At 40.8% G+C, this 144,179-nt stretch overlaps 3 protein-coding genes and 1 pseudogene across 5 annotated transcripts in view; 2 read left to right on the top strand and 2 right to left on the bottom strand.

The window, feature by feature from the left end:
• LOC126455651 (greglin-like) overlaps positions 1–989 on the top strand; it is an 18,292-nt gene extending 17,303 nt beyond the window's left edge. Inside the window, exon 3 of the mRNA XM_050091417.1 lies at positions 674–989. Within this exon, the coding sequence (XP_049947374.1) occupies positions 674–831 (158 nt within the window). The 3' untranslated portion in view covers positions 832–989. The remainder of the gene's footprint in view (positions 1–673) is intronic.
• A 23,100-nt stretch (positions 990–24,089) lies between these two features.
• Positions 24,090–53,425, top strand: LOC126455653 (uncharacterized). The gene is made up of 3 exons (XM_050091420.1): positions 24,090–24,140; positions 38,049–38,231; positions 53,097–53,425. Exons 1-3 carry the CDS (start codon positions 24,113–24,115, stop codon positions 53,216–53,218), a joined length of 333 nt encoding a protein of 110 aa, XP_049947377.1. The 5' UTR covers positions 24,090–24,112; the 3' UTR covers positions 53,219–53,425.
• A 5,836-nt stretch (positions 53,426–59,261) lies between these two features.
• Positions 59,262–89,523, bottom strand: LOC126455652 (uncharacterized). Of its 3 annotated transcripts, none has more exons than XM_050091418.1 (3): positions 89,427–89,523; positions 85,085–85,258; positions 59,262–59,500 (listed from the first exon to the last, which is right to left on the bottom strand). In XM_050091418.1, the coding sequence occupies exons 1-3, from the start codon at positions 89,452–89,454 to the stop codon at positions 59,367–59,369; spliced, it is 336 nt and encodes a 111-aa protein (XP_049947375.1). In that variant the 5' UTR covers positions 89,455–89,523; the 3' UTR covers positions 59,262–59,366. The 3 variants fall into 3 exon arrangements, 2 of the variants coding, with proteins under 2 accessions (XP_049947375.1, XP_049947376.1); XM_050091419.1 differs by lacking the exon at positions 59,262–59,500 and adding an exon at positions 78,821–79,306; XR_007585347.1 differs by lacking the exons at positions 85,085–85,258; positions 89,427–89,523 and adding an exon at positions 65,139–65,365.
• A 48,065-nt stretch (positions 89,524–137,588) lies between these two features.
• Positions 137,589–137,706, bottom strand: LOC126458678 (5S ribosomal RNA; annotated as a pseudogene).
• Positions 137,707–144,179: the final 6,473 nt, after the last annotated feature.

The following is a 144,179-nucleotide window of genomic DNA, read 5'->3' on the forward strand; positions in this document are numbered from 1 at the left end:
ATGAGCTGCCCTATTTTGCACCCTTTGGATGTTCCCCGTCAATCCCACCTGGTAAGGATCCCGCACCGCGCAGCAATATTCTAACAGAGGACGAAAGAATGTAGTGTAAGCTGTCTCTTTAGTGGAATTGTCGCATCTTCTAAGTGTCCTGCCAATGAAACGCAACCTTTGGCTCGCCTTCCCCACAATATTATCTATGTGGTCTTTCCAACTGAAGTTGTTCGTAATTTTAACACCCAGGTACTTAGTTGAATTGACAGCATTGAGAATTGTACTATTTATCGAGTAATAGAATTCCAACGGATTTCTTTTGGAACTCATGTGGATCAGCTCACACGTTTCATTATTTAGCGTCAACTGCCACCTGCCACAACATACAGCAATCTCTTGTAAATCTTTGTGGTCCTTAAGGGTATGATGCGAATTGTATGGAAAGAAGACGGAGAAGGGTGAGATGGATGGCGGGGAGTCCTCCTAATGATATCTAGCTTGTTGTTATAATTCTTTGATTTCGGTAACTTCGCTTCTTCTTGGTCTATATGTGGTATTAGAATCATCACATTTGTTATGACATTTTTTGTAATAATAATTTGTAGAGCTTCCGATTTTTTAAAAAAATTCTCGTCGTTTTGGGGGTGATTGCTGCCTGACATGTGGCCCGCTTTGGTTCCAGCGCTGACTGTACGGGAGAAGAGCGTGTGCCGCCAGCGGGACGCGCAGTGGGACCTGTGCCCCATGTACCCTCCAGTCATCCCGCCCCGCTCCCTCAGCTGGAAACATAAGTTGGTGGAGCGACAGGAAAGCAGCGACGAAGCTTACTCGTCAGAGTAGCGCAGCCGCTCCAACCGACTCATCCGTAACGAAGCAATGAGACTGATTTGTTCAACTCTCTACAGAAGAACTGAAGAACTCTTACTTCTGGAGTCCAGTAAATAGCAAATGTAAATGAACTAATCTTTGTTGCGTATTAAATTGCTTTAGAAACACCATGTTAGCTACATCTCTACTTCAACACAGCCGTGCAAGCTTTGAATACAATTCTCAGTAGTGTTTGTAGCTAGAAGTACAATATTATGGCATTCCTCGGATATATCAGATATTATTCTAACTGTAGAAATGTCAGCACTGACTGTACGTCAAGGTGGGCTGCTTGTTAACGACACTACAACCGTCCTCGAGCGTCAGTGGATCATATGTGTGAAACTACGTCGAAATCGGATGGCTGACCTGCTAAACCGCAATGTCTCAAACGCAGCATCAAGCATGTAACGGATAATTAATTGACTAAACTTTCCTGTTAAATTTGAAATTACATAAACTGCATGGGAGTGTACGCCGATACTCTAGTACCCGTAAACATCACGTACATTTTATATTCCATCACTCACGATTGAATCTAAGGGAAACGAGCAACGTCACGCTTCCATTCGAACAACGTTTCTCTCATCAGTATTTTCTTTACTTATCATACTTACAAACACAAAAGAACCTAATTAAATATTACCGAGCGATTTCGACAATTATAACCATGTAACAATCATCTGTGTAGGTCACTTAAACTTAGCAGTTTAACACTCAGACTCAACTTCTCTTCTGCTGATTTTTGCGCAGTTAATTGTGGTAACAATAAGCAATGTTTTTCTATGACCTACTAAATTTCTTTCCAGTTTCGGTATAACGTCAACAAAAGTTAATTCTCTGGAACAAGTGCTGGGTGCGTTGAGTGAATATCAGACAAAGTTCCATGTTTCGAACTGCAACTCTTTATTAAATCACTGCCTGCGAGATAACATTCTACATCCTTGAAATTTGATTATCGCTGGTGACTTGCTACGAAAATTTAAATATATGACAGTGAACTCCGTTTTCAATGCGCTGAAAAGGCGACAAACATTTTCACACTTTCTTCCGAAAGGTAGGCTGGATATTACAGTTCGAATATTTACGTAGAAGACTTCCGTATACGCATGCTTATGTACCAATATGGATGTGTGTATGGTTACATGTGCGTGAACGAGAGAGAGAGACAACGTTGTCAGTACGTCTGTGAGTGTCATCGAGTACGAAATTTTACTTAAAAACGATACTTTTCTTACAGACAGGATTATAATTATCTGCTATTAATGGATTGAGCTCAGTTCTTACTCTTTTTCAACTATATGTTTCCTTTAATATTAACAAACCCCTGTCCCTTATCGACTCTCATACAAGTATGACTACTTCAAATACCTTGTAACCTCCCAACAGATAAATTCGGTAACCTTGCAATAAAAATGTGACTCATATATAACCTTTCAATAATTAACTGACTGTGAATCTAAACTGGTAAATCTGCTCGTCAGTAGTGCTGCGTCATGGCCCTGAAAAGTCATTCTGAATAAAGTGTAAATTCTTACCTAAGTGAAGTTGCCGGATAACGTGTATATATCTGCTCCTATAAGAAATCATTCTGGCACAGCTCAGTGCAATGCTGGCCACTAGATTTCGTTATGTATGAAAAACATCTGATTTTATTTACAATAGTTGGGATGACCATGAATAGGAGAGTTTACTGAAATCTTTAAATTCAGATGAATGACTGTCAAAAGTTATCTTTATAAGAAAGATTATTATAAAAATATTTTTAAAATGTTTTACATTGGACTTGATATAACAATACTACAAAATCATTTCTTGCAAATTACACATGCGCGTGTCAATAAATAATAATTTTTGCTTTTACCTTATACTACATCGCTCAGGCACCGCCATCGTTCTGCACGACCCGCCATGGCACTTCCATACAGGACACAGGTGCTCTCTGTGAGCTATACAACTCGACCACTGATCTCTAAGAGCGACCTGACTCAACCGCGTGACTGCAAGCTACTATCCCTACTGCTGCCGACACTGCTCTCTGGACTGCAATTCTATTGTAGCATACATATCGCAGGCAGCGCGTGAGCAATCCATCGAAGTTACATCTACTCGACTGCGCTAGCAATAAATACCTTAGTCATGGACCTCTTACACAACCTTCCACATGGGGGTAAAAATTTGGCAGCGATCGTGAGTCAATTGGACTTGCCACGAGCAACACATTTTTCTATACTGTAACCTACTAACCTATTTAGTTTACTAAGTTTACATAAGTTTACAGTCACTGAATATATATATATATATATATATATATATATATATATATATATATACACACACAATAGTACAAAATCATTTCTTGCAAATTACACACACACACACACACACACACACATATATATATATATATATATATATATATATATATATATGTGTGTGTGTGTGTGTGTGTGTGTGTGTGTGTGTGTATATATGTATATAACACTATTCATAAATAATTTAAGTACAGAACATATTAAGAAATGAAATAAAGTAAATAAAGTGCACACACACTGTAAAAGTCATTAGCATGTTTAGGAGCACTGATCACATTAACAAATCAAACAAAGTTCACACTCACTGTATAAGTCTTTATCATTTTTATAAGAATTAAACATATTAATAAGTGAAATAAAGTGCAGACGCACTGTAGAACTCTTCAGAATCTTTACATGATCTGATCACATTAAGAGATGAAATAAAGTGCATACACACTGTATAAATCTTCAGCATGTTTAGGAAAACTGATCATATTATCAATTGAAATGAAGTGCACACACAGTGTATAAGTCTTTAGCATTTTTAGAAGAACTAAAAAAGGAATGGGAAGGATAGCATCATGGTTGTAGCACAGTGGGTTGCACATCGCTGCACTAAACGTCCATATCTTTCTACAGAAGCACAACACCAAGTGAGACAAGCTGAAGTTTGCTTCCTTGAAGTATTTATCGGTAAAGCCAAGACACTGAAATGATGTATTAATATTGTATGTTATCATTTTGGTCGTACATTAGGTACAACAAACAGTAGGTCGATAATAACATCTCTGTCGTTGAAGGTGGTGGACAGCTTGATGTCAACACCACATTCTTGTAGAATCCATACTCTTATATCTACGTATAATTACTGCAAAAACCAAATAGAGACCTCAATGAGCATGAGGATGGACAGGATAAAGGGACACCTCAGTAACTGGTGGTAATTGGGTCAGAAGGTGAAGTATACATTAAGTCTTATGCTAGTCATCACTCAGAACTACACTATTGAGTCATCAGATTTCCACAACTGGCCAGTTACAAAGCGTGTAGGTAGCATTACAAAACATTATTCGTAAGTCATCTCATTACAGTAATTATAGGCACTCGTTGGACAGTTACAAAGCATTTATTTGGTATTACAGAACATTATTCATAAGTCATCTCATTACAGTAATTATTGTCACTCGTTGGGCAGGTAACAAGTAGAGTATATGTGATCACATTAATGAATGATAGAGACAACTGGGTAAAAAAAATGCAAGTACTACAACAGTTTTATTAACTAAGTGCTTGTAACATATAACATAAGGACATATTTTAAAAATTTATTTAATGTCATGAAAAGCTTCTCCTGGAAAAGAAATACAAAGTGGATTATTGAGCTGAAAAAAATGGTTGGTTCCAATGGCTCTGAGCACTATGGGACTCAACTGCTGAGGTCATTAGTCCCCTAGAACTTAGAACTAGTTAAACCTAACTAACCTAAGGACATCACAAACATCCATGCCCGAAGCAGGATTCGAACCTGCGACCGTAGCGGTCTTGCGGTTCCAGACTGCAGCGCCTTTAACCGCACGGCCACTTCGGCCGGCTATTGAGCTGAAAGGAGAAATGTATATTATGCTGAAAAGTGGTAAACTTCTAACTATCAGATAATGAAACATCCGCTTAACAAGCATGTACTCTGACTGTCTCTTTCCAAACCATTCAGTCATTATACTTCGCAATTGACGACATACTGTCAAATAGAATTATAACAAATACTTAAATAACTACATAAATTTCATCATTATCCTCACCTGCAAAAAAGAAAAATAACTTAATTATTCACTACCATTTTCTTCATATAACTAGACCCCATTATTTATTATCCTCTGCAAAAATAGTTCATTATTCGTTATATTATTTATCCACATGATTCATCAGCGTTATCATTTCATATATTAATAAGTTTCTTACGTCTAGTATACTTCATCAGTAAAATAACATACATAGCTCTGGTCGACGGTCCGCCGCAATTGCTTCTGGAAGAAAATTAATTAGTCAAGGTTGCCATCATAGGTGCATATACTATATTTTGGTAATCTTTGTTACTTCTAATCCATTTACTCTTCATGAGAAGGTATTGCATTTTCTTTCGTTCATTCCGATTGTGAAATTCCCATTTAATAGTAAAACACTGTGGCTGTTTAAATTATTTCATTTATATGGCATTGCTTTCTGAAAATGATGAATACTTATGAACATCTTGCATTTGAATCATATACCCATTAAAGGAAAACTTGTTCCTAGTGATATAACTAAGCATACAGCATCTCATGACAGAAAACGTATTAGGTAAAAACCATAGACAACTTTCAACTGCAAAAAATGTACACATAATATCATAATATAGTAGCAAAAAAAATGTAGAATAGTCAAGATATTGAGATATCATATGGGAAAATATCAAAGTCAAATGGTTTTTGTTATATATTAAAGAATTCAAAGTGCATACAGAGAAAATTCTACTTTCGATAGGGAAACCATCATATATACATAAAAAAATGTAAAATGTGCACCGTCTGATATACAACGACAAGAAAAGCGACCTGCTAACCTTACCTTGCCGGGCACTTGCCAAGAAAAAATATGATCATCATCAGTAAGTAGTCACCAAGAAAAAACTGCATAAGTGGTCACATAATTGATACGTTAATCTGGAAAAAATATGCACGGTCTGAGGAATAACGACAAGAGAAGCGACCTGCTAACCTAACATTGTCGGAAACTTGCCAAGAAAAAATATAATCGTCATCAATAAGTAGTCACGTAGATATAAGTGCGTAAGTGGTCATATAAATGTCAGGAAATGGCATTACAATGTGATAAATCATAAAGTGTGTTTATTCAATAAAGAGTTTAATACTGGAAACATGGTGATTGCCCTTTGTTTTTCTGGTTCTCAAAGTTTCGACATGTACTACATTGGGGTGAGGAATGCTGCGAATTCAACATGGACCGGCGTATATAAGCTCAAATGGACTGCATCTACTCTAACCTCTATTGGATAAATAGCATTACAGTGTGATAAATCCTAAAGTCTGTTTATTCAATCAAGAGTTCAATACTGGAAACATGGTGATTGCCCTTGGTTTTTCTGGATGTCAAAGTTTCGACATGTACTATATTGGGGTGAGGAATGCTGCGAATTCTATATGGACCAGTGTATGTAAGCTCACATTTACTGCATCTACTCTTTCCTCTATTGGATAAATAGTGTGTGCGAACTAATATCTTCTGTGCTATGTGAAATTCACGGCATGTACAAAACTGTTTTTGCTATCTTCTGCGGCGCTCTGTGGCACGTTTGTTGTTGCTGAGTGCAATGTCAATTACTTCATGGTGGTGTAGTCCACGAGATGTAGGAAAAGATACTAATTCTTTATTTTGTTGGGTGGTTTAACATTTTTTTACATAACAGTCGGAGATAGCATCGTAGATTCATTTGGTATGGAGTTAATTACCTCCTGGAATGAGAGTATGTGTGTGTCCCAGTCAATATGTCTTTTATGGCAGTATATTCTACATTGTCATTAAACGCTTCAGCCACTTTCTCGTAGTATGAAGAAGAGTTCAGTAGCTGCTTTGTCACCTGCAGCTTTTGTGTCCATATTACCAGCTAGCGTTGTTGTCTTTCACACGATGTATTGAAGAATATTATCAGTTTCAAAAGACAAGCTGCAGTTAAAGTTCTCCTCCTGTAAGCAAGATTTCAATGAAAAGTCTTCAACTTTATCATCTTTACTGAAACACGCACGAAGTATGTGTGTAGAAAATTTGATGACTGTTATAAAAGCAAGAAACGTGTTGTATATGGTAAAGACCATTCATCGCAGTCCAAACAGTCTCCGTTTGGCAGATCCACTATTTCAAAAACTAGTTCCCTGTGGTGATAGTTAACAAAATAATGAATTACTGTCACTCGCGTCATTTACACGTCCTACAACTTCCATCCTTGCCGTCTGCTGTGGTATAAATGTGTAATATATTTTGTAAGCACACAAGTATTTTTCCTTATCCCGTTAACGCTGCCCTTGCTAATCCTGAAATCCTATTTCGCCAGCGTCAGATATAGTAGTCTCTTTGTGCTCCTTCTATTTCTTTTGGCGTCTCTCAGTCTAGACGGCACTTCATTATGGCACATCGTCAATACGTCATTCTCAGATCTGAAAGCATTTGACGCTCTCACAACCTCTTCCCGCCGGGTATCTACCACGTGCAGAAGTGACTACTGCCTCTTTCGGATTGTCTGTAGCTACACCCATTCTTCCAGTAGCTAGTGCATCTTTTCCTTCCAGTAGCCAGGTGATGCCTGTGGAACATGGATAGCGCCAATGTCGGTTGTACAAGGTTGGGTGAATGTCATCAAAAAGTGAACGAAACAGGAGTTAGAAAAAAAATATCTTCTAAGTAATCACCATTTATATATTGTCTATAATACCGTTGGAAACTATAAGCAAAAGCTTCTTGTGATATCTCGCAAAACCGTTGTCACATGCTACGTCTACAAAGCGTAAGCGTATTAGGGCTGAATTAAGACGGGGGTATAAAAATACGTCTGCTAATGCCTAAAGACGAGAATAAAGAATGTGTTGATGGAGATTCACCTAGCTGACCACGCAGACATTGTGAATATCGAACAATGCGAGACCACGGTGCTTCGAGCGACTGAACATGGAGGGTTCCGTGGAAGTTTCCGATAACTTTACAACATTTTTAATAAGAAGAGAGTGCATGTAGTAATTGGGGACACAAATCAGAGACGTTTTGCCGATCAGTGATGTCTTTAACGTTGGTACCGTTCAACCCTCCGCTGACACCTCACCATTTTGGGTACTGTAAGTGAGATAGGACTAACTAATATGGTCTCCACGACTAGCAACTCACTTTCACAACTAATGGTTATTTTTTATAACTTATTATTTCATATATTCAGGAAAATACAATGAAATAAATTTGATGTTTTCAGTTAGCACAGTCCCTGTCATTACTAAATGTATACCACAATCACGTTTCAAATATTCAGTGCTAGATGCTCAGATAGCAGGTGCACTACTACACTCAGCACCCCAATGTTTGGTACTAAGCTTCCTGGTGAGTATATTTCGAAATATGAGAACCAATGGAAACAATTATGGGGTATTACATGTTTTGAGGCATTGCCTAGCATTCATAAAGCGCTTTTTGGGAAGACAATAGCCAAAAGCAGTGGTTGTCTAGTCATTTGTGAATTCTGGTCCTCCAGAATGTCTGTGCAGTATATTACGTTGCCTCATCGGTTTCGGTGTAGCATGAAAGAATTCCGACAGAAGTAGAATTTTTTTTGCAGACATACGTATCCCGCTTGGAAGTCGTGTTGGTAATGGATTTTTTTCTACCGTGACAGGAAGAGTAATTAGAAAACCAGTGTATATTCGTGTCAGCTCCCATAGTTCATAAAGTGCGAATGTGTAAGGTTCATTTTATTTCCAACCACTGACAAGGAAACCTAAAAGTACTATACTGAAGCTGTCCTCATCGCATCATCACAGAAGACAAAATTGATTGTCGAAAGGCGAACACGAACTTTTCATGATGCCACACTTGACAACAGTAAGTAATAGACGGAAACCCAGGATATAAAATTTAATTATGAGTCAAATTTATTTACGTGACGACAGCTGTAACCGGAAATTTCTGTGAAAAGAAAGGCGAATGGAAACAGACTACTCCAGATGTCATTCTGAGGCTTCAGAAGAGTCTGGATGGTTGGTTTATTAGTTAGTTAGTCACATGCTTCGCGGGAGATTTGCACGATTTGCTCGAAATGATGCGGGGCGAGGTAATTCACGGGATACCAGTGCATATGGCTTGTTTCGAAGTAGGGCTTTATGTTAGCAATTTATTGTTTAGTAAACAGTAGATCGGGTAAAGTTTAATAAGAATGTGCATGTAAATGTTTCGTACTACTCATGTAGCAAGTACACACTTAAATTGAATTTGTTTACGTAATACTAACATATTTTCATTAAAAAACTGTATGTGTAATAGAAAGAATTAGCCAGAAGCCATTATTTCTGCTCGGCTTCAAATTTTGATTCTCTACTTGTTGGACAGCCTGTATCGTTGAGAACACGATGAAAATTTTTTTGATTCTATTCTGAACTCCTTTTCGGGGACACTGCCACCCTTATTAATCAGTTCCATAGGAAATCACAAAACAGGCACATAAGCACCCAATACCTCTAGGGGCGGGGGAAAGCCAGCTTCCTTAAGAAAGACAACCTCGACAGAGTATCAGCCATTTAGCGGTAGCTAGAGGTGGCAGCCCCATCACGTGACTTAACCTGCGCAGCGCTCGTAACGCAGTCAGGGGAATATAAAATTACTAGCAAACTCACAAACAGCCTCATATTATAATATAAATGAGTATGTACCATTTTAATTAGTCATCACACAGTGACAACAAGAGGGCAACTAGATTCATTTACAGTTCCCTGCCTCTCAGTCTTCACATTCTCCCCCCCCCCCTCCCATCCCTCCACCCACAGCCCCCCACCTATATACCAGCCCCTGCCACCTCTTTCGTCTCTGTGTTTATCATTCTTTACATAATGTCGTGTTCTGGAAGCTTAGATATTTAGAGTCTTAACATTAGAAGATACAAATATATGCCAGATTATCTCTGAATATCTATGAATAAACCCAATGAGTATTCTTAACTTTTCACATATAATTTTAGGATTAACCGGCAATGTTTGCTATTACTTGTCCTAATAAGACAAAGCCCGATACAAGTTGACTCCAAATGAAATAACCTGAATTGCAGGGTCCTGTTCGCCGTTTGTAGGATAAAATATGAACTTCATAAGTCCAGACACATCTAACGATGCAAGAACTAGCAAGAATACGTATGTCCTACTGCTGCTTGGCGTGTCGCAGTACACAGTTTCCTACATGACCACAGGAACCGAAGCCAGGAATCCCATCACGAAACATAGTTGGTAAACTTTCATCTTTCTCATAAACAACTGGCGTTCCTCGAAGTCAGTGTTAATCGTTTCTTCGTTCGAAGCCCCTTCCTGACAAAAAATTTGATGAATACAGAAAACTGAAGTAGTAAAGAGATACGACGCACGCCGCAGACGATATCGTGATACGAGAAAGGAAAACGGAAGATCGATGGTGTTGTAAAAATAAGCCTTATGATTTATGGAAATGTAGATAAATAAAAAAAAACTACTAAAATATAACGAAAATATCTATAAACTATCGGAAACATGTGTTTTGCTCCGATAAATAGGAGTCGGTAACTATAGGTAAACATTTAAGATATGCTGCATGCAGTCTGTTACATAAAATTAATTCAATTACAGACAGAAAAAAGACCAGACACAATGAGAAAAATTGGATTTGAGAAGTGTCTTGGTCAGGGGAAATTACATTGCACTTTACGTATGTTACAAAAGCTGTATCTGGAAGAGAAGTGAAGCTTCCGTGGAAACGTTTATTTAAACTGGTTTCCGTTTACATATACTGTGTTTCCAAAACTACTTCTTAATTGGATGCAGGCACGTGGTGTAATACGTAAATTATTGATACGTTCGTGACAACATGTAGCCAGATTTGGTAGTTTCCTTAGATTTTGAATAAAATTGTGTTTATTTTCCGCATCCATCAACACATTATTTGTTCCGTGATAATAATGTTCAAACTGTATCTAACAAACGCTGTACACTAGAAAGCTTTGAAGTAATTCCTACATCACACACACACACACACACACACACACACAACACATATCCACACACAAGAGGGTGCAAGCTCACGAATGTGCCCTAGAAGCACATGGTTCTATCATCAGTTATTGTAAGCTGTTACCAGGGCGAAGAGTCACTCGCTTACGGTCCTGTGGTCACCGATTTTGCCGCTGCTTAAGTCAACGGGGTTTCGGCGGGGAGGTCAGCTGACGCGACTCTTGTGAGAGGAGCAGTGACCGCACGACACGTGGCACGTTGACGCAATTGCTGACACGGCCTGACGGTCATACGGTTAGATATAATTTTCATTTCATTGGCTAATCGACATAAGTTTGCCTCTCTCAGCAAGCGTCCACAGCACTGTTTCAGTTATCGGACTTGGTGCTCTTTATGTGTCATGACATTCTGATAAGAATATCTAAGAGTAGGTTTTAACATGTAGACATTTTTCTTCGGTATAAACTATTTTCGTGATTTTCTGCGACTTTAGACTTTCCCGGTGAATGTCGATGATGAAGTCTTCGCGGCTTATCAGCCGAGTCAAGGGGCCGCTCTGCGGTAACGATTTAACAAGTTTCCTACTAGTCATCTTCAGGCGAAGTGTCGGGTTCGTGTCTTGTCCGGTTGTCTAAAGCCGCCTGCACCGCTGGTACCTCTGCCTCGTCAGTAGCAATGTGTGTCTCCGGAAGGGGTGTGATTTCCTATTAGTTTTGTGCTTTAAGGATGCATGATAAAAATATGTACCGCAATTAGAGAGGGTTTTACATTTTAAGTAAAGGACGTGAAATGCTTACCACAGTAGTCAAAAGGCGACTGATATCTTATTCAAATAAACAGTAGGTAGAAGAGCTAAATACTTTTAGATCTGAAAGGTGATCTCTTCGATCTTCAACAATTGTAGCGAACGTAAGACGAAAACATATTTACCCTCGACGAACTTTGTGTAATTATTTGAGAAAGGTTATAGGTGGGAAATGCGATAGAAGTTCAAAGAAAACGAGATTCAAAGCATTTAAAACATTCAGTAACTGGACTACGATTATTATCAAAATAAACTCTTTTCGTGTTAATGGGACCACTACTTATTTGTCCACCATTGATTCAATCTTACTTGAACTGTAAAAAGAGGAATAGGCTTGGGAGGTAACTATTTACTTTTATATGCAGACTATGAATCAAGTTAACAAGAAAGCAGAAACGATCCCATTGTTCTATCTTTGTAGTGTATAATATTTGTAGATCTATTTCAAGTGAAATTTCCATTGAGATCAAAACCTCTTCTTAGTGGCTTCCTTGAATAAGTATTTAAAAGTTGTTATTTATGGTGCTAAACATGATGTATTATGTAACTAACAGACATATATGGGACCTAAGAGACAACAACGAAGAAAAGAAAGTAAGAACAGAAAATATAAGCTCCACGAAACCAATGCCTTGCCGACAAGGATATCAGGAGTGGTACTGATTTGTAAGGGCGACAATAGTGTGAACTGTGTAAGTCTGCCCTTAATGCTCAGTACTACACTTAGTCTCGTTTAATCTTACAAGCGATAACTATACAATGCGTCATACCCACACTTCACCTTGTCGAGCTATACAGACTAGTTAAGCCGTGTTTATGTGTTAGTAGGGGTTGAATGCCACGTAGACTGTGTTGGCTTTAAAATTTAGAACATTCATTACCTCTCTTCCCGATTGCTTCAGTAAAACTTTTTTCAACTGTTGCATCACTACATTACTATTTTTAGTTTTCTTCACTTTCACAGCAGCTAACAGACGCCGTTTAGTATAAAGTCTTTCACTCTGTGAACTCTAACAAGTTACAAAATGAGTTTAGATTTCTTGAAGAGTTGGGGGATGTAATACGAATATCCACGTTGCGAATAATACCCTGCATCAGGAGAATATATGTAGACGTATTTAGAAGGAAGTTAAACCAATTAGAATGTCACAAATACTCACTTAATGCCTCGTTGTAGTTTTGGAAACAAGCTACGTCGTCGGCGTGGTCTTCAGTCCACATCCAGATACTCGTTTGATGAAACTCTTCATGCTACTCTATCCTGTGCGAGCTTCTTCATCTCCCAGTACCTACTGCAACCTACATCCTTCTGAATCTACTTAGTATATTCATCTCTTGGTCTCCTTCTACGATTTTTTCCCTCCACGCTACCCTCCAATACTAGATGGGTGATCCCTTGGTGACTCAGAACATGTCCTACCAACCGATCCCTTCTTCTAGTCAAGTTGTGCCACAAATTTCTCTTCTTCCCAATTCTATTCAGTACCTCCTCATTAGTTATGTGATCTTTCCATCTAATGTTAAACATTCTTCTGAGCACCACATTTCGAAAGCTTCTATTCTATTCTTGCCCTAACTATTTATCGTCCATGTTTCACTTCCATACACGGCTACACTCCATACAAATACTTTCAGAAACAACTTTCTTACGCTTATATCTATACTCGATGTTAACAAATTTCTCTTCTTCAGAAATGCTTTCCTTGTCATTGCCGGTCTACATTTTATATCCTCTCCACTTCGACCATCATCAGTTATTTTACTCCCCAAATAGAAAAACTCATTTACTACTTTAAGTTTCTCATTTCGTAATCTAATCTCCTCAGCATCACTCGGCTTAACTCGACTACATTCCATTATCTTCGTTTTGCTTTTGTTGATGTTCATCTTATATCCTCCTTTCAAGACACTGTCCATTCCGTTCAACTGCTCTTCCAAGTCCTTTGGTGTCTCTGACACAATTACAATGTCATCGGCGATCCTCAAAGTTTTTATTTCTTCTCCATGGATTTTAATACCTACTCCGAATCTTTCTTTTGTTGCCTTTACTGCTTGCTCAATATACAGATGAATAACATCGGGAATAGGCTACAACCCTGTCTCACTCCCTTCCCCACCACTGCTTCCATTTCATGCCCCTCGACCCTTATAACTGCCATCTGGTTTCTGTACAAATTGTAAATAGCCTTTACTCCCTGTATTTTATCCCTGCTACCTTCAGATTTTGATAGAGAGTATTCCTGTCAACATCGTCAAAAGCTTTCTTTAAGTCTACAAATGCTAGAAACGTAGGTTTGCCTTTCCTTAATCTATCTTCTAAGATACGTCATAGGGTCAGTATTGACTCACGTGTTCCAATATTTCTACGGAATTAAAACTGATCTTCCGCGGGGTCGGCTTTTTCCATTCGTCTGTAAAGAATTCGCGCTAGTATTTTGCAGCCGTGACTTATTAAACTGATAGTCCGGTAATTTTCACTTCTGTCAACACCTTCTTTCCTTGAGATTGGAATTATTATATTTTTCTTGAAGTCTGAGGGTATTTCGCCTGTTCGACCGTGCTGTCCCTTCTTTCTTTTAGTGATTTGCATACGTTCCTTTCTTCGTCGATTCTGCGGACAAACTTCTCATTTCTTACCATATCAGTCCACTTAATTATCAACATTCTTTCGTAGCATCACATCTCTAACGTCTCCGTTGTTTTCTTTCCCGGTATTACTGATTTACTACCACACAATGCTGTGCTCCAAACGTACCTTCTCAGAAATTTCTTCCTCAGGCTAAGAAACATATTTGATACCAGTTGTCTTCCCTTGACCAAGAACACCCTTTTTGTCTGCGCTAGTCTACTTTCTATGTTCTCTCCTTCCAATGTAGTAGAATTCCTTAACTTTGTCTGCTTCATGATCAACTGTAAAAATTTTTTTTCTTAGTTTCTTTCAAGCTACATCTCAATGCTTTGGTCTTGTTCCGGTTTACTCTCAATTATTTTTCTGTACTCAATAGACTGTTGTAATTCTTCTATACTTTTAGTAAGGATAGCAAAATATCAGTGAATGTTTTGACATCCTTGTACCCTGAATTCTAATGCCATCCTTGAATTGTTCTTTTGCTTTCCTCATTGCTTCTTCGACATATGGAGTGAAAGGCTTCATCCCTCTCTTAGAACCTTTATAATCCGAGCTATTCGTTCGCTCTTTATCATCGAACCCTATTTTCCTTCTTGGGTGTGAAAGGCTTCTCCCCCGTCTTACATCCACTATAATCCGAGCTCTTCGCTCTTAGTCATCCAACCTTATTTTCTTTCTTGGTGCCTACAAACTTCTTTTGTAATGTTGCAAATGCGTGGCGCCCTGCGACGTCATCCTCGTGGTTGGTGACGCTTAGGACAACAAGGTGTCGACATGTGCGAAAGAAAGATCGCAGCTCTGAAATTCATATGAGATGTAAGATATGCTAATGCTGTCACAATGGAACCGCATTTCACCAAAATTCTGCAGAACGTCATCCGGACGTGTCACATGATAGGAAGGTCATCACATTCCCTCTTATCCACTTTCATCCTTTTTTCCTGAGATGGAGATCCTAACCACGTTATCCAGATTTGGAATCACGCATTTTTATTACGGGTGACCTACAAACATTTGCGGAAGGCCAACATTCCATGTTACATTATGTATACGTTAAAGCGTACTGGGCCTTCAAAAACAATAAAATATGCAAGGAAAATTATGCAGAGATGTTCTCATGAAGGTTCTTTAAGGTTTTGTTTGGCAAGGTTTGCCATTAACGCTCCGAGTTAACGGTGCGGCACAGTTCGCATAATATACCACACTTCGCGGTGCGCAGGGAATATCCTCACAGCGCGGATACCTGTTGTTCAGGATTCCCCAGTATGACAGAGCAGCAATATGAGGAAAGTTTTTGAAACAGAACTAGAGCAGCTTGGAAGTTCATTAATCCGTCAATTTTAGTATTACGAATATAGTGTCTAATTTGACTGAAGAGTACCAGCATCGATGGTTATGATGCAGTGCTACGAGTAATTTAACTGTAGTCAAAATATCCACGGGTGTGCTGCCGGTCTACAGTGCCCAACGGACACAATACGCCGGGAGAAACTCAAGAATCACAATTTAACTGTATTCTGCCGTCCTCATGTAAGAACCCAAGTTGCTCACATCAGTAGCACACACAAAATCTCCCTGCTTTATGCTTCTAGAGCAAAGGTTGGAATACATTATAGCAGCAAGAATTCTCTCTCATTCCCTGTACTCTCTTCCCGAGTAAGCTTTTAAGAAACCACAGCACTTTCACACAACAGACAAAGAATATGCCTAAACACTGTGGCAACCTTACAGTGTTTTACGTAATATCAACAAAATGTTTTGTGGCTGAGTTCAGATTTTAGTATGTGAGTAGGGAAAATGAGTACGAAACCGCCGGCAGCTGTGCCTCAGCGGTTCTAGGCGCTTCAGTGTGGAACCGCGCGACCGCTACGGTTCCAGGCTCGAATCCTGCCTCGAGAATGGATGCGCGTGATATCCTTAGGTCAGTTAGGTTTAAGTTGTTCTACGTTCTAGGGGACTGATGACCTCAGAAGTTAAGTCCCATAGCGCTCAGAGCCGTTTGAACCATTTGAGTTCGAAACGAAACCTAAAATAGATACTCGTAGTAAGACTTTCTGAGTTGTAACATTACGTCAAATTCCTCTTTAAACTTCTAGAATGCTTGACATTTCGACCCCTCTGGCGAAATCTTCATCGACATTCGTCTGGCGCCTCCAGGTGGCGGAACACTGAAATGCCTATTCACAATTTTCTTTTTATACCATCCGAAGCATTTGAAGATTTAATCCCACCCGTTTTGGTGCGATCGGTCTACATGACGTCTTTGGCCTTTGCTTCCTATGTGGCTAATGCTGCAGTGAATAGATTGAAAAACTAGAAAATGTGTTGATTATGAAACGCCTTATATGTTAGCTGTAATTTCAGTTGCGGATGATTATGGATTTCAGTTTGTTTTGATATGCTATTTTAGACATTCTCCTTAATCTCAGAATGACTGCTTTCGAAAGTAAATTGTCATGTTTTGGCAGTTATTATCCATCTCACACACAATTTCATTACGCAGATTTATTGAAATTCAAATATAATTTTTTTTTCATTTCCTGTGGTTCATTTCCTATGGTCATGTTTGTGTATTTTTCTCTGTGTATGTTAGTTCCTTTAGGTTTAATTTTGTATGTCAATTGTCATTTTCCTTCCCGACAGATCAAACTACAACGCTCTCCGCCCATTCTCCATCCTAGCTACCCACACATGGATCCCTTGAGTAATGCACGATTGTATGTATGTCATTGTTACCATATGCTGCAATTACTGCCTTTCATTGATGACTTTTTACACTAATGACCAGTGTTGTTTGTGAACCGACGTTGTGAAAGTGTAAAAAATTATAAATGTATTTGCTGTGCCTGATGCTACGTGTAGGCGGTAAATGTATGTATATCTAACTTAATCTTTAGTGTTCTGTAGTAAAAAGCTTATTCATCGAAGCGATCCACATGTTGCTCCTCCCCTGACGATCTCCTATTGGCACCCCTCCCCTGCAACATGAGATTTCATCTTATGTTTGAGACAGTCGTTATTTCATCATTTTGACTTGATGTAGATTTGTTTTGTAACTGTACCTTAGACATTCTTCATTGGACTATAGTAATCATATTCAAGTCTTATGTACTGATGCTCACCAGTACTGCAACCTGAACGGTGCAACCAGCATAATGATTCAGTTTTGCACTGCCTTATGGATAACATATTTGATTCCATACCTATGTAAAACTTGTTCCCCTTAACCTTTGTATGTTTTCACATTGTACTTTGATTTATATCCTGTTTGTTCTTAGTGGTCATATAAGTACTATTATGTACTTCGTATTATTCGTAGCTTTTTACGCAATTTTGCAGATTAATCTGCTGATGTATAAATCGGAACACGGTACTAAAAAAAGTTGTCACCACACAACCAGTGACTTCCATGTATTTTTTACAGCGCCTGTCGTAGCAGTGATACAATTCACATTAGTGAACTGAGCACGTCGACAAATAAAAATAGGCGTTGTACTGAGCAAAGTGCTCTGCAAAGTAGATTATTTACAATACATGTAGATGTAACAGATTCTCAAGTTAATCAATTTCCTTCTCCTCCCTTTTTATCCAAAAATACACACAGACTTTCTGTTTTCTGATAATTGTTTCCTTCCCTATCTCTTTGTCTTCACCGTTTATCCGCCTTTTTCTCCCTGGTCACGATACACAGTTTTATGTTTTATATAATTTCACGTCAAGGTTCTCGCTTTCGTTTTCTTCACATTTCCACTATGCTGTCGGTCCATCAACTAAAAAATTTCACCATCGTAGTTTTGCAAACCATGAAAACCCTAGTTAAAATCTCAGACTCCAATCTACGTTGTCCATCCCTTCCACACACCTTCCACCTTCTTTCCTCGTTTACGCAATTAAATTACAATTACCTTTACTGTCGGTTCTTCATTTCAAATTAATGCGTCTTCCGCAATCATCAGCCTCAATGTTAAATATTTTTGAAACAAATTACGATAATCGAACTTCTTGGCAGATTAAATTTGTGTCTGACCGTGACTCGAACCTTCATTTCGCGGAAAAGTGCTGTACAGAGTAAACTGTCCAGTACGATATTTCACAGAAGTTCTTCTCCAAACGCCCGCATCTCGTGGTATTGCGGTAGCGTTCTCGCTTCCCACGCCCGGGTTCCCGGGTTCGATTCCCGGCGGGGTCAGGGATTTTCTCTGCCTCGTGATGGCTGGGTGTTGTGTGATGTCCTTAGGTTAGTTAGGTTTAAGTAGTTCTAAGTTCTAGGGGACTGATGACCAAGTAGTTCTAAGTTCTAGAGGACTGATGACCATAGATGTTAAGTCCCATAGTGCTCAGAGCAATTTCTTTTTCTTCTCCAAACCTTGCGAGACTAGTACCCCTTGGCCAAGCCATGTCATCATTAAATACTTTCTACAAGGAATGCTACTTCCGTGAAGTGTACAGAAGAAAGTACTGATGCAAGAAAAGCTGTGAGGCCCGCTCTTGAGTCGTGCTTGAATAGCTCAGTCGACAGTCGGTTCTGGAGTCGGATCAAGTCACCGTTTAAAATTTAGCAGGCATGATAGCTCACACTGTTCGGTCCGGGAACTAGGCTCTATCTGTAATAATACTGAGTGGCGTACTCATCGATAAAATGTGAAAGACGTCATGCGGGGTTGATGGTACCAACGTCATACGTCATCTGCAAGGAACCACTGGCAACGTACCGAGGGAGAAATAGACCGAAAGACAAAATAAATAAACAAAAAGGCCGTAGAGCGCTTACCTGTCAAAGGCAAATGTCTCGGACTGGCAGACAGTTTTCATCTGCCAGGAAGTTCCATATTAGCGCACATTCCGCTGCAGAATGAAAATTCTTTCTGGAAAGTAGGCCGCAGGCTTTGGCTGAGGAATGTCGCCGCTAAACAAAAAGGCCCTAGAGCGCTTACCTGTCAAAGGCAAATGTCTCGGACTGGCAGACAGTTTTCATCTGCCAGGAAGTTCCATATTAGCGCACATTCCGCTGCAGAATGAAAATTCTTTCTGGAAAGTAGGCCGCAGGCTTTGGCTGAGGAATGTCTCCGCTATATGCTTTCTTCCAGAAATGCTAGCCTTGCAAATTTCGCACTAGAAATTTTGTGAAATTTGTAAAGTAAGGGATTACGTACTGGCGAAAGTACGACAGTGAGGGAGTGTCATGAGTCGTGATGGATAGCTCAGTCGGTAGAGCACTTGCCCTTGAAAGGTAAGTTTCCACGTTTTAATCTATCCCGAAGATTCAGATTAGTATACATTCCGCTACAGAGAGAAAATTCATTCTGTAAATTTCAGTCACGTCCTGTATATGAAGATCAGGAGATTGTTCGCAACCTCGTCTCGGAGTAGAACATGAAAGAATAATAATGGAGAAATCAAAATTGAGACATTACGTCTGGATAAACTTCGTTAGTTAAAGTAACAGCTATAAAATTTTTACTGCCATAGATTCCACTGAAGGGCTTTCTTGCTGGATGATATTTGCTAAAAATATTGCTTCTCTCGAATATTGAGTTGTCCCATAGTGTATTTTTAGTACGCGAAACATGCGGAGCATAAAGCAATCATGTCAATCTACAGTGGTTTGTCATCAGGTTACGTTGAAGACCGACATAATGAAAACCCTTGCAGTGGAATAGTCCACCAACAGACCGATATAATTTCTGTTTCTAACATTACAAAAATTTGTAAAGGAAGCAGAAAATAAGTACATACTGGGTGGTAAGAAACCTTCAGATAGGCTTGTGCGGTTCATGGAGGGGAGGTTGTGCTCAGAAATAATTGTTAAGAAACAAACTCGATTCGTTGCGCCGTTTCCTAATTACTTGGTAATGAAATTAGCCAACAAAGTCGTTACTAGTGCAAATTCAAGTTGCCCGCCCAATGCAATTAGTGTCAGTTGTTGCCATAAAGCAGGTGATAGAGACTGATCAGCCTTTGGCTCGGGTACGATCCTTACTGTCGTCACATGTACAATTTTTGTATCGCTCCGTTGTTCGGCTTTCGGAAACCGAAGGAAGAACACATTTGGCGACAACACCTTTGTCGGGTCGCTTGAATTGGCGCTCACCAAGGCCTGATTGGCTAACTCGAATGTTAATTAATTCGGAAACGCCGAAAGGTATCAGATTTTTTTCTTAACAATTATTTTTCATCACAACATAACCATCAACGCCCTTACAAGCTTTCCAAACTCTTTCTGATCATGAAGTTTAGTCCCTCTGTCAACACTGTCGTTGGAGATGCAGCCTATATCCGATTGTACAGGAACGGGGAGAAAAATCAGCCGTGTCCTACAAAACTGGCATTTAAGGACAGTAATTCACTGTGCATCTTTTAAAAAAATAGTGTGTATTGTTAGCAGAACTGTAAACGCAAATGTTGTACGAAAACTAAAAATATATGTGAAGAAATTACAAGAAGATTCAACACTAAAAATTAAATAACATACAAAAATATTAGTAAAAGGTAGCATTCATATGACGGATGTTTGATTACTCACAAATATTCGCCATCTAAATCACTTAGCACGTTGACAATGTAAGTAGTTGTTCAGGCGACGATTGTAATCTAATAAACTTACCATCGAAACGGTTAACATTTGTAATCAGAGGAGTGGCCCACTATGCTAACCTATGCCTGATGACTGTATTATTGTTCCTTTTATAAATAAACAGTGGAGTGCATTTCAGTGTAAGATTTCTACACAACACCCTTAAACTTAAAATTAAACTTTTCGACTATCTTTACTGTTCTCCTTATTATCGTATGTCTTCATAAATATGAAATCTTAACATTAAACACGAGAGCATTATGTAACTAAAGCTGTACAGTAGGTGGTAGAGTCTCTGTAGTCACGTAAATTTCTTTTATCTGTCTTATTCGTTTCGAAGACGTTTCTCCTATAAAAAGAATTCTGGACATCTACCCAAGCCACACATATCTGCTTTCACACAACTATATGTTTCTTTGTGACGAACGTCTCTGTGGTCACCCGCTGTACTTCATTGTCAGAAGCATCCACTCTCGTTACCTCCACCATCCGTAAACATGTTTCAGGCCCCTTAGACTATCGGCATCTGTTTCCCTCATACTCTACATGCCACGTCTTGTTAATCAATTCACCTCCAATAACACGACGAACAAGAAGCCTTTCTTATTGTCAAAGCACAAAAGCGATTTCCAGGTAAGCGCTGCCACATGTAGCAGGGCAATCGATATTAGTTAATGGGATTGTCAGGAGAATACGAAACTGGTTGATTCAGCAGACACCGCTGCTCAACGTTTGCGAAATTTATGGTCTTCTACAGAACAGTAACAAGAACTGGGATCGTCAGTTAAGTAAAGGATTTTACATATATTATACAGTTATAGATAGGAATTAGTTCTCATAATATTTAACATCTACATATGTTCTCCACAAGCCACCTAATAGTGTGTGTGGATGGTCCATTGAGTACCAGTGCTCTAGCAACTGTGCCCACTAACAGATATAGACTCAGTCTACAATAGAGAAATCACGAAGAGTAGACTGGAAATTAAAGGAATTATCAGGAAGAACCAACGCTGAAAGAAGTGAAATACTACTTGATGATGATGTGTGTTTGGTTCTCTGTGACTCTCGACATGGCCATAATGAATACTGTAGTACCCAGATCAGCTGAAAAGTACTAATCCAGAAGTTGGACCGATGAGACGAAAATCGATGACACACGCGTCTGGACCAACCTGAGAATTTAGCAGTGGCCGAAGTTTCTCTCAGTATGGATCACAATGTGAGTTCCAAAAGTGCCGTAATTCTCTCGTTGATGTCATAGTACGTAACGTAATTAGAGACGGTGTAGATTTGTAGCTCATAAAACTTGTGAACAGAGGCATAGGGATCAAAGTTATCACTATCTGGGATCTAGTGCTGACAATACTAAAGTCAAGCGGCCATTAAGGGGAATTATTGGTCATATAATGAATATCTCTTGGGTGGAGTCTTCAATTTTGGGACTACAACAGCGAGGATGGTCACATACCAGCGCAGATGGGTATTTTGGCAAGCCGTTTCAGAAAGGGGGCGCTGGAGCGACGCAAGGTAGCAACGACATCCAGTGTGCATGCGTCCAAGTCTTAGTATATCTAACGACAAGTGGCGTAGCAGTCGGCCACCGAATCTGCTGCTTTCGCACCTGTGTGTTTCCTGCTTATACTGGCATAAAAAAGAGGCTCTCGTCATAGTTCAGCAGTTTTTCGGTGCATCTGAAGATGTTGCTGATTTGCGACGCGTTGGGGATTTGACGGCGATTTCTGACTTTTGCCCGAGAACCTTTTCTACAGTAAGTTTGCCACTTAATTAAACACAAGGCTTAGAGACGCTTCTTATAATGGTCAGTCATCGGAAAAGTAACTCTTAGACATAAGTAATAACGTAGAAATTCATTAAGGCACAAGAGCTATGTTTTTGCAGGCATGTCGAGGGAGAAAGAGGTAGAATAAGAGCTTCATAATTCAGTGAGACGAATCTTAGGAGGTCCCTTACTCATGCAAATAAACTAAACGGAATAGTAGGATGTTTCAAGACCAAATACTGAGGCTGTTGAAATATTATCTGTATAACGCTGTTTAGGTAAAGAATAAACTGAGCATTAGATCTTGTTACGAAAATACGGCGCGATGGTGTGAAGAGATACAGGAGGTACTCATTGTATTTCATTACTTATTTACATTAGCATGACATACGACGCGAAAACGTGAAATAGACGTAGTTATGAAAATCTAAGCCAAATGGTGGAAATATTACAAAGTGCAAAAATTGGTGTCACGTTTTCGAAACCCTCTTATTGTCTAGCACTGCGAAGCATATGTAAGTGTAATGAAAATGAAAGTAATTGTCAAATACCGATTTGCTGACGCTGTCTTCTGTTGACTCAGTTTTGATGAAGAGTGTTTTTTAATTGTGCGGAATTGTAACAACGCAGAATGTGGTCCCAGCAATTTGGAATTGTTCCTTGCGAAGATTAACTGAATGGGAAATTCTCATCAAAATTAGATACTTGGATTAGATACGTTCTGCAGCTCGGGTATCCGCAATTGTTAATCTGGGTCGAGTTAATTAAATCGTTTGCCCTCTATAAATACAGACTGGCTACAAAGTCATTACTTCAGGACTACCAGAATTTTGAGCACATTGTAACTAAAAGCCTGCAAACCAGCGACGGACTCAACAAACCATTTTATTACACGCTATTATTAATAAGGAATTAGTTCAAAAATGTTTGTGACTATCTAAGGGACCAAACTGCAGAGGTCATCAGTCCCTAGACTTTCACACTAACTTATGCTAAGAACTACACACACACACACACACACACACACATGACCGAGGTAGGACTCGAACCTCCGACGGGAGGGGCCGCACAGTCCGTGACATGGCGCCTCTAACAGCGCGGCCACACCGCGCGGCGGAACTTAGTTTATCGCTCCGTCACAGGTCGTTTGATTTCAAAGGACAGTTCTACTGAAACATTGTCTTACACTTGGATTGATATCTGCGTCTGCACTTGTATTTGACGGCACGAGACAGTCAGCTTGTAGTGAAATGAATCAGTGATACTGGAAGGTTATCAACAACCCACGTGCTGAAACGACATCGCATATCAGCGGCGCGGCAACGCTATAAAAGCCAATAGCGCCATCTAGCCGCCGTGCGGAAAGTTAATATTGACTTCCAGGCGCCATGAAGCTCGGCCTACTGCTCGTCGCAAGTAAGTTCCGGTGAGAAAGTGCCGCTCTCTCCTATAACCAGCCGTCTAGTAACCAGATAAGGGAGCAATTTTGTGGGTGCTGTATGGAGTATCAATACACATCGCAATATAATAATTGGTAACCGATAAACACTAATTTTTAGGATCAATTTTTTAAAAGCGGAATCAATTTATGATAACATTTGCTTAAATGAGGACTATTCTTAAAAATATTTTGAGACACCACTCTCCTATAACCAGCCGTCTAGTAACCAGATAAGGGAGCAATTTTGTGGGTGCTGTATGGAGTATCAATACACATCGCAATATAATAATTGGTAACCGATAAACACTAATTTTTAGGATCAATTTTTTAAAAGCGGAATCAATTTATGATAACATTTGCTTAAATGAGGACTATTCTTAAAAATATTTTGAGACACCATATCTCATAAAGGAAAACAACTTTCGCGAGAAATGAATTGTACCAGAACTGAGCTGTTAAGTATGAAACAGTACGGCTTTGGCAACCGAGTACTTCGTTTGAAGACTTATACTCTGGCGAGCAATGCAGTATACCGATTAGACGTGACAATTTATATTTTTCTCTGTCGAGTATTGAAAGGAAAGTAAGTGCATCTCGAGTTTCGCAAATAACATGGTGATCTAGAAACACTGAAACTTTGCTCAACACCTCTTTAAGGCCTTATTCGTGTTGAAAAAGGAAAAGTATTAAAGTATACCAGAGCTCTGTCGTGTCAACGTCCTACGCAAGCGTATACCCAGAACAAAGATAATTAGATGTGAGAAGAGGAGGAGCGGTAGACGATGTGAAGTGTAATATCTTACAAAACAGAACTCAAACCAATTGAGGAACTGTGTTTATTAATCAGCTGATTCCTTAATAGGTACTTATTACTTAAAATTTGTTTTACTTTTATTTGCACACACTCTTTTGCTGTCATGCAGGTAAGGGTCAGTTACATGTTAATACTTTCGGTTTCCGCATTTTGAGTAGTTTTTGACAGCTTATAATAACATGAGAAAGGGCTTTGCGAATTAACGTTGTAATACAGGGTTATTACAAATGATTGAAGCGATTTCACAGCTCTATAATAACTTTATTATTTGAGATATTTTCACAATGCTTTGCACACACATACAAAAACTCAAAAAGTTTTTTTTGGCGTTCACAAATGTTCGATATGCGCCCCTTTAGTGATTCGGCAGACATCAAACCGATAGTCAAGTTCCTCCCACACTCGGCGCAGCATGTCCCCATCAATGAGTTCGAAAGCATTGTTGATGCGAGCTCGCAGTTCTGGCACGTATCTTGGTAGAGGAGGTTTAAACACTGAATCTTTCACATAACCCCACAGAAAGAAATCGCATGGGGTTAAGTCGGGAGAGCGTGGAGGCCATGACATGAATTGCTGATCGTGATCTCCACCACGACCTATCCATCGGTTTTCCAATCTCCTGTTTAAGAAATGCCGAACATCATGATGGAAGTGCGGTGGAGCACCATCCTGTCGAAAGATGAAGTCGGCGCCGTCGGTCTCCAGTTGTGGCATGAGCCAATTTTCCAGCTTGTCCAGATACACGTGTCCTGTAACGTTTTTTTTCGCAGAAGCAAAAGGGGCCGTAAACGTTAAACCGTGAGATTGCACAAAACACGTTAACTTTTGGTGAACTGCGAATTTGCTGCACGAATGCGTGAGGATTCTCTACCGCCCAGATTCGCACATTGTGTCTGTTGACTTCACCATTAAGAAAAAATGTTGCTTCATCACTGAAAACAAGTTTCGCACTGAACGCATCCTCTTCGATGAGCTGTTGCAACCGCGCCGAAAATTCAAAGCGTTTGACTTTGTCATCGGGTGTCAGGGCTTGTAGCAATTTTAAACGGTAAGGCTTCTGCTTTAGCCTTTTCCGTAAGATTTTCCAAACCGTCGGCTGTGGTACGTTTAGCTCCCTGCTTGCTTTATTCGTCGACTTCCGCGGGCTACGCGTGAAACTTGCCCACACGCGTTCAATCTTTTCTTCGCTCACTGCAGGCAGACCCGTTGATTTCCCCTTACAGAGGCATCCAGAAGCTTTAAACTGCGCATACCATCGCCGAATGGAGTTAGCAGTGGGTGGATCTTTGTTGATCTGTTACGACTGACTGATGTGAGTGCATTTCAAGCACGACATACGCTTTCTCGGCTCCTGTCGCCATTTTGTCTCACTGCACTCTCGAGCGCTCTGGCCTCACAAACCTGAAGTGCGGCTTGAGCCGAACAAAACTTTATGAGTTTTTCTACGTATCTGTAGTGTGTCGTGACCATATGTCAATGAATGGAGCTACAGTGAATTTATGAAATCGCTTCAATCATTTGTAATAGCCCTGTACTATTGGAGACTTTAAGAAACTCAAGTTATCGGACATTTTCATCTATGAATACTTTTGAGATTCCTCGACAAATACACCTGACATATGACAAAATCACTTACATGTTCTGACTTTTTTCAAAGTGATACACGTTCAGTCGGAGCTCTATATGATGAAGGAGGATGCCTTTACGCTTTACGAATATTGTAAATGAAGATTCACTGGAGACCAGCGGTGGAAGAGTGCCTGATAAGCGCCCTACAGTAGTGGCTGGTTAACTAGGATTTCGAAACCGGAGCACGTATTATCCAAGAACTCCTCAATTATCCTCATAAGATTGAGAGGGTCGATTCTTGGAAGTAACAGAGATCGCTAAGGGTCCTTAAGTGGCTAGCGGAGGTGGATATCGGGTTCGATGATCGCGGGCACATTCTCTTTTCGGAATGAAGTACATTGTAAAATTACAAGGCGAAAACAATAACCAGATGTTCCCATTGTCCATGAAGTTCTGTTTTCTGATCAGCAGAGCAATCGCAATTAATCGCATGTTTTGACAGTCTCGCCAGCAAGCTGGAGACAGTTCTTTATTTTTATTTTTTTCTATTTTTTGACTGAAAGTGGAGCTCTTGTTAATGATTATTGTCCTCACCATAAAGTAAATATTTTCCAAATACTTACTATGCCGTCGTCAGGTATTACATACTAATGACATCTCATTACCAAAGGTCCCTATTCTATTTTAAATATAATAATTACGTAAGAGCGTATGGCGATGAGGAAAATCAATTAATATGACAATTAGAGTTGGCCACGCAACAAACGTATTTCTAAATTCTTTCTTTTCATATCAACCAACAGGAGAGGCAGTGACACCTCATGATATGAATCCATCTCTACAGCAAAGCTGTTAGTGCTGCTTTTCAAAGCCCATTTATGAAACTTTGGGGAAACTTGAATAAATTGGATCCTGAAAGGGCAGCATGCAAAATCAACTTGAGTGCAGTGAGGCAATGGGATCGATATTGTCAATCAGTTGGAGACTACCCTTCTCTCTCTCTCCTTCTCCCTCTGTCTCTTTCGCTTTCCCTCCCCATCTCTCTTCCTTCCATAGAGATAGGCCCGTCTGATGCACGCGAAACTACACAGTCATCGCTACCTTTAAATTTTCAGCAACTCCAGTTGGGCACAGAAATGATCGTCATCGTCATTTTTTCTGATCGACACTGGAAGAGGGTGACAGGTGCAGATGTGTTGAAATGAATCTCCTGATCACTACACTGGCGCCAAAATCATATCTCAGATTCCAAGTGTCTTCGTGGCGTATCGTGAAGAAGTATATTTTAGAGGAAGCACAAGTTAGCAACCATTCCTTTCAATCGCAACGTCATCGACAGCACCAACAAGACATTACGCTTTACACTCACTTCTTCCAAACAACTAGAAAGTCTTGCATACGACCGTCAAGACACAAAATAATAATACGAGTGGAAAATTACGACTGGTCATTTGGCCAGGCATAAAATTCCTACAATACTGGAACGTGTTAGACTGAGGGTTGGAAAAGAGTCCATTCTCAGAGTACGAAGGTAATATAGGCACAAAGAAAATCTTAAAGAAATTTTGAAATAGCTTTTGTAGTTCGTAGCCTTGACCAGTGGCATCTATAATAACAGTATTGTACATGCTCATCAAAACCAATATAAAGTGTTTCATTTCAAAGCATTCGTTAAAGATGTATATTTCCACGTCCGACGTATAACAACAGTCTGAATAAAAGAAGTAAGTGATATCGGCGAGAACGCGCAGTGGGATTTCCAGTGCAGTCGTTCCCTCTTCTCTATTCACTGATGCTGGCACAGAAGAAAATCGACACGCCCTCATATTAGCTTTTTGATATAACAGCGATATCAGTCTAAAATGTGGTCTTTGTTTTTATAACACATTCGTGGAGAAATAGCTAATACCCAACAGTGCTTCCATAAGTGTGAAATCACCCTCCATCTCCTACTATACTCGTACTTATTGCGCCTGACGCCCTTGATAATCCCTTTAGTGTACTGAATTATGAACCGAAAATGTGTGACTTCTGCCCACCGGGAGACTGAATGCCGTGAGGTGGTATTGTAGGTAAGGAAAGTACGCAGGTTGGCCAGGAACACTCTGAAATCTCGTTAAGAAAAAATTCGATACGTTACGCCGTTCACGACTTATTTAGCACTGAACTTGAACAAATACAAGCACTGGCCTCAGCTAAAATGTGACAATGCACAGACACCTGTGGGACCGTGACAACCACTTTTTCAAATCATCATTACCATTTAAAATCTGCTTTTTAAGGAATAGATAAATTTAAGATACTTGAGAAAGAGCTACATTTGTTATGTCTGAGAAAACCAAACGAAGCACGTGTTTGGCGACAGTGTCTCTGGCGGGTTGCTTGAATATGTGCGCGCGAAGACCTGATTACCTAACTTCAATGTTAAATAATTTTGCAACGGCGCACGTAGGAATTTTTTTTTCTTATAAGTCATTTCTCAACATAACTTCCCCTGCATACACTTACAAGCTCTTAAGACGTTTCTGACAAAGCTTTATGAGCGGAGCAGAGACAACTAATTATTCTAGTGACGATAATAGCCGCAAGTCGGATATCCACTAACGGAAGCGACGTAAACAAAGTGCATAGTGTCGCGACTCGGGACGTGGGTACGAGCATCTCGGAAACAGCGAAACTGGTCGTCTGTCGTGAACATGGAAAGTGGGCGAGAGACGGCAAAACTAGTAGTAGGCGACAAGGAGTGGGATGCCCTCGCCTCAGTGCAGAGTGCACAGTTCGGTGGTCCGCTCTCTGTGTAAAGTAAGATGGTGACAGGAACTACTGTGGTAGTGCAGCCGCAAGTGTTTCGGAGAACACTGTTTTTGAAAGCTATCTCAGGAGCAGACGATTTCTCCGCGTGTTGACCTAACGACATTCTCAATATATTCGTAGCGGTTACGGGATCATCCATGGAGACTGGAACGAGGACCATTGGAAACGTGTCACCTGGTCATGAGAATCATGTTTCTTGATACAACAGATCCATCGTGTTCAGATATCTTTTCATATAAGCTAACTGCTGTTCGCGGTATGTTTCGCGAGGCGGCCACAGGACATCGAGAACAATATTGTGCATTGGGGGCATTCATATGGCCTTCCACGGACACTGAGCTAATAATCGAAAGCACCGTCACAGAAGTGTACTTATTTTTCTTTACTTTCTTGAGTCATCAGTCTACTGATAGTTTGATGCGACGCTCTACAAATTCTTTTCCTGTTTAACTTCTTCATCTCAGAGCAGCACTTGCAATCTACGCCTTCAAGTATTTGCTTAAATGTTTTCCAATATCCGTCTTTCTCTGCAGTTTAAACTCTACAGCTACCTCTTGTACCATCGACGTCTCAGCTGATGCCTTTTCGTCCTGTCCGTCCATCTTGTTATTGTTTTCTCCGGCCGTTATTGGCTATTTAGCTGCCTAGGTAATAGAATTCCTTAACTTCATCTATTTAGTGACCATCAATCGCGATGTTCAGTTCCTCGCTATTCTCCTTTCTACTACTTCTCACTAGTTTCGTCTTTCTTCAATTTACTCTTTAACCATATTCTGCAATCTTTAGCCTGTTCATTCAGTTCAACAGATTCGTACTACTTCACTTTCATTGAGGATAGCAATGTCAACAATGAACCTGACGTCCAGAAGTTCTTTGCTCATCTCAAGGTAAGCTAAGTTACTTTATGCCAATTATTAATTGGTGTAGCGGAATTGTTTGTAGAGTAATTTCTACTGTTTAATCTGCCGTCATGCGTGACAGACGAAGATGTTGTCGTGGATTAGGGAGCACAGGGGTAAGCGTCAGGATTGTGGGTTGGTGTTTCACTGGGGTGACTGTAGCGGCGAAGCTGTTATACTGCCTGATAAGGCTCGCCAATGGAGTTGTAGATTATGTAGCCGTGACAAGAAAAACGTGAAACAGGGAAAAAAGATTTGTGCCCTTCAGTCTGAGCTAGGAATGGGGTACTTCGAATTAGACAGGTTGAAGAGGGAAAGAGACAAGGGGGGCTGGGAAAAGGTAACAAGTCGTAGTCAGGAGGAGATATCCCCAGAAATCACTTTTCAGATTCCAGTGAGCGATCAGTTTGATTTATTACCTGAAGTAGATGAGCTTCAAACAGTTTTTGAGCGAAGTATGGTGCAGCAGACTCGTAGTAACAATTGTTATGCTAGGTCGGGAGTAAAGCAAAAAGAAAAGAATCCTGCTGTTAGGTGGCAGCCATGAGAGAGGTGTAGGCCAGCTGCTACAGGATAGGCTAGAAGTCGAGTACCAGGTCACAAGCATTGTGAAACCTAGTGCTAAGCTTAGCCAGGTTACAGAAAACCTAGGTACCTTGTGCAAAGATTTTGATGGTGAGGAACATGTTCTTATGGGAGGAAGAGCAGGTAAGTGCCTAGCCAGTAGGTGTGACCTGCATGCAATAGGAGCAGCAACAGCTCACACTCGTGTGGGGTTTGGGGTTTGTGCATGTTCTGCAGCGCCATGACCAGTCCTGTGTTAATACGGCTGTCATCAACCGTGTAACAGCTGGGTGGAGGGAGGGGCGGGGGTGTTACTGTTGGCAGAAACTAAAACTCATATCTGTACTGTGCCTGTTGATGCAATTATTAGATGGGGATACACTAGTCATGGCCTGCCCCTGAATAGGAGGTGGAAGGTTAGATTAGTGCATCTTGTTGCACAAAATGTAAGGGGGGCCACATGCACACAAGACAAAATATCTGTGTTTACTAGAGTCAGAGGGACGCCTTTTTTAGGTTAGGGTCAGGTTACAGACAGAGATTAAGGAGATTAAAACAGAACAGTGCCATAATGTCTGTAGCAGTATCCAAAGAAATAAAATTTGTGTGTTTCATCAAAACATTAGAGGTTTGAAAAATAAGATAGATGAGCTTCTTGTACGCCTAGAAAATGGGGTAAATTCTGAGAGCATAGATGTTTTGTGTCTCTCGAAACACCATGTAACTACAGGGATGGAGAAGTTAAATTGAAGACCAGATTCTTCCTCAATCATCACTCAAGCATCACCTTCAACTTAATTAGCCGAGTAGAGTGACTCAGTGATATACCTAAATAAGGGCGAACGGCAGTTTAAAACACTGTCAGACAATCCACATAAATTTTTTCTGTTGTTGTTTATTAATTTTATTAGTTACAGCAATGCCGTTACGTTCCCCTTGGAAAGTGAACCATTGATTTTTTTCATCTTTTCCTGTCTTCAAGCTTCTGCCTTGTTCCTAATAGCTTCGATGTCCATGTTAACTCTAATCCTCCTTTATTCTCCTACTTCATACATGAGTTATTTGACTTGCTGCTACACCACTGACATGTGCTGGAATATCACGATTTAGAACTATAATCCTTTCCGACCATTTCTTAATTGTGCTTGATGTCTCGACAGAATCTTATAATGGTCATCTGTTGACTGCTATTTTCTGTTTCATTGAGTGAGGAGGGAGAGCTTCATGGAATAACATAGAAAGTATTATAATTCTTAGAAAAATAGTTTTCAGAAATTACCATTTTTTATAATATAATTGCAAATGAATATTAGATTTAGTACATTCTTACAATAGCTTCGACATACGCTGCCAAGACAATTCTCACGTCGTTTCTACTTTATTGTTACATTTAGTGAATCTTCTACAACACATTTGGCGTTTTATGTACAATACATTGCTGTTCCTTACATTGCAACATTGTAGAGTAACCATTCGGACACAAGAAAAATTAACTTACATGACTTACACCAGTAATAAACACAATTAAGTGTAATCGGTTTTTATAAACAGAATATTAATATGAGGACCGTCATAAACATGTCATTAAATAACAAAGTGTCATATATAACGAATGAGCAGTTTTCCATATGAATGGAGAAGCCTTATTCCACAGACCTGCCGCTTTAGCTTCCTGTACTTTGATTTGTTATGTTGTCCAAGTTCTTCAGAACGATCCTACAGCACTAAATGTGAGTCAGTAGGTCGCTGAAACACATTTAGTGGAGACTCCTTCGATCCGACTTCCGCTGCAACTCCTTTACTTGATGACTATTCCGTAATGAACCAAAGTGAGGCCTCTAGTGGGGCATCTAATTACCACCAAATGATAGATCAAACGAAACTGGCGATCTGTTACAGCGGAAAGTGGTGATTAATGCCTATCAAGCGTAAGCAAGATGAAATGACGTACTTTTTTATCAGGATAATATTAAGTCGTCAGTTGCAAAGAAAATTATTATAGAATGCCACATGAAATATATTTAAGCCGTATTATTTCAGGGCCCCTGACCAACGTGTAGGAAAATTCCAACCTCGGTTCCAGTCAAAATAGGATCAGAAATCAAAGACTGGTATCTGTAGATGTCTGCTTGGTACAGTGATCACTTAAAACATCCTCTGTTGGTAGATGCTGGACCCTACTTTGACCGGAACTGAGATTGGATCTTCCTACATGTTGGTCAGTGGCCCTGAAGATGGTGTAATATAACTGGTAGCCCAATAAAATAACAGCCTGGAAATTAAACGGTTGAAAAGTGATTGATTTGACATTCTGTGCCGAACAGACGAGTCCCGCAACCATCTCTTGAAAGATGATATACAGAAACTTTATTATGCTTTGTCGATTTTGGTATATCAATTTGTCGTCTTCAGAAACCTACAAAATTAGCGATAATATAAGTCCTAGGACTTTGGCTATACATTTACGTTCAGCATAAAAAGCGTATTGCGGAAACTCACTTAGCATTGGTTTGGCAAACGTCAAATTCTTCTTCGTAGGAGCATAATGCCATGGTATCTCTAGAACCGTATAAATTATATTTGATTATTGTAAACAATGATTGACAGTTTACAGTAGCTGAATCACATACAATATGTACATTTCTGGACATGCCATGTGTGGGGCGGCGGGTGGAAATTAATACTTGATAATATAATGTTTGGTTTGTAATGTAGAAAAGATGGATTTCCTGGCTGATTAACCATATGTGGGGCGGCGGTTGAAATTAATTGTTATTAAAAAGGTTCCTATTATTTATGCTGTCTTTTGCCGTTCTCAACACTGGCTCTCTAACTACAATATTGGCAACCAGAAAGTGATTAGCAAAACGTGAAGCCTGTAATTAGAATTCCTAGTGCCCACTTCATCTGAGAAATACACTTATAGCTACAGCTGATAGCTCTGAGGAATTAGGAGATGGTCTGGGATTCATAATCAAAAACAATCCAGTAGAAACGTTCGCTATATTCTGAAAGTCACAGATCAAAACAAAAAAAAAAAAAAAAAAAGAATCCACACTATCTGACTAACAGAGCAGTTCAGACTCTAATGCGCTGATGCACCTGTAACTTTCCAAATTAAATGTTTAAGTGAATGCTCGCCATAATTTGATGATAATGTTCATCAAACGCCATGCTAAATAATGGTAGAATGTTTGTCCCGTGGCGGCACGTGAAAATACGACATACGCAAACTGAAGATAGATCATTAAAGTCATCCCAGAATTAACACTTCACTCGAAAATGATTTCAGGGTTACGCGTATCCCGAGTAACTGAATACGGCATCCGAGGCTGCTTATAGCAATGATACCGACGCGATGCGACTCCTAGCACAGGTGGTGTGCTATTCAGCGTTTGAAGAGAACTGGTGCCTTACTCTCTCGCGCAGCGTTCTTATATATAAAGCCGCGGTGCGGACGGCTAAGGGAACGCCTGATCAAATCGGCTCTCCCAACTAGCCGCTGGGCTAGTAATGCACCACTTTAAGTTATTGAATAAATCATTGCTTCCTTTGCTGATGGCCTATGAAGCTCTCAATTTAAATGTGCAATCAGCACACAGGTAAGTAATCATAATAACAGTCTGACGTGGCTAAGTAAAATATTTTGGGCGAGAGAATTAATTTAATTACACTACACGCAGTAGACGAGCTCTGAACTTGCCCTTTGGAGATACGCTATCGCTATAGTTTTACAGTTATTCAATTGAAACTTCTCACATCTTCATGATTATAGCGGATCTCCCTTCTACTTTAATTTAAACATCCTAGCCTTATTTATTCGCCTACTTAATCTATCTTGCTTCCTTAATTTTTAAGACAAAAACCAGAAAATCATGAATTTCAACCAGAATCTTAATTTGTGAGATCCAGAAGACTGTTTCTACTAAATTAATATGAAAAACGAATCCAAATATAAATTTTTAAGTTTCTAGCTCTTTTCTGTTGAGCCAATGATTTTTACAGAAAAACGTCTAAATTTCGAAAATGGTTAAAGTTATTGAACTGATATTCAACTCATATTGATTTAGTATTACTCCTGACACGCTAGAAATGTTTCAGGTTATTTACTTGATTTTTAAAGTATTGCACAACATTTATGACGTCAGAGCTAGTTACAGTGGACTAGGCTGGCACACAATGGAAAGACTGATGAGATGGTGGTGGTGGTTAGAGTTTAATGTCCCGTCGACAACGAGGTTATTAGAGACGGAGCTCATGCTCGGGTTAGGGAAGGATTGGGAAGGAAATCGGCAGTGCCCTTTCAAAGGAACCATCCCGGCATTTGCCTGAAGCGATTTAGGGAAATCACGGAAAACCTAAATCAGGATGGCTGGAGACGGGATTGAACCGTCGTCCTCCCGAATGCAAGTCCAGTGTGGTAACCACTGCGCCACCTGGCTCGGTGAAAGACTGATGAGAATTTTATAAGGTGTGAGTAGGCTGCTTCCCTAGACATGGCATTTTACGTGTGTGAATATGTTACTGACTTCTGATAAACCATAGGTAAATTTATGTTGTATACTTTTTATTCTTTACACAAATGTAGAGCCAATGACTAAAAATTTGTAATATGCCTAACTTGTAGGGTTTCGAAGATGATAAATTATCATAACATGTAAAACATAATAAAATTTACTTGAGCTGATGACAGAATTTTATGCTGAAAAAAATACTATAGTTACTGAAAAGCACAGCGAAGAATAGAATAATGAAATAATAGAATTAAGATAGCGAGAAAGTGTCGTCACAGTGGCAGTTACAGTGTAAAATTTCTTCTTTCTGGGCCCATGATCCAGTCATCACAAAAGTCCCATTGACACCCATGCCACGTGTTAACAGAATGCGTAAGCACTTAGCATAACATAATCAACTGAAACGACGTATAAGACATAGTCTAATGTAGGCTGCATGCAACACAAACTTTTAGACGTACAAAGAAGCACTCAACGGATCGTTGCACAGAAATAAGTCGTAGGTGAAATTGGTCGATAATTTGATGGTATCTTTTTCTCCCGCTTCCTGTAAAGAACCTTAACTCAAGCTTATTTTAGCGAGGCTGGAAATATTCCGCTGATTAGAGGTTGATTACGCAAATCACAGAAGATAGGACTCAACTCGCATGAACACTCAATTGATTAACTTCGTCGTATATATCTTATCATAACCACAACAATACGTTGATTTTAAGGGTTTTATGATGGATGCTGCTTCTTTGGGTTTTACTGAAGTCATTTGTAGAGACTGGTCTCAGATATTCCATAGCACTCTTTAGTGAAACACGCAGCCTCTGGCAGTCAGTAACAGAAACAAAGTTCTTTCTTAAGAGGTGAATACAGTTGTTACCAATGTCTCATTTATTTTTGGAGCCATGAGTTTGCTTCCTTTCTGGTCCCACCTGGCTCTGTCGTCATGATGTTCCATATTGTTTATTTTGTTGCCTGGTGTAATTGTCTTTCTCTCACCATAATGTTGCTTAGATTTCTGGGTTACTTCCTTCAACATTTTGCAGTATTCTTTATAACATATTACAATGCTAACATCAGAGCTGTTCCTAGATAGTAGATACAGTTTCCTCTTTGTCCCACACGACACCTTTATTCTTTGTGTAATCTTTTAGGGGTACACAATTTTCAAATGAGGAGGTAGCTTTGTTAATGAATGCTTTGTATTTTTCATTTGAGTCAGAAGTATTGTAGACATCTATCCAGTTCACGTCTCTGGGTAACTGCCTAAAATTCTCAATTTTTAACTGATTTATTACCCTCCTGCACTCATATATGTTAGTTTTGTATCCTAATGATTGCCAACGTTCAACATAAGGTGCTGCATCACATGATTTGTTTCTACTCTTGCTTTTAATCCCTAGACTTGTCTACAAGGATACTGTCAATAGGAGCCTCAGAGCATTTACAAACCTACCTGGAAAGTTCACAGTAGGAATTAAATTGAGCGGCAGTGTTACTGATTGCAATAATTGTCCACTGACAGAGCTTTAAAAAAAAAAAGAAAAAAAAAGACCGAAGATTCAGTCAACAATGATCAACTGAGCATGCGGAAGACAGCGTAAACCACAGAATTAAAGACACGCATCGTGTATCGACAAGACATGTAACCAGTAACCGGAAGAAAGACGGAGTCTCCAGACAGATTAAAATTCAAGGTGAAAGGATATCAATAACGTGATTCGCTGGTGACATTGCTATCCTCAGTGAAAACGAAGAGCTGCAAGATCTATTAAATACGATGTACAGCGTACTGATTATGACATTCTGATTAAGAGAGAATTAATGAAGAGTAGAGGAAATGAGAGGAATCATGCACTTAATAACAGGAATTAGTGACCACGAAATAGACGAAGTTAAGGAACTCTGCAGCTTGGAAATAAAGTAACACGTGACGGACGAGGCAAGAAGGACATAAGAAATATGCTATCACACGCTAAGGAGGTATTGAGGTCGAAAGTGAGTCTACTATTATTAAACATAAGATGTAGTTTAAGATATACGCTTCGTCACAGCATTGCATGGAAGTGAATTATGGACTGTGCGAAAACCGAAAGAGAATAGAATCGAAATGTTTGAGAATCGGTGGTAGTGAAGGGTGCTGAAAATTAGATCTACTGATTAGATAAGAAATGAAGAGGTTCTGCGCAGTATTGTAGATGAAAGGGTTATATGGAGAACAATGACAAGAATAAGGGACAGGATGCCAGGATATACCATAAAACGTCAGGAAATAACATCGATGGATCTAGAGGGAACTGTAGGGTCTAGAAACTGTAGGAAAGGACGGAGACTGATGTACATACATGAAATAATTGAATAATTAGGCCTCAGTGAGGAGAATGACTTGACACAAGAGAAGATTTAGTGGCTCGTAGCAGAACGCATCAAATTAATCGGTATACCAATGACACACACACACACACACACACACACACACACAAACTGGATGTGTTCTGTCTGGCAGAAAACCGTGTCGTAAACAAAGTGATTAGGACGATATAAGTAACATGAAAATATGATGCCGCCGTAAAGGGAACAGATTTCACACATTAAAAATCAAGGCCAATGCATTTTTAAAAATTTTCGATGTGTTTCTTAAGCGCCATCTTCAGACATTGGGAATGTGGACACAAAGCTTTCCTCCGCTCACGGCAACTGTTCCCTACCTGTTGACAGCGCTGGCGGCAGTCGTGTGCTCTGCAGCGCGGGCAGGCCGCGTGCCGACGACGACAGAGACGCCCTGTCCCAGGATGTGCATCGCCGGCCAGCCGTCCGTCTGCGCTGAGGTCTCTCCCGGAAGGTACATCACGTACTCCGGCGCATGCATGAAGCGCATGTGCGAGTGTATGCTCAATAGAAGTGAGTACCACTACTTAATGGGACCCTGTCAAGTTTCTGATTTTCACAGTGAATTCTGCCGCAATGTGACATGCAATCTTATTACTGATTGTTCACCTTACGACAGACAAAAAAAAAAGTGTCGAAATGAACACTAGGAAGTCACAGGTCTTCCTCATATTGAACCGAACGTTGAACAGCAGTCATTTTTGTAAAACAGTTGGCCCGACATCATCCTATCCGTAAATAGTAAAAGATCCCAGCATAATACTTTATTAGAAAGTACAGCGTGCAGAAAATCTCTTTCCTGCGAACATTAGATGCAAAAATTTTGACATTAACATTTAGAATTACAAACATGGCTGTGAGCCATCAGCCATAAAGGAATATGATTTGTATTATACGGCCAGCCGGTTGCCACAAGTTTCAACTTCACGTGGTTTCGACACCGACTATGGGCGTCTTAATCAGAAAAAAGTAAAAGCAATTACCTGTGAAAGATTACAATACCGTTAGTGTAGCAGAAAAACCAAGAACAGATGATTATTATACTGAACAAATTTATGAGGTAACATGTAGTAGTATTTCTGAAGAGGTTTACGAGCAATATACTTTCGCCACGTAAAATAAAATTTTACTCTCATGTTTAAAACCATATAAAATTACAGGAATTGGAACTGACATAACAAGTGTACCTCTTGGTAAAAATTAAAGCTACATCACGCAGAAATTTTGTTATCACCTAGTGTTAACGCTAGACCCAAATAAGTTAAAAGACGAAATTCGTTTTCGAGCTCAAGTGTGAAAGTGATTTCTTTGTAAAGTTCGTTAAATATTTTGAAGAGATGATGAATGGCGTTACTATGTCCTCTGTGAATAATCAAAACGCCATCTACATATCAATATTATGGTTCAAAAATGGCTCTAAGCACTATGGGACTTAACATCTATAGTCATCAGTCCCCTAAAACTTAGAACTACTTAAACCTAACTAACCTAAAGACATCACACAACACCCAGTCATCACGAGGCAGAGTCAAGATTATGAAAGAATGGCTAGAGTGATGGGCAAAAAATAATGGAAAAAGATAAATTCGCAAGAAATTTGCGAATATGTCTCTAAGAATACCAGCTATTTGATTGCCTATTGCAAGACGATCGGATTGATGATACCAATGTTCACTGAACTCTTGGTAGCTGTATCTGACTACAGTTTGAATTACATTCGTAAAGTAAGTAATCTAATCATCAGAAATCACTTTTTTATGCACCCGTATTTTCTCCTTTTGTGTATAAATTTATTTGCACAGTTACATTCGTGTAAAGGTTTTGACAGTCGAACACACAGCAGCCTGATATTTTGATCTTAATGTAGGTAATTTAGTTTACTAGCGAGATACTGACAGTAGGAAACTGAATAATTATTTTGAAAAACATAAGATTTTTATACTAGTCATGAAGAAACTTCTCAAGGTCGTGAAAAGTACTATTTATACTATTCGCAATCGCTCTAATCGGAGGATCTGTTTTCAAGTCAACAAACTAGACTTCAAAGTGAGAACATAACTCTCTTGGTAATGATTCCCTCTACTCTTAATAGAAGGCGCGACATGCTTTGTGCCCACGTTGTGGTAACCTCGGCCTGTGAGCCGCCTAGTCTGATGCCATTTCCAGTCCCTTTTTCCCTGAATGGCCCTTATACCCGTACAGCGTGCTGTGCGTTGTAGATTTCATTTGTACTGGGAAGTACAGGATCACCTTCATTCAACTACATAAAATAAAATCGTCATAACTTCTGAACGGTTTGCGATAGACGTCAAAACTGCACGTTATTGCCGTGGAGCTTGATGGGAATTAGTATGCGCATGCATGATTTGGTTTAGCGGCATCTGAATGGGTTCGTCAATAAGCAAAATTAGTGCATTTGGGGGACTGAGAACCCGCATTTCGCTATCTGCAATTCTCTGCACCCTCAGCGGGTGTCTGTGTGGCGTACAATGTTCAGTCACGGAAAAATCTGTCCGAGCCGGCCAGTGTGGCCGAGCGGTTCTAGGCGCTTCAGGCTCGAACCGCGCGACCGCTACGGTCGCAGGTTCGAATCCTGCCTCGGACATGGATGTTTGTGATGTCCTTAGGTTAGTTAGGTTTAAATAGTTCTAAGTTCTAGGGGACTGATGACCTCAGATGTAAAGTACTCAGAGCCATTTGAACCATTTAATTGGTCCGATATTCCTTCCTTGCACGGCGACTACCGAACGGTACATGAAGGTTTTGGAAGATGATTTAATCCCCATTATCCTAAGTGACTCTGTTTTAAACCAGATGTGGTTCATACAAGACGGAGTTCGACCCCATGGAAGCAGGAGAGTGTTGGATGTCGTGGAGGAGCACTTTGGGGTCCGCATTCTGTCTCCTAGATACGCAGAGGCCACTGGCGAGGGCTTCTATTGGCCGCCTTATCTCCGAATATGAACACATGTGACACCCTTTTGTGTGGCTATATTAAAGACATGGGGTGCAGCAATAACCCCAAAACTTTTACTGAGCTGAGAACAGCAATTCAGGAGATCATCGACACGATCGATGTTCCGAATCTTCAGAGTATCATGCTGAATTCCGATATTCCTCTGCGCCACCTTATTGCCAAGGATGGCAGACACATCGAACATGTCATAACCTAAATTCGAATACCTGTAGTGAGGTTTACACGTTGAATAAAGTGTGTGCACTCCGTAGTTTGTGTCTGATTTATGCTTCTTTTCATATGGTTCAATAATTGTCACCCTTTACCATTCTTATATCAGTTTCAATATCTGTAATTCTTATATGGTTCTATACATGACTTTAAGAAGTTATTTTATGTGTCTAGAGTATTTTGCTCGTAAGTTTGATTTCAACTGTTACCACATGTTACCTCATAATTTTTTATTGTACTAAACATCTATTTTTCCTCTACGCTAATTGTTTTGTAATCTTTTGAACGTAATGTTTTTGGTTTTTCCTGATGAAGACACCTAGTCGATGTCGAAACCAAAGCAAGTTAAACCTTGTACCAACCCGTTGGCAGTATAATATGTAAGACACCAAATTTTACCCAAAGTAAAATTTTTTCCGTGAAGTAATTCAACCCGATTCAACTCTAGACGACTCGAACAAGTCATGAAATGTTGCGTGAGATATATGTATGACATTCCGTTATTGGATCTAGTTAGTTCTACCGTCCTTCAAGCATTCGACATAGGCTCCCTCCGTTTGCGTACAACGCATAGAACATGTAACCATGTGAAACTGACAGAAATGTACTTCTATGCAGGGCCGCTGCTAGGTGTTTTGCCACTCAAGTCGAGAACCGAAAAATGACGCCTACTCTTTTTACTAATATCGATCTGGCCGGTAAGCCCCCAGCCGCCTCCCACGCCCCCTCCCCCAATCCTCCCTGCCAACCATCATTATCAACATCCAACGGTATAACACTGAAAATCTTCTATTATGCTTTTGATCATTAAACTAAGGTAACAAAACGTCGTCATTTTTTTTGGGGACAGGCCTTAATTTTCATGCTTTTGCCCTCAATTGCTTTATAATCGATAGAAGACAAGAAATATCCCCAGTTTCTCATTTTGTGTTCTCGGTTTTAATGAAAGGACAGCTAAATTGTTTGACAAAATCTGGTGCTGTGTTTTTCTCGTACCGATAGTTTCGGACACCCAAAGGCGGACTTACAGAAAGACACTAACTCATTTTTATGCATTTACCTTTTACTCCTTTTAGATATGGTGAAAGAGGAGTACAAAACCCTACTTGTGAATGCATTATGGGTTATCGACAGGAAATAATGGTTAAACTAAAAACGTCAAAATGTTCAAATGTGCGTGAATTCCTAAGGGACCAAACTACTGAGGTTATCGATTCCTAGACTTACACACTACTGAAATTAACCTATGCTAAGGACAACACACACACCCATGCCTGAAGGAGGACTCGAACCTCCGGCGGGACTAAGAACACTAACGGAACCACTGAATACAACTGACGCTTCAAATAATGCGCAGAGATGAAAACAAAGAGACAGACTGGTGAGGTAGTATCAAGTCGCAACATAACAGCAGGCCAGCGCACGCCCTCACTCCAACGCTCGACAGAGACGCATCACGGTCATGTTTGCTTCGGTTTCGTACTCCGTAGCGGCTACATTAGTTTCGAAGTAGGTAGAGACAAGGTGTTTTAATGTTTCCTCTTTTTCATTTTTTGCCCTCATTTGCTCAATTTTTTCGCTGTTTGACTTGTAATATCTTTTTTTTTTTTTTTTTTTGCCCGCTTTGCCATCCCTAAAACTTTATCACCCTAGGCTGCCACCTAGTCTTGCCTAATGGCAGAAACGGTCCAGCTCCTATGGATGTTGGTGAACTCGTGTGCCACATAGACTGGAATGTTGATTACGAATATGTCATGAAATCGTTCACACCCTTTATGCCAATTTCTGCACCTTGTAGTTTCATGATAGGTTCGTGTTGATAACACAAAGTCTCACCACCCGTAATGATTTGTTTCCTGAAAGTAACTGTCATCGTTTTACATTTAAGTTACGACACTGCCGGTGAGCAGCGTCGCTGGTTTTGTTTGCGAGCAAAAGTGTGAGGGACAAACTTTGCATACTTCAGAAAATTCTGGCGAATCTCTTGGAAAATTGATTTGTAAATGCTGCTCCATTGTGTTTCATAGTAGAATAAAACTGATACATTACAGTCACCCATCCACAATTTAACACTGCCTGCTCACAACTCACTTATCAAAAACACATGTTTTGTTCACAGTTGTCATTTATAATTCGAACCCGTGATATAATGGGCCGGCACGATAGCTCAGCATGTTCCGTCTGAGAGTTAGCTAACATTCGTAATGAAATACCGATGAACTTGAAGGGGTATCATGTGATGTCCAACTAGATCAAATGACGAGAGCAACGTAGAACAAAACTAATAAAGAAAGAAGGGTAGAGTGTTTCTCTGGTAAGCAAACTGTCCTCAGTCCAGTGTTCGAACCCAAATATTGTTTGGGTTTTCAAATAGAAACATCGGAATTGGGGGCCAAAGAGGTCTGGCAAAAGAATTCACCAACGCTCTGCCGACGGACTTTTAAAAGACAGAGATGCAGAGGACAGACATGCAGGATGAGATGGGAAAGTGTTCCACAAAGGCGGAAGAATCAGCAGTGATCAATAGCTTGAGGGTGCATAAGTCAATGCAAATCACTGCATTAATGACACATAACATGTATCCATAAGACATATGGTCTGTAATTGAAAAAGTGTTCAAAAATGTTCAGATGTGTGTGAAATCTTATGGGACTTAGCTGCTAAGGTCATCAGTCCCTAAGCTTACACACTACTTAACCAAAATCATCCTAAGGACAAACACACACGCCCATGCCCGAGGGAGCACTCGAACCTCCTTCGGGACCAGCCACACAGACCATGACTGCAGCGCCTCAGACCGCTAGGCTAATCCTGCGCGGCTGAAGAAGTGTCATGATGATCCCTCCAATGGCAGAAGACTCCGAATTAGTCCCCCATTCGGATCTCCGGAAGGGGATTGCAAAGGGGGAGGTGACCATGAGAAAAATACAGTAACAAATGAAAGAATAACGCTCTACGAGCCCGAGCATACAATGTCAAACCTTTGAATGTAGTAGGAGACAAAGAAAATCGGAAAAGGGAAAAGCAAAAGCCCAATCTAGATATAGCGGGGTCAGTGAAGTGAAATGGAAAGTAGGTTTCTGATCGGAGGAATACAGGGTAATATCAACAGCAACAGAAACTGGTGTATCGGAAGTAGTATTCTTTATGAATAGGAAAGTATGGAAGAGAGTGAGTTACTGTCAATATCAGACTCGTCGGCTAGACAACGCCCAAACCAACGCCGACAATGACATTTCAGATATACACGACGACGGGTATGAACAGTCAGAGAAAGTGTGTGAGGATATTGAAAGGAGAATGCAAGATGAAAATCTGGTAATCTTAGAGGATTGGAACATGATTCCAAAATAAGGAATAGATGAAAGAGTCACAAGAGAGCATGAGCTGTGCTGTGGAAATGAGTCTAAATGAGTTCTGCAAAAATTTTCTGTTGGTAGCAGCGAATACACAGTTGAAGAATGCCATGAGGAGGCGTTATACTTGGAAAAGGACCGGGAGACACGGGAGGATTAAAGTCAGATTCCACCACGCTCAAACTGAGATTCGGAAATCAGATATTGGATTGTAATGGAAGAGATAAAGACGCAGATTATAATTCTGCAGTGGTGAAGAGTAGGCAGAAGTTTGAGATAAGCATACGGAAGAAATGGTGTAGGACGAAGTTCGCTAAGGATCGAGATACTGCGGTAAGGAATGTTACAGCAGGCAGTTCAGTTGAAAAGGTGTTGACATCTCCAAAGACGGCATTCGCGGATGTTAAACAGACAAACAAACGTAACTGCGAAGCCACCTTGGGAAAAAGAAGAAATGCTTCAGTTAATAGACGGAAGAAAATAGTACAAATATTCACAGGGAAAGACAGGAATTGAGTAGTATACATTAGTTAGGAATGATATAAATAGCAACTGCAGAGCAGCTAAGGCGAATTGGCAGAGGGAAAAATGTGTAGAACTCGAAAAAGAAGTAATCGTCCGTAGAATTGATTCAGTATACAGAAAAGTTAAAACAAACTTCGGTTAATTTAAAAACAAGGATAACATAGTGACAACAACGGAACCACCACTGTTAAATGAAGAGGTAAGAGCAGACAGATGGAAAGCATACATTGAAGGACTCTGTGAGGGGAACGACTTGATAGACGAAGAAACTGGAGTTTATAAGGAAGATATAGGTGCCCTACAAACCAAGCATTTGGATCATCATCACTGAAGAGCCAAAGAACCTGGTACACCTGCTTAATATGGTGTACAGCCCCCACGAGCACGCAGAAATTCCGCAACACGACGTGGCATGGACTCGACTAATGTCTGAAGTATTGGGGCTGGCGGTCTCCTCTGAACAGCACATTGAAAGGCATCCCAAATGTATTCAGTAACGCTCATATCTGGGAAGTATGATGGCCAGTGGAAGTGTTTAAGCTCATGAGAGTGCTCCTGGAGCCATTCTGTTGCTGTTCTGGAGGTTTGGGGTGTCGCATTGTCCTGCTGGAATTTCCCATATCCGTCGGAATGCACAATGGACATGAATGGATGCAGGTGATCACATGCGTTGTTTAAGGACGTGTCATATGTCAGAGTCGTATCTTAACTTACCCAGGGTCCCAGATCACTCCAACTGCACACGTCCCCCGCCATTACAGAGTCTCCACCAGCTTGAACAGTCGCTTGCGAACATGTTGGGTCCATGGATTCAAGAAATTGTTAACATACATGTACACGTTCATCCGCTGTATACAATTTGAAACAAGACTCGTCGACCAGTCAACGTATTTCCAGTCATCAACAGTCCGATGTCAGTGTCGACGGGCTCAGAACAAGCGTAAGGCTTTGAATCGTGCAGTCATCAAAGGTACACGAGTTGGCCTTCGGCTCAGAAAGCCCATATCAATGATGTTTCGTTGAATGATTCGCACGCTGAAACTCATTTATGGACCAGCATTGAAATCTGCAGCAATTTCAGCAACGTTTACACTTCTGTCACGTTGAACGATTCTCTTCAGACGTCATAGGTCCCGTTCTTGCGGATCTTTTCCCAGTCGCAGCGATGTCGAGTATTTGATGTTCTTCGAGATCTCTGATATTCACGGTACACTCGTGAAGAGGTCGTACCGGAAAATCTCCACTTCATTGCTACGTCGCAGGTGCTGTGTCCCATCGCTCATGCACCGACAATAACACCATGTTCAACTTCACTTAAATCCTGATAAGCTGCCGTTGTAGCAGACACCTGTTATTTTATATAGGCGTTGCCGACCGCAGCGCCATATTCTGCCTCTTTACATATCACTGTGTTTGAATATGCATAGCTATAACACTTTCTTTGGCGCCTCAGTGTAGGTAAGAATTAAAAACAGTACTGATAGGCTTGAGGTCAAATAAAGCAGAAAGGATAAATAATATTCCGTCTAAATTTCTAATACTACTTGGGGAAATGGAAACGGAACGACTACTCGGGTTGGTGTGTTGAATCTACGGGACGAATAATCAGACCCAAAAAAATATCATCCATACAAGTACGAAGATAGCAAGGAAAGATAGGTGCGAGAACCACGTACAGTCAGCTTAACATCACACGAATCCTAGCGACCGTCAAGAATAATATACGGAAGAATGGAAAAGGAAAACTAGCACCTGTTAGCTGACGGTCTACTTTTAGGAGAGGTAAAGGCACATAAAGGTAGTTCTCAAAAACTGGTGATACACAGTACGTACAATCAAGGCTCGGATTAAAAAAGGGTGTAAGACAGGGATACAGTCTTTCGCCGCTAATGTTCAATCGAAAAATCGAAGAGGCATTGACGGAAATAAAAATGAAGTTCAATATGGATTGACAGTAAACCGGAAAATGACGTGAGAAGTAGCGGATGTGAGTAATAGCGTCAAAATTTACACAAATTTCGCAGTAACGGCGTAGACGAAGTTAAGGAGTTCTGCTACCCTTGAAGGAAAATCGCCCACTATGGACGAAGCAAGGAGGACATAATAAGCAGACTAGCACAAGTAAAGAGGGCAGTTATGGACAAGAGGAGTCTGTTGGCGTCAGACATAGATCTTTCTGAGAATGTACGTTTGGAGGACAGCTTTGATGGTAGAAAATCAAGGACGGTGGTAAAACCAGAACAGAAGAGAACTGAAGCGTTTGAGGTGTGGTGTTCCTGGGCTGTGGTACTACGGACGAATGTTGAAAGTACTTGGCCAGACTTCTCTTGGCAAGGAATGCCGTCATTGCCTGCGCTAACCTGCTTTTTGTATCCTCCTTGCTTCGTACATCATGAGTAATTTTCCTTCGAAGGCAACAGAACCCCTTAACTTCGTATACGTGGTGACCGCCAATTTCTGTGTTATGTTTCTCGCTTTTACTGATAAGGTACAGTATGAGGAGATTTCCTAAAAAATGGCGGAAAAAAGAATGTATGGTAAACCTTGACAATAAGGTGGTACAGGGTGACAGGATATGTGTAAAGACATCAGGTAGTAGAGAGAACTGGAGACGGTAAAACGTAGGGGAAGTCAAAGATTTAACACGTCCAGCAAAGAATTGAGGATGTCATGTGTAAGTAATATTCTCAAATAAAAAGGTTGGCCCAGGGGAAGAATTCGTGATGTGCTGCATAAAACCTGTCAGAAGAGTGACGATTCAGTCACTGTGCTGCCGCCGCATGTCCGCCAGGAATCATTTCAATCTCGGAACTTCTGCTAGCGGAGGGTCTCAGTTAGGATGTGTGAGACTGGATATCCGACGTGATTTTCACAGGCTTTTTGGAGAGAGAGAGTCGTGTCAAAACTGTTCTAACCGTTCTGCTAGTATATGACAGGAAAATTATTATTAAAGAAAAGTGCAAAAATTCTAAATCCAAAGACGATAGTTGCTGACAGTGTTACTATTGATTTAATAATTCACACGTTTAAAATACTAGCACAAATTACTTGGGGAAGAATGGAAAGACAGGCAGAGACCGACAGCGAAGCAGATCGATTAGTATTCAAGAAAATGACAAACCCGCAATCATTGCATTCGTAGAATTAGAGAAAGCTTTCCACAACGCTAACTTCACAACATTATTGGAACGCTGAAGCTATCGGGTAGAAAATAAATGGAGCGAATGCTTATTCAAAAGTTGTACAGTACTTGTAACTGTATTTATAACAATCGAAGGCCATGGCAGAGAGGCACTACGTGAGAAGTGAATATTATCCAACCTATGCATTAAGTATGTTGTAAAGGAAACCATGAAAAAATGTGGAAAGGGAATTTTAAATCAGGGGGAGCAAAAATAGTACATGAGATTTGATGATGGCACAGTTATTATGTCGGGAATGGCAAAAGACTTAGAAGATCAGCTGAACGGAATCGGTACTGTACTGAAAAAGCGTTGAACATCAACAAACGTGAAACAAGGTAATGAACTATTTTCGAGTTAAAAGAGGAGATGCTGAGGGAATTAGACTAGGAAATGAGACAACTGAAGATGGTAGATGAGTTTTGCTACTACTAATGACTGCCGAAGGAGAGATGATTCACGGTGGCAATAGCAAGAATATTTCTTGAAACGAAAAGTTTTATAACATCAAATACAAACTTCTATGAACGGAAGTGTTTTCTGAAGATATTTATTTGAAATCTACCCTTGTACTCAAGTGAAACGTGAACTAATAACAGTTTAGACATGAAGAGAAACCTTGGAAAGAAGAGTCAGCGGAACAATGCTTACTGGGTACATCGAATGAGGAGATAAAGGTAAACATACACATCAGCCCTTACCCATCTTCCAGTTTCCCACTTGCTGCCTACAAGGTGGTATGATGTGCAATGTATGATTGTTGGGCCTGTGATCAGCACATCATTACTCCTTCCAGCAGCTTTTACCGGTAGGTGGATGCTGTTGATCCTCCTCAGCAGCCCACATTTGGGCTCACGGTGCCCACTGCAGACCTCCCTGCCTGAGAAAAAAAAAACTTCAAGTAACGGGAATCGAACTCCATTGTGTCCACACCTGAGGCAGCGCCGGTTACCATTCGATTATGGAAGCGATAGCCAATGAGGATATATTGAATGTCCATAGGAAAGAACGTATTAATCAGCATCGATTCGTTGATGGGACTCTTCGTTAGACTTCAAGGAATTGTCAGTTTCCTAATGGCGAAGTTACTGTATGGTGGAGAGGATTAAAAGTCTTAGAGGGCATGAGTGATGCAGTAGTAACGCAGAGATGAAGAGAACTGCACAAGATAGGCTAATGCAAAGAACCCTATGAAACCAGACTGAAGAGCACAGCAGCAAAAACAACAGTAAATGTTTTCCCCGTCACTTTCCTAGTGGCTAGTGCCCTCAAAGCTCCCATGAATGTTAAATATTTATCGTTATTTCATAACTAGAACGCTAAGTCCGATACATCTAGCATCTTGGCTGTACCTTTACGTAACACCAAAGCTTCGTTCATGTTGGGCCTTTTCAGCCATACAACCCGGAACAAACTAACCGACAACGTTGGACTTATACAAAGTCACATTGCACTCAGCGGTAGATTAAAGCTTTATCTGTTTTCATCAGCATAACTCCCCACTCGGATTATCTCTACAGTTTTCCTTCTGTCTGTCAATCAGTATCTCTGCCACATTGTGAACACTGTACTTGCTTTTCTTATTCCTGTCCCTATCTAAATTCCTCCTTCCATCTCGACTGCTAATTTTTTCCCACTATTTGTATTTCAATCATCCGGACAGTCACCTTATACACTTCTCATTTCTTTCGTACTGCTGCTCACATTAATCAAGACCACATGAAGAAATCGTTTATCACAATTTTTATAAGACGTAAATTTGTTGTACTCAATTATTATTATTATTTATTTCTTTTCTCAGACGTTATGTCTGGTCAAAAATGGAAAGTGACACGGATCTTGATCAAGCGTGACTTCCTTTTAACTGTATGGTATATGTTATACTGCATTTAGGAACTTTAGGGTAATTGAACATCTATCAATAATTACGGATTTCTGTAGCTGTGTATATAAGTTTGGATGCAGCTGTATTGCATTGATGTACTGGTGGATATTGTGTGGTATGACTCCTGTAGTTGATAGTATAATTGCCATAATGTCAACTTTATCCTGATGCCACATGTCCTTGACTTCCTCAGCCAGTTGGATGTATTTTTCTATTTTTTCTCCTGTTTTCTTTTGTATATTTGTTGTATTGGGTATGGATATTTCGATTAGTTGTGTTAATTTCTTCTTTTTATTGGTGAGTATGATGTCAGGTTTGTTATGTGGTGTTGTTTTATCTGTTATAATGGTTCTGTTCCAGTATAATTTGTATTCATCATTCTCCAGTACATTTTGTGGTGCATACTTGTATGTCGGAACGTGTTGCTTTATAAGTTTATGTTGTAAGGCAAGCTGTTGATGTATTATTTTTGCTACATTGTCATGTCTTCTGGGGTATTCTGTATTTGCTAGTATTGCACATCCGCTTGTGATGGGATCTACTGTTTCTATTTGTTGTTTGCAAAGTCTGCATTTATCTGTTGTGGTATTGGGATCTTTAATAATATGCTTGCTGTAATATCTGATGTTTATTGTTTGATCGTGCATTGCAATCATGAATCCTTCCGTCTCACTGTATATATTGCCTTTTCTTAGCCATGTGTTGGATGCGTCTTTATCGATGTGTGGCTGTGTTAGATGATACGGGTGCTTGCCAAGTAGTGTTTTCTTTTTCCAATTTACTTTCTTCGTATGTGTAGATGTTATGTAATCTAAAGGGTTGTAGAAGTGGTTATGAAATTGCAGTGGTGTAGCCGATGTATTTATATGAGTGATTGCTTTGTGTATTTTGCTCGTTTCTGCTGGTTCTAGAAAGAATTTTCTTAAATTGTCTACCTGTCCATAATGTAGGTTTTTTATATCAATAAATCCCCTTCCTCCTTCCTTTCTTTTTAATGTGAATATTTCTGTTTCTGAATGTATGTGATGTATTCTATATTTGTGACATTGTGATCTTGTAAATGTATTGAGTGCTTCTAGGTCTGTGTTACTCCATTTCACTACTCCAAATGAGTAGGTCAATATTGGTATAGCATAAGTATTTATGGCTTTTGTCTTGTTTCTTGCTGTCAATTCTGTTTCCAGTATTTTTGTTAGACTTTGTCTATATTTTTCTTTTAGTTCTTCTTTAATTTTTGTATTATCTATTCCTAGTTTTTGTCTGCGTCCTAGATATTTATAGGCATCTGTTTTTTTCCATTGCTTCTATGCAGTCGCTGTGGTTATCCAATATGTAATCTTCTTGTTTAGTGTGTTTTCCCTTGACAATGCTGTTTTTCTTACATTTGTCTGTTCCAAAAGCCATATTTATATCATTGCTGAATACTTTTGTTATTTTTAGTAATTGGTTGAGTTGTTGATTTGTTGCTGCCAGTAGTTTTAGATCATCCATGTATAGCAAATGTGTGATTTTGTGTGGGTATGTTCCAGTAATATTGTATCCATAATTTGTATTATTTAGCATGTTGGATAGTGGGTTCAGAGCAAGACAGAACCAGAAAGGACTTAATGAGTCTCCTTGGTATATTCCACGCTTAATCTGTATTGGCTGTGATGTGATATTATATGAATTTGTTTGGATATTAAGTGTGGTTTTCCAATTTTTCATTACTATGTTTAGTAACTGTATCAGTTTAGGATCTACTTTGTATATTTCCAATATTTGTAGTAACCATGAGTGGGGTACATTATCAAAAGCTTTCTGTTGATCAATGTATGTGTAGTGTAGCGACCTTTGTTTAGTTTTAGCTTGATATGTCACCTCTGCATCTATTATCAGTTGCTCTTTACATCCTCATGCTCCTTTGCAACAGCCTTTTTGTTCTTCATTTATAATTTTGTTCTGTGTTGTATGTGTCATTAATTTCTGTGTAATGACTGAAGTTAATATTTTGTATATTGTTGGTAGGCATGTTATGGGGCGATATTTAGCTGGGGTTGCTGTGTCTGCTTGATCTTTAGGTTTCAGATAAGTTATTCCATGTGTAAGTGTATCAGGGAATGTGTATGGGTCTGCAATGTAACTGTTAAATAATTCAGTTAGATGTGAATGTGTTGAGGTGAACTTCTTTAGCCAGAAATTTGCTATTTTATTTTTTCCAGGGGTTTTCCAATTGCGAGTAGAATTAATTGCTTGGGTGACTTCATGTTGCAAAATTATCGCTTCAGGCATTTGTGGTATCATCTCGTATGTGTCTTTTTCTGCTTGTATCCACCGTGCATGCCTGTTATGTTGTACTGGGTTTGACCATATGTTGCTCCAGAAGTGTTCCATGTCTGTTATGTTTGGTGGATTGTCTATTTTAATGTGTGTGTTATATATTGTCTGGTAAAATTTCTTTTGGTTTCTGTTGAATGTTTGATTTTGTTTCCTTCTATTTTCACTTTTTTTTGTACCTTCTAAGTCGTTTGGTCAATGCTTGTAATTTCTGCTTCTTTTCATCTAATTGCTCTATCGCTTCTTGTTGTGAGATTTACCTAACCTTTTTCGTTTTTTTTTCTGACATTGCATTTTTTTTAATTGTGTTACCTGTCCGATGTCTTTTCTCAGTTTTTCTGTTCTGATCTGTAGCCTGTGTTACCATGCTGGTTTTGTGGGTTTCTTCTGTGTGTTGGTTGGTTCTGATCTCTGCCTAGTGTGTATATTTAGTGTATTGAGTGCTCCTATATAAACCTGTAGTTGTAACTCTTCCATAGTTGTGTTTTCGTTTATTTTGTTGTGTATGATTGTGTTGATAGTTTTTATTGTTGTTTCGACTTGCGGGTTATTTGGCAGTCTATGCAAGAATGGTCTAATATCTGTATTTGTGTCTTTGTATCCTGTATATGTCAGCTGAAATTTTTCTTCTATATCTAACATGTGTGTCACTTCGTGTTCTATTTGTACTTGTTCAGGTGGCTGTCTAAAGATTTTGTTTTCCTCTCATTGTTTAATTGATGAGTGTTTTTATTATTATTATTATTATTATTATTGCTACTGTTTTAGTTTCATTGAGTTCTCGTGTGCTGTACACATTACAATGACCTCCTCTTGCCAAATCAGTTAATAGCATACATAAATAATACAAAGTACAGTAAGAGATACAGCACGCTCTTGTGGAATTTGCTTGTAGGAGATTTCACTTTCGGTACGGCGGTGTTGCAGGCCTGACGCAGGTGGACATGAGCTTGTGCCGGGATGCTCTCAGAGACAAGTGCCCCCTTCGCGTGGCCGCTGTGCAGACGCCAGCGGACGCCGAGGACGAAGAGGACTCCCTCAGCGCGTAGACCACTGGCCGACTTACAAGCAGCAAATGAGCTACTGGGCATTTCTCAACTAACCACTGGGTTGCTACGTTTTCGATCGTCTTACTTAATGTACACTGCTTCACTCTATTTTATTCATTGTCGTGTATCTACTGTGAACTAATATATAAAATCTTCTCCTTTTCCTTTTAACGTTGTTCCTGATAAATCAAACAACAAAATTGTAAGTTTTTCACCATTTTTAAAATATGAGGCTTGCTACATCTGCTCACTGGCTTTGGATATCATCTGTGGCCTTTGAGTGGAAAGTACTTCATCTCTCTTCAGTTGCTACAGGAGTTACATTGCAAAATTCAAATAAACTGTTTTGAATGAAACGAACAGAAAATTATAAAGTTGTATACAGTTATACCTTCCACAAATGGTCGATTCATTTACTTATATTTCAGCTACATTAGCAACAATTCTCTTCGGAAACCCGTAACCGTTTCTTTATCGCAAAAGTGGCACGGTATTGTGTAGAGGCTTAAGAACATTTAATATTATTGTTTTCAATCAAGTGATGCTAATTACCATGTTTCATTAATTCATTACTCCAATCTGTTCGTTTATGGGTGACGTTTTGCATTGCGTGTGCAGAGGATAATGTTATTGTTCCCTACCACTCCAGTCGCAGCTGAAGCTTGGAACAACGAGTGCCGCTCATGGAGTTAGGCCAGTGTTATCTTATTTCTCCCTAAGGAGGAGAGACAGTGTATACAGTTTGTGACACGGCACTCATTTAAAAGCAAAATGTTGTTGTTCCAAGATGGTCGAACAAACAGTGAAGGACAGAGGATAGATGGAAAGCTTTCTTGCGAGTACCACGTTAAAAATCTTGTTAAGATGATCAGTGTCGCTACCTGTACTATGACAACGATCTCGACTGTCTCTGACACAGGAACACGGAGGCCTGTTTACTTGCTTCCTTCTTGTCTACTATCGTCTATAGTATCACATTTTGGGGCACTTCTGCACAGCCATGAAGAATATTTTCAGCGCAGAAAGGGGTGATCAGTCGATCCTGTTGTGTCAATTCGTGCAGCCCGTTGTTCAGATGTCTCGGAATTGTGGCTCTGTCATCACTGTACAAATATTCCATCATGGTATTTGTTGTTCACAACATTTACTCTTTGAAAAGAATGGGCTACATCCATTCAGTATACACCAGACATAAAAACAATCTACAACAGGATAACATTTCTTTACGCAATTTTGGGAAAGGTGCGCATTCCCGAACTAAAAACACGATTCATAGGTTCTGAGTAGAAAGTTTTTCTCGTAGCATCATATCATTCCATATAGGAACTACTTGTAGTTGTCCGGAAGTTATTTATTTCTATTCTCTTAATTTGTTGTGGTTTTACTACTCATTAATTTTTCTGTTTAGAAAATTTTTCATCAGCTTCCTGTTAAATATGCACTGACCATTTCAGTTAGCTTTGACCCTTATTGTCCCTCGGAACCTTCTAAATAAGTAGCCATAGAACTAATAAAACGACACAGCGCCGATAACATGGTGGTTTACCTATGTAAGAGATAGCTTATCCACATCAGAAATAGTTCTTGCTTGATGATGTGGGAGTTACATCAACATGTGTAGCGCATTCTTGCCTCTCGTGCAATCAGCGCTATAATTGTAGATGAAATACTTGAAACGTCCCCTTAGAAAAATTAGTGAATTACTGTGCTGGTAAACCTCTTATGTTACTTGATTTTCAAACAGCTGAGCAAAACTGAACGTGCTCAGGCATTTCTCTCTTTACCTAATCTAATCATCACTAAACCGACACACAATATTTTTAGCGCAACGCAATCTGACTTTTAATAATCCCTACAAACGAATGACCCTGACTAAGAATAACCTATACCTTTCATGAATCACTTACCTCACAAAAATCTTCATTACTCGAACTACTGCAATACAGCGAGCGCCAATACTGCCAGCTAAATAAAAGATTCAAACCACTGAAGTCACTAACTACTGATACGCATAGTTAGCAAATGAAAGATTTTGATAAAGAACAAACAATGTATTTATCTTAATAGTGTTCAAAAGTCATACTATATATATCAGTTCATGACATCCAGTCTTCCAAATTTACTGTCTCTGAAGTTTACACGTGCAGATCATCCGCTCTCAAAACTCTGCCATCTCTCTCCCCACATCCACCACTGCTGGCGGCCCACCTCCAACTGCGCAACGCTACGCGCTGTTAACAGCCAACTGCCAAACCCTACAATAGCGACTATTTCAACAATGCCCACCAGCCACAGACTGTACACAGCACAGTCAGTGATTATCATATAGAGCGCTACGTGGCGTTACAACCATAAAAACCCAAACAGCCTACTTACACACTAAACTTTTTAAATAGAATAATATTCAAATTCAGTTTCGACATAATATCCGTAGGAGTCGTCCCAAAGTGTTGCAGAACTGTAAAACAAATTGTAGACCTGAACACTCACAGCCAGCTCATAACACTTCACCATCAACTGAATATCTGGAACTATTCAAATGTATGTGAAATCTTATGGGACATAACCGCTAAGGTCATCAGTCCCTAAGCTTACACACTACTTAAAATCGATTATCCTAAGTACAAACACAGACAACCATGCCCAAGGAAGAACTCGAACCTCCACCGGGTTCAGCAGCACAGTCCATGACTGCAGCGCCATACAGCGCTCGGCTAATCCCGAGCGGCTTATACGGTACTATTTAAACCATTGCAATACCTTTTAACAGACTTCCTCAATTTTGCATATACGAGGCTTGGTACTTAAGTAGTGGCAACTATTTGTTCACAAACGATACAAAAGAGTTACATGATTGCACCTGTTACTGTCCTTCAAAGTAGACACCAGCTTTGTGTAGAACCCGTTGCTAGCGATGTGCAAGGCGTAGTATACCGTTAGCAGAGTCTGTTCTGTTGATGGTGCAAATGGAGCGGTCTACTACCTCTGGAACAGTTCTCAAGCGAATGCCACGAAGTGGTTCATTCATCTTCGGAATCAAATCGAAGTCACAAGGACAAGTCCGGGGAATATGGTGGATGGTAAAGTCCCAGTCCCATCGACCGAATAGATCAGCCACAGCTTGCGTTGTATGATCCCGGGCATTATCGTACAAAATGATGGGTTGCAAAGCTGGTCGCAGGTGTTGCTCCAGAGCCCCTTTATGGTAAAAGTTGTGGGGATTCTAGTGTACGACTGTGATGGTGTTATCCTAACGCATTACGTTCCTCCACGGCAGACCGTCATTGCACACTATTACCGTTCGTTTTTAGAGCATCACCGGCGAACAGCTTTGTGAAAGAAGCGGCGACACTTTCCGCGCAATCCACCCATCATTTTTCACAACAATGCGTGGACGCATACAGCGCAAGCTGTTGCTGCTCTGTTCGGTCGATGGGACTGGGATGTACTGTACCATCCACCATACTCCCCGGACTTAAGTCTTTGTGACTTGGATTTGATTTCGAAGATGAAGGAACAACTTCGTGGCATTCGTTTCAGAACTGCTCCAGAGATTCGACAGGCAGTAGACCGCTCCATTCGCACCATCAACAGAACAGTCTCTGCTAACGGTATACTATGCCTTCCACATCGCTTGCTACGGGTTCTACACAACGATGGTGACTACTTTGAATGACAGTAACAGGTGCAAACATGTAACTATTTTGTATCGTTTGTGAATAAACAGTTGCCACTATTTAAGTTCCGACCCTCTTACATTTAGAAGCTGAAACATTGTGATAATTTAATTAATAATGTCTTGATCTACCTTTCCAAAGCTCTACATCAGTAGTTCGGCGTGACTTTCATTCGTGAAGTAACTCGTCGGTTTCCAGAGGTATGTGACACCAGCGCATAGCTCAAGCGGTCCCCATGAATGGTGGTTCCGTAGTTTTCGGGCGAGAAGCTGGTGCCAGGAAGCGCTGTAGATGTGCTCTATCGGGTTCAAATTAAGCAAATTTGATGGTCAAGACATTAACGTTCGCTACCATTCTCCTGAGTCTGCGGTAGCACGATTGTGGCCTTGTGATACGGACAGTTATTCTGTTGAAAAATGCCACCATCGAGGAGCAAGAAGTAAAATGTGGGGGGATGAAGGTAGACCGCAATAATGATCATGTGATTACGTCATCAGGGGCTTATATGCATATTTTCCAAAATGTTCAAATGTGTGTGAAATCTTATGGGACTTAACTGCTAAGGTCATAAGTCCCTAAGCTTACACACTACTTAACCTAAATTACCCTAAGGACAAACACACACACACACACATACACACACACACACACACACACACTCCCAAGGGAGGACGCGAACCTCCGCCGGGACCAGCCGCACATTCCATATTTTTCACTAGTGTAATATAAATACTCTTGGATAAGTATGACGTTTGAAAATTGTCTTTGTCTGTTTAATCTATAATACACTGGCCTCCTTTTTCCAATTCCTACTACAATTTACAAAGAATCTGAGACTGCTCTGATCCACCAAGTTTGTAAGTTCTTGACGCTCGTTCGAACGAAAAGTCAGTCTCTTAACTGAACGCAAGATCAAAGTGCTCTCTTAGTACAACAGTCATAACAATTCTAATTTCATGGGATGATCATAGAGGTACAAATAGTTTATGGGAAACTTCATCTGCCATGTACAGCAACGGAGGAAAATTAATGGAGAATAAGCTACAAAGGAAGAGTCTCGTTCGTAATTAGAATAATACCTCCCGGAAATGTTTTAGTGATCTTAATTTTCATCTAGAGATTACAGTTTGAAGTAAGTGGTCATATGGGAACCGTATAAAACTGACTTTCATTGCGGCGCTACTTTTTACGAACACCTTGTAAGGGAACTTATGGAAGAGTGACACAAGAAATCTCAGTTTAGTATGCTAGCTTCAGTAGAGTTTCCCTATCAGCTGAGAAAAATGCAAGTGAAACAGTATCTTCTACTAAATTTTGAAGCATTATGGAGCTCTTTAATGGTATGGGAAGTAATATTACGATTCTATGTGTGGCCATTAATTACACAGAACGTAAAGTCCACTTGTAAATTCCGTGAAATCACGTTCATTCGGAAAGCATCTTTCAAAATGAAACTTGTTTATTAATGTAGACAGCTTGTAGTTTCCACGATTTACAGATCTACATACTACACAATCATAAGGATCTGTAGGGGGAAAAGCTATTAAGAGCCGTTGCCCTCAACAACATTCCGAGAAATGAAGTGCCTTTTCTTCACAGGAATGTATCCACAAAGACTTATTATTCCCAGCTGGTAGATCTGTGATAATCGAGGCCAGCAAGGACTCGTGACTATTTTCTTGTGGTGGCTAAATGTATAGAAAAAAATTTGTTGAGTGTTATTAAAAAGCACAAGTTACACTAAAAACTTTTGAGTAATTTCTTTTTCAAATAAACATTCCAGAGATCTCTGTACAAAGTACTGAAACGTACTTCATGCCTCTCCACTGACTGTAGAAAATGGAACATTGCGTCATAGCTACCACAGCAGTAGTAGACCGAGTACAATCAATCTCACAACAACAAACGCTGTTAGGTACGAAAAGCTCTATTCTGTGAAGAACACGTCCACGACGACTTATGTGTATTGGATCTGTCTTAGCGCAGACCAATAAGAACTTCTGATTTCTTTCTGTATCAAACAAGTTTACAGATAAACCGCTATTTTACACCCATAAACAATATAAGTTTCATGACATACATTCAGAGAGAACTTGTATGAATTTATTCGTCCTACGTTTTGGTTGTAGTATAGTGAAACGTATCACATGCATCTCCTGTGTTTGTAGAGAATTAATCAGAACGTTTTTGGCAATCTTTGCAGTACTAGACTGATCACTGACAACATCTCAACAACACACGCTGTTAATTACAAAGCTTTTGAAATTTACACATACTCTTAAATGTTTATTAATGTAATTGGAAAGAAGTGCGTAACATGGAGATTGGTTTCCATTTCATATGAAAAGAGTTTCACTTTTTTGGTAACATTTTAACTGAGTAACTACACTGAGAAATTTTGTGCGGTATGTCGTGTAGAGCTACTTGAAAGTTGTGTATGAACTGATATGAATAAGTAGTCCACTGGAAGCTCATTGGGAGTGTAGGAGACGAGCTTCTGCGATTTCACTGCCGTTCTTGGAGTTTCCCTGGAATAGAATCTCTCCAGATGGACAGTAGTCTACCGAAAGACCGTTGCAGTGATGAAGATCCACCGAGTTGAAATCTGCAACAACGAGATTGAAGAATAAGTGTTCATTCATTCGTAGATGCTATCTAGTTTCAAATACACAACCGCTTATGTTTCCTTATTCTTCTCAGAAGATATATAGCTGTTTAAGAAGTGTTTAAACAGCTAGAATTGTACAACGCTGTTACCTTAGCACGTTCATGTGACGGTGGTGTATCAGTTATTTGGTCTGCTGCAAACGCCACACACTCCAATGATTAATTTAAAGTCACGTTCCACTCAATTCTGCTTCACAACATCGCCATCTACTAAGTAGATTAGACACACATTTAATCATTCTTATTTCTATCATTGTTACATACACTCCTGGAAATAGAAATAAGAACACCGTGAATTCATTGTCCCAGGAAGGGGAAACTTTATTGACACATTCCTGGGGTCAGATACATCACATGATCACACTGACAGAACCACAGGCACATAGACACAGGCAACAGAGCATGCACAATGTCGGCACTAGTACAGTGTATATCCACCTTTCGCAGCAATGCAGGCTGCTATTCTCCCATGGAGACGATCGTAGAGATGCTGGATGTAGTCCTGTGGAACGGCTTGCCATGCCATTTCCACCTGGCGCCTCAGTTGGACCAGCGTTCGTGCTGGACGTGCAGACCGCGTGAGACGACGCTTCATCCAGTCCCAAACATGCTCAATGGGGGAGAGATCCGGAGATCATGATGGCTAGGGTAGTTGACTTACACCTTCTATAGCATGTTGGGTGGCACGGGATACATGCGGACGTGCATTGTCCTGTTGGAACAGCAAGTTCCCTTGCCGGTCTAGGAATGGTAGAACGATGGGTTCGATGACGGTTTGGATGTACCGTGCACTATTCAGTGTCCCCTCGACGATCACCAGTGGTGTACGGCCAGTGTAGGAGATCGCTCCCCACACCATGATGCCGGGTGTTGGCCCTGTGTGCCTCGGTCGTATGCAGTCCTGATTGTGGCGCTCACCTGCACGGCGCCAAACACGCATACGACCATCATTGGCACCAAGGCAGAAGCGACTCTCATCGCTGAAGACGACACGTCTCCATTCGTCCCTCCATTCACGCCTGTCGCGACACCACTGGAGGCGGGCTGCACGATGTTGGGGCGTGAGCGGAAGACGGCCTAACGGTGTGCGGGACCGTAGCCCAGCTTCATGGAGACGGTTGCGAATGGTCCTCGCCGATACCCCAGGAGCAACAGTGTCCCTAATTTCCTGGGAAGTGGCGGTGCGGTCCCCTACGGCACTGCGTAGGATCCTACGGTCTTGGCGTGCATCCGTGCGTCGCTGCGGTCCGGTCCCAGGTCGACGGGCACGTGCACCTTCCGCCGACCACTGGCGACAACATCGATGTACTGTGGAGACCTCACGCCCCACGTGTTGATCAATTCGGCGGTACGTCCACCCGGCCTCCCGCATGCCCACTATACGCCCTCGCTCAAAGTCCGTCAACTGCTTATACGGTTCACGTTCACGCTGTCGCGGCATGCTACCAGTGTTAAAGACTGCGATGGAGCTCCGTATGCCACGGCAAACTGGCTGACACTGATGGCGGCGGTGCACAAATGCTGCGCAGCTAGCGCCATTCGACGGCCAACACCGCGGTTCCTGGTGTGTCCGCTGTGCCGTGCGGGTGATCATTGCTTGTACAGCCCTCTCGCAGTGTCCGGAGCAAGTATGGTGGGTCTGACACACCGGTGTCAATGTGTTCTTTTTTCCATTTCCAGGAGTGTATTTCAGCCTTAGCTCACATGGAAGGTAAAATTATCAGTTTCTGTCTATTACCAAATAATTTTGAAATAATCTGTTAAAAAACATAAAAAAGGGAAGGGTAATGAAGTCAAACATCTGTACACAAATAGATGAATACATTACACAGTAAACTGTAAACTGAATAGCCACAGAGAAATCCCCTAGTACCTATCAGTTAACATATGTGCAGCTTCAGCCTCATTTGCCGCGCGGGATAGCCGAGCGGTCTAGGAGCACCTCATCACGTTCCACGCGGCTCCCCCCGTCGTAGGTTTGAGTAATTCGTCGGGCATGGGTGTGTGTGTTTGCCCATAGCGTAAGTTGGTTTAAGTTAGATTAGGTAGTGTGTAAGCTTACGGATCGATGACTTCAGCAGTTTGGTCCCATAAGAGCTTACCACAAATTTCCAATTACGTACAAATTTTCATAAGAACTTTCAGCATTGCAGCGCGTGAGCAATCGTAAGTATCGAAATAATTATGAAAAATCTGCCTCGATTGCACAAACTACCTGGTGTTGACCTAGGCCTCAGCGTGGGTAAGGGCCTTCTTCAGATCAAATATAAAACAGCTTGCCTAAATAGGCATAGTCAAAGTTTTTATTTTTTTTATTTTTTTTAATTTTTTTTTATTTTTTTACAAATACGCGGTACATAAGTACCAAGTCAGTAATATTACTTATCTCAACCCAACCCTGTGTGTGCTGCCTCGCCCGAGCCAACATACGATGGTCACAGGCTCTCCACCGAACTGAGGCACCGCAGGGTGCTCACATGCGCGGCTATCGAAATCACTGCGCATGCGCGCGCTCAGGAAATGCTCTTCTTATGCGTGGGAGCGGGATTACAAAGTTAACACGGATCGGGACCTAACTGACTGCCAAAAGTTGTTGCACAAATAGCAAATTGAGCAAATGATAAAGCGATGATGCGGGAATTAAGACATATTTAATAGCAACGCACAATAAACCTTGTACACGGATGGTAAATCAGCCACAAGCTAATTTTCATAATGTTATAGCTACAACTACTTCATATTTCATTTGTTTTGTAAGTTACTACTCTAGTATCCCCTTTAATATTGTAATGCGTTATATTTCACTTCATCATAACGTGCTGCCACCTGGTGACATCTTTGCTGACTTACGAGTCCATCTACTCAGTGCCAGCCAGTTTATTTGCTACCTCGATGTGGCTAACGTTGACTGACACTGTGACCAAACAATACTCTGTTATCGTATGTCATATCCACGTCACTATACTGATGTTTTTACAATATGGTTTGCAAACATACATTGTAAATATGTCTGTGTGTGTTTTACAATGGAAGTTTTGTTGTATATAGCTACTTGCAACTGGCTTTAGATTATACCAATGCAGTTTTATTGTATTTTGTTCAACAACTGACATATCCTTATGGATGGTCAAAATGCAATGACTAAGTATCTTCTTTTGATTTAAACATCGCTTGTTTGTACCTTGATATGTATTCCTAACAGCTTTTACATAATGACTTTTGTTAATGCTATTGTACTCCAAAATATTACTCACTTATAACATTTTATAATAATTTCCTGATTTTATTATGAGCGTTATAGTTGTTTAAACTAGTAATCAGTGTTTTCTACATTGCGATCTTGGCCAAATAAACATTTTAAATGAGTTACAGCAACAATATATTTTATCATACTAGGTGTTATACAGGTTGAAGCAGCTAAGATGTTCACCTGGCATTTTTCTTGAAGCCTTACCATGTGTAATTCTCTTTACATTTAAATAGTGAAAAAGTATATTTTCATATCTATATTAACTAAAGAGCTATCGGTATCAAATTCAACTACTTCAAATGGAAATATAGTAATTCCCGCTTCTCGTATTAGTTACGAATCATATGATTTCAACAATGTTTGACACTTCAAAATCCTGTTAGTAGTTTCGGGGAAATTATGAAGTTTAGAATATGACAATTATCGGTTTCTAAGATCAAACTACTTGCTGTCTTACATAGAACTTTGTGTAGGTACATGATACTGACGCGTCGGACTGGTGGAGCAATCCAGTTTCTTCCCACTAGGAAAGAAAAGCATTATAGTGCAGAAAAGTTTAATTTAAAACTGATACCAATCACAGCAGCCTTCGAGTGGTTGGGCCGACACACCAAGTCTGTTGCAATTCATGTTTTCAAGCACGTTTGGAATGAAGAGGCACCATTCGACATCGTTCCATATGCTGCAAGAAAGTCGATCACGCCTCCACAAGATAAACATGGCGGAATCGCCTCTATGTGTAGACTGCGGGATGCCAGACACGGACGAACACCGTCTCACATGTGGCGCGGCAGAAGCCGTATGGCGCTTGGTGCGACAATTTTGTCGTATTTTCTACAAGTGGCCCAGCAACACATTACACCTCGGTTTCTACTGATATTTTAAACCTTCGTTGGTCCTTCCAGAGCACCAAATCATGCGAATGTGTAGGCCACATGATGACCTTCAAACCTCATCGGTTTATCAGGAAAGAGCTGACTGGAAACTTTTCTAGCCACAAGCGGTTACTAAGCCAATCATCCATCGTGTTGGTACCACACGCATCTATGTATTGTTAGCAGTACGTCTTATAAAGAAACCGCTAGCACTTGGGTAAGATATTATGCACACAATCTAGTCGTTAAGGATTTTTTCAGTGAAGTATTGAACAATTACATAGTTTATAACAGCCCCGCACCAAAAGTTCACACATCATTGCCTTTGATGATGAAATTGTCTCAGTCAGTGCGAATTATCAGCGGTTGCCCAGTAACGTATATTTAAAACTCCCAGCTTTCCATGTTTTTTAAAGGTAGCTTCACCGGTAAAGACAGTTCTTCGACGGAAGGACCGCTTGTTTTGAAGCTGTATCAACACCGAACGATGCACTTCCACGGGTATTATACAGTCTCGCTGTTTAATACGCTACTGAAGTGGCAACAACACCAATTGAAGGTGGTTGCGCGAAAACTCTGGACTGTCTAGCTCCAGAAGCACTCTCTGCAGTTAACATGTAGGTTATGAGCAACAACTGCCTCTCTTGCTCCACTCGTTGCAGGATTGCACCTTACCCCATCCTAGAATTCCTGTGTCCTTTCAATAACTTTTTGGCACAATCAATGATTGATCATTCTTGTTGGACGCTGTTACTCGACACATCTATGTGCGTGCAACTGAAGCGTTCTCTTTGTGTTCCTTTTGTGTTATGCTTAAGGAAGTAGCACGTCAATTCTCTGTTTTGTAACAGAATAAAAGGAGCATTTCCTCAGTACCTGTTTTATATCGGTATCGTGGCGCTGTAACACACTGTTTCCTCCCTATCCGACGTCACATATTTCGTTACTGTTTTAAGTTTTATATATTTCAATTATTCCGAAAACTCGTAATCGAAACGCTGCTTCATTTGTCTCCAAGAGACCTACCCTAATGGCAGCAGAAATAACTATAGTTCCATTTCAAAATGTGTTGCTACTGATAGCTCTGCATTTACTCTGTCTATGATAAGGGACCATGCTGCGTTTGTTGAGAATTTCACAATTCATCTGGACGAAAGAATCCATCTTAATCATTTCTACAAATATTTGAGGTACACTGTTTATCTGTCTCGTCCTGTAAACACACGTCGCACTGTTTCCACCATTTCGCCTCCTTTCAGCCGCCAAATGCTGACCGTGAAAAGGCATTCCACAACGAGGATTTGGAGCACAACCGTTTAGCTGCATCATAATAATCAGATTTAAACTATGTTTAAAGGATATATGAACCCTTTTACTCATTCCAAAGTCTATAAACTGAGAAAGCAAATTAAATGGCCTAGAAAAAAATAAACTGCCTGCAAAACACTTACGTATTCCAGTTTTGCACTCGCATTGCCATGAACGACATGGATGGCTGAATTTGTAGTACCTCTTGGTGGCCACATTCTGTCTGCAGTCATAAAGAGTTTCCTTGGGACAACTCCCTGAACAGCTCTCTTCGACAGAGTCCAGTGATACGGATATGGCAAGCACAGCAAACGCTACACAAAGAACACATTTGGCATTCACAAATCTTACTACACATTTTTCTGGTTTCTTTCTTTTACTTCCACTTCAAGCAAAACACAATGTATTTCTCTCTAGCCATCCAGATATGTTTTGACACCTATGTGTCATCTCCTGTTGGTGTCGATTTATTTCTGTGAAGTATTATACGTAGATGGAGGTTGCTTTCTATACTATTTATTTATCTATTGATTTTTATCCTGACCATATTAGGACCTCAATGCCATTTCTTACGCGCGACCTGGAAGAACACATGCAGAAATTACGTATCAGTCACAATAGTAATAACTTTGGGCCTAAAATGTACAACATGTTCGTTTTGTTTAACTTGTTTTGATTGCTCACCTGGAATTACATTTGTAGTGAAAAAGGATGCTTACGGGTCGGCTTTATTTGTGCATTTTTATCGTTCTGGCAGCATGATCTTTACAAAGTAGCCATGGAAAAATATGCTTATTTTTTAATTAGTTTTTGTGCATAATGGCTGAGTAAGTACGAAAAAATTATTTCAAAAATAAGCAGTATCGTTTATGACTACTTAGTAGATGACATGCTGGTAAAACTATAAAAAGACACAATGACAGCTGACCCTGCAAAAATCCATTTTCACAAGAGTTGTAATTCCAGATGAGCAATCGAAAACAGAAAAATAACCACGAACGTTGTATGGTTTTTTCGCAGAAGTAAATAGAGACCAACAGAAGGTGAAACATAGGTGTCGAAACATGTACGGATACATAAACAATTTACATATTGTGTTTTGAACAATGCGGAGTTTAAAACCTCGAACTTAATTTGCAAACACAAAAGACGTCAGCAGTAGCTTCGAAACCGAGAAAGATCAGAGTTCACATTTCAAGTAGCAACAGATACATCGTATTTTCGAACTCATATGTCCATTATTCCGGAGATAGTGCTACCTATATCACAAACTGTAGTAGATTCAGATACAGTCCATAGTTCCGAATGCTACAGACACAGATTACAGGGAAAGTACACTATAATCCCTACGAAAGAAGTTTACGCCAGAATTCTCTTTCAGTGGCACCTACACCAGCTGAATGGCAGAAAGGATTGTGTAGTGCAAGGACTACAATACCTGGAATAGCGACCATCAGATCAAAACGTTTGGTGCAACGAGTCATAGCTTGCATCCTTTCCCGTCACTGGGTGAAATTATGTGTACGTCAGAGGATGCGGTTTACAGTACTAGCAGTGAAACATCCATATGTTATGATGGTTTTGGCGTCCATCTTTCTGTTATAAATGGGTACCACAGTAGTGTTCAAATTCAAAACTCATGTTAAATTCCATGAAACCATCCAGGTCAGAATGTTAAGTCAGCGAAGTGGGCATTGTTTCCAGCAGTGGAGTGCATTTCTCTTACGATCGTTCGTCCATACAAAATGCTATAAATATCGAAGACATGAGAAACTTTGACATTCGTCAGATAGCAATATTATATAACAAGTGTGGTGTGTATTGGAAAACGAATTGCTGGCTTTATTACTTCTGCAATCCTCTCTTCAGAATTGAGCATCGTTTCATTACGAATAATAACATGAAATCTCAGCCACTATCTTTAAATATTTATACACTTCGATTCAGCCGAAAATCTGAAACACCAGCTTAGGTGGGTGTTCATATCTAAAGAATCTTTCATAGCGCTAGTTCCTTGGTGATGTAGACTGGTCACGCAAAAGCAAGATGAGATTGATGGGATGTACCTAGTGACATCTAATTGAAAACACAGCTTTTACAGTCGATAGCAGGAAAATAAAAGTCTCTCCTTCGATAACTGCCAGCATTTTAATGATCTAATTTTCTTTGCATTTGATGGTGGATATATTATAAAAATTCATTTCAGCACAGTGAGGCTATACCCAGCGTTTAATTTCCTTTTAATCTAAAAAAAGATAGAAACAAATTTTTATTCCTGTTGAACTGTACCTACCAAGCCATCATGTGCCTCGCATTGAAACTTTAAGAAACTAGCTACACTTTAGAATCCCCATCCATCCTCATGTTGCCAAGTCTTCGCCGAAGGATAGCTCGCCACTCAAACAGGAGAGGTATTATCTTAATCAATAGAAACAGAAGGCAATCTCTAAAACCTTTCTCTCATTTTCAAGATACAATTTATCCTATCAAACAGCTCCAAACCCTGGTATAAAACCCTGTAAACGGTAATCTTTGTCTCACAATGTAATATGTTAAACCAACTACCGGTATACACATTTACCTCCACTGTAGTGAAAGAATTTACCTGAAAACATCACCAGAAGATGCCTCATGACTTTGGCTCGGAGCTGAGCAATACCAACGGAGGACAGGCAGCACTAACATTTAAGTAGCGATAGTGCTGAACTGGCTGCTCTTCATATACTGCTAACTCAAGAATCGTTGAGGGTTATCAAGAAGGCCTACACAGAGAATGTATTTGTGTCTAACTTTCGTACGCTGCGCAACTACACTGAAATTGCAGTTACTTTCAATCAATGTTTGCTTCAGACAGAGACTGAGGGACCAAAATATAGTGACCATTTGCTCAGTAGCGTTTTGGAATGCAATGCAGCAGTAATTCTGCATGTCCTGGATTTGGCAAATCCTTGGCAGATTTCCAGAGGTATATGGCACCAAATACGGCAGAGGTGTACGCGCAGGTCATGCAATATCCGTAAATTGCGGACCGACTGTTTGCGAGTGCGAACAGGTACCCTATATCGTTCCACACACGTTAGATCGAGTTCACATCAGACGAATTCAGTAGGCAAGACATCTACGTCAGTTCACAATTATCCTACTCAAACTCGCGTAGCATGATTCTGGCCTCGTTACATGGGCAGTTATCCTGCTAGAAAATGCCGTCACCGTAGGGTGCGACGAATCATGAAGGGATTTGCGTATCCTGAAATGAGTATCGCTTTTGTGTAAGAATAAAAGTCAATTATTCCACAGGGCGGCAGTTTTCTGTTCATCTAAGGTGCAGTCCTGATGATCTTGTGCCCATTTCACCGTCTGTCAATCACGTTCAGTAAATGTTCTCGACACTAGCGTGCGAACTGCCAACCTGCTTCCCCTTTTCTGAAAGGCTCCCCTAGGGCGCCTGGTCGTAAGAATATGCCTTTTCTCAAAGCTGTTTATGACCTTAATTTCCCATATGATGCCAATACAGTCGTTAGAATGATTCCCCATTCGCCTCTGCTCCGCTTATACGGGGTGTCTCCCCTAAGTGTCGTCAGCCGGGTTTTTTGTGGTGCTTCGGCAGATATTGGCAGTTTTAGCGATGTGTAGCTGGAGCCAAGCCAAAAAAATACGGCTCTTCGCGTCTTTCAGCGTCGACTGAAAGCCTCGGTATGTTCCCCGTTACAAAAAACACTGATCTTTAAAGCGGAATTCTACGCGCCTATTTCATAGAGCGGTTTCAAAACAGTCTAGAGCGATTTTCGTTATATCAGTATGTATTAATATGAACAGTAAAGCTCGATGAATTACGAGTTCTTCAGCGGCGACTGAACAGTGCTGTTGCATGATGGTAGCAGTCAGTATGGGCCGAGGTAGGGCGTGAGTCGTTGCTGGAGTCCTGATTATTTCTTCTGTGTTACTGTTCTGTTGACACATATCGATAAAACGAATGTCGCACTACATTACTATGCGAACATTCTATCGAATGGACACGTAATATGCCCCTTTAAAAATAGTTATGTCTGTATCGCGGAAAAAACCGTCGCTTTCCTCTGAAGCTGGGCATCGCATGAAACACGTGGGGAGCATAGTTTGCGCTGACTCAAGCTACACACTGCGGAAACGAAACTACGAATATCTCCAGAAACACCTGATAAAACATGCATTATGACTCTCAGAAGTGACATCTGATACATATTTCCTATGGTGTTAAGCGCCGGCGCGCCATCAGGTAGAATTCAGTTTCGTGGTGGGCAGTGGTCATAAAGTTTTGCCTAATCTGTGTCTGTCTACTGGAATTTAACACAGCATTAAGGTAATATACTGGACAACCAGTATTACCGATATAAAATTAGTGAACATTTCCGCTACCGCAAGCAGGTGTTCTGTTTCACTTAAGATGGCTTTTGAAACAGTTTCGCTGTGTTTCTCAAAGATTTACAACAGCTCGTTTCTACGCCCGCGAGTTTATTAAGAAACTTACAAAATGGTTCAAATGGTTCTGAGCACCATGGGACTTAACATCTGAAGTCATCAGTCCGCTAGAACTTAGAACTACTTCAACTTAACTAACCAAAGGACATCACACACATCCATGCCCGAAGTAGGTTTCGAACTTGCGACCGTAGCGGTCGCGCGGTTCCAGACTAAAGCGCCTAGAACGGCTCGGCCACACCGACCGGCAAGAAACTTACAGAGATCCAGGGTGTTTCAAAAATGACCGGTATATTTGAAACGGCAATAAAAACTAAAGGAGCAGCGATAGAAATACACCGTTTGTTGCAATATGCTTGGGACAACAGTACATTTTCAGGCAGACAAACTTTCGAAATTACAGTAGTTACAATTTTCAACAACAGATGGCGCTGGGTCTGGGAAACTCTATAGTACGATATTTTCCACATATCCACCATGCGTAGCAATAATATGGCGTAGTCTCTGAATGAAATTACCCGAAACCTTTGACAACGTGTCTGGCGGAATGGCTTCACATGCAGATGAGATGTACTGCTTCAGCTGTTCAATTGTTTCTGGATTCTGGCGGTACACCTGGTCTTTCAAGTGTCCCCACAGAAAGAAGTCACAGGGGTTCATGTCTGGCGAATAGGGAGGCCAATCCACGCCACCTCCTGTATGTTTCGGATAGACCAAAGCAATCACACGATCATCGAAAAATTCATTCAGGAAATTAAAGACGTCGGCCGTGCGATGTGTTAGGGCACCATCTTGCATAAACCACGAGGTGTTCGCAGTGTCGTCTAAGGCAGTTTGTACCGCCACAAATTCACGAAGAATGTCCAGATAGCGTGATGCAGTAATCGTTTCGGATCTGAAAAATGGGCCAATGATTCCTTTGGAAGAAATGGCGGCCCAGACCAGTACTTTTTGAGGATGCAGGGACGATGGGACTGCAACATGGGGCTTTTCGGTTCCCCATATGCGCCAGTTCTGTTTATTGACGAAGCCGTCCAGGTAAAAATAAGCTTCGTCAGTAAACCAAATGCTGCCCACATGCATATCGCCGTCATCAATCCTGTGCACTATATCGTTAGCGAATGTCTCTCGTGCAGCAATGGTAGCGGCGCTGAGGGGTTGCCGTGTTTGAATTTTGTATGGATAGAGGTGTAAACTCTGGCGCATGAGACGATACGTGGACGTTGGCGTCATTTGGACCGCAGCTGCAACACGGTGAACGGAAACCCGAGGCCGCTGTTGGATCACCTGCTGCACTAGCTGTGCGTTGCCCTCTGTGGTTGCCTTTCCAGCACGTTCATCCGTCACGTTCCCAGTCCGTTGAAATTTTTCCAAACAGATCCTTTATTGTATCGCTTTTCGGTCCTTTGGTTACATTAAACCTCCGTTGAAAACTTCGTCTTGTTGCAACATCACTGTGTTCTAGGAGGTGGAATTCCAACACCAGAAAAATCCTCTGTTCTAAGGAATAAACCATTTTGTCTACAGCACACTTGCACGTTGTGAACAGCACACGCTTACAGCAGAACGACGACATACAGAATGGCGCACCCACAGACTGGGTTGTCTTCTATATCTTTCAAATCACTTGCAGCGCCATCTGTTGTTGAAAATTGTAACTACTGTAATTTCGAAAATGTACTGTTGTCCCAAGCATATTGCAACAAACGGTGTAATTCTATCGCTGCTCGTTTAGTTTTTATTGCCGTTTCAAATATACCGGTCATTTTTTAAACACCCTGTACATAGCGCCAAACGAAGATTTTGTCTAACATATGTCTGAAAATGCTAAACAGCTACTCTGTTTCGAGACATTATCATCACTGAGACGTCCGACAACGTAGCTGAGTGGACAGCGCGCCGTGTTGTGATTTCGGGGAGCCCAGGTTCGATTCTGGATGGGTTGGAGATTTTCTCCGCTCAGGGACTGGGTGTTTGTGTCGTCTTCATCATCATCGTTTCATCCTCATCAACGCGCAAGTCGCCAAAGTGGCGTTACCTCAGAAGAGTTGCACCCGGCGATCGGCTCTACCTGCCGGGAGGCCCTCGCCACACGACATTTCATTTCATTATTGAGATAGGCTAAATAACCTCAAGCTTTAAGAAAAAATAATTCAAATTCCAAATAAAGCTGGTGCTGACAGGTGTGAATATTACCATGGTGGCAAAATACTAACACAAATTCTTTTCAGAAGACTGGATCAACTTTAGCAAGGCTACCTCATGATTCCGGACATGAAAGAGAATCTCTGGTTGAGAAGAGAGTTATATAGGATTGTGGCCTATCTCAGATGTTACTCGACCTACACGTTGAGGAAGCAGTAAAGGAAACCAAGGAATGTATTGGAGTAGGAAAGTTTAGGGAGAAGAAATAAATATTTGAGTTTTGTCAATGACATTGCAAATTCGGTCAGAGTCAGCAAAGGACGTAGAAGAGAAGTTGAGCGGAATGGACAGCGTCGTGAAGGCAACGTCAACAAAAGCAAAAAGACGATAACGGAATTTAGTCGAATTAAATCAGGGGTTGCTGAAGGAATTAGATTAGATACTAAAGGTAGTAGACGAATGTTGTTATTTAGGCAGCAAAATAATTGATGATTGCCGAAATAGGGAGGATATAAAAGGTAGACTGGTAATGTTTGCGTTAACATCGAATATAGGTTTAAGTGTAAGTCAGTTTTCTAGAAGGTATTTGTATGGAGTGAAGCCACCAGTGTTTGGAAGTGATACAACTACCATAAACAGTTTAGACAAGAATGGAGGCTTTTGAAAAGTGATGATACAGAATAATCCTGAAGATTAGATAGGTAGATCGTGTTGTTAAACAGGAGTTACAGAATAGGATTGGAGACACTAGAAATTTGTGGCACAATTTGACGAAAAGGAAGGATCGGTTGATAGAATACATTCTGAGATATTATGGGATCACCAGTTTGGTATGGGACTGATGTGGGGGAATATAGGTGGGGGGGGGGGAGTAAATATCGTAGTAATATACCAAGCGATTAATGCAACAAGCATGTTGCAGTTAGTTATAAATAGGGAGCGTACCTGTGGTCTAGGGGTAGCGTCTTTGATTCATAATCAAAACGTCTTCGGTTCCGGGTTTGATCCCCGCCACTGCCTAAATTTTGATAAATAATCGGCATTGGCGGACGAAGACTTCCGGCATAAGAAATCAGCCTCATTCTGCCAACGGCCTTGTCAAAGAGGGCGGAGGAGCGGATAGAGGTTCAGGGCACTCTCTTGTCCTAGGGGTGGGAATTTGCCCCTAAAGGCGGAAGAATCAGCAATGATCAACGACATGAGGATGCAGAAGGCAATGGGAACCACTGCATTAAAGACACGTATCGTATATCCACAGGACATGTGGCCTGTAAATGAAGAAGTGTCATGATGATCTATCCATTGGCAAAAGATTCCGGAATAGTCCCCCATTCGGATCTCCGGGAGGGGACTGCCAAGGGGGAGGTTACCATGAGAAAAAGATTGAATAATCAACGAAAGGATTACGTTCTACTAGTCGGGGCGTGGAATGTCAGATGCTTGAACGTGGTAGGGAAACTAGAAAATCTGAAAAGGGAAATGCAAAGGCTCAATCTAGATATAGTAGGGGTCAGTTAAGTGAAGTGGAAGAGAGAAAGGATTTTTGGTCAGATGAGTATCGGGTAATATCAACAGCAGCAGAAAATGGTAAAACAGGTGTAGGATTCGTTATGAATAGGAAGGTAGGGCAGAGGGTGTGTTACTGTGAACAGTTCAGTGACCGGATTGTTCTGATCAGAATCGACAGCAGACCAACACCGACAACGATAGTTCAGGTACACATGCCGACGTCGCAAGCTGAAGATGAACAGATAGAGAAAGTGTATGAGGATATTGAAAGGTAATGCAGTATGTAAGGGGGGAAGAAAATCTAATAGTCATGGGCGACTGGAATGCAGTTGTAGGGGAAGGAGTAGAAGAAAAGGTTACAGGAGAATATGGGCTTGGGACAAGAAATGAAAGAGGAGAAAGACTAATTGAGTTCTGTAACAAGTTTCAGCTAGTAATAGCGAATACCCTGTTCAAGAATCACAAGAGGAGGAGGTATACTTGATAGAGATGTCAATTAGATTACATCATGGTCATACAGAGATTCCGAAATCAGATACTGGATTGTAAGGCGTGCCCAGGAGCAGATATAGACTCAGATCTCAATATAGTAGTGATGAAGAGTAGGCTGAAGTTCAAGACATTAGTCAGGAAGAATCAGTACGCAAAGAATTGGGATACGGAAGTACTAAGGAATGACGACATACGTTTGAAGTTCTCTAACGCTATAGATACAGCAATAAGGAATAGCGCAGTAGGCAGTACAGTTGAAGAGGAACGGACATCTCTAAAGAGGGCCATCACAGAAGTTGGGAAGGAAAACATAGGTACAAAAAAGGTAGCTGCGAAGAAACCATGGGTAACAGAAAAAATATTTCAGTTGATTGATGAAAGGAGGAAGTACAAACATGTTCCGGGAAAATCAGGAATACAGAAGTACAAGTCGCTGAGGACGGAAATAAATACGAAGTGCAGAGAAGCTAAGAAGATATGACTGCAGGAAAAATGTGAAGACATCGAAAAAGATATGATTGTCGGAAGGACAGACTCAGCATACAGGAAAGTAAAAACAACCTTTGGTGACATTAAAAGCAACGGCGGTAACATTAAGAGTGCAACGGGAATTCCACTGTTAAATGCAGAGGAGAGAGCAGATAGGTGGAAAGAATACATTGAAAGCCTCTATGAGGGTGAAGATTTGTCTGATGTGATAGATGAAGAAACAGGAGTCGTTTTAGAAGAGATAGGGGATCGAGTATTAGATTCGGAATTTAAAAGAGATTTGGAGGACTTACGGTCAAATAAGGCAGAAGGGATGGATAACATTCCATCAGAATTTCTAAAATCATTGGGGGAAGTGGCAACAAATCGACTATTCACGTTGGTGTGTAGAATATATGAGTCTTGCGACATACATTCTGACTTTCGGAAAAGCATCATCCACACAATTCCGAAGACGGCAAGAGCTGACAAGTGCGAGAATTATCGCACAATCAGCTTAACAGCTCATGCATCGAAGCTGCTTAGAAGAATAATATACAGAAGAATGGAAAAGAAAATTGAGAATGCGCTAGGTGACGATCAGTTTGGCTTTAGGAAAAGTAAAGGGACGAGAGAGGCAATTCTGACGTTACAGCTAATAATGGAAGCAAGGCTAAAGAAAAATCAAGACACTTTCATAGGATTTGTCGACCTGGAAAAAGCGTTCGACAATATAAAATGGTGCAAGCTCTTCGAGATTCTGAAAAAAGTAGGGGTAAGCTATATGGAGAGACGGGTCATATACAATATGTACAACAACCAACAGGGAATAATGAGAGTGGACGATCAAGAACGAAGTGCTCGTATTAGGAAGGGTGTAAGAGAAGGCTGTAGCCTTTCGTCCCTACTCTTCAATCTGTACGTCGAGGAAGCAATGATGGAAATAAAAGAATGGTTCAGGAGTGGAATTAAAATACAAGGTGAAAGGATATCAATGATACGATTCGATGATGACATTGCTATCCTGAGTGAAAGTGAAGAAGAATTAAATGATCTGCTGAACGGAATGAACAGTCTAATAAGTACACGGAATTGTTTGAGAGTAAATCAGAGAAAGACGAAGATAATGAGAAGTAGTAGAAATGAGAACAGCGAGAAACTTAACATCAGGATTGATCGTCACGAAGTCAATGAAGTTAACGAATTCTGCTACCTAGGCAGTAAAATAACCAATGACGGACAGAACAAGGAGGACATCAAAAGCAGACTCGCTATGGCAAAAAAGGCATTTCTGGCCAAGAGAAGTCTACTAATATCAAATACCGGCCTTAATTTGAGGAAGAAATTTCTGAAGATGCACGTCTGGAGTACAGCATTGTATGGTAGTGAAACATGGACTATGGGAAAACCGGAACAGAAGAGAATAGAAGCATTTGAGATGTGGTGCTATAGACGAATGTTGAAAATTAGGTGGACTGATAAGGTAAGGAATGAGGAGGTTCTACGCAGAATCGGAGAGGAAAGGAATATGTGGAAAACACTGATAAGGAGAAGGGACATGATGATAGGACATCTGCTAAGACATGAGGGAATGACTTCCATGGCACTAGAGGGAGCTGTAGAGGGCAAAAACTGTAGAGGAAGACAGAGCCTGGAATACGTCAAGCAAATAATTGAGGACGTATGTTGCAAGTGCTACTCTGAGATGAAGAGGTTAGCACAGGAAAGGAATTCGTGGCGGGCCGCATCAATCCAGTCAGTAGACTGATGACCGAAAAAAAAAAATTTAGTAGATGAAGAGGCTTACACGAGATGGAGTTACGCGGAGAGCTGCGTCAAATCAGTCTTCGAGATGAAGACCAGAGCAACGTCGATTTCTTCCTGGCCGAGAACTACAAGAAGTTTCAAATAGACAAATAATAAACTCAGTCGCATATGTTAATTTCCAGACGACGATTTTCTTTCCTGTAAACTGTACAAATCGTGAAACAAGCAACCGGAAACAGGAAAGATGTTGTATACGAGCAGAAATAATTAGAAGGTTTTGTTTTCTGGATGTATGACACTATTATCTCAATAACAGCTGTTACGCAAGAGTCCATAAGCAACGTCTCTCAGTATTAAAAATATTAAAGAGTTCAAAAAGTAGCTCACAAGGAACACTATGTGTCACGAATTTCGATCTTATGCTAAACTATCGTCAACAATTTGCCTCGGGTGAATATAATCAAGCAAGTCCAGTATTTCGCTACAGAGGAAAGAGTTCGAATCAAACCACTTACGAGCATATGAAAGAGAGATTATACTGCAGTTACTGTACTGTGGGAATCCAAAGATGAAGAAATCGATTCCCGTATCGTACACTCGCGTGGAGTTTTATCAAAGGCCTCAATTATATTTCAACGAGCTAGACGCATGGCTTCCGAGGATATCACAAAGGATGAAGTGCAGTGACAAATCGTGGCAGACGGCTCAGGCAGATAAAATTTACATTTCTGAAAGACGACAGTAGTAAAACTTGATGTATTCACGACACTGCATCTTGAATGAAATCAGGAACCAGAATAACATGCTAGAACCACACTTACAGCAAAATTTTAAGGAAGTACAGTGAACGAGCGAGGTCGCACGCTAGTCAAAACAATGGACTTGCACTGGAGAAAAGTACAATTCTCCCTCCGTCAGTGGCGGTTTTGGTTCCCTGTTTTTCCCTGACTCCCTTAAGGTAATTAGCAAGACTGGTAATTTGAAAAAAATACGTAGATTCACTTTGTCATTTTTACTTAACCGAAGCTTCAGCTCTCTCTATAACGAATTCACCGTCAATGATGCCTTAAACCCTAGTTCACACAAATTCAGCATCGCTTGAATACCTCAGCTGAGGGGGCTTGCTTTTCTGATTCCCATGTGTACGGAGAAAAAAGAACGTTATTTTCAAAGAAAACAAGTCCCTGGCACGGCGAAACAAGTACCTGTTATTCCATACCTTGAAAGACTTCATCTGTTTGATGTTCAAGTAGCCAACACACATTACATACACTCAAGAGAGTCTTCTTGCTTCACACAGTGAATAATTGTTGCATTTATGTAAGCCTACTCATTCTCAGAATCCTTTAATAACCTGCGCACCTGAGGCTAAGGGTGAAGACTCTACTAGTTCATCATATGTCAGATATCTGCCGTCACTTTATCACTTACCGCAAGCGTGTTTCTCTTCACAGGTCATGAGCCTAAGGCTTTTCCTGTTCGTAATTATATTTCAGCTATTCTATGTGCTATTTTGAGTACCTGTATACCAACAATTCAAAATAAGGTCCAACCTGCTCTTATACACCAACAAGGCGTTTAGGTTGGTAACACTGTTTTAAGAAACTGCAGAGGAAACTAAGTTCAGTAATTGTAGTGTCACGAAGTGTCGGTGACAAACTCCACCTGTAACCACCGATCCAATGAATGAACAAATACTTTTCCAACTTGTTTTACATGTTAAAACATGTGTTTGTTATATGCCTACGGATACCGTATTTTCTCTCTTTTTACGCAACGGCTGTTCACGAGGAGAACGTATGACGCCTTTGAAATGGAATATTTGGTCACATCCAGAAGAACACCTATGGCCCTCAATCGTCCCTAGAAAAGGCAAGGGCACATATTGTCCCTGATTACTCCGTGGGACTTCGATCGTAATTTTTATTGATGTTGCATTTGTAATTGGTTTTAATGATTTGAAATCTTCACGAAATTGTCTCATTCATTCTGATGTGTAAGGCTTCTAATATACAAATGCTCTGGATTTGAGTATATTGAATTGTATGTAGAAGACGGAAATTAAATTAATGTTATAAGTTGTTACCAGACTTTGGAGTCTGGAAAGGCATTTTTGCCTCGCACGGCTAAGATTAAAGGCTTATTGATGAAAACCCAGACAAGTGTTACATAGAAAATTTTTATTTACTCGCTTTTGAACGCGATCTATAAGTTTTGTGTCACTCAGCAGCTATTTACAGATAGTTATGGACGACGAAAGGAATCGAATAATGCCAGTCGTGGTCCCAGCTCTACGTATCCTAATTCATTTTCCTTCTGACGATGTATAAAGCTGTATCTGTTAAGCGAAGTAAAATTAAGATTATCTGACATCAACGATGAAGCAAAGATATAGAAAAAGACACATGATGAATATTTAACACCTCGTAGCAATGAAGCTCCTGATGCATTATGACACCGAGCACATATATGAATATATTCATCTCGTAACTAGACAGCGTCAAAGTGACTTCTAAATTTTAAGAGGTAATTATCGTCTGTTTGCCAAGCATTCAAATGGTTTAAATGGCTCTAAGAACTATGTGACTTAACATCTGAGGTCATCAGCCCCTAGACTTAGAACTACTTAAACCTAACTAACATCACACACATCCATGCCCGAGGCAGCAGCAGCGCGGTTCCGGACTAAAGCGCCTAGAACCGCTCGGCCACAGGGGCCGGCACCAAGTATTATTAAATGCTTATCTACAGAGGCTTCTGAATGTGGAAGATAATGTTGCGACGTATGGCTGGGCTCCAAAATAAGGTATTCCTCTCTAAGATTGGTCACTACCCTTTATGAGCTAAACATTTTGGTTCTGACAATTAAATAGATAATTGACACTATATTTCTCTTTGCAGTAATTGCCATTTAGATCAAACTTTATTTCACTGACTTCACTTTAAAAGTTTCTGTAGAATTAGTTTTATAAGACTAAATGAAATTCTCATGAAGATATAAAATTATCAGTCCATTCACACATTAGCTATTTTTGCATTTGTTGTGACAGAAAAATCATATACATAAGACATCTGCTGTCATCTGAAGCCTTAGTGTTGAACACACTCTTCATCGGATGGCACGGTCACGCAACATGTGTGCTAATTCTGAATTCAGTATCTCAGAGAGTGAAGTATGCTCCACAATTGTAAATATTTGTTCTATGAAGAATAAAGACTGAGAACATTGAGATTTTAGTCAAGTGTTCTTAACAATTTACTAACTTTTCTTAGAGATTAGATACACAAGTCCTCTTAGTTAGTCGAGACACTGTCTGTGAAACGAAAAGACAGAGGACAGTCAGTTGCTGAGTTATTGTTCTCCTCTCGTGTCACTCGGAGCTCTCGGAGCTCACGGTGTCCCAGTCGTCGCGTGGTGGACAGTAGTCTACCGGAAGGCCATTGCAGTGATGAAGGTCCGCCGAATAGAAAGCTAAAACAAGAAGAATAAGAGTGCCATTTTCAATGATTGATGCTGAGTAATAATGCCAGTAAGTACAATATGTAGCTAACTTCCATACAGTTGGCTCTAAGAAATAATTACACTAGAGTTTGTACAACATCATCAACCTTCTGTGGCATAAACAGATTGTGTACATGGAAACACACGAAGGATTAACGCTGCCCAAATGTAAGATTATTTGAAAGTATTTGCATCAACGGTAAGCTAACATTTTGTCTACATGTTTGATGCAAATATCTTGCAATGCCCTGCACATGATCTCTTACATCTCTTTCCACGAAAGGTCAACATTAGCTGTTGCAACTCCGTGAGGAACCCATTTAAATTGATGCACAAGCTTGCAAGATGATGCAGATGTTGATACACTGGACCAACATTCGAGGGGACTGTATTTCAAGATTTTGCTCGTCATCCAAGTTTTTAGGTTTCCTGTGCTTCCCGCTGTTAAGGTGGCAGCCGAGATAAATGCTTTGAAAAGAATATAATCGATTTTCTGCTTCGTCGATTAATTACATCTCTCATCGGTTCGGGGGGAAATACTTCAAGCAAAGATGTAGGCTAAAAACGCATGTCACTTTACGACGAATTGCTGAAAATTCCTCACCGCGTTTGCTGTTTTATGGCATATAGCTTTTGCTGAATGCCCCTAGTACGTTGAGCTTAAAATCTCCGTTGTGCCACTTAGGTGTTCTCATTGACCTCATTATGTAGGAACTGACGTCGCATTTTATATAGAATGTTGCACCTGGTGTTTGTCCGATTTAATAAGCATGGGTTCCCCATTCAGCACGTTATCCATGGTGTCTTTTTGGTCGTCGAAGTTGTATGTTGTTTCCGGAACTCCATAAGAATCGACACTGCTGGTCTTATTTGTACGCTCTGTCTCGAAAATTTTAATTAGTCGTGGCTGATACAGTTTGGTACACTCACTCTGATTTTGAATTGATCACCTAAATTTGTCAGAGTGGTCCTTTTTAGGTATTACTGCCTTACACCTTCTGAACGTATCCAAAGTGTATTACAGTATCTGTTAACCAACTACATATGTAACTTATTAGGGTAAACAATAGTTGACTCCATAAATGGATACCTAACCACATCCATCCTGACACGGTTACTATCAGTGACTCCATCATTGGCTCCTCACAACACAGGCGAACTACAGCATAACTTCAACGTCTAAATGTGAATATCACCTACCCGTCCTTCTCCAGATCTGCTTCCACAGACCCAGCGACGCCCATTATCCATCCAACTACTCAGCAAGACTTACCCCACATCAGTTCAATGCGGAATGGTATCCCACAGAGCCCTAATCAATACTAATTTCGAAAGCCAGAACTATAACGACCATCATTATGCCGACAGCCAGAGCAAGACTGACTTTCTACAAATTACAGATACAATGACCAAACCTATCCCTACTTGACCCATCTACTATAACCGTATTACACATGCTCTAGCCCTCTCACTTTCTCTCTCTCCCTCTTTCTCCTTCTGTGGAGAGAGCATTCCACCATGCCACTCCACGGACTGCCCCAACAACGAACTCATAATTACTTAGAAGCAAACGTATGTCGGGAGTGGAATATACGCGCACTAAAAAGAACGAAACACTGATAAACTCAAATAAGTAGTAGATATCAGTGCATCCCCTTTCACAAAGTAAACCCACCTCTCTAAATCCATATCCTACCCTCCACTCCAGTACACCTCACCTTCACTTTGCATTATATCTGAAAAGCAAATGCGCTGTCTCACGAGACCTCGAATTTGATAACTCCGTGGATCTCGACGTTCTCTGCCTGATCAAAAGTAGTCTGACACCATTACATAAATCGAAATTGGCCACTAGATCGCACCAGAGACGGACCAGCCAGTTTAAATGAAGGTGTGGAGTATTGTACATGGACTAGTCACGGGACGTAGCCGCAGTAATAACTCCAGGGGTCATTCAATCCTTCTAAAGCTGCCCATATCGACTGTTAGTAAGGTCGTTGTGAACTGGAAACGCGAAGGAACAACCGCAGACAAACCAAGCACAGGCGGAGATAATGTACTAACGGAATAGGGCCATCAAGCATTGCGTGAGGTAGCAGACATTGTGAAATGAATCCAAAGGGCTACCAACACTCCAGCGAGCACAATGTCTGTGCGCATGGTGAAAACAAAGTAGGGTACGAAGCTCGAGCAACGCCAGCAGGAATGGAGAATGAAGCTTTTACAATGACAGCTACTTGTGCTGGCGAAACGTCGGAGAAATCATCAAACAAACGTCAGCCGAAGAACCCGTTAAGGAATCCAAAACGCAATTTGTCAACAAGTGGCTACGAAATATTTAATAATTCTGAGCTCCCCATAAGCCATATGTTCTGTGGCTGGTGCTAAGCAACGTTGTGAGTGATTTAAACAGGGCCGTCACTGAGCAGTAAATGACTGAAAACGAATGACCTGGAGTGATGAATCACGCTATACCCTGTACCAATCCGATGGATTTGGGAATTTCTGGAGAACGTTACCTGCCCTGAAGTGTAGCGCCAAAACGAAATATGGAAGGGACGGTGTTATGATAGAGGAGTTTACAGTGTGATCCCTCTACTGCACTTCAGAAAACGTAAAATGCACAATGATATTAAAAGTTTATACACTACTGTACAGAGTAGACTAAAATTTCGGAGACGACGATTGTATCAGAATGACAATATAATGTTAATAGTGAGGTCTCCTTATTGAACTTAAGCATTTTTTACAATGTTGTGTACTGCGAACAGTAGACCAACAGTTCGGAGACGATGACTGTTTCAGAATGACAATGCACCGTATCACAAAGCAATATCTGTAACGCAATTGTTTGTGGACGATACCATTTTTTAAATGAGCTGGTCTGCCCAGAGATCCCACCTCAGGCGAAAGGAACACATTTGGGAAGAGATAACACGTCATCTTTGTTTCAGACCTCAGAGTCCAACATCGCTACCTTATTTGGTTCGGCTCTTCAGGAAGGAAGGGACAATAGTGGCGCCAGCATTCAGGCATTCAAAGGTGAAGGGTGGACACACCTCATATTCCCTAGTACGTGTCCAGTCAAATAGCGTATGTCAATGCAGAAAGATAGATATTCCATTTCTCGCATAAAATTCTCAGTACTTACACAGCACTGCAGAAATAGGACTAAATGGACCTATAATAGCAGAAGACATAACGTAAGTATTCGCTAGGAAGTCAGACATTACACCAGGTTACAACCCATTGTCGTAGTACGGGACCCATGTCTTTTTTATTTATTTTTTTCTCTCTCATCGGTCTCCTTATTGAAACCACAGTGAATTTCAAAAATGTTTTATTTACAACCTATGGGTTTTCCTTCCAGCTAGTTCTCTACATAGTTGCAGCTCCTACTTCGAATTTTTCGTAGTGGTACCAACTTTCCAATACTCTCGTAACAGAAGGCAACCACCGTGATTTCCACAATTTCCAACGTTGGCTTGCAGCTTGGTGTCTGCGCCAAACCGCTGTTCTCATAGGCCGCGGTTTATGTGAGCGAAGAGAGGAAAATCAATGGGTGCAATGTCAGAGCTGTATGATGGGTTATCGAACACTTCCCATCGAAAACGCTACAGGAGTTTTTTCGATTCCCACGGAGTTTGCAGGCGAAAATTTTCATCAAAGAGGAAAGCTATGACAGTTACGTTATGTGGGATGCATCAAATCAGGCGGAACACTTCAACAGGCACCTGCCGCTTGGCGGGAGGCACTACCTATCTCGTCAATTTTGTGTGTTCACTGTGCACACGAAACTGAAAAGTGTGGGGTGAAGCGATAGGCAGGCATAGTAGAGACACTGTACAACACATCTGTGGAAATCTTCACTGGATTTTCTCCAGTTTTAATTTCTTGACCGATCGGAGGCTGAAAAAAAAATCTTTCAATCATCTACCACGAAACCACTTCTGTCCCTGACAGTAACAACCGGAACACAATTTATCAAAAGAGGAAGTGGAAAAGAGGTACAAATTTTCTTAAAACCTTACAAAACACATTCTCAGGCCTTGTCTTGGCCTGACATTTAATTCTCAAAACCTAGTGAAACCAGCTACACCTAGCGCCATACTTACTTATTCCCAACACGTTGCCTTCGTGCTAACTACTCCGTAGACGGCGAAGTCGTTCACCTTATCTACCTTATCTCGCGTCAGATACAGTACATAAAATAAAATTCGTGTTTTCCTTAGCCTATGAGATCCGAGTCGAAAAGTCTGCTAATAATGTCGTTCCTCCATCACATTCTACGTAACTCAGTCACACCTCCATATTTTATCCTGTTAATGGGATGACGTAAGATGTGTCCCTTCCTCTCTCCTTAATATCCTATACACTGCAGACATTCAGAAATCACCAGTCTCGACCCATCTTCTTTAGTATACTGACGACCTACCAAACTGTTGCAATCTACCATGCTTCTCTCCAACAGCAGACGCTTAAACACATCACAACATCAACAAAAACAGTTAACGTCTGCTATCGAGTTTATAGTGAACAGAAATGTACAAAAGATGACCGGATGAAACGGAACGAAAACGGATCGAAAGCAGCAAACAGTTATTATCTACTATAGAAAACAGAATGTGTATAACAACACAGTGTTTCTTAAACAGTGGTTATAAACCGAAAAATTGCGTGCTAACTAATGCCTAAGTGACGAATCGTTTGTAATCTGTTTTAGTCTTTATTAAAGTGTAGAAATCGTTTACTATAATTACCAGCGTCAATTTGTTTGTAACAAATCAGATGTGCAACAATTGGTGCTACAGCTGTAGGAATAAGGTTCTTCAGAATGAAGTATTGACTAACTGTCAGACGAAACTAAGAAAGTAGGCACTGCGGAGTTAGGAAAATCGGTCTGTATGTATTTCTAACGAAAAAAAATACCGTAGTTCTACTTTCACTCTGTCCCTTTTCGTATACACCTTTCAATAAGGAGAGCACCACGCATTGTCTCCTTCCATCTGTTAAATTTAAGGGATGTTCTTTAACGACTCATCGCATTGAACCATAGGGTAACGGGTGGGTATTGTTAGCTGATTTCCGGTAAAAGCTTTCGTTCAGTATAGCCTCATTTTTTTTCCAGCGGGACATAGCTTTTTAAACGTTTATGAACATTCTTACGCGGCTATAAGTGTTCATGGTGTGTGTGACGAACACCAAAAGTGCGTTTTCTCAGAACATTCAGTCGCCGAAATGGAATATTCAGCCATGGCGGTCACTGTTACTAGAAATGAAAGGGTACTTACTCCTTTTCAACTCCTTTGAAGAACGTGTAGCTGTTTCCTTACAATACATGGAACAAAAGTTCGTTTATCTCCGTTCAGGACTGTCATATATTTGAGCCGAACAGAATTAAGGGGTTGCTTTTAATGTCAGAGGTGGCTTTACGCCTTGATGTGTGCGTACCAGTATTACCTGTTTCTACAACTCCTTTTACGTATGCTGAATACAAAAAAAAAATTCAAATGTGTGGGAAATCATATGGGAGTTAACTGCTAAGGTCATCAGTCCCTAAACGTACACACAACTTAACCTAAATTATCCTAACGACAAACACACACACCCATGCCCGAGGGAGGACTCGAACCTACGCCGAGACCAGCCGCGCAGTCCATGACTGCAGCGCCCGAGACCGCTCGGCTAGTCCCGCGCATCTGCTGAATACAAAACTATAATTTTTAAAATTCTTTATTAGGTACTTACGTGTGTCATTCTTGCACTCGCACTGCCTCAAACGACACGGGTGGCTGAACTTGTAGTACTTGCGGCTAAACACGTGCTGCTTGCAGACGTGAAGTATCAGCGGCGGGCAGCTCTCTGGGCAGTACTCCTCGTCACTGGGTCGTGAATGACACGTAGTCGCCAGCAGGGCAAGCCCTGCATAGAGAACACAATGTAACGGCGTTGGTGCGGCACATATGCACACAAATCCTTACGTGAAATATGCCGTTAGCTCAGCTTCTTACTTTCTGATATAAAGTATACACTTTTAAAAGGTTAATGATTTCTCTTTCACGGCTGCGTAGGCATCACAAAAGGCCACCAAACACTAGGAATCTAGCCCGAAGATGTCTTAGGCAAAGACTTCTCTGCCGGCAGCTATAATTACAAACAATATAAATCGAAATGCACATTCTGACAAGCGACGGGATGCTCATAGTAAGAGGAACGCAAATGGTTACGTGCACACTAAATGCCGGCCGCGGTGGTCTAGCGGTTCTAGGCGCTCAGTCCGGAGCCGCGCGACTGCTACGGTCGCAGGTTCGAATCCTGCCTCGGGCATGGATGTGTGTGATGTCCTTAGGTTAGTTAGGTTTAAGTAGTTCAAAGTTCTAGGGGACTGATGACCATAGATGTTAAGTCCCATAGTGCTCATAGCCATTTGAACCATTTTGCACACTAAATGGAGGGTCTTTTGGAAGTAAAAGGCAGGAATAAGCCTTAACGCTATCTTAATTGGCCCTATGAAGTAATAATAATTATTGTAATTATACAAAATTTTAATACAGGGTGTCTGGGGTAAACATACAATTGAGAAGTAACTGAGATATTTAGTTACAGTACGTTTCTATAAACATGGAAACTCAAAATAATCTTTCACACACTTATTACATTTCGACATGCCCAACGTTTGTGGTGCAAGAGACATTTAATCAGCATTCCACTTCTTTCCAAGAGTTTTTCAGCACAGCAGGCGTAATAATTGTGATAGCTTCACGAATGGTATGACTCGGATATTGTAGAGCATTATCTGGTGTCTGGTATATTGGATTCTTTATAAACCCAAGCAGAAAAAAATCAAGTGGCGTAGTAACTGGGCTTCCAGTGCGGCAATCCAGAGCGATCTAGGAGATCATTAGCCAACAAATCTTTCACAATGTTCGCAAACCTACGTGGTTCGCCATCTTGTTCATGGATAACGTCATGAGGAAGTTGTGGCCCTTTCCGCCAGAGAAAGCGCATGAAGAAATTTCTGCCATGAAATCCACGTGGCTATTGCTCGTTTACGTGAAGAAAGCAGTTACATACAGGCGCACGCGGTACCAGCTGCCGCAAGTAAACACAGAAAACATTTTGAATTACGATACTTGTAGAAGCAAATCGACAATAAATATCTCGTTTACGTCTCGAGTTATTACATTCTTTACTACTAAATGTTTAACCAGGGCAATCTGTGTATTCTCACAGAAACGTGCAGGAAAAGTGAAAACGTATGTGTCATTTTGTTAACTTAATAGTCCTGTGACAATAGTCTCACAAATTTTCATTAATATATACATGTCTAAGGTAAGAAAACCGATAAAATAACTCGCGTTATATATTCTGTCACCGACAAAGTACTTAGAGATGGAGTTTGAGTTTGACCTGGACACTGTTGTGACAGGAAATCGACGGTGGTATTTTGAACCGTGAGAGGGGTAAGTACACCCACACCTGGATAGTGCAGCGGCAATTTAAATCCTGCACTTTTATAATGGCAGTGCAGTACCTCGAAGACTGTGCAATATCACAATACCCATTTCAGGTCGCTTCTCACCTCATGTCATGTACTCTGAAGTAGTCATCCTCGTTTCGACATTTCGGAACTGATTACTGTCGCGAATCGATGTGGTACCAAAACAAGTGTACTATGTCGTTCAGCACGACCTGTTAACTACACAGTTGGTAATTGATGACTCTACTCTCAGAATTGTCGTTTCTAACAATTACTTCTCTCTAACGAGATCTCGAGACAGGTATAATTTCCGGCAATATAGGTGGCTTAGACCCTACAATGCTAGCCTGTATTACATTTTCAGCTACCAGCATAATGCATGCGTGCAACGATTACGTTACACGTGCGCTGTGCTACCTAAACTGATTCCGGAAAATTGGTAAAATCACCTTACAAATAGTTATTATGTAAGCATTCAAAATTATATATGTTCATGCAGAGTACTATACGCAATGTAATCAGATTACATAAACTACGGGTGAGTTTCTCAATGCTTGCGCATGGAATGCCGCTAACTGTCCGAAACCCTTCGTGTTATTATACTGCAGACTTACTCGACTACTATCTGTCTGCCAGAAGGACAGGCTGTGTCAAAACGTACAAAATCATCTGGTTTCCAGAATGTGCATTTTTATAGTGGAGTTCATTTGTTCCATAGTAAATAGCACTTTGGCGTATTAGAAAGCGTCAACTGGGCACTAACAGATGAACAAACCTAACTGTATCTCAGATATCTAATGAATTGTAGCTAATCAATTACTACAAGATATGGAGCACATCATACGTTGATGATGTTGGAACAAGACCTGTCCATAAGTTCATATGGTTCAAACTTAGAACTACTTAAACCTAACTGACCTAAGGACATCACACACATCCATGCCCGAGGCAGGATTCGAACCTGCGGCCGTAGCGGTCGCACGGTTCCAGACTGTAGCGCCTAGAACCACTCGGCCACTCCGGTCGGCTGTCCATAAGTCCCATACGACATATTTTTACCGGTTTCGTCACTGGGATTGTTCTTTCACGTTTCAAAGACAGACTGGAGATAAAACATTCACTGATCTTACGTCAGTGATGTTCTGAGAGAAAATTTGTGCTCCGAAGCAATTACTAGTCTCTCTCTTAAACGCTACGAATCTTTTGCACGCCGCTACCTGTTAAAGAAACGAAGAGACATCAAAGAGAAGGGTTTGTTTTATATTTTCTGTAGAGGCAAGTAAATTTCCTATTTGGGTCATGTAATTAATTACATACTGAAAATCAGAATGTGCTCACACACATTATTAGAATTACTCGTTTGTTATGACTTCACAAACGCATACCATTATTTAGTATCTCATTGTAGCTTCTATCTTTCTATGTAACATACGTCAATGTTGCTCAGGAAATCGTAAGACGAATGATAATTACAGAAGACTTGACGTTTCTCCTTTATACCTTGTAAGGTGCCTGATATACTGCAGGTCTCTAATCGATTAATTTTTATACAATCTCTAAATGATTAACTTTTACACAACTGGGTCTCCTTAACTAACATCTTTATGATACAGATCTACCATTTACTATTGGCGTGTGCATCTAAATTTAAAAAGTACAGGCATCTACCAACTGCAAAATACATCATGGGTGCAAAACTACGATACTTTGTTCCAAAATAAGAATAATTTAAGGGATAATTACTTATGCCTGCGAGATACTAAAGATTAGTATTTTTTGCGTTATATGCGTTAGTTCACCACTTCACTAAGGTTCTGAAGCTATAACTAACAGGTGCCGTCGCGTCGTGAAGATAGCCAACATAACAGCGCATAGCTATTATCTATAGATCTCCCATTTCACGAAAACGTTGCTAATGCTTCATTCAATCTTCCGCAAAACGAATCATAGTCCCCGTTAGTTCAGTGAGACGCAGTCGGTGGTCGCCATCTGAAGTGGAAGAGCAAGTGTATTGTAGCGAAAGCTACCATAGGAATCACAACCAGTAACCAACAACACAGCTCCAAAAACTGTTTCATCGGCTCCGAGCGCAATCAACAGCAGTGTGCATTTGGGTAAGAAGCAGGAACTTCATGGTATAATGCGCGACTTCACGATTTGATTTTCATCGGATCCACAGGAACGCCTGCTTACCATGCCTAACTCTAGCGTTCGTGAACTTCGGACATGTAGACTCAGTAAGACTGTACGTTACCATTAGCATTCATTAAAGCACTTACAATCTGACAGTTCTGTGCGAATCTCTTACTCCAAGTGCAGCACAGCATGTCGTTTCTGGTTACATGCTCGCCTCCAGGTCGTTTTTGACAGAGAAATCTTCAAAAAGACGGCACCATATCTTACTAACGAAAGCTAATCCTAGTCGTCTCGTGTAGGTGCTGTGACATCTAAAAGTGGTATAAAGTGGCTCATAGCTTCATGTGATTTCCTTGGAAACATAACATCTTACAGTTATGAACTGATCATCATGCGCACACCGCTCTTCATTTCGCTACTCACATTGCATTGCAGCTTTGTCAATAAACGTTTCAACTTTTGTTGAATATTTACCTGTGACGAGGGCCAAAGAGACCTTCATAACGTTAGCCCACAAGTCTTACAACAGTAAATCACGACAGCTAATCATAACTCCAATTGAGCGCTACATATATTTGGAAAAAGTGCTGAGATTGACTTCTCACTGTGGATCTACAATCGACAGGGTTATCGTTGTGGCATGGACCAAAGTGTGCTGCAATATCGCATCAGCTGCTTGCATAATCGTTACGTTATACGAAGTCTCTATTTTCAGCTGATAACTGTTTGTGGTACGTGTTCCCTTCGGCCTGTAGTAACGATCCTATCTATGACTTTCTTTACTATGGGATACATAAGCACATCTATGACTGTAGGACAATTGTATCCACTGTTGCTAAGGACACAGGGAACGAAATCATATTACTGCTAGCGTGTCTCTATCGTTAAGTTCTGCAGAGCATAGACTCCCAACTTTGTACGGGTAAGTCCTATGGCTTTGCTGATTCTGGCACGCTTTGCTTACGTTGTTCACTGCTGTTACGATCTCAATAGGCACGACGTAAGACTTTACCTCTCAATGGGAAGAAATATGCTGAAGACATTGAATCTTTGGCAAAGAGTACAAATGTGGAAACACAGCAATGTTGATACTGTGTGTTTGTTTGTGTGTGTGTGTGTGTGTGTGTGTGTGTGTGTGTGTGTATGTGTGTGTGTGTGTGTGCGCGCGCGTGCGCACGTGTGTGCCCCCACATGCGGGCGCTTATGTAATTTTTTTGATAAATATTTTTCAATGTGTGGTGTCACCGCCAGACACCACACTTGCTAGGTGGTAGTTTTAAATCGTCCGCGGTCCATTAGTACATATCGGACCCGCGTGTCGCCACTGTGTGATCGCAGACCGAGCGCCACCACAAGGCAGGTCTCGAGATACGGACTAGCACTCGCCCCAGTTGTACGGACGACTTTGCTAGCGACTACACTGACGAAGCCTCGCTCCTTTGCCGAGCTGATAGTTAGAATAGCCTTCAGAAGTCCATGGCTACGACCTAGCAAGGCGCCATTAGTAACATTGAATGTATCTAAAGAGTCTCACTTGTATCGCCACAATCTCCAGAGGTACCAAAAGGATGGATTAAAGTTAAGTATTACAGACGCTACGTACTTTTCTTTATAGCAATCACTACGTATCCTGTTTCAGACCTCACGCACCCTCTTTGGCTTAGCGCGTGCCTGTCGGCTTCCTCTCATTGTGTCTAGGCTGTTTTGTCTAGACACAACACAATGTGCCAAGGAAAACAGTGACAGCTACGTGTAGAATGAGTCACGCGCAGATTCCCAAGTGTATATAGTTTCTATGAGGTATGGTAGAAATCACTAGCTGACGGACACTGTTAGAGCTGGGGCCGAAATACTGTCGTTTTTATTTACAGTTCTGTTTGACAAATTTTCTAATGGTTTATTAACTACTATTGTAACGGTTCTTAGTTATGAGAGTGAATGAAAGTGTGATGTGAACTATTGTTTTATGTGAAGTTTTTACACTACATATGTAAGTAACTAGTCTGTTGAAGAATGTTCGAGAATGACATGTGCGTTAGTCATTCGTACCGGGGAATTTGGTATTAACTGTTTCGCCCGTTTATGGTCCTAGGGAAATGATATAAGTACAACACTTTTGTTAAGAGTGAGTTAATTTTTTATTTGTAGGTTTTCGAAATTTGTGTATGTTAATTTACTGTACTGATTCAGTGAAAAGTATTGATTGGTCCTGTATGTATGCACGGAATTGAGCGGGCTTGAAGCTGCTTTCCGATTTGCTGTGATGTTTCTCTGCCAATGAGAGATTAGCATATTCCCATGTTTTAGGAACTAGAAACTTCTTTTTTGTAGGCAAGTGAGGAGAGTCGGGGCTTGTATCTCATAGTAAGCAGACTTACTGATTGACGCTCCGGTGAAAATTATTAATATTGTGATATTTTGGTACCAAGATGTTTGAGAACTTGTCTAAAGTGTGGAAGAGAGTTAGATTTAATGCACGGTGAGAAATTCAGGAATTCTGGTGTCATATGAAGTAACTAAAGTCTACGTGGCGTGTAGCTTACTCGCCGGCCGGGGTGGCCGAGCAGTTCTAGGCGCTACAGTCTGGAACCGCGCGACTACTATGGTCGCAGTTTCGAATCCTGCCTCGGGCATGGGTGTTAGTGATGTCCTTAGGTTAGTTAGGTTTAAGTAGTTCGAAGTTATAGGGGACTGATGATCTCACAAGTTAAGTCCCGTAGTGCTCAGAGCCATTTTTTTGTTGCTTACTCGCGAACGTGTACATTTTTTTATGTGAGACTAATTAGAGCAACATTTGAGCGAACTATTCTAAAAAAAACATCTGTTTGTAAGCTTTCTATGTAGGGTAACTAATAATTACCATAAATAGAATATGGTTATGAGTGATGTGTGCGTGTAGACTTTTCAGGCTTTGTACAGCTTAAAGTAAGGTTTGGCAGTAACTGGTGTATGCAAGCATACCGCAATAGAGTGAAATTTTACGCCCATATATAGTTTCATTCAACTATTCCTTCCACTGACAAAGCAATTTTTAGTTCAACTTATGGTTACAAGGTATACAGCTGTTTTCTTTTCTATAGGTTTTTCCGGCTGAGAACTGCATTTCAGTAACTTCAAGGGTGCGTGCGTACGAGAAGACATTGACCTCAAAGTGATTGGAACTTTTTACGCAGCAGAATCGCACTGCGCCGCCGCACTGCCGCCTGTTTTATACTTCACTATAAATCGTTTGTGCCAAATACTTTACGGCCTCATCAGTAAATTCATTTCTGAAGCCGGCCGGAGTGGCCGCGCGGTTAAAGGCGCTTCAGTCTGGAACCGCACGACCGCTACGGTCGCAGGTTCGAATCCTGCCTCGGGCATGGATGTGTGTGATGTCCTTAGGTTAGTTAGGTTTCAGTAGTTCTAAGTTCTAGGGGACTTATGACCACAGCGGTTGAGTTCCATAGTGCTCAGAGCCATTTGAACCATTTTTTTTTTTTTCATTTCTGAAAACGACTTACAAGAGGTGCCGTCCATCCGTAATGCTGGAATTCAGTATGGTGTTTGCCCACCCTTAGCCTCAATCAGGTGTTGGAAGGTGTCTTGGGGAATGGCAGACCATTCTTCACGGAGTGCTGCTCTGAGGACGGGAATCGATGTCGGTCGGTGAGGCCTGGCACGATTCAGGTCAGGACTCTGTGCAGACAACTCCATTACAGGAATGTTATTGTTGTGTAGCCACACCGCTACAGGCCGTGCATTATGAACAGGTGCTCGATCGTGTTGAAAGATGCAATCGCCATCCCCCAATTGTTCTTCAACAGAGGAAAACAAGAAGGTTCAAAAATGGTTCAAATGGCTCTGAGAACTATGGGACTTAACTTCTGAGGTCATCAGTTCCCTAGAACTTAGAACAACTTAAACCTAACTAACCTAAGGACATCACACACATCCATGCCCAAGGTAGGATTCGAACCTGCGACCGTAGCAGTCGCTCGGTTCCAGACTGTAGCGCCTAGAACCGCTCGGCCACTCTGGCTTGCAGCAAGAAGGTGTTGAAACTTCAGTGTAGGCCTGTGCTGTGACAGTGCCACGCAGAACAACAAGGTGCGCTCCCCCCACACCACTCAACCCCCCTCCCCCCATGAAAAATGCGACCACACCATAACACCAACGCCTCCGAATTTTACTGTTGGCACTACACACGCTGGCAGGTGACGTTCACCGGGCACTTGTCATACCCACACCCTGCCATCGGATCGCCACATAGTGTACCGTGATTCTTCACTCGACAGAATGTTCTTCCACCGTTCAATCGTCCAATGTTTACGCCTCTTACGCCAAGCGAGGCGCCTTTTGGCATTTACCGGCGAGATGTGTGCCTTATGAGCAGCCACTCGATCACGAAATCTAAGTTTTCTTATCTCCCGGCTAACTGACATAGTACTTGCAGTGGATACTGATGCAGTATGGAATTCCTGTGTGATGGTCTGGATAGATGAGTGCCTATTACACATTACGACCCTCTTCAAATGTCGCCGGTCTCTGTCAGTCAATGCACAAGATCTGAAAGTACGCTTTTTTGTTGTACGTGTCCTTTCATGTTTCCACTTCAGTGTCACATCGGGAACAGTGGACCTAGGGATGTTTAGGAGTGTGAAGATCTCCTGTACATGCATATGACACAAGTGACACCCAATCACATGACCACGTTCGAAGCTCCTGGTCGCTGATACGTAGTACCTGGCAGTAGGTGGCAGCACAATGCACCTAATGTGAAATAGGTATGTTTTTTGGGGGTAACCGGATACTTTTGATCACGTAATGTATATTACCTGGGAAACAGCAAAGGAAAGAAATCTCAAACACTGAAATAGTCTAGGTATAAAATTTATTATGTTCTAAAGAAAGTTAGATGCACATTTTGATGATTCGGCACATCCACATACGACAGGGAATATTCAAAGTTTAAAGTGTCACATTTTTCCTTCGAATGCAAAAGCATTGTCACTGCACAATACCTTATGAAAAAGAACTTTCACTTTTATTTACGCAGTTTTTTACTAGGCATAAACGTTCGTACGTAACACAATTTTAGAAATCAACTGTGTCCGTATTGTTCACTCTTCCACTATGTATCATGCTGATGCTTCTATTGTTGACAAATCTATGTTCATCTTCCCTGATAGGCGAGAATCGTGTTGATGGATGTACGTTGCAACTGTTTAGATATACTGACATTGTCATTCCTAATTTGGCGCTGCACGTTACGCTGCTTAGGACTCATATGACTCAAATGGTTCAAATGTCTCTGAGCACTATGAGACTTAAAATCTGAGGTCATCAGTTCTCCAGAACTGTACTTAAACCTAACTTACCCGAAGCCATTACATATCCATGCCCAAGGCAGGATTCGAACATGCGGACTAATATGATTATTGTTTTTAGATGTAATCTTCCTCCAGACAATGTACAACAATGTATGGAGTGTCTGTAAAATTTATCACTGCAGCGGTTAAAACACTGTATTGCCGCACAAAGCAACATTTAATTCATAGAATGTTGCAGCTCTTTAGTGATTAATTACGTAGATACATACAGCTGCAAGCAATTTCAAATCTGACTTACGTCTACTTAATGCAAAAATCGAGGTACTATTAAGGAGTTACGTGTTCCCGTTTACATTTCTAAATTTACATCTCGAATTTCATTCTGTGCAGACTAAAGTACGAAACAGATTTTCTTACGTGTGACAACACTCATAACGTATCCTTTTATTAGGAGTTCGATAAAATTATCAAATGGCTTCAGCATTCATGCAAAAAATGCTGGAAAGTATATATATATGACTTTTTTATAATACATAAATAGGAAGTAAACGTAGAGCTAAGTAGCCGCAATGAGTCCGGAAGGGAATAATCATTGGCTTTCGGGCCAAGTGTGGAAGCATTGCCGAAATGGCTAAGTTTATAGACTATTTACGTGCCACCATGCTTAAAGTATTTCGTGTACGGCAGTAATGCAGCTGTGTTGCACAACGGGGGCATAGATGGCAGGGTTGAACGACTGCTGCAGAGTGTGTACGGACGAACAGACGTGCGAGTGTTGAGTAACTGAGTGCACAGATGAACCAAGGGGCTATCAACAGTATCTCCTGAACTACCGTTCAGCAAACGTCGCTCATATGGGCCCTTGCAGCAAGTTCCTGGTTCATGCACTCATACCGCCTGCTGCTCGTCGGCAACGATGGTTGGCATTTTCAAGCCAATGTCGCAACTGGACGTTCACTGACGAGGAGAACATGGCAACTGTCACATTCAGATTTCCCAGAACCTGCGCCCAGTTAAAGAGGAGTTAAAACAAGCGATCATGTGTCTAAGTTAATCAATAGATACTCGACCGCTTCTGAGATAAACGGCGCTCCAAGTTTTCGAGGTCGTTTATTTGCCTTTTGGGGTGTAGGAAGCGGCACTATAGTGGTGTCACGGGTTTCCACTTTTGCGCCTCGTCTTCAAAACCGGATTACTTTATTTATTTATTATTTTGTTTTCATTTATGTACCTATATCCGTAGAAGATTGCTAACTGAATGTGTAAAGCAATAAACGACTGCGTCACTTACTTTAAATTATTTTCAGTGACATCCCTGTAGCACGTCTTCTCATAGTGTTGCAGGTTTCTTCCCGAGAAGTGGGGCTCGGTCAGCCAGCAGATATATCTGTTTTTCCTTGAAGGTTGGAAAACCTGCCCAGCTGGTTTTGTCCCAGTGACCCCGTGGTGGTGTCAGTAAGGAAACATTTCATTTCCGAGCTAGTTCTCAAAGTGAGCAGATATCAAAGAAGTTAAAAGTTAAAACATAAAATAACGAAACCAAGCCTGCAAACTCGACCTTGCAAATTGATCTTCAGGAAGAGTGTATTATGGCAGAATCTGTCGATATAGTAATCGAATGTGACACTGCGAACCCTGAAACAAGAGAAGAAATAACTGACGCAATGTACTAGTGTAATGAACTATTTGAGAAATTGGATATAACTAAGGAAACAAGAACAATACAATCCAACCTTATGAAAATCTTGCGTAAATCAATGAGGGAAAACCCTCGACGTACGAGGTGCAAATGAAACAGTAGGCTTGACTCCGGAGGAAACTATAGATAAAGCAGGTGAAGGACATACTGCACATGCAACAGTGGAAGGAAAGCCTTACAGTCCTACTGGAGAAGTGAAAATGAGTCAGAAATAGCCAGACTTCCTGTAGAACTGAAGGTAAATTTAAACATTTTTTAAATGTATTTAAGATACTTTCATATACGTAATTTTAAAATTTTTTGGCAGGAAGTTCATGATATAAATGAACAGTCTTTCATTTTTGTTTACAGGTAAATCCACTAACACTTGCCGAACTTCATTCAAAATGGACACTCATCTTGATCGTGTCGAAAACTGCGCGCAAAACTCAAAAATAATAAACCACTAAGGCGACGGAAGAACCATGTGTGGAAGGGTGAAACAAAACATGAAAAATATCAAATGTTCGATTCGTGGGTCTATCATCGTTCCAAAGTACCAGAAAAGACGGACGCCTAGTTACAACTGGATTATTGCGTCACCGGGCATTGGCTTCATTGCAATGGGAAAATTTTTAATTTAAAACTTCGAACGCACATGGAATGCGATATCTTCAAGAGCTAGCACTAGATTCGCTTGAGTCTTTCTATCCAATATGTCAGCACATTGGACAAATGTACACTCGAAGCATTACTGCAAAACGCAGAGACGTTTCAATGTGAAACGTCTGTTATAATTCCGCACTCTTTGACAACGTTTATTTGAGCAATATGGATCACCCCGAATGCGAGTGTCACATCAAACGTAAACGAACATTGCCACACCGAGATGAATAAGTCACGCAACTTGCTGTCAACCATTTACATCCCTTGACACGTTCATATAAGACCCAACGGTATAACACTGTCCGGGAAGCTCCTAGCACCAGTCTCAATGTGTCTTCAAGAATTTAGCAGACACTTCGGTCCTCCAGTGCAACAAGAGGTGAACCAACTAATGGAACCACATTCGAATGTGTACGCAACCGCCACAAAATCCGGGAAGTTGACGAAAGGAACATAAGTCAGTTCTTCCATAAAGTTACCATAGTTGTGCTAAAACGGATGCATCCTTTATCAAAATTAGTCGTATTTACCTTCATGGTGTTATCACCTTCAATTCTTATAAGAAAATTTCCAAATTCAGTCTCCATATCGCTTTCCTGTATTCCCATGTGGCCGGTTTCGAGCCACCTGCCCATCTTCAGATCTACTTTAAAAAAATTTTTGATTATTAAAATTGGTGCAAATAACAATTGGTTTAAAATGTAAGTTTAGAAAACTTGAAAAGTGTTAAGGAAGTTATAACACAAATTTATGCAACATACCATTTGCTGCAGTTAGAGTTACCTGTCGAATGTGGAACTGAGAGTTCACTGTCATAACCAGTCATACACTAGCATGCAGCGGATTTATAATTTTTTTTAAGAACCCTCGTTGGTGCAACAGCTCTGAAAAGTGCTACCATTCCTGGAAGACAGTGTATTGCAGAGACATCCCTCCGCCAAAGCCTGGGGCCTAGTTTCCAGAGAGAAATTTCATTCTGCAGCGGAATGTGCGCTGGTATGAAACTTCTGGACAGATGAAAATTGTCTGCTTGTCCGAGACTTTTGACTTTGAAAGGTAAGCGCTCTACGGCCTGTTTGTTTATTTATTTTGTCTTTCGATCTGTTTCTCCCTCTGTATGTTGTCAGTGGTTCCTTCCGGATGTCGCATGACGTCTTTCACATTTTATCGATGAGAACGTGTCTCAGTATTTTTTACTATTATTATTACATAGGGAGCCTAGTTCCCGGTAAAAGGTAATAAGTTTCTACTTCTGAGATGAAGAGGTTAGCTCAGGAGAGGAATTCGTGGCGGGCCGTATCAAACCAGTCAGAAGATTGATAAAAAAAGGAAAAAAAGGTTCGACTCCAGAAACGACTGTTGACTGAGCTACTCAAGCACGACTCAACAGCCGGCCTCACAGCTTTTCTTGCATCACTACCTCGTCTCCTACCTTCTTCTGTACACCTCACGGAAAAAGCACTCCTTGTAGAAAGGATTTAGTGATGACATGGCTTGGCCAAGGTGTACTAGTCTCGCAATGTAGCAGAGGAACATCTGTGAAATTTGCAGTTGAGATACTAGTTGAAATAGAGCGGTGTGGGTGGGTAGTGCATCGTACTGGATAGTTCAGTCTGTACAGCATTTGTCCGCGAAATAAAAACCTCCCAGGTTCGAGTCTCGGTCAGACACAAAATTTAATCCGCCAGGAAGTTCGATTATTGTAATTTATTTCAAAAACGTTTAACCTTGAAGGTGACAATTGTGGGAGATGCATTAAATAGCAATAAAGAAGTGACAGTAGTGAATTGTTATTTATTGCGTAAACGACGAACCAAGGTGGAAAGTGTGAGGAGGCGATGGACTATGTAGATTGGAATCTGAGATTTGGGCTTCATGGATTGCAATAATAAGATGGTGAAATTCTTTAGTTGATGGACCGATAGGATAGGGAAAGAGGTAGAAAACAAAAAGAAACTGAAAGCCTTGATGTGAAATTATACACAAATAAAACTATGTTTCATGATCAGGGACAGAAAGCGCCTGAAGTGTGAAGACAAAGAGATACGGAAAGAAACAAGTCTGGGAAAACAGAAAGTTTGTGTTTTTTGTGGGTTAACAGGGAGAGAAAGGGAATAGATTAACTGCAGAATATATTACATCTACATGTAAATTATCTGTGCTGTAGAGCGCTTTGCCCAGTACAACTCCTATTTTTATTTGTCAACTAGCTAAATTCACTAATGTGAATTGTATCACTGCTACGACAGACACTGTAAAAAATACATGGAAGTCACTGGTTGTGTGGTGACTACTTTCTTCAATATCGTGTTTCTATTTATACATCATTAGATTAATCTGCAAAATTCTGTAAACAGCCGCGAATAATACGAAGTACATAATAATACTTATCTGACCAGTAAGAACATACAAGATATAAATCAAAGTACAATCTGAAAACATACAAAGGTTAAGGGGAACACGTCTTACATAGGTATGAAGTCAAATATCCTATCCATAAGGCAGTGCGAAACTGATTCATTATGGTGATTGCACCGTTCAGTTTGAGAGTAATGGTGAACATTAGTGCATAAGACATGACTATAATCATTACAGTTTAACGAAGAATGTCTAAGATACAGTCAAAAAACAAGTACACACCAAGTAAAAACGATGAAATAACGAATGTCTTAAACACAAGGTCAAATCTTATGTTGCAGGGGAGGGGAGCCAATAGGAGATCGCCAGGTAAACGAGGGAGGAGCAATGTGTGGACTGGCACGATGAATAAGCTTTTTATTACAGAACACTAAATTAGATATACATACATTAGTGCATAAGACATGACTATAATCATTACAGTCCAACGAAGAATGTACATAGCATCAGGCACAGGAAATACATTTATAATTTTTTATACTTTCAGAACGTCAGTTCACAAACAACATTGGTTATTAGTGCAAAATGGCATCAATGAAAGGCAGGAACTGCAGCATACAATAACAATAACATAAACTAAACATACATTCGTGCACTACTCAAGGTATCCATGTGTGGAAAGCTAGACTGGAGAATGGGAGGAGAGCGTTATAGCGGGATCTGTCGGGAAGGAAACTGACAAATACAAATACAAAATTAGTCCTAAGGGAACTAAAGTACACAGGTAAAAATACAGAAACATGTCCATTCACTAAATAATCATAGGAAATGAAAAACTTATATTTGAATTAGAATAATATTGTGTAACGATATTGTGTGTGAGATGGATAACAGCTGTCCAAACATGGCAATTTACTTTCGAAAGCAATCATTCTGAGGTTAAGGAGATAGGCTAAAATAGCATATTAAACAAACGGAAATCCATAATCATCCACAACTGAATTTACAGCTAACATACAACACGTTTCAGAACTGACACATTTTCAAGTCTTTCAATTTGCTCACTCTAGCATTAGCCAGGTAGGAAGCAAAGGCCAAAGACTTCATGTAGACCAATTGTACCTTAAGATGTGTTATTAAATCTTCAAACGCTTCGCATGGAAAAAAAAACTATTTGTGAATAGGTATTTCAGTTTTCAGCCACCTGAAGGAACCAGACGAATGTCTAGAAGTTTATAGGGGAATTTGACGTAATGTTGCAACTCAGAAAGGTTTACTATCTAATTTTGGTTTGTTTTTGTAGTCTTTTCGCTGTTCACAAACTAAAATCTGAACTCATTCGCAAATAATTTTACTGATATTACGTATAACGCTGTAAGTTTGCCTGTTCTTTGTCTGTTACAGGAAAGTGCTGTCGTTTCGTAAAAGCTTACTCGGGAAGAGAGGAGAGGGAATGAGGGAGAACTATTTCTGCTATAATGTATTCAAACCATTGCTCTAGAAGCAAAAGCATGGAGATTGTATGTGTGCTGTTAATGTGAGCAACATTGATTATTAGGTCGGCAAAATACAGCTAAACTACTCGCAGCAATGCATCATAATCATCGATTTTGGACTCACGTTCAACTGGCTGGTACTCTTCTATCAATTTAAACACCGTCGGCTTAATGAAATTCAAAACTGTTCTAGTTCAATTTCAGAAACGTACCTCATCTTGCTGCTCTGTCATACATGGTATTCCTGGGCAATAGGGGTATGCGCTGTGAGGATATTCCCTGTGAACAGCGCAATGGGGTATATTATGCAAACTATATCGCACAGTTATCTCGAAACGTTAATGGCAAACCCTGTCGAACAACACCTTAAAGAACCTTCATGAGAATAATCTCTGCATAATTTTCCTTGGAAGTTTTATTGTGTTTGAAAGCTCAGTACACTTTAATGTACACATAATGTAACATGGAATGGTGGCCCTCCGCAAATATTCGTAGGTCTCAAATCTTGCTTAAGATGAGCATTATTCACAAAACTGGTCTTCCATATCACGCAGAATTTCTGCTGAAAGAGTGTGACGTGTGGGTTGTCAATGAGGTGTTACCCTTACGATACAGTATGCATGACATTTTCCATTCCATTCTGCAAAAGTAATCAACTCGTAACGTTTGCATTTTTCGTAATTCATGTCAATCAGATATGTTTATAGAAAAATAAATTGTTTATTTGACGCACGACTTTAACCAGAACAGCTTCAGATGTAGTTTTTAATTTATATTTACGTGACAACGATCTACATTGTTGTTATAGTAAAAGCTGCAGAAAGTATCACATTTGACAGTATGTGTCATGATAATAATGAAGTGTAAGACTGGTATGTGCAATGAAAATGACAGTAATTGTCAACTGCCGATTTGCTGACGCTGTCTTGTTTTGTCTCAGTGTTGATTAAGAGTGCTTTTGAATTGTGCGTAATTGTAACAATACAGATTGTCGTCCCAGCTATTGTTCCTTGCAATGATTAACTGAATGCCATATTCTCATCACAATTAGTTACTTGTGTTAGACACTTTCTGCAACTCGGGTATCCACAGTTATTAATATGGGTCCAGTTAATTACATCTTTTCTCCCCTATAAATACAGATTGGCTACAAAGTCATTGCCCCAGGACATCCAAAATTTTTAACACATTGTAACTAAAAGTCTGCAAACCAGCGACGAACACAACAAACCATTCTATTACACGCTATTGTTAATAGGGACTTATTTTATAGTTTCATCACAGGTCGTTTGATTTCAAAGGACAGTTCTACTGAAACATTGCCTTGTACTTGGATTTACATCTGCGTTTGCACTTGTATTTGAAGGCACGAGACAGTCAGCTCGTACTGAAATGAATCAATGGTACTGGAAGGTTGTCTGCAACCCACGTGCTGAAACGACATCGCCTATCAGCGACGCGGCAACGCTATAAGCCAATAGCGCCATCTAGCCACCGAGCGGAAAGTTAATATTGACTTCCAGGCGCCATGAAGCTCGGCCTACTGCTCGTCGCAAGTATGATCCGGTGAGAAACTGCCGCTCTCTCCTATAACCAGCCGTCTAGTAACCAGATAAGGGAGCTATTTTGTGGGTACCGTAAGGAATAAAAGCAGCTCGGTATTTTTATGAATACAAATCGTACTGTAATAATTGGTAACTGATAAACACTAATTTTTAAAATCAGTTATTAAAATGTGGAATCAATTTATGATAACATTTGCTTCAGTGAGAAGTTATTGTTCAAAATATGTCTGGAGACCATATCTCATAAAGGAAAATACCTTTTGCGAGAAATTAATTCTATCAAAATTGGGCTGGTACGTATAAAATAGTGGTGTCTTCGACAACAGAGCACTTTGTTCGAAGACTTACACTCAGACAAGCAATGGAATATACAGAGTACAGGTGACGATTTATATTCTTCTCGGTTCATTGTTAAAAGGAAAGTAAATTTAGCTCGAGTTTCGCAAATTACATGGTGATCTAGAAATGCTGAATCTTTGATTAACCCCTTTCAGGCCTTATTCGTTTTGAAAGAATGAAAAGTATTACAGTATATCCAACCTGTGCTGTGTCAACGTCCTACGCAAGAGTATACCCAGAACTAAGATAGATGTGAGGGGAGGAGGAGCGATGGAGAAAGTGAAGCACAATATCTTACAAAATAGAACTCACAGCTATTGAAAAACTGTGTTTATTAATCAGATGATTTCGTAATAGGTACTATGTTTTGTTGTTATGCAAATAACGGTCAGTTACGTGCTAATACTTTCTGTTTTCACATTTTAAGTGGTTTCTGACAGTGGACAGTAACACGATAAAAGGCTTTGTAAACTGACGGTGTAGCACTACTGGAAACTTTTAGAACTTCAAGGTGTCTGGCATTTTCATTTATAAATACTTTCGGGATTCCTCGAAAAATACTTCTCTTATAAGACGAAATCGTTTACATGTTGTGACATTTTTCAAATTGGCACTACGTTCATTCGGAGCTCTATATGACGAAGAATGATGCGTTTCCTGTTTATGAATATTGTAGATGAGGATTTATTGGAGACCAGTACTGGAAGAGTATATTTTATTTGCGCTACAATAATCGCTGGTAAGGTTGGATTTCGAAACCGGAGCACGTATTATCCGAAACTCAGTATCCTCCTCAGTTATCCTCATCAGATTTTCTGGGTACGTTCTTGGAAGTAAGAGAAATCGCTTCAATGGTTTTCGGATTCGCTGAACACTAACTCAGAGAGGTGGGCACATTATCTTTTCGAAAGAACATTGGGATCAAATGGATACGCTATTAAGTTCATCGTAAAACTAACAGGAGCAAACAGTGACCAGATGTATCCCTTGTCCTTGAAGATCTGTTTTCAGATAGACTGAGCAATCGCAATTAATCACATGTTTCGACACTCGCAACAGAAAGCAGGAGGCAGTTTTTCTTTTATTGATGAAAATGGCGCTCTTGTTAATGAATATTATTCGCACCATAAAATAAATATTTTCCAAATACTTACTACGCCGTCGTCAGGTATTACATACTAATAATATCTCACTACCAATGGTCCCTATCCTATTTTAAAGATAATAATTACATAAGAGCGTATGTGGATGTGAAAAATTTATTAATAAGATGACATGAGTAGGCCACATAACAAACGTATTTCGAAAACCGTTCTATGCATATAAACCATCAGCAGAGTCAGTGGCATCTCATGATATAAATCCATTCTAACGCAAAGCCGATAGCGCTGCCTTTTTAAAGCCCGTTTATAAAACTTTGGAGAGACCTGAATCTGCCACGCGGGATAACGGCGCGGTCTCAGGTGCCTTGTCACGGTCCCTGCGGCACTCCCCCGTCGGAGGTTAGAGTCTTCCTTCGGGCATGGGTGTGTGTGTTGACCATAGCGTAAGTTAGTTTAAGTTATATTAAGTAGTGTGTAGGGTTAGGGACCGATGACCTCAGCATTATGGTCCCATAAGACCTTACCACGTATTCCCAAAAAAAAACGACCTGAATGAACTGGATCCTGAAAGGGTAGCATGCAGAATCAACTACAGTGTAGTGACTCAGTGAGCTCGAATAGTCAATAGGATGGAGACTACTCTTCTCTCTCTCTCTCTCTCTCTCTCTCTCTCTCTCTCTCTTCCTCCCTCTGTCTCTCTTGCACTCCCTCCCCATTTCTCTTCCTTCCACATAGATACGTCCGTCTGTCGCTCACGAAACTAGTAAGTCGTCGCTACCTTTAAATTTTTAACAACTTCCGTTTATTTTTCTGATCGGGAGTGAAAGAGGGTGACAGGTGCAGATGTGTTGAAATAAATCTCCTGATCACTACATTGGGGCCAAAATTATATCTTAAATTCCAAAAGTCTTCGTGATGTATCATGAAGAAGGATATTTTAGAGGAGCAGCCATTCCCTTCAATCGCAACGTCATTGACAGCACAAACAAAACATTGTACTTTACACGTACTCGTTCCAAACAACTAAAAAGTCTTGAATACGACCGTTAGCACACAAAATAATAATACGGGTGGAAAATAATGACTAGTCATTTGGCCAGGCATAAATTCCTACAATACAGGAATGTGTTAGACTGAGGGTTGGAAAACGGTCCATTCTCAGACGCGATTCAACGGCGGTATTGATCGTCTAGGCATGGTTGATCTACAAACAACAAGAGCCGTGTACCTCCTTCGTGGTGGAATGACTGCAAGTGATCGGCTGTCGGACACCCCCCATCTAATAGGTGCTGCTCATGCATGGTTGTTTACATCTTTGGACGGGGTTAGTGACAATCTGCACAGTCAAAGGGACTGTGTCTGTCATACAATATCCACAGTCAATGTCCATCTTCAAAAGTTCTGGGAAACCGGGGTGATGAAAACCTTTTTTTGATGTGTATATTACAGTAATTTAGAACCCCTAATATTTACAGAATTAATTCACCGTCAGAATGAAACATAGCTACGCACTTTTAATGCAGTTATCTGATACAAAATTGATTGTTGTAATCAAGTTCTGTTGGAACTGGGGTGTAAAAGACACTTTAGCTTAAGCTGGCCTAACTGTCCCTGTTAGGATATTCATCTACAGAATATCTGGAGTTCCCTACCAAAACGTCTTTCGGACTCCATTTAAACTATGGTACATCTGGAAACTAGTTCTTAGCGGTTGCTGAAAATTTGTTGAAAACGTATGTTCCTGAATGTTGGATCCCTTTTCGAACAAGGCAAATGAGTTTAGATCTTTATTTAGATTGTTCATGTTCCTAGTACTGATACCTTATCTTGAGCTATTGGCAGGAAATAGAGACATATTATTTGAAACAAATTTCGCTAAGGAATCAATATACTGAGGAACAGTCGTTAGAATACCCAGTTCCTCGAGCAGGTTTTTATATGATGTTCTGAATACACACAAATACGTGTTATTATAAGTATTTGCATTCTAAAATACTTTGCTCGGTTTGATGAATTATCCCAGAATATGATCCCCATATGGCATGAAAGAATGAACGTAAATAGAGTCTGCAATTTTTTAAATATTTACCGCTCCTTCTTCGCATTGTCAGTGGAGACTTGCTTTTGTGCTTCAGGAATTCTGTAGTACGGCCTTCCCAACTGAATTTATTATCGAGCTGTAATTCAAGAAATATAACACTGGCAACCTCCTCCGTCTACTTGTCTTCATATCTTATACACGTGCTGGAAGAAATTATTTTACAGGTTCTGAATAGCATATAGTAGGTATTTTCAAAGTTTAATGACAGTGAATTAGCATTAAACTACTTTTAATGTCAGTGAAAATTTTATTAGAAGCCGTTTTTAAATCTGTACTTGACGTGCTACTTATTGCAATGTTTGTATCATCTGGAAATGTCACAGACGAGATATTCTTAATGTTCACCAGAAAAGGCAAAGGACCCAAGATGGAGTCTTGAGGAATATAATTAATTCCCAACCAGATGAAGACAAGCTGTTCACTCCACAGATATTTCACAATAATACCGTTTGTTTCCTGTTAGTTACATAAGACTCGAACCATTTTGCATCACTATCAGAGACACCATAATATTCTGATTCATTTAAGAGAATTCTGTGGTTCACACAGTGAGATAGCTCACAGAAAATTCCAGTAGCTTCCAATTATATACAGAATTAAGGACATTCTCAATGTATGTGTAAATAGTAGTCTCTGCATCGAAACTCTTAAGGAACCCAAACTGTGACTTGGACAATATATTACTGGCAATCAGATGCATACGAAGACGCTTGAACACATCTTTTTCAAATATTTTTGAAAAAGCCTTCATAGGTGAAATTTGTCGATAATTTGACCGTATCTCTTTCTCCTGCTTCTTCGAAAGAGCCTTAACTTCAGCGAGGCTGGAAATGTTCCGCTGATTAAAGACTAATTACACCTATCACAGAAGATAGGACTCAACTCGCATGAACACCCTTTGATTAACTTCGTTGATTTGTTATCATAACCACTGCAATACGTTGAATTTAAGGGTTTTATGATGGATGCTACGTCTTTGGTTTTTACTTAAGTCATTTGTAGAGACTGGTCTCAGATATTCCATACTACTCTTTACTGAAACAGACAGCCTCAGGCAGTCAGTAACAGAAACAAAGTACTTGTTTAAGAGGTTTGCAATACTACATACCGTTCTTACCAATGTCTCATTTATTTTTGGAGCCCTGAGTCCGCTTCCTTTCTGCCCGCACCTGGCCTTGTCGTCATGATACCCCATATACACTCCTGGAAATGGAAAAAAGAACACATTGACACCGGTGTGTCAGACCCACCATACTTTCTCCGGACACTGCGAGAGGGCTGTACAAGCAATGATCACACGCACGGCACAGCGGACACGCCAGGAACCGCGATGTTGGCCGTCGAATGGCGCTAGCTGCGCAGCATTTGTGCACCGCCGCCGTCAGTTTCAGCCAGTTTGCCGTGGCATACGAAGCTCCATCGCAGTCTTTAACACTGGTAGCATGCCGCGACAGCGTGGACGTGAACCGTATGTGCAGTTGACGGACTTTGAGCGAGGGCGTATAGTGGGCATGCGGGAGGCCGGGTGGACGTACCGCCGAATTGCTCAACACGTGGGGCGTGAGGTCTCCACAGTACATCGATGTTGTCGCTACTGGTCGGCAGAAGGTGCACGTGCCCGTCGACCTGGGACCGGACCGCAGCGACGCACGGATGCACGCCAAGACCGTAGGATCCTACGCAGTGCCGTAGGGGACCGCACCGCCACTTCGCAGCAAATTAGGGACACTGTTGCTCCTGGGGTATCGGCGGGGACCATTCGCAACCGTCTCCATGAAGCTGGGCTACGGTCCCGCACACCGTTAGGCCGTCTTCCGCTCACGCCCCAACATCGTGCAGCCCGCCTCCAGTGGTGTCGCGACAGGCGTGAATGGAGGGACGAATGGAGACGTGTCGTCTTCAGCGATGAGAGTCGCTTCTGCCTTGGTGCCAATGATGGTCGTATGCGTGTTTGGCGCCGTGCAGGTGAGCGCCACAATCAGGACTGCATACGACCGAGGCACACAGGGCCAACACCCGGCATCATGGTGTGGGGAGCGATCTCCTACACTGGCCGTACACCACTGGTGATCGTCGAGGGGACACTGAATAGTGCACGGTACATCCAAACCGTCATCGAACCCATCGTTCTACCATTCCTAGACCGGCAAGGTAACTTGCTGTTCCAACAGGACAATGCACGTCCGCATGTATCCCGTGCCACCCAACGTGCTCTAGAAGGTGTAAGTCAACTACCCTGGCCAACAAGATCTCCGGCTCTGTCCCCCATTGAGCATGTTTGGGACTGGATGAAGCGTCGTCTCACGCGGTCTGCACGTCCAGCACGAACGCTGGTCCAACTGAGGCGCCAGGTGGAAATGGCATGGCAAGCCGTTCCACAGGACTACATCCAGCATCTCTACGATCGTCTCCATGGGAGAATAGCAGCCTGCATTGCTGCAAAAGGTGGATATACACTGTACTAGTGCCGACATTGTGCATGCTCTGTTGCCTGTGTCTATGTGCCTGTGGTTCTGTCAGTGTGATCATGTGATGTATCTGACCCCAGGAATGTGTCAATAAAGTTTCCTCTTCCTCGGAAAATGAATTCACGGTGTTCTTATTTCAGTTTCCAGGAGTGGAGTTTAGTTTGTTGCCTGATGTAATTATCTAGATCTCACAATAATGCTGCTTAGATATATCTGGGTGTTATACAATATTCTTTTGCAGTTTCCTCTTTGCTCCACATGATACCTTTATTCTTTGTGTAATCTGTGGTTTGTATTTAGACTTCTGTTTGATTTCAGCTACCATTAGAAGTAAACAATTTTCAAATGGGGAAGTAGCTTTGTTAATAAATGCTTTGTATTTTCATTTGAGTCAGAAGTATTGTAGGCATCTATCCAGTTCATGTCTTCGGTTATTTGCCTAAAATTCTAAATTTGTAACTGATTTATTACCCTCCTCCACTCATATATAATAGATTTTGTATCCTGATTACTTCCAACGTTTAACATAAGGTGTTGCATGACATGATCAGAGAGCCAATTTACTATTGGTTTTACTGTTGGTTTTATCCCTAGATTTGTCTGCAAGGATATTGTCATTAAGAGCCTCAGAGCATTTATGTACACGAGTTGGAAAGTTCACAGTAGGAATTAAACTGAGCGGCAGTATTACTGATTGAAATAACTGTCTAATGACAGAGCTTTCCAATATATAGCGGAAATCTCAGTGAACAGTGATAAATGGCATGAGCATTCGGAAGACAGTGTAAACCACGGAATTAATGACACGCTACGTGTATCGACAAGACATGTAGCCAGTAAGCATTAGTAAGACAAAGTCAACATATAGAATAAAGTTAAAGGTGAAAGGATAGAAATAACGTGATTTGCTGGTGACATTGCGATCTATTAAATGTGGTGAACAGCGTAGTCACTATGACATTCAGTTTAAGAGAGAACCAATGAAGAAAGTAAGCCCGCATCTCGTGGTCGTGCGGTAGCGTTCTTGCTTCCCACGCCCGGGTTCCCGGGTTCGATTCCCGGCCGGGTCAGGGATTTTCTCTGCCTCGTGATGGCTGGGTGTTGTGTGCTGTCCTTAGGTTAGTTAGGTTTAAGTAGTTCTAAGTTCTAGGGGACTGATGACCATAGATGTTAAGTCCCATAGCGCTCAGAGCCATTTGAACCATTTTTTTTGAAGAAAATTATGAAGAGTTGAGGAAATGAAAGGAGTCATGAACTTAATATCAGGAATTGGTGACCACGAAGTAGACGAAGTTAAAGAATTCTGCCAAATTGGAAATAAAGTAATGCGTGATAGACGAAACAAGAAGGACATAAAAAGTAGGCTAGCTCACCCGAAAGAGGTATTCTGGACGAAAAGGAGTCACTAATATTAAACATAAGACGTAATTTCAGATACACGTTTCGTCACAGCATTGCATGAAAGTGAATTATGGACTGTGCGAAAACCGGAAGAGAATAGAATCAAAGTGTTTGAGACGCAGTGGTACTGGAGGATGTTGAAAATTGTTGTTGTTGTTGTTGTGGTCTTCAGTCCTGAGACTGGTCTGATACAGCTCTCCATGCTACTCTATCCTGTGCTAGCTTCTTCATCTCCCAGTACCTACCGCAACCTACATCCCTCAGCATCTGCTTAGTGTATTCATCTCTTCGTCTCCCTCTACGGTTTTTACCCTCTACGCTGAGCTCCAATACTAAATTGGTGATCCCTTGATGCCTCAACACATGTCCTACCAACCGATCGCTTCTTCTAGTCAAGTTGTGCCACAAACTTCTCTTCTCCCCAATCCTATTCAATATCTCCACGTTAGTTATGTAATCTACTCATCTAATCTTCAGCATTCGTCTGTAGTACCACATTTCGAAAGCTTCTATTCTCTTCTTGTCCAAACTATTTATCGTCCATGTTTCACTTCCATACATGGCTACGCTCCATACAAATACTTTCAGAAATGACTTCCTGACACTTAAACCTATACACGATGTTAACAAATTTCTCTTCTTCAGAAACGCTTTCCGCGCCATTGCCAGTCTACATTTTGTATCCTCTCTACTTCGACCATCATCAGTTATTTTATTCCCCAAATAGCAAAACTCCTTTACTACTTTAAGAGTCTCATTTCCTAATCTAATTCCCTCAGCATCACCCGACATAATTCGACTACATTCCATTATCCTCGTTTCGCTTTTGTTGATGTTCATCTTATATCCTCCTTTCAAGACACTATCCATTCCGCTCAACTGTTCTTCCAAGTCCTTTGCTGTCTCTGACAGAATTACAATGTCATCGGTGAACATCAAAGCTTTTATTCCTTCTCCATGGATTTTAATATCTACTCCGAATTTTTCTTTTGTTTCCTTCACTGCTTGCTCAATATACAGATTGAATAACATTGGGGAGAGACTACAACCCTGTCTCACTCCCTTCCCAACCACTGCTTCCCTTTCATGTCCCTCGACTCTTATAACTGCCACCTGGTTTCTGTACAAATTGTAAATAGCCTTTCGCTCCCTGTACTTTACCCCTGCCACCTTCAGCATTTGAAAGAATTCCAGTGAACATTGTTAAAAGCTTTCTCTAAGTCTACAAATGCTAGCAACGTACGTTTGCCTGTCCCTAATCTAGCTTCTAAGATAAGTCGTAGGGTCTGTATTGCCTCACGTGTTCCGATATTTCTTCGGAATCCGAACTGATCTTCCCCGAGGTCGGCTTCTACTAGTTTTTCCATTCGTCTGTAAAGAATTCGCGTTACTATTTTGCAGCTGTGACTTATCAAACTGATAGTTCGGTAATTTTCACATCTGTCAACACCTGCTTTCTTTGGGATTGGGATTATTATATTCATCTTGAAGTCTGAGTGTATTTCGCCTGTCTCATACATCTTGCTCACCAGATGGTAGAGTTTTGTCAGGACTGGCTCTCCCAAGGCTCTCAGTAGTTCTAATAGAATGTTGTCTACACCCGGGGCCTTGTTTCGATTCAGGTCTTTCAGTGCTCTGTCAAACTCTTGACGCAGTATTATATCTCCCATTTCATCTTCAGCTACATCCACTGCCATTGCCATAATATTGTCCTCAAGTACATCGCCCTTGTATTGACCCTCTATATACTCCTTCCACCTTTCTGCTTTCCCTTCTATGCTTAGAACTGGGTTTCCATCTGACCTTTTGATGTTCATACAAGTGGTTCTCCTTCTCCGAAGGTCTCTTTAATTTTCCTGTAGGCAGTATTTATCTTACCCCTAGTGAGATAGGCCTCTACATCCTTACATTTGTCCTCTAGCCATCCCTCCTTTTTGCACTTCCTGTCGATCTCATTTTTGAGACGTTTGTATTCCTTTTTGCCTTCTTCATTTACTGCATTTTCATATTTTCTCCTTTCATCAATTAAATTCAATACATCTTCTGTTATCCAAGGTTTTCTACTAGCCCTCTTCAATTACCTACTTGATCCTCTGCTGCCTTCACTATTTCATTCCTCAAGGCTCTACCCATTCTTCTTCTACTGTATTTCTTTCTCCCATTCGTGTCAGTTTCTCCCTTATGCTCTTCTTGAAACTGAACAATCTCTGGTTTAGTCAAATTATCCAGGTCCCATCTCCTTAAATTCCCACCTTTTTGCAGTTTTTTCAGTGTTAATCTACAGGTTATAACCAATAGATTGTGGTCAGAGTCCACATATGCCCCTGGAAATGTCTTACAAATTAAAACCTGGTTCCTAAATCTCTGTCTTACCACTATATAATCTATTTGAAACCTGTCAGTATCTCCAGGCTTCTTCCATGTATACAACCTTCTTTTATGATTCGTGAACCTAGTGTTAGCTATGATTAAGCTGTGCTCTGTGCAAAATTCTACCAGGCGGCTTCCTCTTTCATTTCTTACCCCCAATCCATATTCACCTACTACGTTTCCATCTCTCCCTTTTCCTACTGCCGAATTCCTGTCACCCATGACTATTCAATTTTCGTCTCCCTTAACTATCTGAATAATTTCTTTCACTTCATCATACAGTTCTTTAATTTCTTCGTTATCTGCAGAGCAAGTTGGCATATAAACTTGCACTACTGTAGTAGGCGTGGGCTTCGTATCTATCTTGGCCACAATAATGCTTTCACTATGCTGTTTGTAGTAGCTTATCCGAATTCTTATTTTCCTATTCATTATTAAACCTACACCTGCATTACCCCTATTTGATTTTGTGTTTATAACCCTGTAGTCACCTGACCAGATGTCTTGTTCCTCCTGCCACCTAACTTCACTAATTCCCACTATATCTAACTTTAACCTATCCATTTCCCGTTTTAATTTTCTGACCTACCTGCCCGATTAAGGGATCTCATATTCCACTCTCCGATCCGTAGAACGCCTGTTTTCTTTCTCCTGATAACGACATCCTCTTGAGTAGTCCCCGCCTGGAGATCCGAATGGGGGACTATTTTATCTCCAGAATATTTTACCCAAGAGGACACCATCATCATTTAACCATACAGTAAAGCAGCATGCCCTCGGGAAAATTTACGGCCGTAGTTTCCCCTTCCTTTCAGCCATTCGCAGTACGAGCACAACAAGGCCGTTTTGCTTAGTGTTACAAGGCCAGATCAGTCAATCATCCAGACTGTTGCCCCTGCAACTACTGAAAAGGCTGCTGCCCCTCTTCAGGAACCACACGTTTGTCTGACCTCTCACCAGATAGTCCTCCGTTGTGGTTGCACCTACGGCACGGCTGGCTATCTGTATCGCTGAGGCTCGCAAGCCTCCCCACCAACGGCAAGGTTCATGGTTCAAGGGGAGGGGGGGGGGGGGGGCTGAAAATTGGATTTACCGATTAGATAAGAACTGAAGAGGTAGTGCGCAGTATTGGCAGTGAAAGGTTTGTATGCAGAACACTGACAGGATGCCAGGACATATCATAAAACGTCAGGGAATAACATCGATGGCACTAGAGGGAACTGTAGGATCTAGGAACTGTAGGAAAGGACGGAGACTGATATACATACATAAAGTAATTGAATAATTAGGCCTCAATGAGGTGACGGCCCTGATACATGAGAAGATTTTGTGTTTCGTAGAAGGACGCATTAAATGAATCAGAATACCAATAAGACGCACACCCCCCCCGCCCCCCCCCCCCCCACACACACACTTGATGTGTTGTCTTTGGCAGAAACCCGTGTCGTAAACGTAGTGATTAGGACGATATAAGTGACTTGAAAATTTGATGCCGCCGTTAATGGAACAGATTTCACACATTAAAAATCAAGGCCAAGTCAATTTTAAAAGTTTCGTCGTTTCCCTTATGCGTCATCTTCAGACATTGGGAATGCTGACACAAGCTTTCCACCGCTCACGGCAACTGTTCCCCACCTGTTGGCAGCGCTTGCTGCAGTCGTGTGCTCTGCAGCGCGGGCAGGCCGCGTGCCGACGACGACAGAGGCGCCCTGTCCCAGGATGTGCGTCGCCGGCCAGCCGTCCGTCTGCGCTGAGGTCTCTCCCGGAAGGTACATCACGTACTCCGGCGCATGCATGAAGCGCATGTGCGAGTGTATGCTCAATAGAAGTGAGTACCACTACTTAATGGGACCCTGTCAAGTTTCTGATTTTCACAGTGAATTCTGCCGCAATGTGACATGCAATTTTATTTCTAATTGTTCAGCATTAAGACACAAAAAAAAACGGTGTCGAAATAAACACTAGGAAGTCACAGGTCTTCCTCATATTGAACCGAACGTTGAACAGCAGTCATTTTTGTAAAACAGTTGGCCCGACATGATCCTATTCGTAAATAGTAAAAGATCCCAGCACAATCCTTTATTAGAAAGTACAGCGTGCAGAAAATCTCTTTCTTGCCCACATTAAATGCAAAAATTTTTACATTAACATTTACAGTTACAAACATGGCCGTGAGTCATCAGCCATAAAAGAAAAGTATTTGTGTTATACGACCAGTCGGGTGGCACAAGTTTAAACCTAACCTACTACCGACATCGACTATCGTCGTCTTAATCAGAAAAAAATAAATACAATTATCTGTAAAAGATTACAAAACCGTTAATGGAGCTGAAAAACCAAGAATAGATGATTATTACACTGAACAAATTCATGATGTAACATTTAGTAGCAGTTTAGAACAGGTTTAGGAGCAAAATATTCTCTTCACGTAAAATAACTTTTTAGTGTCATGTTTAAAACCATAAAAAAATACTGGTACTGGAACTGACATAAAATTTTTACTTGCTAGTAAAAATCGAAGCTACATGACGCAGAAATTTTGTTGTGATCTATTGTTAACGCTAGATCCAAATAATTTAAATGACGAAATTCGTTTTTGAGCTCGTGTGTGAAAGTGGTTTCTTTGTAAACCTCGTTAAATATTTTGAGGAGATGATGAATGTCGTTACTATGCCCTCTGTGAATAGTCAAAATGTCATCTACATATCAAGATTATGAAAGAATTGCTAGAGTGGTGGGTAAAAAATAATAATAGAAAGAGAAAGTTCTAAGGAATTTTTTAATACCTCTGTAAGAATACCTGCTGTTGGATTACCCATTGCAAGACGACCGGATTGTTGATACCATTGTTTAATGAACTGTAAATAGCTAAATCTGACTACAGTTTGAATTACATTCATAAAGGAAGTAATACAGTCATCAGAAATCCTTTTTCTTTGCCGCTGTATTTTTTTTTTCTTATGTGTGTAAAGTTATTTCCACAGTTACATTCGTGTAAAGATTTTTACAGTCGGATGACAGCAACTTGGTATTTTGATCATAATGTAAGTCGTTTAGTTTACTAACGAGATCCTAACTGTTAGAAATTGAATAGTTATTTTGAAAACCTTAACATTTTTAAACTTGTCGTTAAGAACCTTCGCTAGATTGTGAAAGCACTGTTTAAACCATTCGAAATTGGGCAAATCGGAGAATCTATTTTGAAGTCCACAAATTAGACTTCAAACTGAGAACGTAGCTTAGGAGGCTAAGGTTTCATCTTAATCAGCTGTTTTGGTAGTGATTTATTCGATTGTTAATAGATAGCGAGACATGTACTTTGCCCACGTTGTGCAACCTTGGCTTGTGAGCCGCTAAGTCTGATGCCACTTCCAGTGCATGTTTCCCTGCACGGTCCTTAGAGACATACAGCGTGCTATGCCATTTAGGTTTAATGTGTACTGGGAAATATAAGGTGACAATTATTGAACTAAATAAAATGAAATCGTCATAACTTCTCAACGGTTTGCGTTAGGACTCTCAAACTGCATGGTATGCCGCGGGGCATGATGGGAATTATCTTGCGCTTGTAGGGTTTGGTTTAGCGACATTTGGATGGGTTCATCGATAAGCTAATTTGGCGCACTTCGGGGACTGAGAATCCGTATTTCGTGATCGAGAATTCTCTTCATCCTATGTGGTGGGCAATGTCTAGTCACGGAATAATCGGTGCAATATTCCTTTATAGCACGGTGATTACCGTACGGTACATGAAGGTTTTGGGAAGTGATTTCGTCCCCACTATCCTAAGTGACACTGATTTCGACTGGATGTGGTTCATGCATGACGGAGCTCGACCCCATCGAATCAGGAGAGTGTTTGATGTCCTGGAGGAGAACTTTGGGGTCAACATTCTGTCTCTGAGACACGCAGAGGCCACTGGGATGGGCCTCGATTGGTCGCCATATTCTCCAAATCTGAACACATACGACATCCTTTCGTGTAACTATATTGAAGACATGGTGTGCAGTAATAACCCAAAACCATTTCTGAGCTGAAAACAGCCATTCAGAAGGTCATCGACAGGATTGATGTTCCGGCTTTTCAGCAGATCATGTAGATTTAGCTATTCGTCTATTCCACATCATTGCATATCGAACATGTCATAACCTAAGTCCGAGTAGCTGTAGTGACGTCTACACGTTGAATAAAGTGTGAGCATCCCGTATTTTGTATCTAATTTAGGCTTTTTTTTCATATGGCTCAATAATTGTCGCCCTCTACCAATGTTATATCAGTTCCAATACCTGTAATTTTTATATGGTTCTATATATGACTTTAAGAGGTTTTATGTGTCAGGAGCATTTTGCTCATAAGTTTGTTTTCAACTGTTACTACATGTTACCTCATAAATTTGATGAGTGTACTAACCATCTAATCTTGGTCTTTCCTCTATAGTAATGGTTTTGTAATCTTTGATACGTAATTGTTTTTACTTTTTTCTGATGAAGACATCTAGTGAATGTCGAAACAGGGGCAAGATAAATTTTGTTACAACCGATTGGCAGTATATTACATAACACACTAACTTTTACCCAAAGAAAATCTGTTTTTCCGTGGAGTGATTCAATCCGATGTAACAGTGGAAACTCTAGACTACCCGAACAAGTCATGATAGTTTGCGTGAGATATATGTAAAAGATGTACAACTTTGATTCCACCGTTTTTTCCCAACATTTGAGGCCTTAATGAAACAATTTTGTTACACATGTATCATTCAAAGTATTTTCCATCGCTGGCCACTACTTTCTCCCATCTTTCGGGCAGTGTACGAATCCCGCGTCGAAAAAGTTGTTCATCTTTTGAAGCGATCCATGAATCGATCTAACTAGTGACTTGTTCACGAGATCGGAAGTGTTGATCAGCCGGGCCATGCGCCATTGATCTAAACAGGTAATAGAGGGAGCAATGTCTGGAGAATAGGGCGGGTGTGGTAGGACTTCCCATTTTAACGTTTCCAAGTACGTTTTGACCTCTTTTGCAACTTGGGGTCGAGCATTGTCGTGCTGCAAAATCACTTTATCGTGCCACTCACTGTATTGCGACCGTTTGTCTTTTAATGCTCTGCTCAACCGCATTAATTCCGTTCGATAATGAGCATCTGTGATTGTTTCAGTTGGTTTTAACACCATATAGTACACGACGCCAAGCTGGTCCCACCAAATGTAGAGCATGATCTTGGAGCCGTGAATATTCGGTTTGGCCGTCGACGTGGAGGCATGGCCGGAATATCCCCATGATTTCTTGCGTTTAAGGTTATCGTAACGAATCCATTTTTCGTCCCCGGTCACTGAGATGCAGAAATCCCTTCAGCTTTTGCCTCTGAAGGAACTATTCGCAAACACATAAACGACGTTCAACGTCTCTTTATTTCAGTTCAAACGGGATCCAAGTTCCTTCTTTATGAATCGTGCCCCTAGCCTTGAGACGTTTTGAAATGGCTTGCTGTGTCACTCCCACTAATCGTGCCAATTCTTATTGAGTTTCACGTGAGTCTTCACTCAGCAATGTCTCCAATTCTACATCTTCGAAAACATTCTCTCTTCCACCACTGTGCCGGTGTATGTCGTTAAAATCACCGATCTCGAAGCGTTGAAACCACTCACAACACGTTCTTTCACTAATAGCGTCCTTACCATACGTAACTAAGAGCATTCGATGAGACTCAGCCTACGTTATCTTCATACTGAAACAAAACAGTAACACCTCCCGCAAGTGACGAGAATTACGCCCGTAAACCCAAGTTTTGTTTAGGTTTCGAAAAAGGAACATCGCCAACGGTGGCCTAAAACTTCTGGAAAAATAACTCACCAACGCTCTGCCGACGGACTTTCGAAAGACGGAATACGTTTCAGATGGGAAAGTATCCCAGAAAGGTGGAAAGAATCAGCAATGATCAACAGCTTAAGGGTGCAAAAGTCAATGTCAATCACTGCATTAATGACACATAATGAGTATCCATAAGACATGTGGTCTGTAATTGAAAAAATGTCATGATGATCCCTCCACTGGCAGAAGACTCCGAATTAGTCCGCCATTTGGATCTCCAGGAGGGGGCTGTAAAGGGGAAGTGACAATGGGAAAAAACCCAACGATGGAATAACGTTGTACGAGCTGGAGCTTGGAATGTCCGAAGTTTGAACATAGTAGGTAGACACAAAATCCGAAAAGAAAAATGCAAAGGCTCAATCTAGATACAGCGCGGTCCGGTCAGTGAAGTGATATGGAAAGAAGTTTTCTGTTCGGACGAATACATGGGGGGGGGGGACAGGACATCAACAGCAGCAGAAGATGGTGTAACGAAAGTAGTATTCGTTATGAATAGGAAAGTACGGCAGAGAGTGTGCTAATCTGAACATCAGCTTCGACGTCTAAACAACGCTCCAACCAACGCCGACAACGACAGTCCACATATACACGACGACGTCGCAAGCAGAAGATGAACAGTCAGAATAAGTGTGTGAGGATATTGAAAGTAAAGTGCAGGATGTAAGGGGAGGTGAAAGTCAAGTGATGTTGGAGGATGGGAACGTGGTTCTAAAGAAGCAGAAATAGATGAAAGAGTCACAAGAGAGTATGGGCTATGCTGTAGAAATGAATCTAATTGAGTTCTGGAATAATTTTCAGCTGGTAACAGCAAATACACAGCTGGAGAATGCTAAGAGGTAGTGTTATTCTTGGAAAAGGATCCGGAGACATGGAAGACTTCAAGTTAAATTATATCTCGCTCAAACAGAGATTCGTAAATAAGATATTGGATGTACAGGGAGAGATATAGACGCAGATTGTAATTTTGCAATGATGAAGAGTAGGCAGAAGCTTATGAAAATCATACGGTAGAAACAGTGTAGGACGAAGTAGGATACTGAAGTACTGAGGAATGGGGCTACAAGTTGAAGTTCGCTAAAGATGTAGATACTGTGATAAGGAACATTACAACAGCCAGTTAAGTTGAATAGGAATGGACATGTCATCGACGGCATTCGCGGATGTTGGTCAGACAACCAAAGGAAACTATGAAACAATCTTAGGAAACAAAAGAAATGCTTCAGTTGATTGATGGATGAAAATAGTACAAATATTTCCAGGGGCAGACAGAAGTATAAATCATTTAGGAATCACATAAGTAGCAACTGCAGAGCAGCCTAGGAGAATTGGCAGCAGGAGAAATATGGAGAAGTCAAAAAAGTGATAATCAAGAGAAGAGTTAATTCAACATACAGAAAAGTCAAAACAACCTTCGGTGAGTTTAAAAGCAAATGTGGTAACATAATGACGACAACGAGAACACCTCTGTAAAACGCAGAGGAAAGAGCGGATAGATGGAAAGCATACATTGAAGGACTCTGTGAGGGGAAAGACATGAGAGACGAAGAAACTGGAGTGGATAAAGAAGATATAGGTGATCCTCTAATACACCGAAGAGCCAAAGAAACTGGTACACCAGCCTAATATCATGTAGGGCCACCAATTGCACGCAGAAATACCGCAACAAGACGTGGAATGAACTCGAGTAATGTCAGATGTAGTGCTGAAGGGAACTGACACCATGAATCCTGCAGGGCTGTCCATAAATCTGAGAGCGTACGAAGGGGCTGGAGATCTCTACGAGGGGGCTGGAGTTCTCTACCGAACAGCACTTTGCAAGGCATACCAGATATATTCAATAACGTTCACATGTGGGAAGTTTTATGGCCAGTGGAAGTGTTTAAATTCAGGAGAGTGTCCCTTTAGCTATTCTGTTGCAACTCAGGACGTGTGTCCAGAATTTTCCTGCTGGAATTGCCCAATTCCGTCGGGATGCACAATGGGCATGAATAGATGCAGGTGATCACATAGGATGCTTAAGGATGTGTCAAATGTCAGAGTCGTATGTAAACGTATTCGGGGTCCTATATCGCTACTGCTGCACACGCCCCACGCCGGTACAGAGCCTCCAACAGCTTGAAGAGTCCCCTGCTGACATGCAGGGTCTATGGATTCATGAACTTGTCTCTACACACGTACACTTCCATCCGCTTGATATAATTTGAAACGAGACTCGTCCGACCACTCAACGTGCTTCCAGACATCAACAGTCCGATGTTGGTGTTGAGTGGCTCTCAAGAGGCGTAAAGTTTTCTATCGTAAAGTCGTCAAGGGTATCCGAGTGGGCCTTCGGTTCCGAAAGCCCATATCGATGATGTTTCGTTGAATGGTTCGCCCGCTGACCTTGTTGATGGACCAGCACTGAAATCTGCAGGAACTGGCGCAAGGGTTGCACTTCTGTCACGTTGAACGATTCTCTTCAGTCGTCGTGGGTCCCGTCCTTGCGGTATCTTGTTCCGGTCGCTGCGATGTCGGAGAACTGATGTTTTTCCGAATCCTGTATATTCACGGGACACTCGTGTAGTGGTCGTACGAAAAAATCTCCACTTCATCGCTACCTCGCAGATGCTGTGTCTCATCGCTCATGCGCCGACTATAACACCACTTTCAAACTCACTTAAATCTGGATAACTGCAGCAGTAGCCGATCTAACAACTGCGCCTGACGCGTATTGTCTGTATAGGCGTTGCTGACCGCAGCGCCGTATTCTGCCTATTTACATACCTCTTTATCTGAATATGCATGACTATACCAGTTTCTTTGGCGCTTCAGTGTAGATCAAAATGAAAAACAGCATTGAAAGACTTGAGTTCAAATAACGCAGAAATGATAAATAATATTTCATCAGAGTTTCTAATACCACTAGGGGAAACGGCAAGGAAACAACTGAACAGATTGGTGTATAGAATCTATGAGACGAACAATCAGACTCGAAAAATGTCATCCATAGAAGTACGAAGATAGCAAGGGAAGATGCGTGCATAACATCACATGCATCCTAGCTGCTGACAAGAATAATACACGGAAGAATGGAAAACGAAAATTAGGATCTGTTAGATGACGAACTGTCTACCTTTAGGACAGTGGCATATTGGTCTTGATAATGGAAAATAGACTCAAGGAAAATCAAGATAACCTCGTACGATTTGTCGATGTAGGATAAGCGTTCGACGTTACTCAATCGTGCAAGATGTCGAAATTGTGAGGAAACTAGGAGTAAGCCGTGTGGAAAACTGGTGATGTACAAGAATCAAGAGGGAAGACCAAGAACGTAGGCCTTGGATTAAAAAAGGGTGTAAGAAAGGGATACAGTCTTTCGCCGCTAATGTTCAGTCTGAAAATCGAAGAAGCAATGACGGAATTAGAAATGACGTTCACTATGGAAAAATACGGTAGTAGTGAGAAGTAGCAGATCTGAGTAATAGCGTCAATCTTAGCACAAAAACTGGCGGTAAGGACATCGACTAAGTTAAAGAGTTCTGCTACCTTTGGAGCAAAATTGCCCACCATGGACGAAGCAAGGAGGACACAATAAGTTCAAAATGGTTCAAATGGCTCTGAGCACTAGGGGACTTAACTTCTGAGGTCATCAGTCCCCTAGAACTTAATACTACTTAAACCTAACTAATTAGGGCCATCATACACCCATGCCCGAGGCAGGATTCGAACCTGCGACCGTAGCGGTTCCGCGGTTCCAGACTGTATAGATCCTAGAAATGCTCGGCCACTCCGGCCGGTAATAATAAGTACACTAGCACAAGCAAAGAGGGAGTTCCTGACCAAGAGAACTTTCTCGGCGTCAAAATTAGATCTTTCTGGGTGTGTGTGTTTGGAGCACAGCTTTGATAGTAGCGAATAATAGATATCAGTAAAACCAAAACAAAGAGAACTGAAGCGTTTGAGGTGTGGTGCGTCTGTGCTGTGGTGCTACGGAAGAATGTTGAAAATTCTAGGCCAGACTTCTCTTGGCTGGGAATGCCGTCTTTGTCTTTGCTAATTTGCTTTTTGTGTCCTTCTTGGTTCGTCGACCGTGGGTAATTTTTCTTCAAAGGTAACAGATCTCCTTAACTTCGTCGATGCCGCTACAGTCAATTTTTATGTTAAGTTTCTCGCTATTACTGGTAATGTAAAGAAAGAGGAGATTTCCGTAGAATTGGCGGAGGAACGAATGTATGGAAACCCTGACAAGAAGAAGGTACAGTGTGACAGGATATTTGTAAAGACATCAGGTACTAACCTACAAGGCAGTAGAGGGAACTGGAGAGGGTAAAACTATAGGGGGATTCAGAGTTTTAACATGTCAAGGGTGTCATGTGTAAGCGGTAGTCTCTAATGAAAAGGCTGGCCCAGGAGAACAATTCGTAATGGGCTGCATAAGACCTGTCAGAAGAATGACGACTGCGACACTGCACTGCCGTCGCATTTCTCCCAGGAATAATTTCAATCTCTTAACTTCTACTGGCGGAGGGTCTCAGTTAGAATGGCTGAGAGTGGATATGCGACGTGATTTTCACTGGGTTTTTGGAGATAGAGCCGTGGCAAAATTGTTCTACCCTTTCAGCTATATACAGGAGAGGAAAGTTATTGTTAAAATGCAAAAATTCTAAACCCAATGAAATTAAGTGCTGACAATGCTGCTAGTGGTGATATAATTCACACTTTTAAAATACTAGCACATATTACTTGGAGAAGAATGGAAGGACCGGTAGAGACTGACAACGATCCAGATCGATTAGAATTCCAGAAAATGGAAACCCTCAATTGTTGCATTCGCAGAATTAGAGAAAGCTTTTGACAACGCTAACTGTACAACATTTATTGAAAATCTGAAGCTTGAGGGGAGAAAATATAGGGAGAGAATGGTTATTCAATACTTGTACAGAAACCGTGCTGTAGTTATAACAGTCGAAGCCCATGAAAGAGAAACAGTAAAGGAAACCGAGAAAAAATTTGAAAAGGGAATTTCAAATCAGGAGGGACAAAAATAGTCTATGAGATTTTATGATTTTATGATGGCACTGTAATTATGCCAGGAATGGCAAAAGACTTAGATCAGCTGAAAGGAATTGTTACTGTATTGACAAAGAGTTGAACATCAACAAAAGTGAAACAAGGTAATGAAACATTTTCGAACTAAATTAGGCGATGCTGATGGAATTAGACTAAGAAATTAGACAAATAAAGATAGTAGATGAGTTTTGCTACAACTAATGACGGCCGAAGGAGGGAAGATATAAGATGCACCGTGGCAACAGCAATCATATTTCTTGAAACGAAAAGTCTGATAACATTAAACATGAACTTTGATGAATGAAAGTGTTTTGTGAAGATATTTATTTGTAATCCACCCTTGCACTAAAGTGAAACGTGAACGAAAAGAAGTTTACATATTAAGAGATACCTTGGAAAGAAGAGTCAGAGGAAGAATACTTACTGTGTACGTCGAACAAGGAGATAAACGTAAACATGCGAAGCAGGCCTTCGCCATCTTCCAGTTTCCCACCCGCTGTGTACAAGACGGTATGACGGGCAATGTATGATCGTTGGACCTATGATCGACACGTCATCAGTCCTTCAAGCCGCTTTTGCCTTTAGATGGATGCTGTCGATCCATCTAAGCAACACCACATTTGGCCTCACAGTGTTGACGGGAGCCCACTAGAGAGCTCCCAGCCTGAGTAAAAAAAACTTGAGGTAACAGGAATCGAACTCCATTGTGTCCACACTTGAGGCAGCGGGCCGGCCGGGGTGGCCGAGCTTTTCTAGGCGCTACAGTCTGTAACCGCGCGACTGCTACGGTCGCAGGTTCGAATCGTGCCTCGGGCATGGATGTGTGTGTTGTCCTTAGGTTAGTTGGGTTAAAGTAGTTCTAAGTTCTAGGGGACTGATGACCTCGTAAGTTAAGTCCCATTGTGCACAGAGCCATTTGAGGCAGCGACGGTAACCATTCGGTTACGGAGGCGATCGCCATTGAGGACTTATTGAATGTGCAGGAGGGATAAACGTATTGATCAACATGGATTCGTCGATAGGACACTTCGTTAGACGTCAAGAAATTGTCAGTTTCGTAAAGGTGGAAGTTACTGTATGGTGGAGAGGCTTAAAATTTTTAGAGGGCACGAATGATGCAATAGTAATGCACAGATTAAGAGAATTGCACAAGTTAGGCTAATGCAAAGAACGGCGTCATACCAGACTGATTCGCAGCAGCAACAACTACAACAACAACAACAACTGTTTTCCCCATCACTTTCCTAGTCGCTAGTGCCCTCAAACCTCTCCTGTGTGTTAAATATCCATCGTTATTTCATAACTAGAACTCTAAGTCTGATACGCCCATCATCTTGGCTGTACTTTTGCATAACACAAAACCTTCCTCCATTTCCTGGGAACAACTTGGAACAAACCTGATTTCCGGTAGGTGCCATTACCTCACATTCGATCTCATAATGAAGAAATCGTTTATCATAATTTTAATAAGATATAAATTTCTTATACTACCCATATCCATTACGAAATCTATTATTATTAATATTGCTACTGTTTTGTTATCATTGTGTTCCCGTGAACTGCACACATTGCAATGTCCTCTCACTAAGAATGTCTTGCCTAATGAATTAACAGCATACAAAAATAATACAAAGTACGGTAAGACATACGGCACGCTGTTGTGTAATTTGCTTGTAGCAGATGTCACTTTCGGTAAGGCGCGGTTGCTGGCCTGACCCAGGTGGACTTGAGCTTGTGCCGGGACGCTCTCAGAGACAAGTGCCCCCTTCGCGTGGCTGCTGTGCAGACGCCAGCGGACGCCGAAGGCGAAGAGGAGTCGCTAAGCGCATAGACTACGGGCCGACTTACAAGCTGCAAGTGGGCAACTGGCCATTTGTCAACTAATCATTGAGCTGCTACGTTCTCGATTAATATCTGCGGATCGTCTTCCTCAATGCACCCTGCTTCACACTATTTTATTCATTTTTGTTTACCTACTGTGAACCACTATATAAATTTACTTTTCTCCTTGTCCTTTTAAAGTTATTCCAGATAAGTCGAAGAAGAAAACTGTACGTTTTTCACCATTTTTAAAATATGTAGCTTGCTACAAATGCTCACTGGGTTTGGCTATCATCTGTTACCTTTGAATGGAAAAGTACTTCTTATCTCTTCAGTTACTACAGGAGTTACATCGCAAGAAAACAAATAAACAGATTTGAATGAAACGAACAGAAACTTATAAAGTTTCTGACACTTACACCTTCCACAAATGATCGATTATTTTATTTATATTTCAGGCGTATTCGCAACAAGTCTCTTCGGAAACCGTGACGCGTTTTTTAACGCAAAAGTGACACGGTATTGTATAATGGCTTAAGAACGTTCGGTGTTATGTTTCCAACCACGTGATGCTTATTACACTACTGGCCATTAAAATTGCTACACCACGTAGATGACGTGCTACAGACGGAAAATTTAACCGACAGGAAGAAGATGCTCTGATATGAAAATGACCTGCTTTTCAGAGAATTCATCACACTAGGTTCACACAAGGTAAGCGCCGGTGGCGACACCTATAACGTGCTGACATGAGGAAAGTTTCCAATCCATTTCTCATACACAAACAGCAGTTGACCGGCGTCGCCTGGTGAAACGTTGTTGTGATACCTCGTGCAAGGAGGAGAAATGCGTACCATTACGTTACTGATTTGATAAAGGTCGGATTATAGCCTTTCGCGATTGAGGTTTATCGTATCGCGACATTGCAGCTCGCGTTGGTCGAGATCCAATGACTGGTAACAGAATATGGAATCAGTGGGTTCAGGAGGGTAATACGAAACGCCGTGCTGGATCCCAACGGCCTCGTATCACTAGTAATCGAGATGGCAGGCATCTTATCCGCATGGCCGTAACGGATCGTGCAACCACGTCTTGATCCCTGAGGCAACAGATGGGGACGTTCGCATGACAACAACCATCTGCACGAACAGTTCGACGACGTTTCAAGCATCACGGACAATCAGCTCGGACACCATGGCTGCGGTTACCCATGACGCTGCATCACAGACAGGAGCGCCTGCGATGGTGTACTCAACGACGAACCTGGGTGCACGAATGGTAAAACGTAATTTTCTGGGATGAATCCAGGTTCTGTTTACAGCATCATGATGGCCTCATCCGTCTTTGGCGACATGAAGGTGAACTCACATTGGAAGCGTGTATTCCTCATCGTCATTTTCGCGTATCACCCGGCGTGATCGTATGGGGTGCCATTGCTTACACGTTACGGTCACCTCTTGTTCGCATTGACGGCACTTTGAAGAGTCGACGTTACATTTCAGATGTGTTACGACCAGTGGCTCTACCCTTCATTCGATCCCTGCGAAACCCTACATTTCAGCAGAATAATACACGACCGCATGCTGCAGGTCCATTTCGGGCCTGTCTGGATACAGAAAATGTTCGACTGCTGCCCTGTCTAGCACGTTCTCTAGATCTCTCACCAATTGAAAACGTCTGGTCAATGGTGGCCGAGCAACTGGCTCGTCAAAATACGCAAGTCATTACTCTTGATGAACTGTGGTATCACGTTGAAGCTGAATGGGCATCTGTACCTGTACACGCCATCCAAGCTCTGTTTGACTCAATGCCCAGGCGTATCAAGGCCGTTTTTACGGCCAGAGGTGGTTGTTGTGGGTACCGATTTCTCAGGATCTATGCACCCAAATTGCGTGAAAATGTAATCGCATGTCAGTTCTAGTATAATATATTTGTCCAATGAATACCAGTTTATTATCTCCATTTCTTCTTGGTGTAGCAATTTTAATGGCCTACAGTGTACCATGTTTGATTAACTGATTTCTCCAAACTGTTCGGTTAAGGAAGGCGTTCTGTATTGCGTGTGGCTGGAGGATAATGTTATTGTTCGTTACCATTCCAATCGCAACTCAAGCATGGGAACAACGAGTTCCTAAGGAGGAGGGGCAATGTGTACAATTTATGACACGGGACTAATGTGAAAGCAGAATTTTGTTGTCCTAAGATGGCCGAAGAAACAGTGAAGGATTGAAAGTAGATGAAACACTTTCTTGTATCGCGTTAAAAATCTTGCGAAGAAAACGAATGCCGCTACGTGTACTCTAAGAATGCTCTCGACTGTCTTTGACACTGGCCTGTTTACTTTGATTCCTTCCTCTGTACTATCGCCTTTAGTATCACATTTCTGAGCACTTCTGCATAGTCATCAAGTAAATTCTCAGCGAAAATGGCGATCAGTTAAATCTGTTTTGGCAGTTCGTGTTGTCCGTTGTTATGATACCTCGGAATTCTGATCCTGTCATCCCTGTACAAATGTTCAATCACGGGATTTGTTGTTGACAATATTTACTGTTTGAAACTAAAGGACTACAGCCATTCAGTAAACACCAGACGCAAAAACGATCTCCGCTAGGATAACATTCCTGGCGCATTTTATGGAAAGGTGCGCATTGCAAATCTAAAAACTCGAATCATAAGCACTAAGTGTTCCATTCTGAACAGCAGTTTTTCTCGTAGCACCGTCTCGTTCCGTGCGAGAGCTATTCGTAGTTGTCCAGGAGTTATTTATTTGTATTCTCTCAATTTTTTGTGATTTTATAACTCATTAATTCTTTTGATTACAAAATTTTTCATCAGATTCCTATTAACTATGTACTAACTATTTCAGTTGGCTTTGACACTCATTGTCCCTCGGAAACTGCTAAATAAGTAGACATAGAACTAATAAAAAAATAAAGCGCCGATAACATAGTGGTTTACCTACGCAAGCGTTCGCTTATACACAACAGAAATAGTTCATACTTGATGATGTAGGAGTTATGTCAATATGTGTAACGCATTCTTTCCCCTCGTGTAATCAGTGCTATAATTGTAGATGAAACACTAAACGTTTAAAGTAGAATAATATTCCAATTCAATTTCGACATGATGTCCGTAGGAGTCGTCCCAAAGTGTTGCAGAACTGTAAAACAAATACTCACAGACAGCTCATAGCACTTCACCATCAAGCGAACATCTGGTACTATTTAAACCACTGCAATATCTTTTAACAGACTTCCTAAATTTTGGAAATACATATAGAAGCCGAAACATTGTGACCACCTAATTAATAATATCTTGATCTACCTTTGGAAACCTATACATCATTAGCTCGGCGAGACATTCATTCGAGAAGTAACTAGTAGGTTTCCGGAGATATGTGACACCAGATGCTTGCGCATAGCTCAAGACGTCCCCTTGAATGATGGTTCCATAGTTTGCTGGCGAGGAGCTGGTGCCAGAAAGCGCTGTAGATGCGTTTTATCGGGTTAAAATTAAGCAAATCTGATGGTCAAGTCGTTAACGTTCACTACCATTCTCCTGAGTCTGCTGTAGCATGATTGTGGCCTTGTGATACAGACAGTTATTCTGTTGAAAAATGCCGCCATCGAGGAGCAAGAAATAAAATGTGAGGGGATCAGGGTAGTCCGCAATAATGTTCATGTGGTCACGTCATCAAGGACTTATTTGCGTATTTTCCACTAGTCTAGTATAAATACTCTTGGATAAGTATGACGTTCCAAAAATGTCTTTGTCTATTTAATCTATAATACACAGGTCACTTGTTCCAATTCCTGCTACGATTTACGACGTATCTGAGACTGTCCTGATGGACCAGGTTTGTAACAGACCTTGACGCTCGTTCGAACGGGAAGTCAGTCCTTTAACTGAAGGCAAGGTCAAAGCGTCCTCTTGGTACAACAGTGATAACAATGATCATAGAGGTATAAATAGTTCATGGGAAACTTCATCTGCCATTTACAGCGATGGAAGAAAATTAATGGAGAATACAAAAAAAGTGTCTCATTTATAATTTGAACAATACTTCCTTGAAATATTTTGCTGAGCTTAAGATTCGTCTAGAGATTACAGTATGAGGGTAAGTGGTCAATTGGGAACTGTATAAAACTGGCATTCATGGCAGTGCTACTGTTTACGAACACCTTATAAGGTAAGTGGAATTAAAGAAGAGTCCCACAAGGAATCTCATTGTAGTATGCTAGCTTCAGTGCAGCTCCCTTATCAGCTGAGAAAGATGTAAGTGAAACTATTTTGCACTAAATTGTGGAGCGTTATTGAAATCTTTAATGATTTGGGATGTAATATTATTATTTTCTGTGTGGCCTTTTGATTACACAGAAGGCAAATTTCACTTGTAAGTTCTGTGAATTCATATTCATTCATTTGTAGATATTCTTCCTAACTTGTGAAAGTACCTTTCGAAATGAAACTCGTTTATTAATGTTAACAGCTTTTAGTTTACACGATTTAAAGATCTAAATATTACACATTTTATTACATCTGTAGAGGGAAAAGCATCTCGAGAAATTGAGTGTCTTTTTTTCCAGAGGAATGTATCCACAAAAACTTATTATTCCCACAGGCTACTTCTGTGCTAACCGACGCCAGTAAGGACTTTCTTGTGATGACAAAAAGTATAAAAAATGTTTTTGTTGTATATCTGTAAGAAGCACAAGTTACACAGAAGATTTTTGAACGATTATTTTTTCAAATTAACATTCCAGAGATCAGTGTGTAATGTACTGAAACGTCCTTTATGCCTCTCCACTGATTGTAGAAAATGGAACACTGCGTCTTAGCTAGCACAGCACTAGCAGACCGAGCACAAATAGCCTCACAACAACACACGCTGTTAGGTACCATAACGTCTTTTCTTTGAATAACACGTCAACAACGACTTAACTTTACGATAGATATTGGATCTGTCCTAGCGCGGACAAATAAGAACTTTTGATTAATTTCTATGTCAAACAAGTTTACTGATAAAAAGTTATTTTACACCCGTAAACAGTATGAGTTGCATGACATACATTCAGAGAGAGTTTGTATGAAGTTATTCGTGCAAAGTTTTGGCTGTAGCATAGTAAAATTTTATCACATGCCCCTCCTGTGTTTGTAGAAAATGAATCGCAACGTTTTTTCCCAGCTCTGCAGTAACAGTTGATCACTGACAGCATCTCAACAGCAAACGCTGTTAATTACAAAGATTTTGAAATTTACACATACTCTTAAATATTTATTAATGCCATTGCAATGATATGCGTAACATGGAAGTTGGTTTCCGTTTCATATGAGAAGAGTTTCACTTTTTTGGTATCATTTTAAATAAGTAATTACTCTGAGAAATTTTGTGCGGTATGTTGTGTAGATCCACTTCAAAGTAGAGTATAAAGTGATATGTATAAGTAGTGCACTGAAAGCTCATTGCGAGTGTAGGAGTTTCTGCGCTTTCATTCCCGTTCTTGGAGTTCCCCTGGAGCAGGACCTCTCCAGTTGGACAGTATCTACCATCGCAATGATGAGGATCCACGGAGTTGAAAACTGCAACAATCAAATTAAGGAACAAGTGTTCATTCATTCATAGATGTATCTGGTTTCAAATACTTCTGTTTCCTTATTCTGGTGAGATAGTGTATAGCTGTTTGAGAAATACTGAAACAGCTAAAATTGTAGGACGTTGTTACTTTAGCTTGTTTATCTGACTCTGGTATATCAGAATATTTCGTCTGTTGCACACGCCACACACTCCTATGATTCATTTAAAATCACATTCCTCTCAGTTCTGCTTCACATCACCATCTACTGACTAGATCAGACACACATTTAATCATTGATATTGTTATCATTATCACATATTTCAGCCTCAGCTCACATGGAAGGTAACAATACCACTTTCAGTCTATTACCAAATAATCTATTAAAAAAGAAATTGGGAGGGGTAGTGAAATTGAACTTCTGTACACAAATATATGAACCTGAACACATTACACAGTAAACTGTGGGCTGAACAGACACAATGAAACCCTCAAGTACCCATCAATTATTATACGGAGGTGTTCTAAATAGTGGACCCACTTTCAAAATTTCGTATTTATTCAATCAAATATCCAAAATGAACAATCTTTATACCAATTAAAAGAGGAAGTTGACAAGTTATTTCATAATGTTTGATATCAATTTAGTAAATTTAATAACTTGTAATTATTTAGTTATTAATAATTATTTAATAATTAGAAATTTGATAAATGTTGTAAATGTTCAATGTGGCCACCCTTGGCTGCACGGCAAACATCGACGTGGTAGCCAAACTCGTTCCACATACGCGAAAGCTTATCTGCTGTTACTGAGTGTACGGCACCAATCATCCGGTTCCGCAGATCCTTCAGAGTGGTTCGTAGATGCTTTACGTAAACAGGTGCCTTCACATAACCTCATAGAAATAGTCGGAGACTGTGGGATCAGGAGATCTCGGAGGCCAGAAGTGCAGATCCTGTTCTTCAAGTCCACTCCTACCGATCCAGCGTTGAGACAGGGAGCCAATAGAAAAGCCTCGTACATCACAGTGCCAGTGGGGCGGAGATTCATCGCAAAAAATTACACGCTGTAAAAATTCGTTATCTTCCATCTCTGCCAGCGCGTAACTACAAAATGCGAGACTCTTCTCTTTGTCATTGGGGTTGAGAGCGTGGAGAAGTTGTAACCGTTAGTGTCTGTACCGCGAATGCCGTCTCAGAACTTTCCATACAGTTGGTTTGGGTAATCCACATTCTGGACTGGGTATATTGGTAGACTTACTGGGACGGTACAGAATCTTCAATCCGTCGGACATCATCCTCTGACTCCCAATCTGTTTAAATTACTTAAACCATCGCTTAATGCTTTTTGTAGTTGGTGGTTGAATACCGAATTTCGTACGAAATGCCCGCTGCACTACAATCTACAACTCACTTTTCGCGAACTCACTAACGCAGAAAACCTCTACCGGCCGCTTCCGAAACCATCACCTCCCGGCCGCCACAAGCTTTCAAACTTCCTCTCTTCATTGGTATAGAAATTGTTCATTTTGAATTTGTACTTGACTACAAACGACTTATTGAAATTGAGTCTATCATTTAGAATAACCCTGTGCGCTTTGTAACTCTTAAACCACATATATAAGGTTGGAAATGTCTTCTATCTGTGCAGCTTCAGTTTCATTAGGTACAAATTTTTGTAACTTTATAGCTACAACTACTTGGTATTTGATTTGTTTTATAAGTTACTATTCTAGCATCCCCTTTAATTATTCTAATGCATTATATTCCACTTCATTATATTGTTCTGCCTCCTAGTGGCATCTTCGCTGACTTATGAGCCCATCTACACAGCGCCAGTCAATTTACTTCCTACCTAGATGTGGCTAACGTTGATTGACACTGTGACTAAACATTATCTCTTATCGTATGTCATATCCAGGTTACTACACCGATGTTTTTACAACATGATTTGCATGCGTATATTGTAAATACGGCTATGAGGTATGTTTTCACTGGAAGTTTTGTTGTATGTCACTACTTGCCATTGGATTTCGATTTCACCAATGTAGTTTTATTCTGTTTTGTTCAACAACTGATATCTCCTTATGGAGATGACTAAGTATCTTCTTTTGATTTGAACATCGCTTGTTTGTATCCTCATATGAATTTCTAACAGCTTTTGCACAACGATTTTTATTAATGCTATTGTACTCCTAAATATTACTGACTTGTAACATTTTTTTTAATAATTTACAGATTAGAAGATGACCGTTTTAGTGGTTTGAACTAGTACTCACTGCTTTCTACATTGCGATCTCGGTCAAATAAATGTTTTAATTAAGTTGAAGCACTGTGAGACCTGAGTTTCTCCTGGCGTGTACAATTTTCAAAGAACTTGCGACAATTCAGCCAGGTAATATATACAGATGACGCCGATATTTCGGAGGGAGTACACCCCATCATTGCCAGTTTGTGCCTTGAAAATTGGGAGAGGCGGGGTGGTTACCCCCGCCGAAATATCGGTGGTTCAAATGGTTCAAATGGCTCTAAGCACCGTGGAACTTAACGTCTGCGGTCATCAGTCCATTAGACTTAGAACTGCTTAAGCCTAACTAACCTAAGGATGTCACACATCCATGCCCGACGCAGGATTCGAACCAGCGACCATAGCAGTTGCGCGGTTCAGGGCTGAAGCACCTAGATTCGCTCGGCCACAGTGGCCGGCAATATCGGCGGTCGCTGTAAATATTACCTGGCTGAATTCCCATAAGCTGTCTGAAAAACTTACAGAGCTGATGTATTTAATCATTCTAAGTGTTATACAGGTTGAATCAGCTAAGATGTTCACCTATAATTTTTCTTGAACCCCTATCATATCGTAATTCTCTTTTCACTTAAGCAGGGAAAAACTGTATTTTCATAGCTATATTAATTACAGAGCTATCCGTATCGAATTCATCTTTTACAAATGGAAAATGTAGGAATTATTACTGCTCGTATTAGTTACAAAACAGACGAATTCAGGAATGTCTCACTCTTCAAAATGCTGTTAGTAGTTTCCAGGAGATTACGAAATTTAATATACGATAGTTACTGGTTTTTAAAATGAGATCACTGCCTGTCTTACATAGAAGACCTTCTCGGTACAGGGTACTGACGCGTCAGCCTGATGGGGCAATCCAGTTTGTTCCCACTAGGAGAGTTTACTTAGGAAAGCATTGTAGTGCAGAAAAGTTCAATTTAAAACTGATACCAATCACAGCAGGCTTCGTGTCGTTGGACCGACACACCAAGCCTATAGCATTACATGTTTCTAAGGACTTCTGGAATGAAGAGGCACCGTTCGACATCGTTCGATAGGCTGCACCATTGTGATATTTTAAACCGTCGTTGGTGCTTCCAGAGCACCAAATCAGGTGAAAGTGTTGACCACCTGATAACGGTTGACCAGGAAAGAGCTAACTGGAAACTTTCCTAGCCACAAGCGGTCACTGAGCCGTGCTCCCATCGTGTTGGTACCACACGTGTCTACGAGCTCTAAGTAGTACTTCCTCTAGAGAAACTGGTAGCACGTGGGTAAGATATTACGCATACATTTTGCCGATTAAGGATTGTTTCAATGAAGTATTGAACAATTACGTAGTTTATAATAGCTCCGCACTAAAAGTTCACATATCACTGCCTTTGATGATGACGTTGACTCAGTCAGTGCGGATTGTCAGCGGCTGCCCAGTAACGTATATTTAAAACTTCCAGTTTTCCATGATTGATAAAAATAGCTTAGCCGGTAAAGGCAGTTCTTTGAAGAAAGGCCCGTTTGTCTTGATTTTGCATCAAAACCGAGCGATGAACCTCCACAGTTATTATAGTTTCACTGTTTAATATGCTGCTGAAGTGGCAACAACACAGATGGAAGCTGCTTGCACGCAAAAGACGAAAAACTCTGGGCTGACTTACTTCAGAAGCAGTCGTAATTTCTCTGCAGTTACATGTGGGTTATGAGCAACAACTGCCTGACCGTCTGTTTCTCTTGCTCCACTCGTTGCAGCATTGCTCCTTACACCTGTGTAGAATTCCAATGTCGTTTCAATTACTTTTTGGTACAATCAACGAATTTTCATTCTTGTTGGATGTTGTTACTCGACACTGCTTTGTGCGTGCGACTGAACCGTTCTCTTTGTGCTCCTCTTGCGTCATCCGTAAGGAAGTAGAACGTCAAGTTTCTGTTTTGAGATAGAATAAAAGCAGCATTTCCTCAATATCTCTTTTATATCGGAATCGTGCGGTGTAACTCACTGTTTCCTCCCTATTTGACGTGATATATTTATTTACTCTCATTTGGTATGACGAACTTCCGCATTAGGCGACAATTGCTTTCATGCATTAAACTGCTTTATTTTAAGTTTTATATATTGTAACTATTCCGACAACTCCTTATCGAACTTTGATGGCTTAAATGATGCTTAACTTGTCTCAGAGAGACCTACCATGGCCGCAACACAATTTCCTATAGTTCCATTTCAATATGTGTTGTCACTGATAGCTCTGCATTTACTCTGTCTATGATAAGAAACCATATGGCGTTTGTTGAGAATCTCACAATTAAACTGGACGAAGGATTCCATCTTAAACATTTCAGCAAATATCTGAGGTAAGCAGTTTGGCTGTCTCATCTTGTAGACACACGTCACACTGCTGCTACCATTTCCCGCAAATGCTGACCGTGAAAACCCCGTCCACCACGTGGGTTTGGAGTGCAACCATTTAGCCGCACTTTAAAAATCAGGTTTACGCGATGCTTCATTTCAAAGTCTGTAAACTGAGAAAGCAACTAGTCAAAAATAAACTGCCTGCAAAACACTTACGTGTCCCAGTTTAGCACTCGCATTGCCATGAACGACATGGATGGCTGAATTTGTAGTACCTCCTGGTGGCCATATTCTGTCTGCAGTCATAAAGAGTTTCCTCGGGACAACTCCCTGGGCAGCTCTCTTCGACCGTGTCCAGGGATACGGATGTGGCAAGCACAGATATCGCTACGCAAAGAAAACATTTGGCATGCACAAACCTTAGGCCACATTTTTTGGGTCTATTTTAACTTCGCCTTACACAAAACACTATGTACTTCTCTGTAGTCATCCAAATATATTTCGACATCTACCTCTCATCTCCTGTTAGTCTCGATTTCTTTATGTGAAATATCATACAAAGCTGAAGGTTGTCTTTCTGCTTTATTTATTGGTGTTTAGCCTGAACGTATTAGGACCTCAATGCCCTCTCACATATTTCCAGAGAACAATACATGCAAAAAATTACGTATCAGTCACAACAGTAATATCTTTAGCCCGAAAATCTACATGTGCGTTTTGTTTAACTTGTTTGGATTGCTAACCTCGAATTATATTGCTTGTGAAAATGGATGTTTTCTGGTTGGCTTTATTTGTGAGTTTTTATCGTTTTGGCAGCAGTTATTTGCAGCGTAGTCATGGAGAAATTTGGCTATTTTTGAGTTAGTTATTCGTGCGTGATGGTTGAGTAAGTGCGAAAAAAGTGTTTAAAAAATAAGCGAACTTCTTCATGAGTACGTAGCAGATGACATACTGCTAAATGTAAAAAAATACACAAAGAAAGCTGACGTTGTAAAAATCCATTCTCACAAGAGATGTTATTCCAGATGAGCATTCGAAACAAATTAGACAAAATTCACATGTTATAGTGTATATCTCTAAAACAGAAACCTGCCATGAGCGTTGCACGGTTTTTTTCACCTGAAGTAAATAGAGACTCACAAAATGTGAAATATAGGTGTCGAAACATGCCAGGATACATAAAAAATAGTATATTTTGTTTTGCACAATGCGGAGTTTAAAAGATCGAATTTAATTAGTGAACACAAAAGAAGTCTGCAGAAGCTTCCAAACCGAGCAAGATCATAATTCACATTTCAAGTAGCATCGTATAAATCGTATTAAAGAAGTCATGTGTCGATTAGTCCGGCGATAGAGCTGCCTTTATCACAAACTGTAGCAGTTTCAGATACAGCCAATAGTTCCGAATCATACAGCCACAGGTTACAGAGAACATTAAGTCTAATCCCAATAAAAGAAGTTTACAACGACTTAATTCTCTTTCAGTGACAGGTAAACCAGGTGAATGGCAGAAAGACTTTTGTAGCACAAGGAGAGCAATACTTGGAATAGCGACTATTGGATAAAAACATTTGGTGCAACGAGTCTGTCCATGCATCCTTTCTCGTCGCTGTGCAAGATTAGATGTACATCAGTGGATGCGGTCTACAATACTAGTAGTGAAACATATGGATACCTTGTGAAGGTTTTGGCGTCCATCTTGCAGTTATCAGTGGGTAGTGTTCAAATTACAAATTCATGTCAAGTTCTGTGAAACCATTTTTGGTCACAATGTTCATCCAGCGACTTGGGCGTTGTTTCCAGCAGCGGAGTGCATTTTTCTTTTGATCATACCTCCACATAAAATGCTACAAATGTCGAAGACTGATATGAGAAGCTTTGACAGTTGTTAGATAGGAATGTTATATAGCAATTGTGGTGTGCATTGTAGAACGAATTACTGGCCTTATTACCTCTTAAAGCCTCTCTCCAGAAGTGGTCATCGATTCATTACGAATAATAACATAAAATCCTAGTCACTATCTTTAAAGATTTATGCACTTCGATACAGGCGAAAATCAGAAATACGACCTTAGGTGGGTGTTCGTATCTAAAGAATCTTTCATAGCGCTAGTTCCTTGATAATATAGACTGATCACACAGTAGCAAGATTAAATCTATGGGATGTATCTAGTGACATGTAGTTGAAAGCACAGTCTCCCCTTAGTTGCTAGCATTTTAATATTCTAATTTTCTTTATGTTTGATGTTGAATACATAATAAAAGTTCATTTCAGTACCGGGTGGATATACCCAAGGTTGAATTTCCTTTTAATCTACAAATTGTACCTACCAAGGCATCATGTGCCTCACATTGAAACTTTAAGTAACTAACAACACTTTAGAATCCACTTCCATTCTTGTGTTACCAAGTTTTCGCTGAAGAACAGCTCGCCACTCAAACAGAAGAGGTTTTATTTTAATCAGCAGAAACAGACGGCAATCTCTCAGGCGTTTCATTCATTTTCCACGTACGACGTATGCTGTCAAATAGCTCCAAACCTTGGCATAAACTGCCCGCCAAAGTCAGGTGCTACGTAGAATCCTGTAGTCGGTAAACTTTGTCTCACAATGTAATATGTAGAACCCCTAGACACATTTACGTTCACTGTAGTGAAAGAATTTACCTGAAACCATCACAAGAAGGTACCTCATTAATTTGACTCGCAGCTGAGCAGTACCAACAGAGGACAGGCAGCCCTTAGATTTGAGTAGCGAAAGTGCTGATCTGGCTGCTCTTCATTTACGTATCGTTGAGGGTTATCAAGGTGGCCTAAACAGAGAGTGCACCCCGAAAAATGGCAACAGCACATGGTGGCCCGGATGGTCACCCATCCAAGTGCCTACTACGCCCGACAGCGCTTAACTTCGGTGAACTTATGGGAACCAGTGTATCCACTGCGGCAAGGCCGTTGCATTCTGAGGATAATATGATAAGAAAATTGTTCCCCTAATAAGTTAATTTGAATCCCATTATCTCACAAAGCATCAAAAAGAAGTGAAGTCAGAAATTAAACAAACATATGGTCGTGATAACATCTGATTGTCACCTATAGGAAAACTTGTCACAAACAGCATTATAGTTAGTGGCATTCAAGATTTGTCACATCAGCCTATGTTGTTCTCTTTCGAGAGGACAGATATCTATACCGTTTGGCTAAAGTGCTTCAAATTTTCTAAGGTTTTTGTATCTCGCTTAAGCCGCATTGCGGTATGGTTCCTTTCAAACGGACGCCGACTATTCCCTTTCCCACTCTTATCCAATCTGAGGTTGTACTCCATTTCTGATGATCTCGTCGTCTTTCCTCAAGACGTCCTTGCTGCTGCACGACAAAATACTTGAATATGGAATTTAGCTCTCTCACACACACATGGCCTCGTAGGATGAACATCAGGATTTTGTGGAATGCTAAAGCTTATTGACCTGCTGCACACACACTTAGGTGTGCTGCTTCGCCTGAGTCTCGCTAACGGGCCCAAAACTTCAACTTGTTAGTGGCTCGTTTCTAGTTCTTCCACGATCGACAGAGGATCTGTCACATCGGCATGGGAGTAGCATCCGTGGGAGTTGGTTATATGATACCTTGAGGTATTAGTTCTTCTGCTCTTCGCACAATACTCGTACGCGGGCGGGAACGGAAAGAAGCTTTTATTAGGCAAGCCGCTCTTGGGACGCACAGTCGGAAGAGCTCATTAGGCGAAAGACATGTGTCAGCCGGGCCAGAGCGCCTGTCCACCTCCTTTCGAGCAACCAACAAATCATACATGTTACGCATATATATCGATGAAAGGTGGAATATCAGCTCTGGCTTCAGAATAATAACAAAATATAGCAAGTAGTTGGCTACTATACACTACTGGCCATTAAAATTGCCACACCAAGAAGAAATGCAGATAGTAAACGGGTATTCATTGGACAAATATATTGTACTATAAATGACACGTAATTACATTTTTACATAATTTGGGTGCATAGATCCTGAGAAATCAGTACCCAGAACAGCCACCTCTGGCCGTAAAAACGGCCTTAATACTACTGGGCATTGAGTCAAACAGAGCTTGGATGGCGTGTACAGGTACAGCTGCAGATTCAGCTTCAACACAATACCACAGTTCATCAAGAGTAGTGACTGGCATATTGTGACGAGCCAGTTGCTCGGCCACCATTGACCAGACGTTTTCAATTGGTGAGAGATCTGGAGAATGTGCTGGCCAGGGCAGCAGTCGAACATTTTCTGCATCCAGAAAGGCCTGTACAGGACCTGCATCATGCGATCGTGCTTTATGCTGCTGAAATGTAGGGTTTTGCAGGGATCGAATGAAGGGTAGAGCCACGGATCGTAACACATCTTAAATTTAACATCCAGTGTTCAAAGTGCCGTCAGTGCGAACAAGTGGTGACTGAGACGAGTAACCGATGGCACCCGATGCCATCACGCCGGGTGATGCACCAGTATGGCGATGACGAATAAACGTTGCCTATGTGCGTTCACCACAATGTCGCCTAACACGGATGCGACATCATGATGCTGTAAACAGAACTTGGATTAATCGGAAAAAAATGACGTTTTGCTATTGGTGCACCCAAGTTCGTCGTTGAGTACACTATCACAGGCGCTCCTGTCTTTGATGCAGCGTCAAGGGTAACCGCAGCCATGGTCTCCGAGCTGATAGTCCAAGTTGCTGCAAACGACGACGAACTGTTCGTGCAGATGGTTGTTGTCTTGCAAACGTCCCCATCTGTTGACTCACGGATCGAGACGTGGCTGCACAGTCCGTTACAGCCATGCGGATATGTGGGCTCACAAGTCCTCTTATCTGTGCTGTGGTGACTCTGCGATCTGACATTGCTACCCAATACGACGATAAAGTTTGGCATCTGTGCTGCGTGGACGTCGAGAATCACATCTCCAGGTCTGAGAATGTTCACGTGACCACTGATACCAGCACCGTTACACGACTGAAGCTGCACGTTCAACCTGTGTGCCGATTCTCCGAAAGTACCATCCTGTCACTCGGAATGCCACAGTTGGACCCCTTTCAAATTAACTCAGTTGGCTGTAGGAGACACGAGTCGGACTCCGTTGCGTGGTTGCCTGCTTGCTTCACACGTTTGAACGACACTGAACCTTCTTACTGTAAGCATTTCGTATTAAAGGGTAGACACATTAGGCTCTGCTCTGGTAGTTATGCCACTACGCTATGTGTTCGTAGACGATTATCAGTGCAACTACTATACCATAGATGGCATATGCCGTTATCGGATCAAAATCAACTCGTCTTTCCAGGCGCACATTTTTTTTTTTCTGTGTTAATGAATCTGTATAAATATATGGAATTAAACGGAGACTGTCTTACGAGATTATACCACAACACTACGTAATAAAGCTTCTATAACATTAATCAGTTTGTGTGACAAAATAATTTCTGGAAACACATATTCATTTGTTGGTATCAAATGCATGTACTACGAGTACATTAACTTTAATTTGGAATGCAAACGTTTTGTACCTCCAGTTGATAGTCACTCAAAATCGTAGCCACATAATGACAGCTATTTTATTTTACAGTTGGATGTTTTTATTATTAGTTTGATAGCTTAATAGCTTAAGATAAAATATTTATGTAGTAAGATTTTCGTTCACAGTTAGCTTGTAATGAACTGAAACATCAAACTTGCGCACACACAGTGATGTCACCTTAGCTGCCATTAATTCCGCATACCATCATATGGTACTTAAATAGTAACCAGGGAAAAAAGAAGTTATTGAAAAGCACGCTGGAGGCTAACAGTGCAGGTCTTTAAGACTGATTGAAGAAATACAAACATAAATAGTGACTGTAGTCACTGTAAAACGTTGCCCAAGCAATAACGCCACAAAGCGCTAGAAACACTGCTTTTGTCAAGAATGGCTATACTCCTGGATTCGACATGCGTTATTTAACGCCATTTAGATATAAATCTCATCCACTGATAAACATTATTCGACATCTATGTTTCATCTTTACTAAATTATTTAAACTGTTTTTGGTAAAGTAATATAGGTATTTTCCGCAACCGAAGCGTCAACGCATTTCACCATGGCGTTTTGAAGACCGCAACCTGCAGATAATATGTTCTTCAGAGGTGCGCTCAGTCCTTTTACCATTAGTTAAGGTTTACAAAGGAAAAGCAATACAACTTCTATTTATAACCAACAGGTTTATTTTTAATTTGGCAGCACGTTGTCAATGAAACCATGTGTCATTATGATAGAAAATCAGCGATTTGAATGTATAGCTTGATTGGGCCGAATGTGGTTGACGTTATTAATGTGCATTTATTATTTTTCAGTATCAGATGCTATTGGCAGATAAATTTATTGTGTAATCAAAAATGTAACAACAGATGACATGAAACTTCCTTTGGGTTGTAGCCAATTTATTACAGAAAAGGAAAATGATAAAGTAGGACTGAAAAATTTATGTAAATAACAAGTTACATAAAATAATAGCTGATTTGGTTTATTGTATTTCGTGGTCGAATCAATGAAACAGAAAAGTCGTTGAGGTTATTCAGGTAGTTTTGTTGCGAGTACATGAGGTAAATTCTTCTGCTCTCGTATTTTCCTGGTACCTCTAAGCACAATCATTATTTTTCTGCTTAACGAAGATTCCTTGTCGTCAGGACAGCCACTCGGACGTTACTCGCTGGAGGACGAGTCTTCTATTTCAGCGTCTTCCTCTAGAATCAAACGCCGGGAAGATTTCGGTTGCATTGGACAGAGTGACGTGGATCCTTTACACATCTTCCTTGGTACAAACTTGTAAACTGTAACAAATAAAAGGAAGGATGTGTTAATAACGCTAGTAACAGTGAAAAACTTTTCTAAAGGCGTTATTATTTATTGTTGATAACATATATGTCGCTTATTCCATTTCCTTAACGGCACGGACAGCTGTTGTTTCAACGTGACCAGATCATGCTCCGGATGCGCAATTTAGAGAAAGTTAGGAATTCATTAGCTACAAGTGGGTCCCCACATGCCCAAGAGCATGTCACAAATGTAGAATTCCTTTCACCACATCCCCATTAATACAACTGTGTCTAGCTTGTTCTTGAGCATTTAGTCGTCCATATTTGCTAGCTCGGTAAATACATTGTCAAGTTTATTCCATAGCGAAAATGTTTGAACGGCGTAGGATATTAGCACGTGTGCCTTGTTGTGTATCTTGTATTTTGAAGGCTAGTGCAAAAGGCGGTTCATTACTTACACTTGTGCTACGTATACAGCTCGGAAGTGCACCGAGTTCTTTATATTTTTATATGATTGGTCGGCCCCCTTACTTTCATGGACGAAGCGTAGGCCGATGACTGTTCATATGTGTCTGTGTGTCCAATCTTCACATTAATTTTCTCTTGAAAATGTCTATGCTGATATGTAAAGTGATGAAAGGTCCGAGCCTTTGCAGTACTGCTGTAATGTTGTAACATGATTCAGGGACTACAGTTGAGCTCGTCGGTGGTACGTTGTATGCCAAAGGGAAAGGGGGATCGTGGCTTAGCCGTCTAGATTCCGAGGTAGATAGAGTCCTCTATAAAATAAACTCGGCCTGAATATGTACTGCATGTCGATAAAGCGGAGCACTCGTCAGTGAGTACCAGCAGTAGAATTTGTCCCGTTTCAGTGGTATAGCAGCCCGCTGCGGCCGAGCGGTTCTAGGTGCTTCAGTCTGGAACTGCGCGACCGCTACGGTCGCAGGTTAGAATCCTGCCTCGTACATGGATGTTTGTGTCCTTAGGTTAGTTAGGTTTAAGTAATTCTAAGATCTAGGGGACTGATGACCTCAGTTGTTAAGTCCCACAGTGCTCATATCCATTTGAACTATTCTGTAGTATAAAAAATATGCAGGCAAGAGGCTTTCTGCTGTAGTGGACTGTACAGATCCCTTGCTGTTCCTGGGAACAACGTGGTCTTCGATTTCGTAATTTGCGATATCACCAAGAGAACAGATGTATCATCAGGCTGTACAAACACCCATAAAAACCACGGAGCTTGTCTTAGAGATCGTAAAAGAACACGTTCACAATTCAAAATGTGTATATAGCTACAAACATAAAAAAAGGCTTTTGTTAAAGTTACATATTTCTATATGCACAAAAGTTTTGAAGATTTTACTGTAGACGTACATCCGTGAAATTACTAAGGACAGCATACACACTACAGTCGAGACAACAGGAGAGTAACGTATTACCAGTGCGGAATACAAAATATCAGTATTAACTGCAAAACACTAAGGGAAAATAGTCGTATTTTGAGAACTCGGGGAAAACAGAATATCCACAGAATGTTCCCTATATTACGAAAGTTTTTTTTAGATAAATCATAGTTCTCTTCTATATCTGCTTTAAAAAAGATGGTTGCGTTATATATAAGTATGATTATCTCGACATTGTAACATGCCAACAAACAAGCCATTCGCAGAGATTACAAACTGATTTAATAACTACTTTTGAACAATCAGTTTCTTTCTGATGTAGTAAAAAGTTGAAGTTCTGTATGAAAATTCTTCTAAAATACAGAGAAGAATTACTGGAAAACAACAACAGTTTTGTGTCCTCGAAGTCTTTCGCGGCGACATGACTAGACAAAATCGTATCAGTTTTCAAGCCACATGAGTTCAAACATAATTCTGGAGCTTTCGATGGCTAGCTCCGCCATCGTCGACAGTAGTAAAACTACTGACTGCCAGGGCTGTTGTTGTTTGTGATTTCATTCCCCTGCCTTGTCTCCGGTGTGTATAGTGTCCCTTGCGAGTGAGGCAGTATCTATACTCCCCCCCCCCCCCCCCCCCCTAGCCCTGACAATCAGCACAGTAGCGGTTCGTTGTACCGTGCACGAGGGACATACTAAGCACAGGGAGCTCGACAAGTCGGCCATAGCTGAGCATTGCCTCGAAAACGGACACAAAGACTCTTGGCTCACGCGTCAACATACTGGGAATCAGTTATAAAAGAGGCTGCCGAGATTAGAATGAACAGCAACAATTGCAACAGATATTTACTGTTAAAAACAGTCTTGATCACGATTTATTTATCAAGGTGACCGGTTTTGACCACTACTATGGTCATCTTCAGACCATTGAGTAGGAACCTCTTTCTGTTGGAGAATGGTAGTAGTGATTGTCCAACAGAAAGAGGTTCCTGCTCAATGGTCTGAAGATGACCACAGTTGTGGTCGAAACCGGTCACCTTGATAAATAAATCGTGATCAAGACTGTTTTTAATTGTAAATATTTATAATACATGGATTACTGCCTTTCTCATAATCTATTCAAAAGTAATTGCAGCAGAGACCAGGGATACACACTAAGTAGGGCATGGTGGCGGGCTTCGGACGTCGAAAGGAA

This window comes from Schistocerca serialis, chromosome 2 (genome assembly GCF_023864345.2).
Source record: "Schistocerca serialis cubense isolate TAMUIC-IGC-003099 chromosome 2, iqSchSeri2.2, whole genome shotgun sequence".
Taxonomy (NCBI): domain Eukaryota; kingdom Metazoa; phylum Arthropoda; class Insecta; order Orthoptera; family Acrididae; genus Schistocerca; species Schistocerca serialis.

Excerpts from the sequence above, each read along its gene's own strand:
- LOC126455652 (XM_050091418.1), bottom strand. The coding sequence starts at position 89,454 with ATGAAGGTCTCTTTGGCCCTCGTCACAG. Across the intron at positions 85,259-89,426 it reads CTCTTTGGCCCTCGTCACAG|GGCTTGCCCTGCTGGCGACT; the intron begins GTAAATATTCAA and ends TTCTCTATGCAG. Across the intron at positions 59,501-85,084 it reads CGAGTGCAAGAATGACACAC|ATTTCAACTCGGTGGATCTT; the intron begins GTAAGTACCTAA and ends TCGTTGTTGCAG.
- LOC126455653 (XM_050091420.1), top strand. The coding sequence starts at position 24,113 with ATGAAGCTCGGCCTACTGCTCGTCGCAA. Across the intron at positions 24,141-38,048 it reads CGGCCTACTGCTCGTCGCAA|CGCTGGCGGCAGTCGTGTGC; the intron begins GTAAGTTCCGGT and ends ACCTGTTGACAG. Across the intron at positions 38,232-53,096 it reads CGAGTGTATGCTCAATAGAA|GCCTGACGCAGGTGGACATG; the intron begins GTGAGTACCACT and ends GCGGTGTTGCAG.